Source organism: Anser anser (assembly GCF_964211835.1).
Source record: "Anser anser genome assembly, chromosome: 2".
NCBI classification, from domain to species: Eukaryota; Metazoa; Chordata; class Aves; order Anseriformes; family Anatidae; genus Anser; species Anser anser.
Window position 1 is genome coordinate 48,928,220 of NC_139721.1, and position 144,179 is coordinate 49,072,398.

The 144,179-nt window shown below is 42.0% G+C and overlaps 1 long non-coding RNA gene across 37 annotated transcripts; it reads right to left on the reverse strand.

Annotated features, from left to right (window-relative positions):
- Nucleotides 1-36,256: 36,256 nt before the first annotated feature.
- On the reverse strand, nucleotides 36,257-99,711 carry LOC310894298. 37 transcript variants are annotated; one of them, XR_014579753.1, is made up of 14 exons: nucleotides 99,554-99,711; nucleotides 99,235-99,406; nucleotides 89,371-98,824; nucleotides 85,012-85,675; nucleotides 83,797-83,866; nucleotides 83,383-83,455; nucleotides 82,889-82,946; nucleotides 72,158-72,227; nucleotides 71,393-71,501; nucleotides 71,176-71,317; nucleotides 69,468-69,615; nucleotides 68,815-68,916; nucleotides 66,453-66,494; nucleotides 61,443-63,537 (listed from the first exon to the last, which is right to left on the reverse strand). It is a non-coding gene; the product is annotated as an uncharacterized lncRNA (long non-coding RNA). The 37 variants fall into 37 exon arrangements; XR_014579773.1 differs by lacking the exons at nucleotides 69,468-69,615; nucleotides 71,176-71,317 and adding an exon at nucleotides 86,296-86,351 and having other exon boundaries at nucleotides 90,145-98,824; XR_014579785.1 differs by lacking the exon at nucleotides 69,468-69,615 and having other exon boundaries at nucleotides 71,176-71,297.
- Between the last annotated feature and the right edge of the window lie 44,468 nt (nucleotides 99,712-144,179).

Sequence of the window (144,179 nt, forward strand, 5' to 3'; positions counted from 1 at the left end):
GAACAATGGACACCTGAGTGCAGCATATGTACCCCCAGGATGCTACTTCCCTGCACTGAGATGTTATATATTTAAACAATTTGAAGTTAATTAAGAGTATTGGCTTGGAACTAAATCAGGAATCTCACACATCTGTGTTCCCTTCCTAGAAAAGAGGCAGTTTAAAGAATGCCTGAAGCTAAACACATTATTTTGTACCTTGCGAAAAAAGTTTTTTTTTCTTCCTCTTTTAACCTACATTGCTAGATGCCTACGAACATCTTTTTAAAATGCAGGGTGGTTTTTAAACTGATAATGAAAATTATTATTTTGTATGCAGTTTAACTTCATCCTAACATCAGACTGCATAATTTAAAATGAGTTTTCTTCATATACATAACATGATAACATTTCAAGACTCTAAGTCTCCGGCGTATTTAAATGCCGGTTGGTGAGGGTTCGCTTTAGATCCAAATCTCCAGCGTCCCAAGCATGCTACTTGAGCCTCCTGATAGCTAAAACTAGTTTCAATGGAATCTTCTCCAGCAGGCAGGTTAGGTTTTGCTTATCCTGTTTTAAATCAGATAGGTTATGATTTTTATGTCTGCTATGAAAATGGCTTTGATCACACCTTTTCATGCCACTTTCACCTAAGCACTTTCAGATGTTCCCAGCCCCAAAAGATTTGTTCAAAGGTCTTAAAGAAAAGGGAAAAATTGCAACATCAGATTTTCAGGCATTCAATTGTCACTTTTGATTTGCGATTTACATTTGACATCATATTCATTATGGGCCACTTTATTTTTACTCACTAAAATGAAATGTTTTGTAACAAAACAAGAAAAAATGTTTTTCTTTTCTTAGTTTGTAGTGGCACAAGTGCTACAGCACAGCCCTAATAGTATTTTTGTGAAGGAGCATCATGCTGACAGGGCTGACACAAACGAAAGGAGGTACTTCTTCACCCAAAATGTGGCTATGCTGTGCAACTCCTTACCACAGGATGGTGTGAAAACTAAAAAGAGTCCATGGGTTAAAAATAAAATAATCAGAAAAAGTCACCGAACAAAATGACCAAGTATTCAATTTGAAAGGACCAGCTCACTGGGGAGGGCTGGGAGCTGCAAAGCACTGCAGCTGGCAAAAGCCATCGGTCACCAATGGGTGCAGATGGGATGCTGGGCTACACGGGCCTTTCATCTAGCCAAGCATTGCTATTTTCATGTTCTTCTGTTCTAGGATAATGAAAGTACAGCTTCCAACTTGATCCAGGTTCGAAACTTTATAAAATACAATAACCAAGGACATCTTCGTGTATATTGAAGCAGCACAGCTGTAGCAACTTGATGAAGATGTAAGGATGCAAATTGCAAAAGCAAATGCTCCAAAGTGCTTTTAATGTGGAGGGAGCAAAAAACAATCCTCACACACCCAGCGGTGACACAGAGAAGGTAAGCAAGCAAGAAGCTGATAATGGTGAACTGCTGGTGGGTGAGCAGGAGAAGTAAATGTGTTTGAACTAGCAGAGCTGTAAGTTACGTAAAAATAAGAAACAAACACAGCACAGTACAAATATCAACATGGAAGGCCTAATTCAAGCTCTCCTATCTCCCCAAGTGGAAAAAACTTTGCTGTAGGTTTACGTTTTGTCAGCACCCACACAGTGAAGCCAAAGGGAATAACATTTGCTAGAGGCAGGAGGGAGCTGGATAAGGAAGAAGGCTGGAGATGAAGAGGATGTGCAAAATATCCCTTCTCCAGCTCATCTCTGCCACTTTTCATGCTGAAATTCCTCTTCCACCATGTCATGCTAATGGCACCTACATCTGCGATGGTCGTGGCAGAAGGAATGGGGCTGCTAAGAGCAAACTCGGGTTCACTTTGCTTTCTTTAGCAGAGGAATCTCTTTAGTGTGGTCTGATTTGTCCTTTAGAAACCAATGTTCACTGCATCTCTGAAGAACAGTAATCATTTAGCAGATCTCTGCCATGCTGCAGCTGTTTTGAAATACGATAAGTAATTACAATTAACTACCACTGTAACAAACATCTGTATAAGTAAATTCACATCATTCATCACATTTGGATCAAGACATATTCCACTGTAGAGTATCTTTCCTCAAAGACTGGACCAGAAATAAGAAAACCACTATTCTGTGTTGTAATAAAAATTCAGCAGAGACTTCTCACCCTGACTTAAAATGTATGGCATTGACTTAAATAAACTAAGGAGAAGCCAAAAAGAAAAAGGAGGGTTTGGTTCTCTGCAACATCCAGGTTTTGGTACCATGATGTTCATAATACCTGGGAATATGTAGAGTAGGCTGATGAATGTAAAGGGCAGGGCTTTCGGCTAAGGTTGCTCTATATTAGAGCATGGCAACATCAGGAAAACAATTGCATGTACAGGACCATACCACCTGTAGTGGTATGTGGTAGAGCTGCTCCTTCTGCAAAGCCCATGCATGGGAAGGTGTTTCCTCTACAAGCCAACCAGGCAGAGCGGAGTGTCCAGCATCACAGCCTTGCAGATGCAGAAGGGAAATTCACCATGTGGGACGTGCCAAATGGAGAAAGAAGATGCAAGGTTCCTTTTTCTATGCACCATTTAGCGAAACAGCATAAGGATCAGGAAGTTTACAGCCAAGAGGCATGATATGAAACTTGAAAAACCATTGAGAATCACTTCTTTATGAGTTCACTTGCTTTACGTAAGTCAGTAGTGCTGTTTGGATCTCTCCAGCTGCTGTTGTTAACTAGTCACTGTCATTAGTTACCTTGAACGCCTTGGAGATGTGCATGTTTCAGTATTTGCTAACATTCGGCCACCTATGGCATTTGCTTATGTATAAAACATTTACACATACTCAGTGATTACAGCAAATGTTAGCTGCCACCTATAAACACACTATGGCGTTCTGTGAACAGTGACAACCAGTAGACTATTTCATGAATGTGGACCTAGGCTGAAACATTATTTGTGTGTGAAAACCCCTTTCCAGACATTTTAAGGCTGCAGCTAAAGTAAAATAAAGCCAGATGCTGATAGTGACTGGACATCGTATGTCTGGTGTCCTCATCCCCACAGCCACCAACAGTGAGATATTCATAACCGTATGGAAATGGACATCCCTTGTGTGTGTAAAGCTGAGCATTCGTTTCTGCCAGTCAGGCAATGTCATCTGTGTGTCATTCTGCATCCCTCAGAAGGGCTCAGAAGAGATGTTTCCACCAAAGGGTGGCCTTGGGAGCCCTGCAGCAGAGGCAGGGGCTTCATCCTGCTGGGGATGATGGAAGCTGCTGGTGGAGCTCTTCAGCAGCCCAGTGAAGTGGTGCACACTAGTCTCAAATGCACATTCGGAAAGCAAGTGAAAAGCTTTCCTAGGCAGACTCTTTTGCAAAACTGATCGTGCAGGAGGGAAAAAGAGAAGTAATGTCTTACTGAAATCTCCTGCTATACATTAAAAATACAGGGCACAGGAGGAAACATCCTGAGTATTCCTCCCCAAGGTTACAGGTTTAAGATCAAAGCACTCTGAGATGAAGAAAGGTGAGATCCTGCCCCTCCTGCGCTCCCCAGTGCCAGCGGCTACACAAGAGGCCAGATAGGTGACTGCTTTGGCCAGTAGGGCTGGGATTTCAGGACTGCTCGTGCAGGCATGTGCCTTGCTTACATTAGACGATGCTCACGCTGGGGACCAGCAGAAAGCCAGCCTCGCAGCGGTACGTGTGAGCACGTAGGCACCCGAGCCAGGCGCGGAGGAGCGCGTGTGCAAAGATGCTGCACCACACCACTGTTACAAGCCACGAGCCCCAGCCCTCGAATTTCGCAGCCTGGCAGACCTCAGCTGGCATCCAGCTCTCTGCAGCTCCCTGAAGGGGAGCCTGATTTTCTGTACAGCTTGATTAATATTGCTAATCGCCGCGGCCACTTGCTAAGGGGAAACAAGGAAACAAATTGAACCCCCCCAAACAAACCCAGCTAGATTTCTTCTTTCAAGCAACAGTGCCTGCTCCACAGGACACAGAGGTTGAGAGGCAGAGCTCATCTGGTACAAATAGTCATTCCTTAGTGTCATTGACCTGGCCAGGGCTCCAGGAAAGAAAGAGATGTAGTGGCTCCAAAAATAACCTTTAAAAAGTCTCCTGGTATCTGTTAAGAAAGTATAACAGAAATGTAGTAGACTGCTCCTCCAAAAATAAAATGGAAACTGAAGAAAAATGTATTTTATTTTTTTCATTATTTCTCTCAAGTCTTCCTTTCCTTGTTTCATATCAAGAGAGCCTATATTACCAGACAGTATTTTTAAGCCTATTGGATGGCCTGTTACATCTAACAAGGTAGGAACAGATCTCATGGGGTAAATCTACACTGTAGGACCCGTGTAGGTGCTTCTGAGCTTCTGGGAAACCTAGACTCAATTTGTGGGTATGGGGGGAGTCATCTTCTCATTTCTCCCTCACTTTTGCATCTTTATTTTCTCTGTAAGGGAACTTCAGTGCCCAGGCCAGAGGGAACGGTAGCATCTTCCAAACAGGTCTTCAATATGGACAACGAGAAAACCAAAGCTTAAGATCAAGCTCAGATCCACTCTATTCACAGCCCTAGATAGCCCACACTATCCCCAAAAGTCTATCTTTTTATCCAGTCTCTACAAATGTCATGTCTACCCACAGTGACAGCAGTTTTGCTATTTGCTATTAGTTGTATGCCAGTTGCCTCATTGTCACAGTACACACATTCCAGGGCACAGACCTAGATTTTTTTCAATGCAAGCAGCCACTTGGAGTCTCTCGGTATTTGGGTGAGTCTGAGGTAAGGTAACATTATAGGTTCTTTGGAACCGGTTACCCACGTGTTTTAAAGGTGAAAGGTACTGCAAACCAACAGCAAACACCCCCTGCTAGGGAAACCAAGGATGGCCATGCCGAAATCCCTATCCTGTTGAGATACTGATTGCAGAAGGACACTGATAAACACTTGCTTTTTTAATTGATAAAGCAGTAATATTTCCCTTTGGGGATCCCACCCCATTCTGCTTGTCCTTAATTTTTCTTTGCTTAAAAAAACCTGAGTTGTTGGGATGTTTCTCTATGCATTCAAATCTCTCTGGAAATCTGGTACAGCAGTCAGAGAAATAGTTAACAAACCATGTGTGCAAGGGGAAGAATTAGCTGTTGGAGTGAACTGCTGGTTCATTTCACAGTACCCCTGTCAGACAGGGGTAAGAGAAAAAGAAGAGGGAAACAGGATGTCCTGCTTCCTCTAGTGGGTTTTAGCTAAAGGTTTAATTGTCCCCAGTTTCTTACCATCCACAGTCTGTGCCCCAGCAGCCAACCTACTTTCTGGGTGACAGACAGTGGAAACCAGTTAGAGAAACAACCGTAATCTGTGACAGACAGGTTTTGTCACCTCAATGTTGTTTTCCCTAGAATGACAGGTTGCTAGATAGGGACATCTGTCAGTGTGGAAAAAACAAAAACAACAACAACAAGAACTAAACCCCAAACCATGGGGGCTCTTGCTCCTGACTGTGTGCAATTTCCTGGCTGGAGCCATGGGGAGGCTGCAGCCCTTTCAGCCCAGCCGCAGCCATGCGATGTCTTGTCTCCCAGGTCAGGTATGTGGCCAGCGGTGCTTCCTACACTCTTTTTGTTCCACACTCATTTCCTGGCCTGCAACGCCGTGCTCCGCAGGGACATTGCACATATCAAAAATGCAGGGTGAAGTTGTCTAGAAATGGAGACAGGTTGTTTTTGGCAGGAGGCCCTTCAGCCAGAAACATTTTACCAGAAGAAATATGGTCGATATTTATGGAAAGTAGGATTCGACTTTCAATGGGGCTTATGTTCATAAGTCACTTAAGGCCCTTCTGAAAATCCCACCAATAATTCTTAAATTAAACAAGTCAGCAATTCCATGCAAGCTGAAGAACGAAGCGCTGTGTCCCACTCATGGATCTGAGCTAAGCAACAGAAGAGCCAAAGAAATCCTCAGAGGCTTGACATGATCACATGGAGTGCTCATACATTTTTATATGTGCAGTATGTGACATGCATCACTCAAAAGAGCCTAAAGAGCCATTACATTCCAGCAAGTACTGGAAAGACCTTGGCAAAATGTATCATCTGGCCTCTTGTACTCACAGTGCAAGATTTAATGACCGCTGATTCATATTCAGGCTGGATCGCAATAATTTTTAGAATATGTCTGGAGTGATAAAGGGTTCTGCCATTAGAAATATATCTTCACAAGACTTTGTCCCAATCCTGGCTGGTTCCTGTTTTCAGCTGATGGTACAAAATATTCCATTAGAGTAGATGAAATTTTCTTTGGGCATTTTCACAGGATGTGAAATTGAGTCCAGAGAATCCCAAGCCAGTTCAAGCCAGTTACTAAAATCAGCTATTCAGACTGCCACAGACATATGCAAGACAGCAAAGAAGGCCAGGGACTGGCTGCCTAGGGATCAGCTCTGCCTCAAAGGACCTGGGGATCCTGGTAGACTTCAGGCTAAGCATGATCTGCAGTGCGCATTGGCAGAAAGGAAGGCAAACCGCAGCCTGGGCATTGCCAACAGGAGCATCTAAGAGTGTCCATGGAAGGAATTACTCCCCTTTACTTGACACTTGTTGGAACACATCCAAAATACTGTGCCCAGAAAGTACAAGAAAGATGGTGAACTCAGTGAGTTCAGTGGAGGCCACCAGGATGATTGAAGCTGGAGCACTTCTCCTGTGAGGAGAGGCTGCAGGACTGCAGCTGCTTCAGCATGGAGATGAGACAACTTTGGGAGCACCTAACAGGCACCTGCCAGGGGCCTGAGAAACGGCAACTGTCCCATGATAGTCAGGGGCATTATCAACTGCAATCAGAAATATAAATGACCCTGGAACCCCATCCCAGAGTCATCCACCCAACAATTAACTGGGTAAATTTGAGGAGAGTTGTCACTGATTGCCAGCAGATTGCTTAACTAAACAGCAAAGTTGTTCCTTTCCTTAAGAAATACAAAGTGGTGAAGAAAGCAATGGAAATGGATGCTTGAAATAATTAATGTTGGCAAAATGATGACTTGGACACCACAGAGCATAACTCCCTTCACAGTATGAGTTTAAAGGTCATGAAGCAAAGCTTTGAAGGTCTCCTAGGCTTTGAGACCACCTCCGGTGGTAAACTCAGTTAAGACCATTGTCCAACCAGCACATAATGGCAGTTAACATGGAAGATAACAGGGTCCAGTTCTGAAGAGCATCAGAAAAACTCCTTCCAGCTCTAATAGCCAATACTGGTCAAGTACTTACAAGGCCTGCTAGATGTAGCAAACAATGAACAGAAGGGGATGTTGAGGTAGGGAGCTGATGGACATAAATTGGTATCTGTAGCTGTATAAGAGTGCTCTCCAGTGGTAACAATACTCTCACTCGTTGTGTGAGTCAGACTATTATTAAGGAAGAGCAAGCCCACTCGCAGAACATGAGTGGCTTTGGTAATCTTTGCAAGAGCTGTCTGGATAAATACACTCATGATTCTGGAACTGCGGTCTAAACCAGCAAAGATTTGGGGATATTTTACAAAAGGAAGCAAAAATATTCAATGAATTCTTAGATGTGAAAAAGAAAGGAAAGAATGAAGTGTTTGTTTGTTGGTTTGTTTATTTGTTTTTAATGGCTTTGTTACTTTTGAAACTAGGGCTGGAAAGGCAGAAAAGGTTTCAAATTAGTTACAATTCTAGGAGAAAAGACAAAAACTCTACAGAAGATGGCTTTTCAGATATTATCTATAATCTTACTGGGTAACTTTCATACAACAAACAAAAGCATGGTGCACATTGTAAGAGCTCAGAATGCAAATGACTGAAGAATAGAAAGAAAAAACAAAACTAAACAAAACAAACAAACAAAAAAGCACATTAAACCAAAGGCATGTGGCTGAAATGAGGGTTGTCATCCTCAGTCGTGACTCTTGGGGATGCAAAAAAAGACATAAAGACTGCTCCTGGAACTGTAAAGAAAGAAAAGACACACATGAAATCTCAACTCCACACCAACAAGCAAGAAGATACTATGGGAAGACAGAGTAGAAGAAGCTATGGCAAGAAGACGTGGCAAGCAGGACTTGAACTCAAGTAGCAGCCAGCACTGTGAGAAAAGGGGAAGAAGGAAACACATTGTATGTGTGGAGAAGGAGAAAATAAATGAGGAATGATTTTCTGGAATTTCTGGAATATTTTGAAGAAGAGGGAGAGGTACCTAGCAGACAGGCTGAAAGAGATAGTGTGTTCTCAGCACAGCTGGCTATCACAAGTTACTGGGAACAAAAAATATTGATATGTTTTTCTCAGATTTGTTGTCCATGGGTTATGGACACAACAGGACAAAAATAAAGTCATAGCTTGGACCAGGTGAAATGAAAATTTCAAACTGCCAAACTGAGGTGAACCCCTGCTTGCTTTGAGTAGTCACCCTTTTTGCCTGGGTTCCCTATTTTGAGATAAGAATAAATGGGATTCTTTTTCTTTTCTTTTTCTTTTTCTTTTTCTTTTTCTTTTTCTTTTTCTTTTTCTTTTTCTTTTTCTTTTTCTTTTTCTTTTTCTTTTTCTTTTTCTTTTTCTTTTTCTTTTTCTTTTTCTTTTTCTTTTTCTTTTTCTTTTTCTTTTTCTTTTTCTTTTTCTTTTTCTTTTTCTTTTTCTTTTTCTTTTTCTTTTTCTTTTTCTTTTTCTTTTTCTTTTTTTCTATTTCTTTTTCTTTTTCTTTTTCTTTTTCTTTTTCTTTTTCTTTTTCTTTTTCTTTTTCTTTTTCTTTTTCTTTTTCTTTTTCTTTTTCTTTTTCTTTTCTTTTTCTTTTTCTTTTTCCCTTTCCCTTTCCCTTTCCCTTTCCCTTTCCCTTTCCCTTTCCCTTTCCCTTTCCCTTTCCCTTTCCCTTTTCCTTTTCCCTTTCCCTTTTCCTTTTCCTTTTCCTTTTCCTTTTCCTTTTTTTTTGTAGTAATTCCCTACACATGTAAGGCTGGAAGCTGGTAAAAGTGGGAGCTGTAGGCATTCAGGGAGGTTACTGTCAAGAGGAGAGATTGAAAAGAGAACATTAGACTTGAAACCTTTAGGAGATAAACAATCTAACATGATAAAAACAGGCCATGAACAAGAGAGTTAATTGTGGAACATAGACATAGTTTTGGTTTGTACAGTGTCCTAGCAAATTCACAATTCATAATTTAATAATCACATTTACCCTGATAGTCAAACAAAAGCAAAGCACGGCTAAGAGGAGAAAACATCATTTTAGGAAAACTTCTACTGGCACATTAGGAGATGCAGATATGGACACCGGTCCTGACATCAGGAATGCTCTTATGGAGACAGTTTGTCAGGATAAGACAAGGCCATAAGGTTTTTAACACCTCCCATAAACAGAGCTGCTTTTCTGCTACAGTGGATGGCACTACTGGTCCACCCCAACTCTACAGGAGTACAATATTCCCCTTGTATAATAATTAACTCCTCCATGTCCTAGATGACTGAAATTTCTTTTAGGCAGTAAATGAGCAGGTCAGTTTACATATACAGTTGCTTTCAATTACATGCCTCACTGTACTGATGATCTATAGCAGCAGCCCTTTTTAATTTTTAATCTCTTGCTAAACAAGGCATTACATTGCCGGCCTTTGGCCCTCTCCAAATAACCTTCAATTTTATTTTTTTAAATATAGAAAAATAGGAATTGTTATCTCATTTAATATTGTTGAAGAAGACCAAGACAGAGATTAGCCATTTGTTTATCTAAAGCCAAATTTTAGTCAAAGATATGCAGAAATTACAGCTTCGTAATCCTTCCAAGAGGGGAGTTACATTATTCATGTGAATGTTAAATATATTTTCCGTAATTTTGTTCATGTGAACACATTCTTGAACCACTACAGTCAATATTTTTATCAGTTTCAGATGTAAAGGCATGGAATTAAAATAATTCAGTGGTTATCTGTGTTGTCTAATACTTCTATATAGTGCAGCAGTCATCAAAGATAACAACAGCAATACTACTGGTACTGATTTGAGTGTTCCGTGTCATTCTTTTTGCACTATTGTTTCATTTCCTACAGTTCACCTTGGAATGCAGGAAGCAAACCTGATTTTATCCAAAGGGTTAATAACAAGAAACTTGCTTCCGAAACACTTCTTAGATTCTGAGGCACAACCGATTACTTAAAAGGATTTGGTAGACTGCGCCTGCTGCTAAGCCTATGAAGAAAGATAATTTGTTATATTTTAAAATGTATTCAAGCCTATAAAACCACTGGTCTTCAGGGACGGGTGTTCTTCATTTCAGATATCATGCCAAACTCTGACATTTGGGAAAGAGGCTGTCTGAGATGAAGTATAAATGAGGGGCTTTTATGAGAGATACCAGATAGCCTTTAACAGAGAAGTATGTCCACAATGTCTTTAAGTGTAAATCTGGCTTTGCACTGCATTGTTGGTACTGTTACGTCCTACGGTGCTATAATCTCCAGCAACAGCAACAAAAGGATCATTCTAGCTTTTGTCTTTGCTGGTGGAGCTGCCAGCCTTGTCAAATTGCATAACACTGTTGTATGTCTACTATGTACTGGGTGGGGACTACAAAGTTATTCTGCTTGTTTTGTTAGCCAGAAAGCTTTACGCAAAGCTATTTCCATATAGAAACCGTGTTATTATTGTACTGATAAGTCAACACCATGGATATGTACTACTAAAAAGAGCAGCAAAGTATTTGCCTAAGAAGTCATCTGGGAAAAAAAGAAAAAGAGAGAGAGAGAAAAGAAAAGGGAAGAAAAAAAAAAAAACTAAAAAGATTTTTGATAAATAAAATTAAAAAAAAAAAAGGAAGGAAGAACATTGAGAAAAGCCAAGAGCCTGTTAATTGTCATTCTTTGGGGTGAAAGACAAGAAACAGCTATGCTCAGTTGTCTCAAGTCTGGAGCCAGTGCAAACACCAACAGAACTGGGACAGGCCTGAAATAAGAGGATTTCTGTGTTGCTGCAATACCTGCTCCTTCACCAGAGGGTGCGGTGCAGTGCTGAGTGTGACTGGCAGTGTTTTGGTGCCTTTCCTCTGAGCATATCTGAAAGAAGATCACAATGTCAGTCAACATCTGCTCCTACCTGCCATCCCCTAGAGCCCTGACACTGCTGCTGAGGCAAGCTGCAGACCAGAAGGAGTCTCAAGGGCAGCCAAAATGTTTGCTTGGCTTTTGTGTCGGCAGGCTCCAGTCCATAGAGAAAGGTTCATGACAGCAGCAGCTTGTCCTACTTCATGCAGTTTTAAAACCACAGAGTAAGGGGAAGGAGGACACTAAATTATTCTCAGTGACTTCCAGACCTTTGGGACCATGCCACGCAGGGGTGGGGGCCACCAGCTTGGCTGCAGCACAAGGGCATCCCATGATGCAGGGCTATGCCCTGCATATATCAGGCAGGATAAAAGCCCCCAGTATCCCACCCTGTGTCGTCATGTCCCCCCCACAACCACCATGTTTCCATGCAATAATTCTAAGCCTTAATTATAAAAACTCCTCTACTCAATGTGAAACCACTGGGCTCAGTAGCACTGACTGGAGCAGCCCTGCCACGGCAGGAGACGTGAGCTCCCCCACCAGCACATCACCTTCACTGGTCTCCTGCTCTTCTCCTCACCCAGACAGGCTTGGGGGGTTCAGACCCTGCTCATATGAGATGAGGGACTGCAAGACACAGGCTGCCACATGAGGGGCAAGATCCAACACTTCTAAAACACAAAATCCAACACTTCTAAAACACAGACTGATCTGCTACTTGCTCTTGCTCTCAGTAAAACTCCTAATTGCTTTTCTCTTTCACCAAGAGTCTACAAAGTCTCATTCAGTTTGGTGGCCTCTATGCTCCTTATGCCAGAAACGGAGCCACTTCAGCTGCTCTTGTCAAGCACTCATGTCTTCATGTTGGCTCCTGCCAGGACATACATGTTTCTCCTCCTGATCCACAGGACCTTCCTGCTTCTGCCAGCACAGTCAGTCTCACCATGCTCATTCTGCTCTTTCCTTTCCACTTACGTGGTTTAAATGCACTGTGACTGAATTAACCATCAGAGCTCTCCTGCTGAGCCTGCCATCTGAACCGAACCAAACCAAATCAAGCCTCTGTCATATTTGGAAAACGATTGCATCAGTCAAAAGCCAATCTTAACTTTCACTTCCAACTAGCAATTTTCAGTCTTTGCCAGTCACCCTGTCATCATGTAAGTTTTCTGGGCACAGACTGCTTTCTGAACACACATTGCTCCTTCTCCTCAGCTTCAAGTTGAAGGCATCAAATGACAATAGCAGGAAGCAAGTTCAAAGCAAGCAAAATGAAGAGCTTTAGAGCTTTTTGCTGCCAGGTGTGTCAGATATGAGAAGGTCACATGGGTTCCTGTGGACACTGTGCAATTTTACGGCAGACAAATGCACTGAAGATCAATAAATCTGCAGCAAGAACAACTGATCCAGGAAGTCTTATGCCTCTAACAGCTGGAGGATGGGAGAACACTGGGTGGAGGTATTGCTTTATACCCTTTCATGGACTTCTGCTGTGGCTGCTATAAGAAAGAGAACATGGGGTTATATAGAAATTTGGCCTGAAGTAGTATGGCCGTTCTAATGTTAATCCGTCCCAGAAACACACAGCAAGACAGCAGGGAGCCTCATGACATGGCGTGTAGGAGAAGGACTTTATTTTCCAGTTCCTGTGCTCCAGGGGTTAGATTAGAAACAGATTACAGCTGAAGGATCCCTGAGCAGACATGGACTGTGCCAGCTTGGGAGCTGGATGCAGGATAGCTGTTGTGCCCAAAGTAATTAATCTGGCAGGACTGGGCTGACAAGGCTAATAAATAAGAGATGTTTGAGCAAGCATTTCTTTACCACTTGCTTCATCTTCCTCTTCACAGAGGAGTGAGTTGGACTGAACAGGCATGTCCTCAGTTGTTCTCAGCACTTAGTCCTCCACCCCAGGGGATTTTGCACTGGAGTCTACAGAAAATCTCACATATGCAGGGAGGAAAATATGACTTCCCACTGAAGTCCACCCATTCAGTGCCTCCCCAGGAAGCCCCAGAAGACTTCCAGACTGACTGCTAACTATCCCTGCTTTCTTGCCACCCAGATACTGCCGCCAGAAAGATGTAAGAACAACCCAAGAACAACCTTTATCTTGCCTATGAGAAAGGCTTGCTGCCAAAGAAGGAGACAGGACCAGGTCTGAGAGAATGTTTCAGAAGACAGGATTCAGAGAGGAGGTGCAAGATTCGGACAAATATTTTAACTTTCTGACCCTGAGCCATGGGTAGAGAAAAGTTTGGCACAGCAACAAGCTTCTTGCTTGTGAATTGATTTGCAGCATTATGAGGGAAGGCTCCTCTCCATAAATAAGCCCCTATTCTAACACAGATTAGACAGAACTGAAGAGCGTCTTCCTTGCATATTGCTCAGTCAGGCAGCATTTCAACAGAGCAGAAAAACATCCTCTTTTTTCTTTTTTTTTTTTTCTTTTTTTTTTCCCTTCATTCCCCTTCAAGAAGCAGCCTGAGTGTTTGAAAGTTCTGTGGTTTGGTTTGGAGTTCAGTCATCCCTACAGAGAACTTGTTCTGCCAATCTCTACATACATGTCAGCCTAAATAGCAACAGATGTACAGTACCTTAGATGTATAAAATTTTCATAAAATATAACAAACGCTGTTTTTCCACTTGGGATGAGTCATTAACCATATGCTCATGATACTGCTCTTTTCAGGGGAAGAACTGAAGTCCTGTTTTTAGGCTAGACAGAGCCCAGACCCATTGGGTTTCTCAAGAGTGAGGGCAGGACCCCTTGCACCCCAGTTCCCCTAAGGACCCTGGAGACCCCTGCATGCAGAGAAGTCACTTCTCCAGCTCTTAGAGAACCTCAATGTCTTTTTTGGGGTGTGCAAGCTAGGCCACTGTTGAGGGGCAGGTAGCACCCACTGCAGGTCTAAAAAAACCCACCAGCACATGAGGGGGCACATGGGGGACATCCTTTCGGGGGATATCCTAGCATACATGGTCTCGTTGCACTTTCTGTGTTTCTGGAGACGATGAGGGTGTGCCTGAGGCACAGCGCTGCTTGGAGCAGCCCCAGGGGAGCCGCAAAACTCCTTGCAGTCCTCAGTGTAGGCAGTAGCCTTACAGACCCAGTCATTTCGACCCTTCCTCCTCCTATGTGCAGTAATTAACTGAAAATATTCCCGCAGAATTTTTTTTACATGAGTTTGGAGATGGGCCTGATCTTCCCACTGCAGCCAGCAAGCTTTCCCCCACATCAGCAGGACTGGGAACAGGCCTTTGCTGCAATTAATACACATTCCCCCTCGTTTTTTTTTTGTTTTTTTTTTTTTTTTCTCACCAAACCTTCCCTCCAGGTGAGCTGCACGTGAGAATACAAGTTAGTACTTTGGCTAAAATATTATTTTAAGGCAGAACTTACTAAGTGTTGCTCACTGGGGTTTAAGGAGGTTATATTTTAGCTCATCAGCAAAGTCAGGGCTGAGCCTAGAAAAACAGCAAGCAATGAACATAAACAGGAAAGTGATAGCTGAACTTTGCCATGTATTCCAGTCCTTCACATATGAACTGTACAAATGTAACTACTTCTTAGTTGCAATGAGAACTCCAAATTCCAGTTCTCTTTGGTATATTGGGAACAGTGGTCCAGGTCCCAGTGAGCTGTAGTAGCAGTATTGACTATATTGGCTTCCCCTGACTCCCACCAGAGTGTCAGGTACTGTGTCTTTTTGGTACAAGCCTTCATCTAATCTTGGGATGATCTGAGCAAATGGCCACTGGGAAGTCAGCATGGGCTGGGGAAGAACCCGCAAGTCTTATCAGTGTTTTGGACAGTGAGAAGTGTCATGATGTCCATACTGTCCATGCACAAAATTAGTTCAGTGTCTGGGAAGAGCCACTAATCTGGAGAACAAAGATCTTCTCCCAAGAGTCCAGATGTTGGCCCAAGTGAACCAGAGGAGGCAGAGAAGTGCTCAGTGCACAACAGCCAGGTCTGCTTGGCAGCTGCTTCTAAAATGGACAGGACTGAAATGGTGTGGCATAGTTAAAAAGAAAGGCTATTCCTACCAGTATGTGATAGCTCTCCTGGTTTGGGGAAGTTCCTCCTCACCAAGGAAGTTGGCTATAAAGCAGCCAGTGAGGCATAGCTAGCCAGCAGAGAGGGACTCAGGCAGCTCTACATGTACCATAAGCTGTCTTTATTTCACCTCTTTCTTCACTAACAGTTCACAAATTATGATTAAATCCTTGTTTTGTGCTGATGATCCCTCTTTAACATGAAGATGATATCTCCTGCTCTATAGTATCTTGCCTTTAGAGTATGGAGTCTGTAGTATGATCCGTTTACTTACCTTTATCAACTCTATCTCCATTGTTTGGTGAATTGTTGAATGCTGTAATCCAGACCATGCTTTATTATTAATGACCTCTTCTTATTTATTTCAGCTATTATGAGCACTTAGCACTCACTCATCATCATAGGTTATGAGTTTGTTTTATGGGGATTACGTTGAGTAATTATCATTCCAAGTAACAGAAATGAACTGTCATGCTTCCCCACTGCCAGCAGCTTTTAATCTGACCAGACAGCGAGGAACCCAGGATTTCACAGTTTAAACAGATGGAAAGGCCTGGGCAAAGAGGTGTATCTTGCAGCTCCTTCTAAATGTGGCCAAGTTCACGCTGAAGCATATTTCTGTCAGGGGCGTATCCAGAGGTGTGAACCTGGAGTGCCTGGTGAGCATTCAGTTCCAGCTTCCAGCTAAGAATAGTTCATACAGCAGATTGGAGGTAGAGAGGCTGTTCTTAAATATCCTGGCCTTTGGCTGTAGTGACCACAACCTTGAATTTCACCTACCTGTCAACTGGGATGCTGTGTGGAGAGCAAAGCACTGGCATAGTGTAGGGCTGGGGCAGCTCCTCAGCATGTTTTTCCAGGATTTTTTTCAGGATTTAATGGAGACACTGTCAAAAAAATAGCAAAGGAAAGTAAGTAGTGGAGTGCAGGTCATTCTGCCAGGGATCCTCAAGAAGGGTTAGAGGGCTTTCTTTAAATGGGGCTTTTGCACTTGAAGGAGGAGTGTGCTCTTCTCTATATGGTCTTACTTGGGGGCATAAAGTAGAGGTCTGGGAACAGGAGCAAGGCCAGGTGTAATGGACATGGTAGGGGACTTCTGAGCATGGGCTTAGGCATGCAGGGAGGGAGAGAGTGGACACAGTGACCTGTTGGTCAGCGTACAGCAGCACCAGAGGTCAGCACACCTCTGTGGATGGTGCAGATGAAGCAGTGACACACCATGAGGTGGCAGACAGCTCCTCAACACAGACAGGTAGGGACTTGTGTTGAAGATGAGCTGCTACTCAAGCTCCATATGTGGTCTGAAGTTTCAAACAGACCACTGCCAGCACAGCCTTGGCCAGGGGAATATGGCAATATCTGTTTTATTCTGAGCTGTAAAATGCTGCATACATCCTACATGGTTGGTGTTTATCTAGGTCAGAGGAGGTAGCCTTGGGACCAAGACTGAGAAGTTTTAGTAGCAAATACAAAATGAGGCTAATGATGGAGGTGTTTGGTGTCCCAAATTCTTCCTTTGAATACTGTAAACCAAACTTTGCCAGTAAGTAGAGGCCATTTGAGTGTTAAGTTATTTGAGTGTTGTGCTATCTTGGTGAAGGACAGAGGCACCACAGGTACCATGTGCTTGGATATAAGGCCACCTCTCCTGTAAGCAAGTGCTGTGGTATTATCTCCAGCTCTGGACTTTTTGCCCCCATTGCCTCACCTCTTGCCACCTTCACCTTGTTCAAATGCTTTCCAACATGCTCTGTAACCTTCCCCAGTCGCATTGGAGGGGAAATATCAACAGATGGAGGTTCCTTATACAGATAAGAACCACTGCAGCCTCTGAGCTCCTGCAAGTGCTGGGCATGTCCCCAGTGGGGCACCCCAATGGCATGACACCAGCGGGTGTCCCTGTGGACATAAGACACCCAGAAAGAGACCAGACACATGGAGGCAGGGACACCTTTCTCTCACTGACCATCATCAGAGGTGATCAGCAGTAGGCAGAGCCCCAGGACATTGGAGGCCCCTCCTTTGCCAATGCCCCATTTCTGCTGAAATAATGAGGCTCACACTGCTCCTGACATGTGGTCCAGGCCTGTGAGGCCTGGTGTGAGGTCCACACCCATGTTCTACACAGAGAGTAGGGCATATGGAGGCAACACCTCCCAACCTTTCCCAGAGCAGTCAGCCTTTTTTAGTTTGAGATGACATTCAGGATGAGGAAAGAGGGGCTATGCTCAGGAGACTGGCAAAAATAGATCACAGTTTGACTAGGAGATCACACATAAATATAGGTAGCCTATTCCCAGGCTGTCCCACAAGAGAAGAATTTGGCATGTGTTGAAGATGGGCCAACACACAGGTATTGGATGGTTTCCAGGCATTATTGTTTCTGTAAGCAACACCAACAGAAAGATATTGGATCCCCAGCAGTTGTCATGCAAAATCATTCTCAATCCATTTCATCCTCATGAGTACTGTTGCCCTCCACCTCACCTTCACGAGAGATGGTGATAGGAGGATCATGGCTAACTGGGGAGAGTTTTGACTCAGACTGAGTTTTAAGAAAATAGATGTGTCTGATCAACATATTCATGCCGAAGCAGCTTTTTAACAGTGCTGCTTAGGGTGCTGAACTTATAACCAAGAACTTCACAAACACTTCAGAAATGGCAAAAGCTGCACAGGAAGAAGGACAGGAAAAGAGGTGCCTGGGCTTGTTTGTGAGTTCCCACTGCTCCGTGCCCAGCTTCAGCCTAAATTCAAACCAGGCGCAAGGAGCCCAGCTCTCCGTGAGAGCTGTTGTCCAAGCTTCTGCACAGAGAGGAAACCTGAGCTGGAGCAGGGTCTGGCCTGAGTGCTTTGAAGTGATTTCTTTCAGTAAGGAAATCATTTCCTTTGTCTGTACATGTTCAGGAAAATGGCCTCATCAGAGACTGGTTCTCAGGACATTTGGATAATAATTGTTATGTCCAGAAAAGTGCCGTGAGTGGAAATGAAAAATAATATATATATATGTTAGAAAAAGTGCCTGTGAATATATATTACATCCATATGCGAAGGGAGAAAAAAAAGGAACCAGGGATCAGTTAAAACATCAGCAGAGACCTAACCCTGCTCTCAGCTACATCAGAGCTGCCCTGCAGAAAGCAGCGAGATGCGACCTGACCGAAGGAACAGCAGGGCCAAAGCAGGCAGCCCTTTCCCCGGTAGACACATGCTGCTTTGTTCTGAGCATTAGAGGTTTCAAAATAAAGAGGTTTCAAAATACTGCATATGTTTGTGACACCTCTGCACTACAAGGGGATCCGAAACAGGCAGCAGAGACAAATGTATGACGTGTTTAGAGATGTTGGCTCTTTCTCCGAGAGAGTAAGGAGAAGGGATACCTTGCAATGTACATGAAGAGGCAGCAGACGCTGCCTGGGCTCAGGTTTCTCTTCTTTCTGGCTGCTAGTTTCAACGAGTGCTCGTGTTCCCAGCCAGTGAGAGCTGGGAGGCTCCTCTCCTCTCCTGCCATCCCAACTGCCCTGGTCCCCTTCGCACGCAGGGACAAGCAGCCCTGTGCCATGGCCACGTCTTTGCTGCTGATACCAACTTTCCACTTCAGGCCCAACCTGGATCACCGATGCGTGCGTAACTTCTACTGAAGTCGGTGCAAGTGTTATGTCTGTGGGATTAGCTGTGTCCCTGGGTGATTCCTAATATTTTCTTTCCTCACATTATTCTCCTTGGAAGATTTAACAGAGTCACAGAGCTCAAATGTCCAAGAGACTGTTCCCCTTCCAGAGCAGCATCTTTCCCTCCAGTACACTTGCCAGCATGCTGTCCAGTCCAATTTCAAGTGAGTCAAATGTTGGTGTTTCCATCACTTGCCTGGAAGACAATTCCACTGCTCAAACAGTCCAAGCCATTAGGAACATTTTCCTGATATTCAGCCTAAATATTCTCTTTCTCAATTTCATCCCATTGCTCCAGGGATTCATGTTACTGGAGATGGGCTCATAGTAAAATTTCTTACTGTGACTTTTCCTGGACAAATTCACTTAGTACTTGCATAGAGGAAAAGAGGGAAGGAAAGAAGGAAGGAAGGAAGGAAGGAAGGAAGGAAGGAAGGAAGGAAGGAAGGAAGGAAGGAAGGAAGGAAGGAAGGAAGGAAGGAAGGAAGGAAGGAAGGAAGGAAGGAAGGAAGGAAGGAAGGAAGGAAGGAAGGAAGGAAGGAAGGAAGGAAGGAAGGAAGGAAGGAAGGAAGGAAGGAAGGAAGGAAGGAAGGAAGGAAGGAAGGAAGGAAGGAAGGAAGGAAGGAAGGAAGGAAGGAAGGAAGGAAGGAAAAAAGGTGTGATCCCAGTGAATCATCCTGGAAGCAGAGAAATGCTGCTAGAGTCCTCACTTCATTAAAATAATGAATCCTCCAAGGTGCTTGTTTGAGTCACTGGCACATGAAGTCCACAGTTTATACATAAAACAGGCACATCATTTGCAGTGATAATAGAAGCTTCATCTCATCCTGCTAAAACTCTCTAACTTTATTTTAGAGATATTGCACCTAAGAAAGTTACTCATTTTTTATGTCTTGTGCAAAATTTAACCTCACCTGGTAGTGCTGAGCTAAATGCAATTGGGTGACAACTATGGTGACAATTTTGGTTCCTATTCAGTAAAGAAAAGAGGCACACACTTAAGACTTTAGGGCTTTGACACTTAGACACTTAGGGCTTTGCTGAATCAAGCTTTTGTGCTTTGGACACTTGCCAGTTTTGAAGTGGCCAAAACCGCCGAGCGATTTCATGCAGGTCACTAAACAGTGCTGCAGAAATGGGGAATTTATCCTCTGTGGTCCTCCTCCAGCCTGTGCTAAACAGCTACATTTCCGTTGGTTACAAGCAGTCCGAGGAACCATCTCGTGTATGGGTGAAATAATGGAAAATTTGAAACCAGCTGCCTCCTGCCCTAATCTCTCTGAAAAAGTCAGAAGAAAATGTTTTAGTTTGCAATTGATTGGTTCACTAGCATTCAGAAACGTCGGTCTTGTACTCCAAGAAAACAACATATATTCACTACTTAATGGAAATCTGAGGGGCTTATGCCTCTTAAATGAATTACGAAGGTTGTGAACACAACCTACTGCAGTCTTTTCTGCAGTTACTATACCTATTTGTATTTCCTCCTTCTCTGCTTCTTTTGCATTTGAAGAATAAATTACATGTAACTGATCAGATTAGTTCTTCCCTTTAGGGAAACAAATGTGATAGGGGTTCAGACATCTTTTCCTCAGATATTACCAGCACTATCTAATAGAGAAGACAGGTTTCTGCAGGCCTCATGCCCAAACCTGCTGGTTCCTTAGCAAATTTTGCAGGAAGATGGGATGCCAAAGCTGCTGGGTGCAGAAGACATTTGTATGTCTCTCCTTCAGCCCTAGACTCTCTATCTACTGTCTGCACTGAAATCTCACTCCCAGCAGCTCTTCCTTTTGGGGAAATCCTTTCTGCGTAGCTGACAGAAAAACGGCTGGGTGTATGAACATCAGTGTGTCTCAAAAACTGCTGCACGTTTATCTCTTTTATGCAAAAGAAAACTCTGATAACGGGCACTGGCTCAAAGGATCACCAAATTAATTACCAGTTATACCACTTACTGCTAACAAATGCAAAAAGCCAGCCCAAGTAGGAAGCTTTAGATAACTGTGCTGTTTGCAAACAGGGCAGCCCAATGATTGAACCCTTTGGGCTGCAATACTGCCTCTGAACTGCAACCAGCATCCCTGCCCTGGTTGACTGTGGTCAGTGGCCTCCTTCATATCCACACCCTGCCTAGCCTAATGCCTCCAGGAGAGGAAGGAAACAGGTAAGAAGACAGAGTTAAGGCTGAAGCAGAGGTATTATTATTATTATTATTACTTTAATCACAGTGATTAAAATACCTACCTGATGAATAAAGCCAGTCTGTCGTCTACCACTTAGCATCAGCAGATCTCCAAATGCTTCACAAAAATGGCATCATTATCCTCATTTTACTAGGGCTCTGGGACTTTCAAAACAAAATTAGGTGCTCGTGCACTATTCAGGGAAAGTATAGGGAGGTAGATGCTTTGGGGAGAGTGTTTGTACTGCTGTGTTTTCCATGCATGGCCACCAGTCATGTCCTCTCTGTGGAAGGCTGACCTCCAGATGTCCAGAAGCTTTTGACAAAAGTCCAGTGTCTTTTCTCTTCTTTCATTAGTTTTTTCTTTTTCTTCCTTTTTTTTTTTTCCTGCACAGGCAAATTTTCCAGTTGGAAACTGATGCCACAGCCAGGGAAAGCCAAACATATGGAAGTTTCACGTTTTGCAGACAGGAAGCCCTCGGGGGACCAGAGGTCATCCGCCAGGCTGGGGCTAAAGCCAGGGTTGCAGCCCACATTTCCTGACCTCTGAGGCAGTGCTAAACCCACTAAAACCCCCTTGTCCTTCTATATGCGCATTATATTTCCTCTCCTCTTACGATTGCTTTCAGAGGGACCTAAAGCCCTGTGGACATGGTTTCTGCAGTGTATATTCAGCTGGCTGCCTAGCCGGTCCTCAGAAGCCTCAGGCGCTGCTTTAGTAGAAATATGTAGTAATAATAATGCCGCTGCCTGCGCTGTGCATGTTAATATTGTCACCACCCTGCTTTGTCAGCTGCCTGGAGCTCTTGGCTAGCCCCAGCAAAAGTACCCTTGCTGGCCTCCCTTTTTGCCAGCGGATGTTTGCCGTGTCCAGGTGCCTGTGTGGCCTCGTCCTCCTCTCGCACGTCAGCACATTGCAGAGCAATGAGCACGGGCTGGGCTGGGAACACCGGCGTGTTGTTGCTGAACCATCTGTGCTGACTTCCATCTGTCCCAAATGGCCTCATGTTCATACAGGCTGGTGTTGGGGTGCTTGTGTGCATTCAGGAGATGCCCTGGGCTGTTTGGGCTTGTTTGGATAGACTTCCTTCCTAACCTCCGCCCCTCTTCTATCCTACAGACAAACACTGCTCTTGTGGATTTGGCAACAAAACTCCACGATTTAACATGTCCCTCCACGTGGCTCTGCATAAGCTGGAGACCGGTCCACTCCAGGGATGGCACATCTCCTTTGTGTTGACTGACCTCCTCTATATTTTCTTCTGGGACTTTGCATTTCTCATACAGTATCGCTTTGGAGGTTAAGTTTACAGCAAAAGGACTAATTTCAGGAACACTACAGTAGCCCCAAGGGATTTCTTTGTATTTTTTATATGATGTCCACTTAAAGCTGTATGAAAAGGTGCACACCAGAAAAGGGTGCGTGCATATATGTGCGAGTACATTTGTGTTTGTGATGTTCCATGGAAACGCCAAGAGATGAGATCTATTTTTCAATTTCTTACCCCTCTTTGGACTGATTTATTAATAATTTGTGTTCCATTACAAAAAAAGGGCTTTTATGTGAATTGTACTGTGCCCTGAAATTGTTTTAGTGGCAGATCATAATTTACTGTTGGGGTTTCAGGAGTCAGCACAGAGCACAATGCCATCTCCATATTCATATTTCAGATCTGTCAGAGCACCTGGATTGCTCATGTAATCAGATGGATTTCCATTTGAGTCCTTGAGAGACAAGAAAACTGGCCATCACAGAGAGATCCTTGGCAATTAAAATGAATAAGAGCTGCCACTCTCAGTGGATGTCTTCTGGGTTACCATGGGGGACAGAGATTGGTATGAGGTTTAATCAGGCACTAACAGCACCTTGCTGGGAACTTCATGGCTGATAAAGGCAGCAGCATCAGACCAAGTAGCTCCTCTCTTTTTAAAGGGAAAGCAACCTTTTTTTCCTCCCCCCCACCTTTTTTTTTTTTTTTTTAATATAATAGATCCCATGAAGTTTTGTAGTGTTTGATAGCAGAGAAGAGTTACAGGGTTTGGGGGTTACTTTTCTTCTCTTTGCCACAAATGAATCACCCCTCTTTGTCCATTAAAATGAAGGGAAATCTGCTTGCTGGATGCTCAGCACATTAAGCCTTTGCTGGGTGGTTTTTTAATTGCTTATATTTTGCTTGTTCTGTGGCTACTAATGTGATATTTATTTTTTTTTAATTAATTTTGCTGTGACTTTGTGGCTATTGAAGGGTGACAGATTGGCAGCCCAGAGTTGGAAATCCTTTGCTTATCCCCAGAACAATTACAATGCAGGCAGCAGCAATGAAAGCATTCCCAGCCAGCCTGGAAGACCCAGAACAAGGATGAAGGCAAGCCTTCATGGGCTCTCTGCTGAGACCTCTATTACAGATACCAATTAGTGCCAAATTGCATTTTGTGACAGAGGAGGCACCATTCCACTAGGACAGGACTGTGACGATGACACCTTTACTCCTCGGCTAGCTGCACATTTCAGTCCTTAATGACATGGTCTGGATTGGTACCCACAATCTTTCTGGCCTGAACCAGTGTGGCACTAAGCCTCAGGCAAGCTGTGAGTGCCCTCTGTGCTGTGCTGTACCATGCCATGCCGTGCTGTGCCATGCCATGCTGAGGAAGGTCCCTGCGAACCCAAGAGCTACATGGGGGTGAAGTTTCTGTCTCTATCAACCCACTGAGCCACTCACTGCTGTCACCGTTCCTTTGTCTAACACAGTTGGCTACGAAAGGAATAACAGAGATGGGAAATCCCCTGTTGTTGTGTTCTGACCCCAAATGTGTGTGCCCTGAATTTCCATGTGCCACCAAAAACATTAGTACGCAGGGTGACAGAAATATCAAGACTTTTTCTCCTGAGTCTGAAGAGCCACAGCTTCTTCATTTTTTTTATACATTTCCTACAATTTCTACATTTCCAGTTCTGTGGCATGAAGTGGGTAATTGAATGGGCTGCTTAACGTGCAGTGTGCAGTGCTCAGAGCATGCTTGCTTGCTCAGGTTTTCCTTCAAGAAGACTTGACGGTGACTGTACTGCATCTTAACTGTCAAGCTATTTTTTCCTTGCTAGGTTTCATTTGTGTTTTTCTTCACCTTTTGGAGACCCCTTACCTCTCCCCTCTTAAATCTGTGCTCACCACAGAGCAGACATAATCCCAGATTTTCAGTAAATCAACACTATATGCTCCCTACTGACTAAGAGAATTTGATACTGACAGATTGTTACACCTAAAAGAAAAATACTGCCATAGTTTCTTTAACATGCTTTGCCTGGAACACAGAGCAAGGACGGATGTGTGATATCCATTACGAATGTAACAATACAGGTAGCGTACCATAATACAATTATTTTTAATTTATATTTCATGATGGAGAGCATGGCTGCAGCCATGAATCACTGTCCACATCTTTTAGCTCAGTAAAACCACACTGTCCATAATACTGCAGCCATACAATTAGCTCTTTTCATCAGCAGCACTGCAGATTTTAGTCTTGCACAAAGCCATTGTTTAATCTACATGTGTATAGAAGCCACCCTGTAGAAGAGCAACATCTTGCATTTATATGACACCCGACATCTGAGTATCACTACGTGCCGGACGGATGTGTAATTAATGTTGCCTCTCAACCTCTCTGTTTGGTGGGTAAATTCTAGACTGGGAACAAAGTTATATTCAATCGTGGGACGTGATGCTGAGCATCAGCAATGCGTGTATGCCATGTAATTCTCCTATGTACTCAATGAAGGGATTAAATGCATTCCCCCTCCTCACCCTCAATTTTCCTAGATCCCTTAAAGGGCTACTACTGCCTACATAACCTTCATCCCTGAACTAAAATCCTTTGGATCCTCTGGGGCCCTTATTAACTGAACTTTTGCTATGTTCTGCCTTGAAATGGTCTTCAATATCCTTATTGTTTTACAAAGACCACACGATGATTTCTGAGCAAATCCTTCCCTTTCATCTGCTTTTTATTGGCCCAGATGGACAGAGGTAACAGTAAGATCTCTGTTTGGTGAACTGCATAAAGATACCATATGCAAACAGAGATGTTTGTGTTTGATGAGCTCCATCCTGCACAGATACACTGCAGGGCAACCCCCTCCAACACCAGCCTGGCTCTTTTTAAGGAGCAAATATAAGAACCTGACAAACGTGGGCTGTTCCCAGGATCCTTGGATCCTCCTTCTTTCCCCCATCTTCCTTTGAGCCACAGGAAGGGTTGTCACAGAAATCCTGATATGATCTCACTCCCTGTTTGGGGCAAGATGGTTTGGCTACCAACCCAACATGTGAGGAAGGCTGTGCCACTGGAATAGTGAAGAGGAAAACTCTGCCCTGGCACAGACTCACTAGATGAAGTGAAGTGATGCACTGGCTCTCCCAGAAGAACACCAGGATTTGCTACTGAAAAAAAAAAAAAAAAAAAAAGAAAGAAAGAAAAGAAAGAAAAAAAAGAGAGAGAGGAGGGGGAGGAGAGGAAGGGAAGGGAAGGGAAGGGAAGGGAAGGGAAGGGAAGGGAAGGGAAGGGAAGGGAAGGGAAGGGAAGGGAAGGGAAGGGAAGGGAAGGGAAGGGAAGGGAAGGGAAGGGAAGGGAAGGGAAGGGAAGGGAAGGGAAGGGAAGGGAAGGGAAGGGAAGGGAAGGGAAGGGAAGGGAAGGGAAGGGAAGGAAGGGAAGGGAAGGGAAGGGAAGGGAAGGGAAGGGAAGGGAAGGGAAGGGAAGGGAAGGGAAGGGAAGGGAAGGGAAGGGAAGGGAAGGGAAGGGAAGGGAAGGGAAGGGAAGGGAAGGGAAGGGAAGGGAAGGGAAGGGAAGGGAAGGGAAGGGAAGGGAAGGGAAGGGAAGGGAAGGGAAGGGAAGGGAAGGGAAGGGAAGGGAAGGGAAGGGAAGGGAAGGGAAGGGAAGGGAAGGGAAGGGAAGGGAAGGGAAGGGAAGGGAAGGGAAGGGAAGGGAAGGGAAGGGAAGGGAAGGGAAGGGAAGGGAAGGGAAGGGAAGGGAAGGGAAGGGAAGGGAAGGGAAGGGAAGGGAAGGGAAGGGAAGGGAAGGGAAGGGAAGGGAAGGGAAGGGAAGGGAAGGGAAGGGAAGGGAAGGGAAGGGAAGGGAAGGGAAGGGAAGGGAAGGGAAGGGAAGGGAAGGGAAGGGAAGGGAAGGGAAGGGAAGGGAAGGGAAGGGAAGGGAAGGGAAGGGAAGGGAAGGGAAGGGAAGGGAAGGGAAGGGAAGGGAAGGGAAGGGAAGAGAAGAGAAGAGAAGAGAAGAGAAGAGAAGAGAAGAGAAGAGAAGAGAAGAGAAGAGAAGAGAAGAGAAGAAGAAAAGAAAAGAAAAGAAAAGAAAGAAAAGAAAAGAAAAGAAAAGAAAAGAAAAGAAAAGAAAAGAAAGAAAAGAAAAGAAAAGAAAAGAAAAGAAAAGAAAAGAAAAGAAAAGAAAAGCTGTGTTTTAAAAGAGAACACAATAATACTGGAATTGAAGGCAAGCATTTTATCTGTCCAATTGGTTAGAGATGTATTGCACAAGTAGTAGTATTAAAAGCAACGGAGGCAAAGTAGTGTTAAAACACAGATTTTATATTCTGAGCGGTGATCAGCTGTGATGACAGACAAATTACAGCTGAAAAGGTGAAGGATTTTCTACATTTAGGTAAGATTCACCTTAATTTTACCCATGAGCCAGTGATGGCCCCCTCAGGAGTGCAGTGCTGTGGGACAGTATTTTAGAGCTTCAGTTAAGATTACTTAGAGCACTGGCCTAGGATGGAGGAATGGCACCTACTGCTGCCCCAGCACCAATGTGTAGAGCACTTGGAGCTTTCCTCCAAGGGCATCTGTCCAAATACTAACCAGGCCCAACCTCACTTAGCTTATAACATTTGACAAGGCCACCTCAGACCAAGATACCGTGGCTACAGGCAATAGTGTGGGGAGTACTGTTTACCACACATACTCAGAGAGTTGGAGATAGGCTGCAAATAACAATGCGAGAGAGAAACAAAGTCTGAAAGAGTGTCAAGGCTGCGGAGGAAAGAAGAGGCTGAATTAAAAATTGTTTCTGGAGTGAGGTTTATGTGTTTCTACAGAAGCTAAAAACATTTCCCTGCTCCTCTAAAAGCCTTATTTGAAAAGGCTGTATGAATTTCAGAGCAGAACCAATGCTTCTAGGACAGATTTACAGCATAAACCCACTGGGACAGATTCAATGTTGGAGTGAGTGAATGTAACTCTATTGAAGTTAATGGACTTGCACCCACTTATATCAAAGATGAATTTAGTCTATAGAGAAGGAAAATGGGATTTAACCTGCAAATCACCTGTTATAGAGAGTCACAACATAATATATGATGAAAAGACAAGTAAGAATTTGAGAGCTTGCTTAAAATACTTCATTCTATGCTCATCCAGATAGCCTGAATTCCCTGTGTTTCTAATCACCCAAAACCTTTCCCACTATCTAGCACTGCGAAGAATAGTATTCAACATTCATATTATGGTGGCAACCAGAGATCCTATGAAGAGCCCATTACACTCTGCACTCTATAAACACAAAAGCATGCCTAATCCCTGCTCTGAAGAACTCCCATTCATTTTTTCTGTGGACAGGGAAGCCAACTAGAGCTGCTGAAGTTTAGAGTTGGAGTTGAGATTTAACACTGTGGGGCTAATGCCTAAGGGGCAATAAATAGAAGATCTATCTAGCTATGACACAGTCAATTTTAGGGAGATTAAGACTGGAATATTCCATTCCAAATGTTCAAACGTCAAATTAAAACTGATGAACAGAATGAATGAGTGGAACAGAACAAATAAGGGGTCTGTCTACTGTATCTTTGTTGATGTCAATAGGGTAATAAATCAACAGGAGACAAGACTGATAGAGGAATAAATAATTATTGTTTGTATATAAAGTCTTGCATTGTGCTCTGTAAGTACTCTGAGTGACTTGGATGAAAGTAACTGTCAATCAAGTGTATTGTTAAGCCTGCTAATAATCATAGTAATATTGCCAACACTATTGGCTAGTAATTTGGAAGTATCATTTGCAGCTCCCTGGTTTTTGGGTGATGCAGCTGGGTAATGAAGCAATAGGAGGTGACCCAGGAATTTTTCTCTTGGAGGAACATTTTGTGAAGTGGTCACAGACTCTGCTTGCACAGACACTAGATGGTGATGGACGTGTACTCACTCTACAAAGGAGTTTATATATCCATTTATAAGACAAACTCATTCCTTAAGACAACTCATTCCTCATAAGACAAACTCATTCCTATATAAAATGTTAAATACAAGAATTAAATAAATTCATTTAAATCTCATAAAATACTACCTTAAAAAAACATCAGAACAACTGTAGGGTCTTTCCCATACAAGTCTCTTATGCCTCTCTGTCTGTAGGTGGGTTTTTAGGCAGATGTCAGCTGGAGCAACTTTCAGCTGGATTACAGTACGTGTAAGTAAGTGCAAGTAGGTATGTCTAAGCAACATTTCCCCCTCACCCTTTCCTTCTTCTCCTTCTCCAAGGTGGCATTTCGGAGGCATGCCAAGAAAGGGCAGCCCCAGAGGGACTGTCAAAAATCAGCACAACCCAGAGCAACCCTGAGGCTGTTCTGAATTGCACCAGGGGTTAAGCCTGCCTCCAGCCAGCCTCAGGATTCGGGGTGTACATACACTGTGGCACAGCCCACTATCCCCCCACTCTGTGGTAAACTGGCTGATACTCAAGGGCATCTGAGAGTGAACTGCACAGAGCTAGTTTGGATTCAGAGTGCTGTAGCAGGGGACAAAGCCTGGTCCTTTAGCCCCGCTTTGCCCAGAAGAAAAGACCATGCATGTTCTGTATACCAGCCACCAAGAACTCTGCCAGAAGAGCCACTGCAATTTTTTCACAGATGTATCCTGGACCCACATCTGAAATGTACAGAAGCAACTGCCTGTTTAATGAATTCCCTGTGTCAGCCCATGCCAGCACTTCCAGGACAAGTACAAGTAGGAAAAGCACTGCATTTTCAAATGGGCATCTGCTGTTGGAGGATGTATCCTTTGCTGTCCAGAACCAAGAAGTCTCGAACGCTGGCTAATTATCACAAATATAAAGAGCTTAATTGGGAATGTCACAAGCTAAACTTTCTTCTCTTTGAAAAGCTGTCTACCTCACATGGTGCTCAGAGAAGTATTAGACAGCAAACTCAGTTCAGTTTTCATTGTTTCCTTTCCATTCCATAAAAAAGCAAGCACTCAGGGAAATGCTATCGAACGTGTCTCCTGTGCTTCCATCCACATACCAGTACTTTTGTGATGACACCCAGACTCAAGTGAGAGAATGATGATGAAGGTCAAGCGTGGAGAAAGGAAATTCTAAACAATAATGGATGATTTATGGCATACGGTGAACCCTTATCTGGGTCACACTTTTGAAGGGCCCCATTTCTCAACTCTTCTAATTCTTGAATTAATTAACTTCTCACACCCATTATTTTGTTTCTCTTTTGCTATGCAGCTCAGGACACCAAGGTGACAGGCTGAGTGATGCACTTCAGAGCAGTGATTTTTATTGTGCTGTGTGAAAGAGCTTTCAGCAGTCATCCTTGCCTCTGTAGTGACAGGAATCAGAGACACTCCTCACTGATTTTTCCTCAGTCTTCCTCTTGTTCTGCTTATCCTGTCCTCTTCCACATCTTCCTTTATGATTATTACCCATATCTCATTTGTGTGGCCTATAGAAATGGACACTTTCTTCCAAGTGTGCTCATCTGAGGAGAATTAAGAGTCTTCCTACACCCCCAAGAATATGTGATTACATGGGGAGATGGATTCTTTCCAAAGAGGAGACTACTTGAAGACATGCTCATTTTCTCTGACACTCCTATTGCTTGCATGGGCCTCATCCATCTTCCTGCATTGACTCTCAGCTTCTGCTGTTGCAAGAGCAGCACAAGGTCAGAGCTTGACAGAACTTGACAGTTATCTTCTTGCAGTCTGACCATCTACGGTTCATCCACAGATCCTACAAGATGCCCCCTGAAGAACAGTTTCAGTGTGTTGTCTGCATGGTCAGCCATCTGAGCCTCTTCGTAGAATACAGTGTGAAAACTGCAAGCTCAGGTTCAGGATATTGCCTACCAGACTCCCATGGTTCTGTGAGAAAAGAGAAAACAAAAATAATAATGAGTAGTCAAAGGCAATCAAAAATTAATTCCGCAATAAATCTATATGCAATCTGTCCCCTGTACTCTTGTGTGTTTACTTATATTTATAAGATTTGTTTTATGAATGATTTGCCATTAATGGAGAAAAGAGAGATTAAGAAACAAAAGCTGTAGCTTCAATCCATCATTAGGGAATTAATCAATTGGCAGCCTGTGCAGACAGCTATTTAGATCTGTGGCCTGAACAGCTTAATTGGGAGAAACATGTTAAAAGGGCTAGAATGATGTTCAAAGTAGCATAAATTAGGCCATTTTGGACCCATCACATGGCCTAATTTAACAACTTCTATACCTCAGAGTTTGGCAAGTGATCACATCTCTTGAGCTTCTTTGCAGCTTCCTACCCGGATATGGCTGTAAAGTATAATTCCATCTGAAAATGATTAACTACAAACACTCCAGCTAGTCAATAAAAGAAAAGGGGAAGAAACCTTCTAGCCTGCATTGTGGAACACTGCCTATCCTTGTCTGGGTTTGTTTGTCTTTCTGCCCAGCTGCAAGTATCCTGTAGGGCTGATGAAACTGGGATGCTCCTTCCACTCCTACTCTCACCAGTGATATGTGACCAGTTCCTGTGTTCCGGGGGGAAGAATGTATTTTGGTGTTTCCTAGTTTTAATGTCAGTTTGTAAAACGTTCTGGCCTCTGAGATATACTGTATAAAGGTGGTTGAGTGGAAAAAACAATCTGGAATAAGGGCTGTGGGTTAAGACCCATTATCTTTTACTAGAAACGATTTAAAATTCATAAATGCAAGTGTTCCAGAAGCTCAGCATTTTCTGGGATCTGGATCCCAGGCTGGCTTTGAGTTTAGCAGACAGCCTGTTTATGATGGGTCCAACCAATCCCCACCAACGCCCTAACCTGCTTGTGTGCTTGAAATCTGGGGCTGGTTCCAGTGGTGAATTTCTCAGGCTCAGCCTGTTGCTGTCCCCAGCGCAATCAACGCTTATACGTTCTGTTGTTCACGCCGTTGAGGCTACACAGCCCTAGCTGATAATTGGAGGGTTGCTTCTGGCTACCTCACGTGGCATCGCATCAATGCTGCCCAGGGACTTCGAAACAACATCATCGAGCTTTAGGGTTCTACATGTTTCAACAGCTTTGCTAGGCAGCATCCTGACAACAAAGCTAAACTCAACTAACCTTATATTGTACGTGACGTTTGTTTTTGGAGCAAACTTGTTGTCCTGCCTTCCAAGCCTCTGGAGGCATCATGCCATCTTCTTTATTCATCAGAAGCATGCCCAAATCCCACTGTTGGCTAATTCACAGACTATCCACATGCTTCCTATCTCAGAAGGAAAATGCAGAATACATTATCCAGAAGCAGTTCCAGGCACAGTTATTGTCAGCTAGGCAGGTTTCAAATACACTTGCTGACGGCACCGTTGATAACTGTATGCCCCTTCAAGCTTCAGTAGAGGCTGGCTGTTACTCATGCAATCCTTGGCCTGTATCCTCTCCTGCTGGGTCAGAATTCAGTCTTTGGGCTTCAAGGAGTCAAAACGATTGCATAATCTACCTGAGCAGTGCTTAAATGTTCAGCTGTTAAGCATCTAACTCCGATCTCAGGTCCTCAGGATATAACCCTGTTCTGAATTGTTCTGAGCTTTCAATGGTATAAATGAGATCAGAATCCAGTTATCTTTTTCTACTAATATCATCTCTGTTAGATTGACTCACCTGGCATACAAGCAGCTGGCATCTTTTAAGATTATTTTTTTTTAATCCATTTATTCACAACTATTTATGAGTTTATACTTGTGACAGGATTTGTTTTAGATCTCTTCCACACAGCACTGTGCTCCACTGATAGTGTATTTTGATAATGAAACCAACACCCAAGGCAGCCTGCAATTTGGGACATATCACTCTTTATATCTCATTATTTATTCCACTGGCACCGCCTTTAAAAACAGACTGCAGAACATTACTTTCTCTTGAAAACATGGCAGCAGGTACAAAGCAAAAGCAACACCAAAGTTGCTGCAAAGACAAAAGATACAGGAGAGAGTGTTCATTTGGGGAGATGTGCTTATTCTTTGGAGGAAGAAAAAAAAAACAAAGACTCAGAAGAAGCATCCCTCCATCTTGTCTGTCAAACTACCAGAACAACAGTTACAAGCAGCCACTGTCTGGGAGAAGGCAAAATAAAGATAAAGTGCAAAATATGGAAACAGTGTGCATTATTTGTATAAAAACCCAGGCCAACCTCAAACCACCTAAGACCTAGGGCAGGGAGGGGCTCTGGAGCAGGCCATAAAGTATGTGAACACTGAGTTAGTGCTCCAGCTGAAAAGCAGTGCAAACTTTGGAAGTTGTTAAAATCTTCAGTGGAGGATAAAGACGAGGGTTCGAGAGGGCAACTTATTTATCACCAGTTCCCTGAGAAGGAAGGACAAGAGCATCTGTATCGTTAGACATCTTCTACAGCACAGAGCAGCTTTCTCAACACTTGACACCTGCTTCCCTTGCAGAAGCACACTCATTCTGCTGGGAGATATTCTTGCATCTGCAAATTTGGAAGCAAAGTATCTCTGGTGGGCACTGCATCCATTAGCCCAGGAATGCATATTCCTTTTGTATATGTCTGCCTGCTACAGCCATGTCATCTGGTATAAGAAGGCTAGTCTGGAAGCTCAACCTCTGTGTGGAAACTAAGAAGTGGTAGGTTTGCAATTTTATGTAGTGAGTTATTTTTGAATAAATAATACAGATGGGCCAAGACAGGGAGCAGAAAATTAATCTGTTCGTTCTTCCTTCAGCCCTGTACATAACACTGCATTTGGTAGGTTACAAAGCTCTCTCTCTTTTTTGTATCTGAAAATACAGTGCCAGATAATTGGAAAGAAAGCTTTTCAAATAGTGTACATTGAACATATGCAGTGTTTAAGGGAATGAAAAGGAAAAGAAAGAAAAGACAAAGAAAAAAAGACACAATCTCACATCCTGCACAGTTAAAACCCATGCTCCTATACCTCACAGAACTGCACAGACCGATGAGCATGTTTCAAAACTCATTGGTTTTCAGAGGTTTTACTTTGGTATTTTGGTTAGGGAAAACTTTACCTCAGGAAGTAAAAGCAAAATGGAGACACGGAGAGGAACTGATGGAAAAGAAGCAGATTTTCAAGGCACGGGCCCTATCTACCTCTTTTGACTAAATTGCTACTTTCCCTTTTTCCAAGTAAGCATGAACCCATGATCTGAAATGTGCAAGACTAATAGAGTGTTAGCCAAGACCAGCTACTAAAGCTATCTGGGAGCTTACTGAACACACCAGAAGGGAAACAAAGTCACACAAAAGAACTCACTGCTGCCATACTCCCTACCTGTAAGAAAACCTAGCACTGATCTCAGCAGCCTAGAGTAAAATCATTGCAAGAATTTTCCTATTTCATTTTGCAAATTGCAGTGTACAATGTATATTCTGTGCATGTTTCCCCAATATACAGTTACGTTCACAGCCCAAGTAAGGAAGAAAACATTAATGTGAACATCTTATCATTTGAAAGACATCTATTTACATTTGCAGACTGGCCCACTTAAACTAAAGTAGGGATAGCTTGCTTTTAAACACTAAGATACTTAAGGAAAATCTGTCATAGTAATAGACTTCATTGCTCAGTTTTGAATGATTTTTTTTTCACTCTTCTTGCTTCCCACCTTCTTATAGCACCACAGCAAATAGCTAGTTCTTTCAATATTTTTGTCTCCTCTTAAAATGAGTTTCCACAGTTTCCACAGTTTTTTGTATGGCATGAGCATGAAGTGTCTGAAGCTTGGAGCAGTACATCATTTACAATACCCCTGCTAATTGAAGAAATGTGGGCCAAATCTAAATAGTATGTCAACTTCAGCAGTTTAGGGAAAATTATATGTCAGATACCATTACACTCACAGGATGTAGTAGAAGGAAATAGGTAGTAATCAATATGCAATATCATTGAGTTGGGATTGACTCCTACTTGGCAATGAACAATTTGCTTATGTAGACACACCAGCTCTGTGAAAGTCAGATATCTTTGCTTAGAAGTTTGCATAACCCACAAATAATACAAGACCATTAGGTAGGTAATGTTTGGTCTGTGTTTTGCATTTGCTTACCTGTGAATGGAGAGGTTTTTGTAACTTTTTTTTTTCCAAACTGAAATGGGTAAGAGTAGTACTGGTTGATATCAGTCAGTATTCAAGACTTTATCAAACAAATACAGGTTCATAACCTCTCTTTCCCAAACTATATTTCTACTCCACCACAGCAGCCTCTAAATTATTCCCAGCTAAACTTCCTTTCACCATGAATCATGCTACTAATGAGGCATGCCTTCTCTCAAATCCAGAAACCAGGCCCCCCTGCTGTGGAGAGCTAACATCCCATCAGCTCTCATACCCCATGTCTAGCACTGCATAATCCATGCTATGTGCCATGCATATTATGTGTATGCAGCCACCCTTTATCAGAGATAATGCTACCAGGTTTTGGTTTGATTGGCTCAGATGAATGAAGCAAAGCAGCAGCTGGGAGGAGCTATTTGATTAATAATAAATAGATACAAAGATTTATGATTAACATAGAACATCTTAATGATTTACCATAGCAATGAAACCAATAGGCTGGTATTCCAATCTGATTTCTACAAATTTGTATAATCCTCAGGGTAAAACAATTTAATGTGCTGTCTCTTTTATAGTTACAAAAGGCCTTTCATATGATCAATTATACATAAGAGTATAATAAATGTAACTTTCTTCATACTAATCACATCTAACTTAAATTCTCTTGTCGGTCTTTGGAGTGTATGTAGCATTCCCCATAAAGTTTTTAGTCTCAGCTCTTAGCAAAAGTTAATATACCCAGAACTTCCAAATAAATCATCAGTACAAGGGTCTTCACACTAGTAAAACTGTTCAGACAATGCAGTTTATTAGCAAAGGACTCCCTCTTTCCAGTCAAGCCCCTTGCTTAACACAACAAACTTGCTGCTTCTTATGAAGGGGTTGTCTGGAGGTTACGGTGCTGTATCTCTAAAGTTTTGGTAAGTAATATTTTATCAGTGCCATGACATAGGACAGTGAAAGACTAGCATAACGATAATATAATAATATTTTGCCTTAGTAGATACCTTCCAACTGCAAAACTCAACTAGGAATTAGAACTACATGAAGATGTGCACAGACAAGCAGTCTCAAAAGCCATGTGGCTTATTAAAAGTTTCAAGTCAGAATTGCCATCTAATATAATTTTCGTTTCTAATTTCTATGGAATTGCATTTCATAAAAATGAAACTGCATGGAGTCCTTTCATCTGAAAAAGAAAGGGTGGGAAGGTGGGAGAGGGAAAGAAGGAATATGCATATTTCACATACACACTAAAAATAATTTTGGAGGTACATAAAAGGGGACTATGGTAAAGATGACAGCAGCAGCAAAGAGCAATAGAAAGAGACTGTGGAAGAAGTCCTCCTACCATGTTTTAGCTATCAGTTTTAGTATGTACAATGTTCTATAAAACGCATAATTGCAGCACGAGATGTGTGCTCATTCATGACCAAACATTCACAGAATATTCAAAGGGTAAGAACCTAGCTGGGAAGCAACTGAGACTATCTGAGCAGATGCAAAAGAGGAAAGAAGTATTGAGTATTTGAAGTCTGGAAAGAGAAGACCTGGCAAATGGCTGCAAGTTCCTGTAGTGAGAAAAAAGAAAAATATATTTAAAAAACATTCCTTACAGGGCATTAGAGACCTTCAAAAGTCCTAAGATTTTGGGACCTCCCTTGAAACTAGTTACTGCAAATGTCTTAAAGACTTTTGATCTCATAGAGAATAGCCTTTGTTCTGTGTACTCTTTCACTTTGGGAAAAAAAAAAAAAAAAAAGGAGAAACAAAATATGAAAAAATGTTCTTTGTAGGCAGGAGTTTGGGATCTGTGTGTAAAAAACATATACACAAGAAGTGCATCCATGACTGTGTAATTAATGGCCTTGAAAAAAAAAAAAAAAGGCAACTTAAAACAAATCCATTCAGAGGTTTTGGTATTTCTCTCCCTTTTTATAAGCTTTTTTTTTTTTTTTTTATTCAGGTTTTTCCTTTTAACTCCATGTGCCAAAGCTTCCTATTTTCCAAGCAAAAGATCAAATTCTGCCATATTCACAAGACTCCAAGAACTGGCGCTTTAAGAATCCTCCCCCTTCAGTGTTAAGACTCAACAAAATCAAAGTTACTTTACTAGCATAAATAACATTGAGTTAATTGCCTATCATACGGTTTTGTAGTATCTGCATGCACTGTCATTGGTGTACTGTTGTGAGCTGACCTGGCTTTTGAAAATATTGCCCTTAAAGTCTGGCACATTTTTGGAACCAGGCTGTCAGTGAAGGAAAAATGAACTGGAACATCATAATCTGCTTCAACCATAGTAAAGAGAGAGACATCTGGTAGGCCACTTGGCAGTCAGCCAACAATGAAGACTTAAATTAAAATAATGAACATGTTCTCAGGAGTACGTCTCTGAACTGAAGAAGTTATAAGTCTCGGCTGCTTCTTGAAAGTTGGCTGTAAGAGGTAGCAGTGGGTTTCTGTACTCATGGTGTACCACGCATACTCTGGTGTTCATGGACCATAAAATCACCAAGCAAAATAAACCTGTAGAGGATCAGAAACAACAATAACAACAACAAAAGAGTGAGTTAGAGGAGTAAGAACGGCAGTTTCACACTTACTAGAGCCAAATCAAAGCCAGGACAAGCCCTCTGGTCTATTGGAATTACTCTGAATTCCAAATCAGACTGGAAAAGCACTAACTTGAGGTCTTCTGTAGCCCATTTTACAAGTGTCCTAGATAAGCTCAAGCTTTTCTTGGGAAATTAGTCAAGATGTTCAGAGGTTTATGACTAAAGCCAGGGCAGCCTAATTTACCTCCCAACACAAATCACCAGCTCCTACTGTCTTGGGTGTCTAACAAAGGGATAGGAATTGTGCTGGCCATCACTTCCCAGAAGAATCACTAAAAAGGAAATCAATGCCCCAGCAGCAAGCTCTTTTAGGAACAAAGCAGTGAGGAAGTAGAGCTATATCAGGTGATGATGGAGCACAGTAGAATTCTGTTATTTTGGTTTCAAAGCAAATTCCTAGCTGTGATTTGGCTTATGGTCAGCAAGTGAATAAAATTCCAACAGTAGTGGCATCCAGATCTGGATGCAACTAACCCAGCCTATCGCTAACAAAAATGTGCAGCTGGAGTAGATTCTCATCAGTCCATTTGCAGTTTTAAAAAAAATATATATATATAATAACTATAATAAAATGCATTCCCTAGCCCAATTTTGGAATTTAAAAGAGCAGCAGATATCCAGTAGATGTGCTATATTTAAACAAGAGGCTGGACACAGCAAAATGTGTCACCTAATGAGGCAGCACAGAAGTTCCTTCATAAGACCATTTAAATTTGTAATGGTAATTGCTTTATGGCATTGTGAGGTCATTACAATTTGAGATTAAGATGGCCAAATTGTTGCAGGAAAGATCTTTGGAGACCCTCTCACAAAACCATTATGAGCCTGTGTTACACACACAAAGTGATTTCAAGGCATGACTTGGAGAAGACCTCACTACAGTGTTCTTATGGTAAAATTACATTGCGAGACTACAATAGGAAATAAGACTGCAGTGCAAGTCTGTGGAGATTAGACTCAATTATGATGTCAAAACAAACTGAAACAATGTCAATGCAAGTTATACCATTAAGGTTGAGGCTTAAACCTAGGAAAGCAAAGAAATTCTGCATTAAACCTGCCACATTACCTTTAAATCACACCCTTGCGCTAAGGTGTTGCAGCAGGTAGAGACCCCTGTTAAATCGCCTCACAGCTCTGGGTATTGTTACATACTGCAGATGATCTCTGTGCAAAATCACTGTAGTTTCATTGAACAAATGTTTAAGTGATTAACCTGAAGTGTTTAACCTATAGCTGAAGATTCAATGAAATTCAAAGTTAGAGTGAGAACTCCAGGTGTGGGGATTTTACCCAGCTGGGCAGCTGAACACCACCACAGTCACTCTCTCACTCCCCCTCCTCAAAGAAAAAGGGGGAGAAAATATGATGGAAAGGGCTCAAGGGTTGAGATAAGGACAGGGAGATCAGTCAACAATTAGTGTCATGGGCAAAACAGACTCAACATAGGGAGATTAATATAATTTATTACTAACAAGCTAGAGTACTGAGAAACTAAAAACAAACTAAAACCACCCTTCTCCCCCCCTCCCCTCCCCATCCACCCTCATCTACTTCCTCCCCCGAACAGCACAGGGGAACGGGGGAGTGGGGGCATCGGTCAAGTCTATGGCACTTCATCACCGCTCCCTCACGGTCACTCTGCCCCTGCTCCCCGTGGGGTCCCTCCCACGGGATGCCATCCTTCCCGAACTGAGCCTGCGGGGGCTGCCCACAGGCAGCAGCTCTTCAAGAACTGCTCCCACACGGCTCCGTACCACGGGGTCCATCCCCCAGGAGCAAACCGCTCCAGCACGGGTCCCCCATGGGCGGCAGCTCCCCCCAGACCCCCTGCTCCTGCGTGGGCTCCTCTCCACGGGCTGCAGCTCCGGCCCGGGGCCTGCTCCTGCGGGGGCTCTCCATGGGCCGCAGCCTCCTCCAGGCCACATCCACCTGCTCCACCGGGGGCTCCTCCACGGGCTGCAGCGTGGAGATCTGCTCCGTGTGGGACCCATGGGCTGCAGGGGGACAGCCTGCTCCACCAGGGGCCTCTCCACAGGCCGCAGGGGAACTGCTGCTGCGTGCCTGGAGCACCTTCTGTGCTTCTGCCCTCACCTTGGGCTTTGCAGGGCTGGCTCTCACTCCTCGCTCTCCCATCTTCTTTTGTGCAGAAGGTTTTTCCTCCTTCCTTAAATTTGCTCTCCCAGAAGCATAACCAACTCCACTCACTGGCTCGGCTCTGGCCAGTGGCAGGTCCCTTTCGGAGCCATCTGGAGCTATCTCTGATCTGACTTGGGGCAGCTGCTGGGCTCTGCTCACAGAAGCCACCCCTGCAGCCCTACTCTGCTACCAAACCTTTGCCATGTAAACCCAATACGCCAGGTTAACAGTTTATATCTCACTGGGTGCATTGTGGCCAGATTTTATATATGTAAAGGGCCTGATCCATTCCACAAATAAATGGAACAATTTAACCACTTTGAGATGAGATAGGAGTGCAGTTTCCAATGTTCTTGGCTTTTTTTATGGTAATATGCAGAGCATCAATTGGAATTATGTACCATTGTGCACAGGCTGGATAAAAACATACAAGGAGATGCTATTCCTGCCTGGTTTAATATACGTAAGGAAAATGACAGACCATTAATTTTTGCAATGTGTTTTGTAAGGAAGGACACCTTGTGAGTGAAATGTAGGCTTGTATGAGGGCCTACCTGGGTGCAAAAAACTTTGTGGCCAAAATGAGAGTGAGAGGCTGGACTGAAGAAAAGATCTTAAAGTTATCTAGACTGATTCCCTCAAGGAAGAAACCCAGTGGCCACACAAACTCTGTCTTTTAGCTTTAAAAAATGTCAAATAAAATAACTTTAAAAAAATCACCACTCTCACAAATTAGCAGATTGCCTGTCACAGGAGTAACAAAAACATTAAAAAGTCTGAAGGCTTGATTCAGTGAGAGACTGAACATTTTCTGCAAGTCAGCACCCACTCTGTTGACTGAGGTTTGAGGGGACTTGCAGTCCTTTGGAAAATGCTCAGTACAGCAGTGCTAGGGACCCTACATTTGGCCCAGCTCAGCATGGACAAGCTCAAACATCCTGCTGCCACAGGTCTTGCTTGTTGCATAAGAGCTTGTCCTCTTCACTATTGTGTTGAACAGGAACAATCTCATGAGCAAGGATCACATCAGGGATTCAAGACCAGTAGGATCAGGCTCCAAGGGACCAAACCCAGTTGGTGGTCTGAAAGGAGAAAGCAACGAGAAAGTTTTGAAGAGAGTAAAAGCTCTACCCCTGTATTTCAGTCATGTGTTGACAATTACTTTCCATATGACACATGCAGCTCACAGACTTTCCGCATGCTGAAGTGTTGGTTCTTTTGGATGTTGGAACTATGAAAGTGCAAATGATGCTGGGCTGAATATTTAGCTGACATAAGCTGGCTAATCCCCAGTGACTTCAGTGAAGTTGCATCAATTTTTTGCCAGCTATGGATCTGGCCCATAAAACCTGTATATCATTTCCTGGAGAGCATATCAACTGACAGAGAGCTGATAGCCTGTATGTTGACTTTTCTTTCGAGACTTAGTACAGCTGTGCAAAACACCTTGGACTGTCTTTGCAGGGGCTCCACAGACAGTTTATTTCTTTAGTTTTGTTTCTCTTGTGTTTGACGACTTCTGAGGTCTGTTCTGAGATCTGGCCTCGAACCAATGCAAACCCCAACTCAGTTCCCCCTCTATCAGCTCATTTTGTAATCCCACGTGTCCAAATCATAGCAAACTAACCCTGGGTTCACCAAAACATCTGTAAGCCTTGGGTGAGCTTGTCTCAGTTGAAGGGATTGTAACTGAACCTCCTTGGGTTTTGCTACAGGATTTTCATACAGCTTTAAGTATGTATCCACTGTGTTGTGTTTTTTTTCTAAGAGAGATTCCTTCTGTTGTTTTATATTGGTGTTATCCACTGTGCTAATTATATCAGCATCACCATGTGCATATTGATACCATCAATTAGCATAAAGATTCACTCCTCAAAAATACGTGGCACTGTCTCTCTGACTCATTTGCCATGAGGGTAATATAAGTGAAGTACAGCACAGTAATATACCATATTTAGCTCTGAGCTGTAATCATCTTTATTAATTGCTTAATGTAGCAATGCCTACTGCAGGAAGTGCCATCCTGCAAGATCCTCGTTATCTCCTGTGAGGTGCTATGGGTCCATATCTCTCCCTGAGATCACATGCAGGGACGGGCACTCAGGATCTCTGAGGAAGAACTCTGAATTTTGCCAGTTCAGGTGGTTAGGACAGTCTGTAACCCTAAATGAATACAGCTCACAACAAGTGTCCTTGTGTGTGCAGAGGAGGAAGGTCTACAGATAGCTGTCAGTGGCTAAGGAGCCAAAGGAACAGCTGCTAATGCCAGATAATCCTCAAGGTCCCTACAAAGAAAGAGAGCACTGGAACGAACAAACAATGCTCAGCACCTCAAAATACTTCTGGAAAGTGGTCACGCCTTGTTTGTAATTTCAGTGAAAATCTATGTTACTCTCAAGAGCAAAATAAGGAGACTAATGAAAGAAAAGGAGAGGGCTATGGCTTGGAGAGAAAAATAAAAGATGTATAAAATGTGTCTGTGGTTGGAGGGGGAGCTAAAGTAACTCAAAGGGAGAGGAAGAGAGTCACAGATACCATGGTGAGTGGCCAGAGAAAGACTCAGCCTGCTCTGAGGTGACAGAGGGACTGCAGGAAGGGAACAACAAGAAAGAAACAGTAGGAAAGAATGAGACCGGGAGGCAACAGAGAGCAAGTGGGGGAGAGAAAATAGGAGATGTCAAAAATGTTCCGTCTTCAGAACTAGACTCAAAAGATATGACTAAAATGCCTTCACAGGCTAATATAAGGGGCACTAGTGCTGGTTTTCAATACTTTTTCTAAAGTGGCATTGCTGGGAAGAACCAAGCACTTATAAAGACAATTTAATTGCTTAGCTCTGATGAATTAGTGCTTGAAAGGGGGGGGCTGTTCCCTGAAGTTTTCTCATGGCTGTGTTAGTGCGTCAGTCAGTGGTCAGACTAGAGGAGATTATGCTGCTGAACTCATGTCTGGATATGCAAAGGCAGCCTGACTACAACAAGAATGATCACTATATAACTAAATATAACTATTTCCGCGAGATTAATTTGCTGATGACTGGAAAGATATTCCTTTAAGCAGATGTCAGAGACAATGCATGTATTCCAGCATCTTGGGCCTTATTGCCAAGACCCATCCCACATGCTCAATAGAAAGCCAAGCTTACATACGGACCCCAAAATTAATCACATGTTCGAGCAAGAAGAAGATTTTGGTCATTCACTGGCTTTGGACTCTTCCTAAGAGTCACAGTGGGGAGACCAGCAGGGCATAGTTCTTCTGTCTTGGCTTTGGTACATTCCCCAAAGCCATGGGCAACACAGTCTAAAATTCCCACTGACTTCAGTTGATGGCTTGATCAAATGAGGCTCAGATCAAACCTGGGGAAGCTAGATGCGTATTTAGACATGCATATCGTATTATATATTCCCAGTCTGTGCATCTTCATACTCTAGGCAGTGTCAAAGCATATTTATTGTTCACTGAAAAGTCTGACCTATGACCTTTAGTGTCTCTAATCACTTCTCTAAGGAACTGACTCTACTTGATTGACTTACATGTAGCCAAACGGACACCCTTCTTGCCCAGACATGTCATAAAAGTGGATGGTCACACAAGGTAAAGGTGATTGAAAATTCACTTTTTTATATGACCAGTCAAAGAACTTTATGTCTACTAGGTCATTAATGAGAGTTACATTACATTGGGACTCCCACCATACACATGATTGCTGATGTGAGGTAGCATTACTCCTACCAACGTGCAGCTCACTGCTATTTCTTCTGATCCAGAGATGTGCAGCTTCCCTGGCACATAGGATAAACCACCATGGGTCCCATGCTAAAATCTATAAATGCTGCATGGCAAAGTGGCTGGTTGGTATTAGATAGTTAGGTGGCCCAACAACCAGTGCATACCCCTGCTGTGGGGCAGGCATTGGAGGGTAGATGTGTGGAATTACAGCCCAAGGAGAAGCAGCATTAGTAGCAGGCAGGCGAGAGCAAGGGAGTCCCAGTGCACCACTTTGAGATGCATCCTTACATGTCTTCTATCATTTTATTTAAGGTACCATTAATGTGGAATAAAATATATCTCCAAAGTAAAGAATTGCTTCTAAAACAATACCATGGTTAATGTTTCTATTATTGATCTGCATCCAGCTGTTGTATATACATCTATGGAGCCACTTGCTGTTTCAGTTGCTGCAGACTGCATCTGCTGTTGGCAAGTTATGAACTCACACACTTTAAGCAGCACTAATTTGAAGTGAATGCCTTATAAATAATCCACGCAAACAATCTTTGACATTAATACACATTTAGTGATACTAAACCCAGGCAGATAAAGTTCACAGTGGTTCAAGAAGAAGACCTACATCATTTGTGGCCTTTAAATCCCCTGAGGGCTTTAACAGTAGAAAGAAGTGGAGAGGCCATGTTCTCTGTGCCACTGCCAATTACATTTCCTCCCCTGTTTATTTTTCTTCTCCTCCCTTCCCCAGTAAAAATACTTACTCCGATTTTACAGTGGGGGAGTAGAAAATTAAGGGACTCTTTAGAAAAGTCTCTTCGTATGTTCTGGAGCCTGGATTGGGCTGGATAACTAGAGGCAGTTAAAATAAACAAGAAATTTGGCTGATGTATTTAATCAGAGGATATGGCTTAGGTTATAATTGCATTGCTTGGGCACATAATTGATGGGTCTTAAAAATACAGGTGTACAGTACTGACTGAAAGACCTCTGTGGAGTACAAAGAATGTGGTGATTCTTGAGATTGAGGCCTCAAGTGTTCTGTGTTTTCATTTGAACAGCTGTGTAAAGTGTTTGCAATGCAGCCAATCCTCTTACCCCTTCCAAACCACCTAACATTGGGGTTTCACTATAAATTCAAGTTCAGACCTTGCCTACCAAATAGTTCAAAAGCCTTTAAGAAAGTGTCATTTATGTTATGGTTTTGCATCAAAAACATGGTTTTGGAGACTTCTGATGCAAAACTACATGATAAATGGGCGTAAATATATATATATAAATATATGTACATACATATGTATATATTTTAACTCAGCTGAGAGTTGAGAATTTGGGTTCATTTGAACATAAAGCTCAGAGCAGAATATGGGACATACAGTCCCACATGGATTGAAACTGAAGTCAATCTTTGTGAAATAAAACTGCTTATTTGCACATACCTCTGCTTGTTTGGTTGCTTCTGCCTGTCCCTCAGAAACTAGCAAAACTGTTCATATTTGCAGAGTAAAGTAGTGTTATCCACTTTTGGAGACCTCATCCCATTGTACTCAGTGGCACTTTTGCTGTTGACCTCAATGATAGAGCTGAGAGAATTTGCAATGAATAATTAATCTGATGAATTTAGCCTACTTTTCTGCCTGCGGAATATCTGAGGGCAGATTGTACTGTGTTCAAACATATTTATTTGAAATTACTTAACACACTTCTTTAGACCGTGAATTCATCGGGACTGATTCTCTGGGAGTATCAGTACTGAGCAGCAGACTTGGCCATCTTTGCTCACCACGAGTGCTCTGATGGCAGCCCACCGTGGAATGTGTTCGTTAGGTGGTGTGAGGTACTATTTGAGCAGGACAGCAAAATATGGTCCTGTGCAAACTGTTCAGTCAGGCAAAGTACCTCTTGTTTGGTTTTGTTGCTTGGCTGGATTTTCAGAAAATTCACACAAAATTAAGTCATATTTGTGTTTCTGAACGTCAAAGTGAAGACATGTCAAACTTTCCAGTCAGATGCTTAGAGACTGTAGCGCAGTTTCCAGGTACCTCCTAGAGATACAGGGAAGAAGTCTTGTCTGGAGGGACTTTACTTACATTTCTCTTTGCTTCTCTCTCCCTCTCTTTCTCTGTTTTCCTCATTCTTTACTTTACAGGCACCTAAAATTATTTTTTCACATTGTGCTTGTTTTATCAATGGTTCTTCCCTGTCACATCTTTTTATATTGTCTGAGGTAGGTCCTATGCCTTGTCCAAGTGATTGCATAGTAAGGGTGGCCTTTTCTTGGCCAAAGTGAGATCATCTCAGCTGTCAGTGCTGTGGAAAGATGTGGAAAATCTCTATTTGCATTACTTGATTTGTAAAAGTCTCCCTCAAGCTGGTTTATTCACCTGGCTATTTCCATTCTCAACCATTTCTCTGTTTTTGCCATTTCTTGTGTTGGTGTCCAAATCTTTTTATAACCTTGTGTCTCTGCTTATAACTACTCCTTAGCAAGGGCCAGGATGGCTGGGAATGAAGCAGTGGGAAGGTCTTTCATCACCCAAGCAGTTCAATATGTCTTGCTCAGTTTCTTCCCTGCTTCTTGTGATACACACACATGCACACACACATCTGAAAGGGGTCAATTAAGGGATGAAAAGTTCATCCTATAGGCCTGTTGTTCAGCTTTAGGCATTTTTCCTAGGAGGTCCCAGGAGGGATTTCAAAGGAGTGGCATCCATTTATTTTCTAGAAGTAATGTCCCAGTAGCGTCCTCTGCCTAGGCCATTTCATAGAATCATAGAATTATTAAGGTTGGAAAAGACCTCCAAGATCACCTGGTCCAACCATCACCCTACTTCCAATGCCAACCACTAAACCATGTCCCTAAGCACCAGGTCCAACCTTTCCCTATACACCCCCAGGGACCATGACTGCACCACTTTCCTGGGCAACCCGCTCCAATGCCTGACTGCTCTTTCTGAGAAGAAATGTCTCCTCATTTCCGACCTAAAATAAATGGCCCCTCAAATTGGGTCTAAAGGAAACAGCAGCCTAGTACTGAGGTTCTCTTCAGCAGTTTCCCATTTCTCTGTTTCCCCTCTATTATCTTATCTTCTAATGTTCATTCCAGCTCTTTATGATAAAAATAGCAAGCAATGAAGCTTGGGATTAATTATCCTAATCTGCAGTAAGGCTAGAAGGAGAAAGGGGAACATCAAGTTTTTGTGGGAACTGGAGGTAAATACAGACCTGAACATGTTTTGTATACCTCGTGGTCAGATATAGAAGGGGTCAGGATAGATCGCTGTGGGCAGGGCCATTGGACACAGCGCTGGCAGCAAAGGTGTCTGATTTCCTGACGTTCGCCCTTTTGGAGGCAGAACTGGGCATACCTAGCTCCACAGATTTGCACCATTTGATATGTCAAGTGCTGACCCACAGAGCTGGAGGTTCTTGCACATGGCTATGCAAATCTCATTCTCTAAATGTGTATATGTCATGGAAATATTGGAAACTACAAGTTGGTTGTGCTGTTTTGTCTCTCTAACTGTTGACAAATGGAGAAAATAAAACCTTCATCCAAGGTGATTTCATAAGCACCATCCCTCCATCAGCATTTGCAATATCAGTTAAATAACCACACTGCAAACTCACCTGCTTTTGACTGCCCTTGGAGACAGTCCATGTTGAGAAAACCAGTACAACATGTGATCTCTATCCCTTTTTGCCTAAGACCCATTGTAAATAGGGGAATTGTGTGATACAGGACCTTAAGATGATAATATGACTTTAAGATGTACAAATACGTAAGATTGCTTGGAATTATACACTTTACATATTTGAATGAGAGAGTTCTGAGGGAATCAAGGAACATTTCAGAGAGATTACAGGGAACACAAGGGAAATTTTTACTTAAAAATTGTATATACAGAGCTGACTTTAGACATCTGCAGAATAACTATTAAAAATTAAATTACTAAGCCTAAACTAACTAAAATGTCCTAATTCCCTTACCCACTCCAAACCTTGATCAGCCAGTCAAGGTCCCATGGGTACACAGCCTTCTGGAAGGTGACGGTGTATTTAAAGCACAGTAGTAATTATTCAGGACTCTACATTTAATGATATCTATAGCTGGCCCAGTACTTCGGCTGTGTAGAGCTACACCAGAGAGTATATTTCAATCTCCAGACCCAGTCTCTCATTCCCCAAGCTTGCAGATTCCAGGTGTGTTGCAAGGATGAATATGGGACAAATGTGGGACAAACTGTTGGAAGAACTGCTGTCCTAATACATTCAATCCCTTCCACATTTCCTTGGGCCTCCGCTTTCCCCAGGACCCCCCATAAAATTTGGATTTGAGACCCACATACACCTCCTGCTCATCGTGAAGCTGTGTTACTAGGCCATACAGCAGAGCTGTCTTATTCTCCCCAGTCTGGAGCAAACCATTGTCATTTTCAGTTGCTATTTGCTCGGAAAACAATGGCTTCTGGATAACAAGGGCTGACGTGACCCAGCCTGCAAATACCGTGTTGTGGCAGCCTGGAAGATAATGCGTGTTGCCGCTGAATTCACAAAGGGAAAAAACTTTGAAACATTTTAAAAATGCAGGTGCACAAATTACTCATGCCAGGAGCAGCAGTGGCATTTTGTAATAAAATCTTGTGTTTATTCTCCACTGTTGAATACACATACCTTACAGTTCCCAAGAGAACATCGTCCTGTGCTATCCAATGAACAATTTACAGATGGATTAAATACATGTGCAAAATGAAATAAAGCTTGTGGATTTATAAGGGGCATAGGCTATCCTTGCAGTCAGCACAAAATTCCCATTGATATGAATGGGCAGTTGGTTCATTATAGAGTGCCAGATTTTTTCTTATTTCTCCTTTGTGTCAAATTTCAGGCTATTCTTCTGAGATATTTGAATATTAAAAATACTACTGGGTTCTCAGGACAAAGCTACAGCCAAATAATCAGCAAGCGCTAACTACAATGCAGAGCTTTTAAGCATTTTCTACTTTGATTGCTTGGTCTTACAGAAATTTGCATTGTGTGATACCAATAGTGCAGCTAGTATAAAGAAGAAGTGGGCCAAGAGTGTAATAAAGACTTGAAGAATGTTTTTACTGAATGACTGCTGAGCCCACAGACTCCAGCAGTAATTAATATAAATAATAATAAGAAGAGTTGCTGCAAACTCTTCTATTGATCTGAAAATTTCAGACTCTCTCATGTGACAGTTATTGTCTAGACTCTACAAATTATTTTGAAGAATATCTTTTCAATACAGATCATTCAATCAAAACTCTCCTTGGAAAGCACACTGCCTCACTTTTTGCAGCAGCAGCTCCTCCATGTCAACCTTTGCCAATTCTTCTTTTTCATTTAAAGCAAATCCTGATCTTTACAGTCAATATCTGCACTAGTTCTCACTTTGCCTTTCCTTCCTCATTTGTTTCCCCAAATACTCACTAGAGAGCATAGCATTTAGCAGAGCAGAGTGGACATAAATGTCCATGAGAATTTTACCCAAGGAAAGACCGTGGGACACAACCACTGGAGCCAGTGGGGTATTTTTGCCCTGTTATCAATCATAGGGATCTTCCATGAGGGGAAAAAAAATAAAGAAAAACAAAAATATATCCTCCATTATATTACAAATATTTCTCTCCCTTACCATCTACTGCTGCTAAAGTCAAGCAATGGCATGTGCAGATTGATCAGCCGTCGTGAGAGGCATGCTGGGCTGATGGATCAGCAGTGGCGTATGTGCAGCTGTGCAAGTCTGGTATCAAGGTGTGTCAGCCTGTCTCTGCTACCTCGCTGCCCATCCAAGCCATCTTTTGTTTCTATTGTTGTACTTCCATCAATCAGGCATGCGAAAAAGAGGAATCACAACATTCTTCATTGCAGGTCTGTCTGTCTCACTTCCTCCCTCCCAGCCCTTGGCAGCCACCAGCTCCCCCCAGCTGGAAGGGGCTTTGTTCTGCCTTCATGAGACAAACGGTTTGCATTTTGTTCCGAACCAGGCTTTCTTTTGCACTAGTTCATTTTGGGAAGGGAAAGAAGGGGCTGTATTTGGAGGCCTTGATTCTCTTCTCTCACCTGGTTTACAAATGTATAGCACCATTGGCATTATTCCTAATGATGTTTAACCTCTGGAGAGATCCAGGACCTTAATGCAACTGAAGAGTGTCAGCTGTGTCTTTTTCCAGTGCCATTTTTTTTTCTAGCAATGTCAGGAGTCACAAGCTGGCATGCTCGGGAACAGAGAAATTCAGGTGACTGACAACGCTGAACAGAAATCCATCCCTGCCCCCAGAGAGCCTGCACACCCGACAGGCTGCACACGAGTAACCTGTGCTGCTTCGTGAGGAAAGTGCCTGCACAGGGGATGAGGCACATGCAGGCACAGGCTGCAGCACAGATAAATCAGGGATGCACTCTCTGCAGAGTTTTTTCTTTCACTCCTGTTTGATTGTAGCAACATTTCATTTGTATCATAAATTGATATTTTAATCTATTGCTTTCTGCCACAGGTGCACTTTGATAGGACTGGAGGATGCTTAGTGCCAGCTTCCATCTTTGTTAATATCAGAGAAGGAGTAGCTGATCAGTCCTATTAGGTATGTCAATTTAAAATGCTACCCACAAACTTTACACCTGAGAAGTCAGACACCACTTATTTAAACGAGAAAAGAGGCAAAGAAACTCAACAAATGTAAAATATTCCCAATTTCCTTCATCTAAAATCAAACCCATCAAGTACATTGACTCTGTCTTGGACAGGAAACAAAGAAAAATAAGAGTTTTCTAAGACCTGAGCCAAATCCATTGTATTTTCCATTTCCAGTTTATGAAGAGATGGATAGACAAACTGAATTGGACAAAAATCAGTTTTTTGTTTGTTTGTTTGTTTCAAAAAAAAAAAAAAAGAGGACAAAAAGATAGTGAGAGGTATCCAAGACTGAGAAACCAGTCACTACCTGCTTGGAGCTGCTAGGCATATGCTCCACTGTAATTTCATTTTAGTTTTATTTTTAAGTTCATTTTTAATATTAAATTCTGAATTTTGATTGGGAACAGTCCCAGAATGACTGAGAAATTCTCTGCACTGTGGTTCGATGGACGCTGTGCATATCTAGCTCCCACTGACATTGGTACTGAACAGGACCAGAGGGCTGTGGAAGCATGTCCAAGACAGTTCTTTAGGAATAGGCTGTCCATCTGCAATAAAGCAGAAGTTTACCCAATGTAGAGCTGCCAGCCACTGTAGTATCTATAATATAAAGATTATTGGTTTTCTCTATTTTCTCATATGGCTTTAAAGGCATTTACTGAGCTGCTTAGTGGAAGAAAAACCTGGCCTTTAAGCCTTTCTTGGGATTTAGTTTGCTATGGTGTATTTTTCTCTTGTGTTTTAAACACCTCTGCTGTACGTCCTCATTGTGATTATTTATTTAATTGTGCCAGATAAGTATTTATTCCCTTAGAAGTAACTGGTTTAATGATGCAATAGGTGTAAGTATAATATTTGCAATATGTGTCATTGTTTTAGTGACATAGCTTTACTGAAGTTAATATAATCATGATGTTTATTGATACTTGTAAGCAGAGATAGAAAAGCCATAGCACCCTTCTTTCATCATTTTTCTTTGCCTTTTTTGAAGATCACATTATACACAGAAACTTTGGGTGTTTGAGGAAGGGGGAGATAAAGGGTCAAGATGGCAACTGTTGTACTGACATTGAAGCACAATTACGGTGAGATGTAATGTGTCCCCCCTCTTTCAGAAAAGGTCACAGAAATTTCTGCTTGTTGGTGCCTCTGATGTGTTGTGCAATGGAGTGCATGCCACTATCTACAGACAAGCAGATCATGCAGCATAAATGCACTCTGGAGTCGAGACTTGTAGGATATGTGCCCTTTGCCCTGAAAGTGCTATCGTTTCTTCTAATGAGATTACTGTTTGGTTACATTTCAGTCTTCAGCCCTTTCTTGCTGCAAACTTGCTGGAAACTTACTTTACAGGAATAGCACAAAGTGTCTGAAGGTAAAGTGCAAGTTTGGCCCTATTCTTCCTTGGATTAGGTTATTCACACATCAGAGTGAGATGCACAAGGAAATTCCACCTGTGATTACTTCACAAAACCAAGTGCACCATTAAGTGCTTAAAACACTGAATAAGAGCCAGTTATTCTATACCACATTTATTCCATAAAATAAGAGAAACCACACAATTAGAAAACAGCTTTAGGAGCAAAAAGTTGTCCTACCTTAATATTAATAATAGAGTTGTGCAGGACTGTAAAATTGCGGTCTGATCGTACCTTTATTTCTGAATGGATGTAACATTTGGGAAAAAAAAAATCTTTCTGATCCATTGTGCCCTAAGGACATCAGGGTCACAGCACTGATTATAGAGATAACCTTTTTGTTCTCCTGCATTCATTACATAAATTGACAGCTTATTAATTGCAATGACTTCTCCCTTGAATTAATTTATTTTGTCGTTCTTTATTTCAAAAGTAATTGACACATATGGTTTCTGATGACTTGTTATTGCTTGGTTATCATTTCTGTTCTTCACTTTTTCATCTAAGGCTTTCAACATCAGATGTGTTTTCACATTTCTACTGGTTTAGAATGAATGTGAATGTGTTTCACTCACAGACAAGGAAAGTGGCCAGGATTAGAGACAATTACAAATTAAGTGTGTAGCTAATAGCCACTAACCAAGGTTCAAAAGGTTTCTTTTTAGTCCCTGCAGTGTGTCATTCCAGTGTGCAACAGTGGCCACAGCTTCTAAATGCCATGAACTAGAGAAGTATGCAACCTTCAACAGAAGTAACCCTCCCATTTCTTGGCTGGTTTTCACCCTAGAGTACATGGTGGTTGGGAGATCTCTTCAAAATAACCAAGGGGCACCTACAAGCTCTCTAGTCCAGCCAGCACCAAACTCTTTTACTTAGCTAGAAAAAACATCTGCCTGCATACTTATTCATTTTATCAAAAGGTATTATGGATTAACAAACCTGAGTAAGATCTTTCAATTCAGTCTAATGACCCCTTGCCATAGCCTTCATTTTACTTTCATTTCACCATGTTGCTTCAGTGGGAGGTTTTCACTGACACATTTTGCAGGAGGGCTCTAAGGGTGAAGTCCTTACATGGACACTGTACATCATTATATCACATCCTGTGAAATCCTGACAGGGAGACATTGCAGTACTGCACAAGACTTACCAAGAGCATCATGACTGCATTTGCCACTGAAAGGGCAAACTGAAGTTCAGCTGCTCCATGGTTATCTGCAGCTTTACATGCAACTCTCCCTGAAGGTCAGCTGGGACTTGAAACTCACTTTATTTGTAACTCCTCAGCATAAGATTTATTTTTTACTTTTGTTACAGATTTAACCAGTATCAGGACTAACATGGCCCTGCACTGTGAGCGTTGCCTTTAGGGACTATCAGAACACATCAATTGCTACTTTTATGATAATTATTCCCCCCTCCCCTACAATTTTTCCTCCTAATAAAAAAAAAAAACAAACAACTTTAATTCAGCCATAACTCCCCATAACTCAGCCAGACTTCAAGGCACAGCAGCAATGTATGTAGAAGAATGGAATGGAATGGAATGGAATGGAATGGAATGGAATGGAATGGAATGGAATGGAATGGAATGGAATGGAATGGAATGGAATGGAAATGAATAGAATAGAATAGAATAGAATAGAATAGAATAGAATAGAATAGAATAGAATAGAATAGAATAGAATAGAATAGAATAGAATAGAATAGAATAGAATAGAATAGGTCAGTTGGAAAGGACCTACAAAGATCATCAAGTCCAACTGCCTGACCACTTCAGGGCTAACACTGAAGATCAGTGGGAAGAGGGAATGATTCTAACTCACTCCCATTAACTGTCCCAGACAGTCAGAAATACCTGACTTTAAAAAATTAGTCTGGAAGCCTTTATTCCTTGTACTTTCTGTTCCTGATCAGGCAGAAAAATACCATTCCATAGAGCAGAATAGACTAGCTCTTATCACCTGCTGTCCTTCAGAATTGGAGCCAATAGAAACAGCTATAGCCATTTAAAATGGAGACCCTAGAAAGGGAAAAGGAGAAGCTATCCACTTCCTTTATATTAAAAAGTGGTTGGTGTATGCCTATTTTAAGCTAAATACAGACTCTAGTAATCATCTTCTTCATCAAATGGACAGTAAAATCTCTAAAATTATCCATCTGAGCATATGTAGATGCAAAGAGGGTCAGTCATGTCACCCTCTTTATCCCAGGGAGCAACTAAGACAGTAAGGCTGACAGTGAAGAGGTTATTCCTGATGCTGAGGAAACCTCAGATCCCATCACTGGAGTAGAAGTCACTGCTCTAGCAACTTAGGTTCCCCCAGAAAAGCTTCTAGTTCCAATGAAAGCCTCCTGAGGCAAAGGGTTAAACTTATATTCCTGACACTTGGAGTGGACCTAAGAGCAGAACTGGTGAAAGTTAACAGATTTCTGCCTCACTCAGGATTGCCAGCCCAGGCACCTGCAGCTCAGAGAGCCCTGTTGTCAGTTTTCTCACAGTCTCCATGAAGCCAAAAGCATGGGCAGTCAGCCTAACCAGATAGGACAGAAACATTAAAGTCTGCCACTGAATTCAGAGAATAAGAGACGGTGTAAAGATTTGACTAAGTCAGAGTGCTAAGGCAACAGGGAAATCAGCTGATCCCATGAAACAGCATCGTCTCAACTAAGCAAAGAGTTTACAAATTTCCCTTGGTTAACTCAACCAGTGTCCATAAAAGCTCTTCAGCTTTTAGCTCCATGATCTAAGACAGATGATCCAAGAGAAGACAAATTTACAAAATACCTGTCTTTGCCATCAAAATCCAAGGTCCGTCTTTAAAGCTATCAGCCTTTTCCTAAAGACCTTTTTCTTGAAACCAATAAGCATTCATCCCCCCTCTTCAAGCACCTTTCTTCATGAATAACCACTTACTGCAGGAATTCCCTGTGGGGCTAATCACTCTGCTTACAGAAGGGACCTTGCTTCAGATGCTTTATGGATAGCTGGCTCTTTATAACTGTGAAAGAAATGCAGCTTCGGCTGTAAGATGGCTGTCCCTCCCTCTCATCAGCTCCACTCACCCATGAACCCCCCTCCTCATAGCAGTGTATTCTGTATTTTTTCCTTTTAGATTATCTCCTCCTTGGGGCAGGGGTTGTGTCTTGGTATGTCTCTATGAAGTTCATATAATCAGATACCTCTGATCTTGACTGAAGCCTCTTGACACTACTGTAATATAAATATTATATAACAGTTGAGGAAATATCACGTCCTGACTTTTGGGAACTCTTTTTCACACACACACCCTCCTCGGTATCTTACTACCTTTGTTCTCAGAGGCAGTTGCTACTGTATTTTATACATACAAACACGTGCAGAAGAGCAATACATAGGCATTTTGCCTTGATTTTTTAAAAGACTTGTTAGAAGCTGTTACATTTTGCCCAGAGTGATATAAATTAGTGGACAACATGTGGATGAAAGAGTGAAGGGGTATGATAAATGCCACTGATCAACGTCTAACCATAGCTGATGTTATGTATATTTATACTGCATCCAAAAACATCCATTAAAAGAACATTAAGGTTGAAAAGCAAGCACTGAAAAGTCAGGAAATGAAAGAATTAAGTTTGTCTTCATCCAGTGCTCATGAGAATTTGCACTATGAAGTAAAACAGAGAATCTGAGGGGGATGGAAAAAGGAAGCTCTCTTATTTTGGATTTGATCTTTTTTAACTATTCCAAGAATGTTATAATCTTACAATTTCTAACCCCAGTCACACTGACCATCACAAGACAATTCTCCTGCCATATCTATTGCCTCCCACCTCCAAGCAGCCAGGCATTGATTTCTCATTTAAAACGGAGAAAATCCACCAACTTACATTCCTTCCATCTGGCTCCATCCACATGTGGTTCTTGTTACCCACAATGCCCGTAAAAAACATTTGCTCTTTCTCGAGCGGTTCATATTTCCTCCCTTTCCCTGCCTTTCTTCTGAAACCACTCTCTTCATTAGTTTCTTTCCTCTGTAAATACCCAACTAGAAGTGAAAGTGCATAGGCACGGGATCAATGACAGTTATTGCCTGGGAGGTACTTTGGAGACCCGGCACAGTGTTCAGTCAAGCAAACCCTGCTGCAAGGCCAGGAGAGCGATGAACACACAAAGTGAGTAGCACTGAGAAGCAGTTACAATGCTTTGCAGTGGGAATCAGGGCACTGGGAGGCCTGAATTTCCCAGCAGAGAAACCACACAAGACCAGACGAACAGAGCCAGAGCTGGAGCTGTGCACAGAGATGGCTGTGGGGTGTAAAGGTGAGAATATAGATGTAATGCTGCCTTTCTGTCCTACTTTAGAAAAACATTGAGAATAGGGACATTGCAGAAAATATCTGAAACATTGGAACAACTGACCCAACGCTGAATGAGGTAGGAGAAGAGGAAAAGGCAACAGATGCCTACAAGCTCTGCCCCAACATAAGCTTTGGAGACTTTTAATGCTACTTAAAAAAGGGATAATAAGGAAGAGATTTTTGAAAGAAGTATGCCTGTCTAATGGATGCAATGAAAGCGTAGAAACAAAATGTGCCCCAAACATGGGACGAGCATGCAGGCTCATGCCACAGGAGCCCGGGATTCAAGAAAGGGCAGATTCTTCTCGTCCAAGCAGAGTTTCTCTCGGGATACCAGCCTCCCAGCAGTGCCTGTTCTCTGGCAGTAGTGAGAGTAGGATCTTGACCACAAACACCCTGAGTAAGTTCCCTATGGGGATCTTGGGGTCTTAGCTGTCTTTCCTCCAGTGCTCTAGCTTTTCCTGCAGTGTGAAGAAACTTTCTTGTGGTAACAGGGATCTTAATGCTCTTCAGCTCATGGAAAGTACTGGATGCGTTCGCTCTCTGGCAGTCCCATGGTCTACTGCAACACTGTCCCCTGCTCCCAGGAAGTGTTCATTTGACTGTGTCGCTTTCTGCTTCTTTTTCTGGGCTGCAAATGTTCTTCTGCTGCCTGCAAAGCTGGCAAACCAACATAGGGATGGTTTAAAAAAAATAAAACCATAAATCCCAACAGGGGATTTCTTGCACTTTCTCCCACCTGCTGGCCCTTTTGTGGGCACGTGCCGTTAGCCCAGCATGGGCAACATCCTGTACTGTTTTGCTGGACTTTTCTGACCTCCAGTTTCAGTTTTACAGTAATTTTGCATTTCCTTGTATCCTGTCTAGTGTGCCACAGAACACTCCGTCCTCTGCAAGCTTCACTGTGATGAATCCTAATGTTTTCTTAAAGGATTAATTTGAAATCTGCTAGTAATCACCTCCAGGTTGTTTTGATCACAGTCACAGTCTTATCAGGTCTCAGGCAGCCTCCAGAATTGTAAGATCTAGTCTTCAGCCTGAGCCCAGCCACAAACACTCCAGCAATTTTTCCTTCCTTTTCATTTTATTTAATAACATTCCTCTCCTGTGCTTCATATTTACATGAAGCACCAGAACTCCTCAAGTTTCTAAAATACAGTTTAATAATCAGCCTTTGCTCTTTAACTTAACGGCAATCTGGCAGACACCAGTTATTGCTAGAAATGAGGCTGCCTTCTGATTGCCTCCACCACTTGCCGATACAGAAAACAGCACCCTCCAAACCTTCCCTGGTCGTGATCCGTCTTCCCTGTTTCTGTTCTTTACATTTAGCTCAGGCACATGGTGGACATGCCCTTGCTGATGAGGCTCTTCTGTTGTTTGTTGTTTGACCCCAGATGGCTGCATCTAACCGTAAAGCCTTCTGCAATGCCCCATCTGGACTTTCTCATATGGGAAGCTCAGCTCCTCCAAGGCATAATCTTCTGCAGTGCTCAGTGTACTGCAAATACTTGGAGTTTTCAGCAGCAAAGGTCCTTCTAAATAAAACACAAGTTGTTTTTACTTTAAATGCTGACTTTAAAGAGTATATAACTTAGCCAAAATCGGACAGATTTATGTAGGGCACGACAAAAGCAACTCTCAGAACAAGTTTTCAAGATTTTATGACGGCCTGTCTTGGAATAACTTCTGGATTCTGTTTTGGATCATAAAGTGTTAGTAAGTGAATGTGGAGACTGTTCCCATAGCCTTTTTGAACTACCTGTCTGTGATTAATTATGGACAACGCTGAACGATTGTACCTCTCCGCCAACCTCCATGTTTGCGCAGTGACTAACATGGTGATGTCAGTTCTCACTAATGTATTTGCCAATTAGGAAGATTTAGTGTGGTGACTGAAGACAGCAGAGCGTTGGTGGCAAATCTGTAATTGTCCAAGTCAAATATCTGACAACTGGGTGTTAGAAAAAGTGCTTTAGGTTTTACCCCCATGTGGGTCTGACTGTGCATCTTTCTGCAACACTTCAGTTTGTATCACATCAGGACACATCAGTCACATTTTATTATGTCACAGCAAATCACTTTCTGGCTCGCCATAATACTTAATCAACAAATCCAATGCCATGTGCCACACTCTGAAACATCAGTCAAGCTAATGCCACCAAAGGAAATGTCTCGATTTCCTTTGTAAGAACGCAACAGAGTGTGTACGATATCGGTAGCACATCAGAAGTCCACCAAGATAAGCGTCCCCTAATGTGAAACCCCTATAAATGTCATAGGAAGCAATCTCTGCCCTAAAAAAACTTGCAAATAGGAAGCAAAACCATTTGACAGTGCAGGCTCCCCTCCCTCCACACACGCACATCAATGAAGAACAGATCTCCACCAACTTGACAGGCTCATGAATGCCTAGTCCACCAAACCAGGCTAAGATGTGTGCACCACTGCTGGTGTGTGAAACACTTCAAATGATACTTAGAGGCAGCAAGCTTCAGCTGCCTATGTCAAGGCAGTAACCCTGTAGCTCGTGTAATTGCCTCTGTACAGGAGTTCGTGTTCAGCCGTACCTCCCTCTGTGAAAAAGTTGAGCTGCAGGATAAGAGCTTTCACACAACCAGCTGCTGCCAAGCAGCAGATTAGCAGGTAATCAGTTGACTGGTAGTAACTTCGTCAGCTCCCAGAGTCTTGCTGTGTGTTGAGGGCGAATGGCTGAAGTGTCGAGGTACGTGCACGAGGGGCAGAAGGAGATGGCTGAGGTATAAAGTTGAATCAGCTCAGGGGCAAGAGGAGTAGGGGCGGTATGGCCCCAGGTCACTACGCTTGGAGGATGGTGGTGGGCAGAGGATGAAGGAGGTAATGCAGCAGCCCCAGTGGGAGGGAGTGCCATGTTCAGAAGAAAGCGAATAGAGGCTTTGACGTGCCTGTGCATGGCTCAGCCTTGTGCTGCTGCTACTCACGCACATGTGAAAAGATGAAAATTGCAATTTCCTTAAGTTCGGGATGATGCCAGGTAACCCATACAAGCACACCACACTACAAGCTATCAGCAAGCTGTCTGCTTCTCCAGCATGGATAAAAACAACAGCATCCCAGGCTGGCAAGCTATCAGGAAGCAATGCCAAATCCAAGTGGCTTAAAAAAGAATCAGCCATATCAAAGCCACTGTGGAAGTTTTACTTCATTGCTTTTTAAAGTTCGTGATTTTATTTTCATCCAGCAGAAGACAGCTACTGGGTTTTCTATTTGGAGGAAACCTAAATCCTAAAGTTAAGACATAGAGAGTCCAGCCTTATTCATTTCTACACACACTACACTCACTGTACACACAATCACTGTGATGAGAGACAGTCGTATGCTTTGGCCACTTTATGCCAGCTACACAGACACAAAGAAACTGTCCAGGGAAATAACTTTGACAGAGAGGGGTTTATCTGGCAGCATTTATCTAGCGCTGCCTCTGCATTCCCTTTTCAGGACCTCCCCTCCTCCTCCACCCCCAGGATGATGGTGGAGGAAGGGATTAGGGAATAGAGGGAGAAGACCAGAAAGGAAACATCACCAGGGAATACTAAGTCTTCAGCTTTTCTCTGCCTGACAGCAGTCCCTCAGCACTAGGGATGCAAGCTACAGCAGCCCTGTGAAAAGGATAAACCAGCCCCTGCGAGGACCCAAGAGCAGAAAAATAAACCGACAACACCCAGCACTTCTGTGACATTCCTGAGCTGTACAAATCACTTGCCCAAGTCCCCGCATATTGCCTCCCTCCTCCCAGCTATGCAGCACTGCCACAGCAAATCCACAGCGCCTGGACAGCTGGTGATGGCTGGGATTTGGCCTGGTATGTGGATGTTATTTGGGGGGTTTGTTGCATTTTTATGTTGACTCACTGCATACAATGGGCCAATGTTGCCATCACCACATAACTGTCACAGAACTTTTTTTTTTAACTATTATTGTATTTATTCCTTTCTTCCCCTGCCACCCTGTAACAAAGAAAGGAAAATCCAGAACAGGACATGTGTTATTTAATATCTGTGTCAATGTCAGAATGCAGGCATGCTTTTATTCTTTTGCCTTTTGCAATGAACGTGTGATACCTGATATATTAGGTATTAATAAAGCAGACTGCTTTATGCTGTTTATATTGGTAATATGATTCTGGATCATATCCCCAGCTGAGGGAGGTAGGAATGTAGATTTTTCCTTGTGTATTATTGCCCAGCCATGGCTAATCAAGTATACAATATATTCTGATTTTTGTGTATTGTTTTATTTTTGATTGACATAATTAGAACCAGCTCTCTATATAATAAGTACATATATGAAATGTGGAAGGGAGAGAGTGATAGCTAAAAGACATAGAGAATGAAACAAAATAAAATCAAGTAAAGAATCCAACAGAATGGTGTACCCTCGCACATCACCAACAATTTTACAGTACTTCACCTATAATTGCCAGCACTAATCCCACCCATGCCTACAGCAGCGATCGGTCCCAGACATCTGCACAAGAAATGTCAGTACAGCCCAGGGCTGAAGGTCCCCATATGCACTAACCAAGGGGTAACGGCAGAGGGGAACTTGCAGAACCATGATAACATAGAGTGGGAAGCATTTTTTTCTCTTGATGGTGAATAAAAAGTGAAATTTACAGAACATGAACATGTTCGGTTAAAATAAGTCTCTCTTGAATCTCTGACACACGCCTCAAAATAATGCATAAGAAGTTTTGTGCTCCCCTTTGTCTTTCCCTATATACGTACTTCCCAGTTTCCCGCAAGTTTTCTTCTGGATTATAGTCAAAATCCTGCTGTGAGTAATGTCAGTGACAAAACTCAGATGTCATCAGGTACCTTCCCAGCAAGAGAAAATCCTCTTTGTTTGAATGTCCAGTGCCTCTCAAGGAATGGCTAATACTTCCATTAATTCAGTCAGCACTGACCTTAATTTGCTTGCTCCTGGATAGGAGATCTGATCACATAAACCACTTGCACTAACTCATGGGTTTATCCTGCTGAGGAAAATAGTGGCTGGCCTGCCTTGTATCACAGCACTTGATGCCTGTTCTGCAGGGCTTTTTGCATAACATCTGGGGAGCGTCTACTTCTAAGGAAGTTTGAAAATGGTCCCTTTCATCAGCATCAGATCCCATTGTATTCAATGAGAGCTGCAGGTGTTCTGTACCACTTGGGGCCAGGCCCTTCATCATAATAAAAAGGCCAGATTTGAGCTGGAAGCTCTGTCATTAAAACTGCCTGTAGTGTATTAGTAATCTGCTGAACCTCCTAGAGGCCCAGAGAAACCTTCTGCTGTGTTACTTTAACTCTTTGTGATTATCAGAACAGTGAGGATCTAAGAAGGGGCACATTAAATTCCTGTCACATCCCTTCTCTGAGATGCCCAAAGACTAATAGACCCAACAAAACATTTCTTGGGACCGCAAAGTAAAAGGAGCTCTCTCTGTATGAGATTGCATTGACTGTCAGAAGTGCCCACAATGTTAAGATGACTGACAGCCTCTCCCTCCATTTTATTTTACAGCTATTTTAATTTATTGAACACCTGGAGATGCTTATGAGACTACCCAAACCTTTTTTTTTTTTTTTTGTGCCTCTGATATGCACATTGAATGAATCCATTCCCTGACACCCTCCTCCCAAGTGAGCACCATTTCATGCAAGGGGCTGGAGCGTAGCACAGGGCGTGGGGCCATTTCTGCTCAGGCCATGGGAAACAAGCTCAAGGAGGGCTTGCAGTCCCTAAGGCACCCCAGTGGTTTATGTTCTTACTGGATAACATCGGGGTGGAAACACCAGGACCGTCATGGGAAGGGAGCAGTGACCGTGTGGAGGCCCACGCTGGCAGGCTCCCCACACAGCTAGGCCCACTGATAGGCCCCACGCGGGCATGGAGATGTTCTTCTTGCAGAATTTCCCCAACGCCTCACACTTGGATCATCTGGCACCAGGGCAGTGTTGGGGACACAGATGAAGGAGGGGAGCAACATAGTCCTGCGTTGCCAGCCAAAAAGCAATTGCCACCTGGCATTGATCAGAGAGGTATATCACTGCTGCGGGATCAGCCGAAGGAACATACAGGCATAAAAAGAGGAGCAAGGTTATTCGGGGAAGGCTAACCACAATGAAGAGACTGGTCTTTCACGTCATGTTTATTAAAAGCGAATTATTGGATCAGAATGATTATTTAAATTGGTTCAACTAAATATTAGGATATGGCCCAAGTCTCCTATCCAAGTGAACATATGCATACACTTCTCTGAAGCTCGAAAGATTTAGCAAGTCAAGACTTAAGAAAGGGGAGAGATTTACTTTCCTGCTGTAGGTAGTTGTTTATATTATATTTCAATTTTCACATAAGTCTGTTCTCGTTGGATTCAGCGAAGAACAGAAATTGTAACCCAACAGATCTGTGTAGTGTCTTGGATAATCTTAAGATGAGGTTTGGAAAAGCTTCTGAGAAACTTCCAAGTATCTATAGCCAAACTTTCTAAAATTTGCCAATCTCTGTTATTGGAATAGTTCTCCCTGTCAAAAGCTATGACTTGCACAACTCAGAAAGGTCCACAGAGAGTTTTTCATTCCTTTTTCTTTTCCTTTTCCATTTCATGAGATTCTGCATGTAATTTTATTATGAGCCAGAGGCCACATTACTGTGAGCTTCAAGAAACAATTAGGGTTGTGGTCACAGCAACTTGCAGAGAGTGCAATGAATTAATAGCATCATGTTATAACTTGATAATGATGCCATGTCACAAGTTTAGCACAGCATCTCATGAAATTTCTCTTACACTAAAAATGGACCTGAAACAAACCCCCAAACACTCCCAACCTCTGGGATTTGGCTCCCAGTCCGACTCTTTGCAAAGCCAATTATTACGTAGCAGGCTATGCCAAAATCCTGGATCAGAAGCCTATCTATTTTGGGATCATATCCATCCAGATCCAAAACTTTTCAAACTAGGGCCCTGTCTCTGTTTACAGACCAACTCAACAGTGTGAAACTGCTATTGCTGGCCTGCCTTTGTCCACTGGCTGCTGGGAATGGATGTGCAGCGTTCTCTTGGGTTGGGTCTTTGCCTTCAGTGGCTGGAGGTGCAAAAGCAGCCCCAAGCCTTGTGGTGAGTCTTACTGACGCTCTCACTCACAGGTCTGCCAAAAATAAGCTATAATGCAAGTTCTGCATCTTTGCACATGACTGCTTAGTAGTCCTTGGAAGGCTCGGAGAAGGCTTTAAGCTCAGGAGGAGCTCAGGAGGAGGCTTCATCAGGCTGTACCACTACAACAAACATTACTGCTCGTTCTGCCAACAAATCTCATTTCTCTTTATTGACAGAGCAGCTGCTTTTCCATCCAAGAGCTGTCAGTCCAAGATGAAGGAGGACAGACTTCTCATGGAATCAAGACGTTAGAGCATCCAAAAAATATAATATCACCACACATGAAAATAAAGCTCTTTTTTGTGGTTATCATCTTTGGCATTAGAACATAGTTTTTCCCCTCATCCTTATGACTACTGCTGAAAACTATTCTAAATGAACTTTTCAGGAATTTTTTCTCCATATCTCATGCATTCAGCTCCTGCAGAAAAGTCTTGGAACTGTGTTGCTAAGCCACTGTTCCCTTCTTCCTGGGTCTCAAAAGTTATTATGTGATGTAGAAATTATGTAGCTCTGTTACCCCTTTGTAGCTCAATGAGCTTTTAGTGGAGACTGAGTCGGGCTGGGAACGGCACGCTGGCTGCCACTACCAAGAAGGAGAAACAATTTCAGAGCATGGCGCTTGGGAGCACATTCTTCTCTTGCCGGTGTTGTATTTTCCTCTCCTCAAAAGACACAGAAAAATGGAGCACAGAAACTGTGGGTGTTCTTGCAATGTGCCTGACCTCTGGGGAAACCTGGACCTCCATGGGGAATCAGTGTCTCTAGCAGCAATGCCCCACTCAGCACCCCAGTGCTTTGTCCGCTCTCCAGCTCCCTGCTCCTCTGCTGTCTTGTGGTCTGCCTGGCCGTGTCAGTATTTCAGAGCCAGTCCTCGGGTTGGATTTTTGTTTGTTAAGATGTATGTCCATTTCCAAAAACATTGACAGAAGACATGAATTACAAATATTATGATGCATTAAGCTGTGAAAAGACAATGGTTAAATAAGAAAGCTGAACGGCGGGGACCACAGAAAATAACTGGAATTCCATCAAAAGGGAAGATGAATGAACAGAACTACACTGACATCTGCTGGTCCATACATCAGCGCTGGTATTGTTCATACCACCGAAAATTGCTGCGGTGAAGGAAAAAAAATGACACGTTAAACTCGATAAATCCTTCAAACATACCTGCCACTTCCACCACGTTTATCCACCACCTACTGCCCTGCTGCTCTCTCTGGTCATCTGGGCAGCATCTCATAGGGAAGAAGCTTTTATATTTGCACAAGAGTAGGGTTTCTTTCTTTTTTTTTTTTTTCTTTTTTTTTTCTTGTTTTGTTTTCAAGCAGACAAAAATGTTTCATGTTATTGTAGCACTATGTGGACTGCTGGACTGGCAGAGATCCTGCACAGGCAGTCAGTGTGTGCAAGGCTGGCTCTGTACAACTTGCACACCAAATTCCCCACACGCAGGACACCACACCCTGCAGTGTTGCACCCTTTCACCCACTAAATCTGGTAACTCCAGCCCTCATTAAACTTGCTGCATAAGCACTGATCAATTGTACATCACATAAACAGTAGGTGCAATGGGTCCTAGATGCTACAAATTCACTACACAGCCTTTAGGCACTTGTTTCTGTCCAGGAGATCTTGCAGAGAAATATAGAAGGAACTAATTTTGGAGTTTCAAATTTTTGCAGTTTAATTATTTTTATTTTTTTTAATGAAGATGGATAATACTCAAATGCTCAAAAGTATAATTTTGTACCTAACACAAAAACAGTCATTGGGAATGAAGGCTATTAGGCTTATCAGAAAATACATACACAGGAGGACTGTGACCTGGGAGAGCTTGCTGCACATTTATCTACCTTTACAAGTCTTGTAGGGAGCTGTTTTTTTATAACACTGAACCAACCTTTGTCTTCTGAAGACATGAAGAATAAAGTGGATGCATGCAAAATCACTTATACATTTATACTCATATATGTCAGGACATGTGTGTGCTACATGTCCTTATAGACAGAGGCTATAAAGACAGCAGTGAATCATTATTTCCCCTTGAATTTGATGGCTCCTCTATGTTTTGTACATATTGATAAATAAACACAGTCACTTATTAAAGCACAATCCTTACAACTCAAGCCAAAATACTGTCATATTTCAGTATATGAAAAAATGTACACGTCCATTTAGTTGTTTCTCAGAAAGGCACCTCCTCTAAACACTCTCTTCCCTTAAATAGTAAGTTAACAATGATATTCTATTGCTTTTACTGAAAAAATAACAGTCTTCTGGAAAGCAGCTGATTCACTTGCAAATATGCAACCCGCACCCGCACCCTTGCTGTCTTAATCCTGATGACAAGGGGGTGGGGCTGGACGATCTGAAAAGGAGCACTCCGTTTCCCTTCCAAATCACTGCTTTGGGATTTCTCTGGGTGGATTTTGATTGTTCTGCTATTGCTGCATGAAGAGCATCTTTTTTTTTTTTTTGCACATCTAAATGCACACGCAAAAAAGATCCCAGTATTGAAAGAGCAGCGCAGAGAAGAGACTTACATTCTACTGTGAAAACCCAGACATTTGTTCAAAGTCATTGTTCCTTAACCACCACCAAAGAGTCAAAGGGAAACAATCGAAATATATTCTGAAACACAGATATACATTGACTAGAACATTTTTGGCCAGTTCTAATTATTAGTAAGAGCAATTAAGTCAATTTCATAAAACCCTCCTAAGAAAAAAAAGCTTCGGGCTTACATTGCCTAAGAAAATTCACCCCCCTCTGTTCTCCCCCATATGCTTCCAAGTCAGAAGACCTAGGAGGCTTCAACAACTTAGCTTATCAAAGAGAAGGTTGAGGTAACTTGATCAAACACTATTTTTTTATTTCACAGAGGAAAACAGAGCTGATAATAAATTTTCAGTCCACTGGACGGAGGCATAACAAGAGCAGAAAAACAATATTAGGCTTAGTATGAATGGAACCACTAACAGAGAAAAGAGGCTGGGTGGGATCGTCACCTCTCTGTCTACAGAAAGTAACGCTGACCCAAACATTCAGAAATAAGGTGCAAATTCACTTTTTCAACAGTGTTGGTGTTTGAAGGGTTTTAAGTTTCTTCTCTTAATGGGAACACTTTCTGTATTGTGCTAGACATACAAATTTTAAGGCTGGGAAAGGACCACTATGATGTTCTGCATTACTTTGGCCAAAAGACTCTCACAAGTGTTAGTTTCTACCTTGAGATCAACAGCTGCTCTTGATTTCAATTATATTGTTTTTTAAAAAAGTCATTCTAGCTTTGAAAAAATCCAATAATGAAAATTCCACTGAAATAATAGTTACTGTTATTACTGTTTTAATGACCAATTTCTTTTGCAGTCTAAAATGTTCACCTTATTTCCAGCTTGATCTTGTCTATTTTCTAGACTTACATTCTTTTTATTTCTTTGTCTGCCAGACTGCAGAGCCATCTATTATTGTGTTTCTCTTCCTTAAGGAAGTATTAGCAATCAGTGGTAAACTATCTACTTATCCTCTTCTTTGATAAACTAAAAGTACTTTCAGTCTTTCATTATAAATACTGTATTCTGCATTTTTCATCATTCCCACAGATTTTATCTGAGACCTCTTTACATTTTCAATATTATTCCTAAAGTACTTAACTTTAGCGGGTAGCTAACTGGCAATTGGCAGGGCTCAGCCAATGTGGGGTAGCTAGAAAAGCCACGGTAACTTGGCCATCATTGGGTAGCCAATTCCGCATGAGCAAAAAGTGTGCTGTACTTTTAAAACAGTGTAGCTTGTATTATTGTTTTGTTTAGACAAGCAAGGTTTATCATTCAGATTTAATGAGTTAGGGAGATATTATCAGTGCAACCTGGACAAATATGGTACAGACTGACAGTTAGTAATCCTCATATATGAACATAAGTCTTTATGCATCTGATTCTGAAAGTATGCCACACCTCGCCATAAAAATAAGATCTTGCAATGAATTTATAGCCATGTATGGATTATCAGAAATAAAGCGACTTACCCCACACAAATATCTCAGGAGATAACTGTGACTCCACTGGTTCTAGAGATAAATGTAGAGATAAATGCTTAAGTCTTGTCAGTTTTGAGTGATGCAACTTAGTGATGCACTGGGCTTGGACGCTTCCCAGTGACTTCTGCTAATGCAGATAATGGCCTTTGGGGTTTTTGTTTAGCAAAGGCAGCCATGTTAAAAACACAATACTTACTCTCTGTGTAGCACTGGTACTCTACATGCTTTCAAGTTTATTTGAAAGAGTTTATTTTTATCTGCTGATGTCTGATCTCATTTGACTATAGTATTCCTAAAGATGTTCTCGTAGAGGTGTGGACTCCTGATAACAAGTTGCTTTCCTTGCTTCCATTTGAAGAACCCATTAGCTGTAGGCCCTGAGGGTCTTTGGATGATGGGCTGAAAACCACTGTCTCCGTGTTCTTGACAACTGCAGGCAATGCCTATCCTTAAGATGATATCTCAGAAGCTGAGATCAAAAATAGGCAGGCTGAAACCCTGATGAAAAACTATTATAACCACCAAACTTGCTCATTTTATCAGCACAAGCATCTCTTGACTTTCAAGGTACCCTGCATAGACTATTACATAGGCAGGCTCCTTTCTGGATAAAGGTTTGATCAAAAATTTCTCTACACTGAGTCTGGGATGTGTTCTGCATTCCATTCAGTTAAGACAAAGATTGTGATTGTCAGCAAAGGGGAATTTCCATGAACATTTGGTACCTAGTTCATAATTAGCAAAAAACCTGAAATGATAAGTGTACTTGTGAATTTATGTGGTAGAATAGGTGTTGGATTGGCAGCTTTGGTAAGTGTGTCTAATAATAGAAAGGAAAAAGAAATCTCATGTCCTGTGTTGACTCCACAAATAAATAACAGAGCTATGATTAGAAACCTTTCCTAGCTCATTTGAACACTTGTCTCCAACTCAGAGCAGCACCACACCCTCAGTTTCTGGGAATAAATCCATTAATGGATGAATTAAAATTTTCAGCTTGTAGCAAAGTTTTGCATTCAGTAAAAAATTGGCAGTGGTTGGCCATGCAGAACCTCATAATAGGTAAGGTGCAAGTCCTGTCATGTAACAAAATCCAAAATGCAATGCAAAATGCAGGGGCACAGTATGGACACCGGCAGCAAGGACAGCGATGTTATTTACATTCACACTCCTGTGGCAAATACAGAGCAGAAGCTCTGTTTTCAGGGTTCCTCTTTCTTGTGTAGCTTCCATGATGGATTTATACTGACACCAGTGGCACACATCACTCCAGTGAAATCACCCAAACAGTGTGTGGCAAGAGCCACAGTTCAGCTTCAGCTGGACTTCATCACTCCCTGGACAATTGGCCGTGACACATAACAGTGTATGCTGGGAGCTGACCTTATAATAGAGAATAAATCTGGTGCACCTGGGACACACATGCAGATGTACTGTGGAGCACAAGTGTAATATGGCAGACAGATGTTACGCTGGATCAGCTACTTTTGTTCACTTCAGTGTTGTCAGATCTATTCAGACATCGCAACGCACATTGCCCCAAAACCCATGAGCTGTATAGCCATACAAAGGGGAAAATCCACAGTGCTTCAGCCAGTGAGAAGGCAGGAATGCCATTCTGTCCAGAAAAAGCTTTCTGGAAGGTAAGACATGGTTTTGGTAAAACCTTAAGGGTGCTGCAGGATGCTGAAGTGCCTCAATGGATGTGGCTGATGCCTCTGTGTCATCCAGTTAAGAGGATAAGCACATGAAAAGCAATTACATCCTTCCAAACAAACCTAAACCACAAAGTATCTACAGTCACAAATGCACCCCATAGCCATGAAATCCTGCTAGTTTTCCAAAAAGCATGCTTTATTTGAATATAGTATGTAATCTGAGCAGGTCCTAGATCTGTATACATCTCAATCAATATCTGTTCCCTACAAGCAAAGAGACGTTTAATGTCTTTTCTCTGATTTTGATATTGAAACAAGCTAGTCCTTATGCTGACATAGAAATTGAAGAGTACACACCTCAGCGGTCTGGTTTACATGTGAAAACACACAGCAGAGTGGCTGCAGCCTTTGCTATTTTAGTGTCCTATTTTTCTCCCAAGGCTAAACTAAGCAAAATTAAAGATTTGGGGAAAACACACAAACACACACACACACAAACCAGAACAGTCTCACATAGAAATAAATAGCAAAGAGATAAATAGTTTCACTTCCAAATCTCTTAAGTAGCATTCATTTCCAGCTTGTTACTGATGCCCTTCAAAAGGCAACTAGCAAAGTAGCAAAGAGAAGGGACAAAACAAATCTGTCAACCAGCCAAGTGGCATTCTGGGTCCTGGAGGTTCACTCCTCACCCTTTTCTTTTTTCCTCCTCCAGGGTAGCAGCAAAGCTTGATGATGCTCTGGGCTCCTAGTTCATGGGCCAGTGGCTTTTCCTTCTGTCACCTGCTGGGGCTCTGTCATAATGAGAAGTTGCAGTTTTCAAGGGTAACACTTTGCATGCCATAGCTGTCTTACTCGAGGTGCAGGAAGGTCTGCATAAGAACTTACTCTGTACATGCATGGCTAAACACAAATCTCAGACAATAATAATATAATATATATACTTATATAGCTTATATATTTATAATATGTAATATATATTTATTGCTCCTAAAGTATTAATTTATTACCAAAGAAAAACATACTGAAGTACTGAAGTTTGGAGATGAAAATAAAATATACACAAAATTCATAAGCGGTATTTGGCTAATTCCTTTTTTATGAAAACCATACAGCACAGATTTGCAGACATTCATTTCTTCCATTGACACCAGTTGGAACTATTAGGTCAGTGCATTGGAAATCTTAAATCTGCAAAGAATATTTAACTTCCAATTAAACTGCTAGCTCGAGTTAATTAAAAGGACGTTGTAGTGAAAAAATAATGCTTAAAATATCAGTTCATCAGGATTTGTCATTGAATCTCTTAAAACAATAACAGTTGTTTTGAAAGGTGACCACTCACAGAATTGTCAGCTTCCTTGCAGTGTTGTATTAGTTTGCAGAAATTTTCCACGCTATTCATCTTTGTTCTTTTCAGAAATAAGAAAATCAACATCTAACCGGTTTCTATGGTTTGGGTTTGTTTTGCTCCATTTTCCTCTGCCTTTTCTCTTCCATAGAAAGAGAGAAAATGACGAGGAGAAATGGAAAGAACAGGAAATTTAAGAAAAACTTAAAAAAAAAAAAAGTCAAATATGAAGGTATTTTCATTTTGGAAGGAAATTAATTTAAAAAATCATATAAACAATGATCTGAGCCTTTTGAAAAGCATGTCAATGATTTCATTTTTTTGACATTTTCATGGAAAATAGTAATATTAAAAACATTTTAGAAATATTGCCAATTTTCATTTTTATCATCTCTCTGATCATTTATGTGGATGCTATGAGAGTGACAGTACTTTAACTGCATGTGAAAACAAAAGGGAAGCTTATAAAACAATTAGCTTGCTTTTTGCCTTTTTCTATTTTTCAAAATTAAAAAAAAAAATCCACATAGGGATAAATTATTTCTCATGTTAAAAAAAATATATAGTATTAAAACCTGACCAAAATTCAGTGTGAATCAGACATTATTTCGTGGTTAAAAAACAGCAGAAACAATGGATTCATCACAAGAATTCCTACACTGCATTGTATGCCCACAATACATTAATATTGCAGATTATATCTGAAAAACAAGGTAAAGTCTGGGTGCCTCTTCAAGCCTGTCAGAAATGAGCCTTCATTCATTGTTAAAGGTTAATTAAAATAAAACAGCCAGCTTAGTCCTGAGTTAAGAATACCAGACCAAGCAGCAGCAGATCTGGATGTCAGACCCTTGCCTTCCATCGGTAGCATAATGTATTGTTTTTCCGTGATTTATTTGTGTTGTGAGAGCTCCTAATGACCCCCTGGTGACACAGAAAGAGAGAAGGATTTGTCTACGACAGCGACGGCTCTGAAAATCCGGATCTTCTGAGTTTTTGTTCAGTGTTCAGAGAGACTACACTGTCTGTCTTAATTATTCTTGAAATGTTTATTTCCTGCTCCCACTTACAGGGTAATATTAAAACCGCAATTAAGGGGATTTAAAGAAGACTGGAAACTTGTGTTCAAGAATTGCCACCCTGGGTCCAGATAGGAAAACTCCAGGTTCTGAGAGGAATCAGGTCATTTTTGCTGTTAGTAATCTGCATGTCCAACATGAAATTGGTTTCCCAAACGGCTTCCATCCGTCCCCACTTTCTGCCTTCCTTCTTTTTCCCTCTTTCCTTCCTTCCTTCATTCCCTTCTCATTTCCTTTGTCCAAACTTCTGCAGTCAATTCTCCTTTGTCGCCTGTTTCTTTGTCTCTAATTCTCCCCCATCATTGCCCCTCTGGGGCCACCCAGAGGTCCTGCCTCAACAAACAACTTCTGAAGTTTTAGCAGAGGTCCAAATGATTCAGGCTCTACTTTCAGTCCTCTTCTCATCACACTGTGTGGTTTCCATTCTACACACAGATGTTTCAAAATAAGTTGTTTGACAGAAAAGTCAGCAAAAGCCTGCAAATTACACTTCTGCCTACAAATTCACTGCCTGAAGAAACATCTATTTGCAGCAACAAGATGAGGATGCTGTAGTACACCCCGTCAGAGGACAACTGGGCTCTTTCCCAGTTGCTTTGGCTTTACCTGGAGGGAGGACTAACCTCACAAAATTTTCTCATCCTGGCCTGGCTCCCCAGCGGAGAAACTCGTAACTAATTACTGGGACTTCAATCCTTCACTTGACCAGCTGTGTCAGAGTAAGGCCGCCATAGGCTCCCAAGTGCTGTAAGATCTATAATTCAACTTCCATATAAAAAAGTCAATATTGGACAGAAGAATGACATTTAAAAATCATAAAATAAGTAGCTTGGTATTTACCTAAGATGCTCTTTTCTTCCCATAGTTTTATATAACATGTACCGGTCTGTTTATATTTCTCTTGCTTTTTTCATGAGCGGAATAATTCTCCTTCAGTTTCAGAAGATGCCTGCACAAGTGAAGAAGCACAGTCATCAAGGAAAGACAACAGAGGATGGACAACCTCTGAACACATTGAACTTTTTATGTCCTGAAACAAGTTAAGACTTATGTAGCTTGTGGTTTTCTCTCTATTTTAAAATAGATGTTTTTGGGGGAGGAAAAAAGAAAAAAATATATATATTATCCGTATAAAAAATAAGATAACACTCTTGGCTTCACTGTACCAAGTCACACTGGCCCTGTGCAGGGCAGCAAATGATAATCACTTAAATCCTGCAGCGACAGCTAATTTTGGGGTGCAATGATAGGGTGCAGGTGGCGCACACTGCTCCTCAGAAGCAGGCATGTTGTGGCCCGGCTCATGGTTGTGGTTGGTGCTGCAGGATGAGTCTATTTGTGCCTGCTTGCCATGAAGATCTGAAGATCCTGTTTTCTCCAGTGAGTTCAGTAAGCCAAGAAAAAGCAGGACGGCTTCTCACGTGCTAGGCTCTGGCCTGACTACCAGGTAAGTGCTGGTAATGGCTTTTTTTTTTCACCTCTAAGTGATTTAGGAAGGGTTAAAGCAAAATGACTGATTTGATTAATATTGTGTGTTGAAGCATCTCTTTAACAAAAACATGAAGGAATAAAGGAGCTCACGTAAACAGAGTAAGTGACACTTACCTAAAATGTATGTCAGTGGAGAAGGAATTATCTACTGAGGTGCAATGATACACCAGATCCAGATGGGACACTGGAGCAATGAAAAAAAAAATTAAAAAGTCAACCTGAAGTTAGTGAAAGTCAACTTTTTTTTTTTTTCCTTTGACTCCTGTCTCTTTCTGCTGATATTTTTTGTTTGTTTGCTACATTTTGTTGTTTTTCCTTTCATTCCTTTTCACTATTTTATCTTCATCTTCAAATACTTTCTATTGGCCAACTAATTCTGAAAAGCTGCTACATGTTCACTTTGATCATTATCTGACTCTCATTTTCCTTTCATTTTTGCTTTAAGCTGCTGAAATGCCACAACAGAAGATATTGTTTTGCAGTGTAAAAAGCATTGTTTTCTACAACTCCTGTTTCAAAGACCACTTGCTTAACGAGCATGAGAACTCAAGCAGAGAGGAAAGAGATGGTATTTAGATTATTATTTTAAAGATTTGATCTTTCACAGTTACTCAAAACACAGGGCCAGACTATTCAATTAGGCACCGAGCCATTTTCTATGGCTTGCAAATTAATTATTGAAACTGGAGTCTGTCACCAATTCCTCATCTCTCCACACCTTTTGCTCATGATCCAGAACGAAGCTCAGCAATAGAGCCAGGATCACCAGATTTCTTGGTCCTTGATCAGCCGAACACGAGGAAGGGGCAGAAACCTCCTTTATGTGAACCCACTCAGCTCAGACTGGGGAAAGCCTTTGCAGAAAGCAATCCTGAACCAGCCACACACATCACTGTGCATCACCGTGCTCTTCTCTCACTTCTCCAGTCCTAGGGCCATTGTCCTTTCACTTGGGGATTATCAGTCTTGAGAGATATGAAGGAATTTTCTAGGAAATGGTGAAAAAATATATACTTTTTTTTTTTTTCATAGCTATCCACTTCCTTTCCTGACAGAAGTTAGGAGTTTTCTGCAGCACGGGCAAGCTTCCCCTCGCTGACTGGAGCCTTTTAAATGGGCATCAGCTAGCATCGCACCGCCTGGCCAAACAAATGCTAGGCATGCCGACAGCCTTGAAATGTCCTGTTGGCCAGCATTTGCATTTGTACTGCCGGCGTATCTCTGATCTGCATTACCATTCTGACCCCTCTTTCCTGTTCATATGCACTGCAACTGACCTTCACAAAGATACAAATTCCAGTTTACTCCACTTCAAATGCAAGAGTGTGAGTCAGCCCCCTGAGGGAATAGCAAGGAATTCATTATAGCAACACAAGAGAAAGATGTGGAGGAAGTAATGTGCTTTCTTTACACAAAAGGGAAAAGAAATAGACGGCTGAGATCTCCAAGCAAAGCCCAAGAAATCTTGAGATGTAATCTGACATAGTGGCACCGAACTCAATTCTTATTGTCTGTAAGTGTACGACCTTATTAGAGCTTGAAAAGTAAGTCAAGTCTTGTCTGATCCACGCTGCAGCCTGCCAAGCAAAGTAACCACTTCCAGAAGTAGAAATCTTCACGATCAATATAAAGCCACCATGCTATTGTGACTGATATCATTTGGGGGCGGTGGGGTGGGGGGGGAAGCCAAGATTCCTGAGTCACAGACATTAGAAGAGGGTAAGACCTATCTATTATCTCTTCTAACCCAGCTATCAGTGTTTCCTTAGGCATGACTGCCACATGCTACATCAGCACAATTGCTTTTTAAAAGGTCCTAAAGAAAGAGGTTTCCATGTGAGTACAAGACCCTCCTGAAACCATGTAGATGTTATAGATCCCATTATCTTTTCTTCAAGGACAAGGTCTCATCCCTGCTTCTTTCTCCAACTGAACAAATTACATTCTGATTATTGAAATTATTTCCAAAACTACTTTCGCACTCTCCCCCCCCCCTTTGCTTTCTGTGGTATAAGACAGATAGTGTTGCATTGAACTAAAAATCTGCCCTGTTCCACCACAGATGTGACTATACTTTAGAAAAGCGCTCTGCATCTGAGTACCTTAGCTATACAAGGGACAAATTTTATTACCATCTGATCAAAAATATATCTGGAAAAAGGCAAAGGAACTCTGAAAACTAACATGTACGTATTGGTGGACTGGCTAGAGTGAAGATGAATACAAATTACCTTCAGCAAGAATCGAGAAACCTCCATTAGTGCTCAGAGTAACATTTCTCTCGTATTCATTCATATTAGGAGCAACAGAAAATTCCAGATAATTTCAAATTTAAAGGGTTTTCTCCCTCTTATGACTGGACAGAAAGACTGAACTACCAGTAATTACTCCCCTGTCAATTTTATTTACAGTGTAAAAGAAAATAAACTCAAAAATATTTTATGTTCTTAACATACTTGCCATTTTTGTCTGCTTAATTTCTACCTTAGGGCTCTTCTGATCCCAAATGTTTTGAGAAATAACTGGAAATAGTTGTAATATTGCCAATTTCTACTATTCATTGTAATTTTTTTTTCTATAAAGTAACACCTACCACTCACTTTTATTTTCTTCTCTAAGAATGATTGCATCGAACTTGGAAATTAATAAAAAATATGTCACTAACCTACAAAGTGTTAAATTATGGTTAGAATTGTTGCACAGAAAGACATTGTATACATTTTTTTGCTTCAGAAGCATTCACCAAGATTCACAGAGAGGAGCTAAATTCACAGTACAGTGCTCATATGGCAGTTAATAACTCTGCTAAAATCTGGAAAGGACCAATATCCATTATTAAACTGGCTCAGAGCTCCTATTTCTCAGAAATTAGGTGGTTTCTTCCCAGCATGGAACTTGGATTAAATTTTGTTTAAATTGTTTTAAATACTTTTCAACTGTTTGTTTTTAGGACAATTGTTCTCTGACATGTTGGTTTCTGGAGGGTGCAAATTTTTTCACATTCTGCAGACTGCAGCAGTGTTTTTCTGTAGAGTTCCTACTTTCAGTCCTTCAGTGCCCCAACCTCTTTACCAGCATTCAAGAAAATGGAATAAAGTATCAAAATCTTTGGCAGCTACCAGTATCCTGCTCCTTGCCAAAACAGAACAGGTACCACAGAATATAATTCATAAAATCAAACAAGGTGGAGCTGTAAAAGACCTTACCTTGTCCTGGCAGCACTGGCCACTTTCCCAAGCATACACACTTCTGTGTTGTGTTCTCCTGTGACCTGTGCCTGAGGAGGTTTGTTTTGCCACTTATGCTACAGCTTGCTGATCCTCCAGATTTTTCAACTTCTTGATGGAAGTTCAGACCTGGGCAAATTTGTTTCAGCCAGACTTTATTAAATTTTGGTGAAGCTCTGAATCAAAGAGACATGGTTCCACCAAACTCTACAAAACCTAGTCTCAGCCCTTCCTCTGCTGCCTTTTTTTTCTGGGAGACTACTTATTCTGCTCCTCTGGATTTGCGACTTGAGGTAAGCCTGGGACTGGCAGCCCAGAGACTGATGCCCATTGCTGTCTGAGATGTGTGGTCAAGGAGGGAAGTTGCCCCTTGCCATGCTTTAGTGCTCTGGGAGCTGGGTTTGGGGCAACACACCTGAACCTCCAGGGACAAAGCCTCTTGTATGCTTCCTACTCCTCAAACAGATCTCAAACACTGCCTGCAAGATGGGCTGAGTGGTGTGACCAGTGCCAAGTATATAATACAGCCCTGCCAGGTAGACACTTCATGGGAACATGTAGGAGCTTTAAGCGCCCTGAGCTTGAACCACCCTGAGCTCAGGACAAGAGGCTGGGGAGCACAGATGGCTTCACCGTGATCTCCACAGCGTGCAACTGAAAGCAGTCTTAACACGGGCTTCCATGATTTATCCTCTCCCCAGGGTATGTGCGGGATGCTTCCCACAGAGGCACGCCCCAGTGGGAACATTTTCTGGAGGAGTCATCCGTAAGGGCAGACTGTGGTGTGGTTACCTGCAGAGCCCCTGGCCACCCAGCTGAAGTGATCAAATGGAAGGTTGTTTGGCACCAATGGTATGGACACAGGACTGCTAAGAAGCAGCTTAGATCATTTCATTTTATATACAGAACTACAGAACAAACAGCACGTGCTTGCAGCTTTCAGAAGTCACTAGAGAGCTGGGTCAGATTCAAATCAGCAACCTCGAGGTGAAAGTCTCCCTATCCCATTACCAAATCCTGAGACATCCAGTCCCCCATGCACATATTAATAGTTGATCATTATGAATTCCATGTTGGGATAATTAATTACTGCATCTGAACTCTGCCTTAGGAATTATTAGATCATTTGGGGCCTGTAATTTATTTTATTTAGCACTGTATGAAAATTGCCACTTTTTTTTTCTAAAAAAAAAAAAACACACTATATTTTAGGCTGTGAGAAGTACATAGTGTTTTCTGCAAAACGCAAACCACAAAACAAATATATCTCTTATTGGGTCTAGAGTAGTCCTACAGGATTTGTTAGCAGGCTCTGATGATCGACATGAGCATCCATGCATCCAGCTAATGAGCTGACCCAGGGGATAAGGAACACACCAAGCCACTAGCAATGGATGTGGAAAAAGAGTCAGGGGAATGGCAGAGCATGTTGCCAAATGATGAGTCTTAAAGGTGGCTTCCCATATGAAATTAAAGGTTTTTGCAAAAGCAAAACCTATTTTTCTCACTCAGAAAATAAATCAGACAATAAGACACTTTCACTCCTGAAACGAATGTTCTCTCCAACTCCATTATGTTATTAACAAGCCGAGCTCGCTTACAGAAAGCCAAATCCTTCAGACATGATTTAACCCACACTTTCAGGAGGCTTTGGTAGGTCTTGTGTAATGAGTCCTGAACTGCAGTTGAGGACTGCAGAAATTTGGTCCTTTGTGTATAGGAGTTATAATGCCAAAGAAGTTGTAAGAAGCTTATTCTATGCATAGAAAGCTAAGGAAAAGCATCTCCACCCTTTTTCCACAGACCCTGCTTGCTATTCCACTCTTCACTGCAGGGATTTGTCTTAGTTAGGGCTGAAATTCTCTTCAATCTAAGGGCCAGATTCTGCTCCTCAATACACGTGTGGAATTTATTCCTTGAAATATATATATTATTTTCAGTACTGTAGACTAAAATACTGTCTATTGATTTTTTTTTTTTCAGCAGACAGAATACTTTGTGCAGTTTTCACTTCTGTCAACAATTGGTAGGTATCTAACTATAGGATGAAAAGTGTCTCAGGAGATGTAAAAATACAATCTAGGTTTGTTAACAACTGTAAGCCTCTATAAAGCTTCAACCTGGGCAAGATATGTCTGCTTTATAATAATGTTAAATGCAACTAATTTTATTTCCCCAAAAAGCCTCGGGAAAATTAGCTGCATGAAACAGAAAACAGCAACACTGACAGTTTTGTTTTCTACTGATTTCTTTCTTCCATCATCATTCAAGCACCTGCTAGTAACTGACCCTGCAGTCCTAGAAAATTCCCAGGAATCCTAAGGTATGTAATGGTTTCTCAGGGCTTTGTGCAAGACAATCATTGGAAAAACCCTGCTTTGCATACTGCAGAAGATTCCAGAAGAGGATCTTGATTTGATCATAATTTGCTGGCTTCAGCTATTCTTACTACTTATCTCCACCTCATCTTAGATTAGGTCTCAGCTCTATGGCTTATGGGCTGTGCGTGTTCAGCCTATTGTGTGGGTTTACAACCATGAAAGAACCACAAAATGCTGAACGTGTCAAGTACAAGTTATCTGTCATCCTATGTGGATGTTTGAGCTAGTGCAGGGATGTCATTTCGTTTTCTTCAGTGTGCACATTTCGTTTTTCTGAGCAGATACTTGGGATCCTGAGTTTACCTTTTCCTGAAAGGGGCTGCTGGATATGTTCTCCTCCGCTGTTATTTTTGCAGCAGGGAGTTTGCATTCTGGGGAATCTCTGGTTATCATATTAAGGTGTTAGGAAGAAGGTTTTGGCATGCAGAGCCCCATGCTGACAAATGGAAGGACCATCAAACATAACTGGCCTTGGCAAATTGGGACTCCAAATCACCAGCAAGAATAATGTCCTGCAAAATACAGCACACATATTTCAGTACTTCAATATAAACCATTTTATAACACTTCCTGGAATACTATGGGATCTCTCCTGCAAGCAATGAGTCCATAGTCACCCAAAGCTGCCCAGCAACACTAATACTGTACCACTGATGATAAGTGAGGAGAGATTAAGTTTCCATTGCATGGGAACATACAGGTTACTGAGCTGTTGATTGGTGTGATTTCTTTTGATTGGAGGAAGCCGCCTGCTACTCCTCTGTGATGGGATTTATACAGCTTATGTATCAGAGTCAGATACGTGATCATGCTATGAACACTTCTTCCAGTAGATTTCAATCTGTTGTGCAAGAGATAAGTTATCATCACCATTATTACTAAGCTACTGCTGCTGAAAGCATATTTCATCCCATTTTGTTCATCTATCCCGGTTACACCCCTATCAATTACTGATTCCGTGTCCGTCATATTTGCGGTGTCTTTGTGATTCCATGTTTCCCATTTTAACTGTTTTGGGCTCTTTGATGCAGAATTAAGACCTCTTATGGCCCTCTGGGATGAATTCATAACTCTTCCTTTTGCAAGACTTTTCAAAGCTCATGGTGACCTAACCTCAGCTGCATCAGAAGTTGAGATTACATGTAGCCAAAACTTCTCGATATTCTTTCAATCTGCAAAATCAAGCCTGCAATCCAAAGATGATGAATATTAGCATAGTTGTGCCGCTTTTTTGAGCAAGTCTCAGGAAAAAAAGAAAGCATCTCTTCTTAAGTTTTGGAACTTTCATGGGTGTTTGTTGTAGCACTACGAAGCTCAGAGTAGTTTCAGAAAGATTTAGAATATTAACATAATATTATCAAATCTAAGAAAAGGACATATTGAAGAAGGGCTCGGGTTCATTCCCGTGTTACCTAACAAACACTGTCCCATCCAGTAACTGCATTTCTTCATATTCAGCCTCCTTTATCACGATTTTACAACCGAGCACAATACTCCGAACTGTCACAACCATTAATCCAGGTGTCTGGGCTGTGCAGCCCAGAAGCTGTTGAGCCTAACAGAGCTTCCCTTAGTGAAGCAGAAACTTTCTGAGTGTGCAAGGGGGGGGGGGTCATGTTTTCTGAGCTGGAAGTCTACACTGAATCCCATCTGCCATTAGTGTAGAGTTACATAAATCGATTTTTCAGGCAGGGTGACACTCCGGAGCCAGGTGACAGGCCAGAACAGTGGCTGGACTATAAGATACTTAGAGAAGCTAGCATGGGCTTTATAGAGCTCCAGGGGAGAGTGCTGAATAATACTCTTCAAGCCAAAATCATCTGTAGGACATAAGCGCTAAATTATGTTTCCACTTCCCATACTGACAGGTCTCTGGAATCCGCAGGAATTCCCCACTCTTCAAAGGATATCAGAGCACGCAGTATACAGCTTTCAGGGATTGGCAACCTCGCTTTTGTGTTCTCTTGTAATGAAATTTTACCCATAATGCCATAAGCATAAGGAAATATAGCACTCAGAGACACTAAAACTATCAGCAGATCCCTACTTCAGTACCTGCACTGCTTCTTCGCCTGGCCAAAGATAATCACACATACTTTGTTAAATTAAAACAGTTTGCTGATTTATACATCGACTTGTGAGGAGGCATTTCCAATTACTTTGGCATTTGTATCTTGGACAAGCTGTTCTCTCAAATCACCCTGGCACTTAATAGCCTGCACCGACTGGTATTTTGTATGACCCTGGCACTATTAGCCCAGCCTGGCTAGTGTTTCAATTCACCATGGCACTAATGGTCTGGAAGTTGTTCTTGTTTTCCAGATTAATGAGTACCCTAAAAACCACTCAAAATTGGAAAAGAAAGAATGTTTTCAAAGGGGAAAAATAAGGCAAGTCAGAGCTGCCCATTGCCTTTTCATTGTGCTCTGTCCTCATCTGCCTCTTCCTCAGCTGCCTATACAGAAACCTAACAATACTGGTGTTCCCCTAGAGCAGCCTATGTCCCTTGGCTCGGGGTGAGCACCACTGACACCTGACCCCGAAAAAGCCCTGCGGGGACCCCCAGAGGGAAGGCTCTCTGCCAGCCCACTGCTGTGAGCAAGGAGGAACGGCTGAAATGGGAAAGGCCTCATTTGCACATCCACTGTGCAAGAGAGCTGGAGCCTTTTGGTCAAAACTCAGTTGAAGGTCAGAGTTGCTTAACCAACATTGCCCTCATCAGGAGCTCAGAGCTGCATCCATGTGCTTGTGGTCCTCCTCAAGCTAAGCCTTCTTATTCCCTCACAGGGCACACACATGCAGCACAAGCAGAGGTGACAGCAAGAGCTCAACTCACTCACCTAAATGTCAGTGGTGCCTCCCTGAGGACCCTGGTTTAGCAGAAGGGCAGGCTTATATGAGTGCCTCCACAGCTGCAGCTAACACAGCTGAGTCTTCTGAGCACCAGCACCTTCAGAAAGAGGTGAGCAACCTGGCCCAGCACCTGGTGGTCTTCGCCACTACTTATATTTGGTCCCCACTAGCCGGGGTGGGGGAGCGCAGCAGAGGAGGAAAGGATAAGATGCCACAAGAACACGTCTTATTAGACGTTTTCACCACGTGAGGAGGAATGAATTTTAATGTTGCTATATAGCAGGTCAGACTTTTCAACTCACATGCCTGCAGATGCTGTCCAGTTATGACGGGCATTTCTAAGCTTACCTCAAACTCATCTCTTTGTTTTCTTCATTCCACGGGATAGGCTTTGTTACCTTCTATCTTTTAAGAAGCAAAGCATATTACAAAGCATATAACAGCACCCTTGCTGTTAGAGAGAATGAGAGAGGGGTGGGGTGGAGGCAAGGAGGGAGAGAATACCACTCAGCCCGTGCAGAAGGGTTTTAGAAGATTTTACATCTCAGCATTTTTTAGCTTCACTATGCATTTTCCATTTTACTCGATTATTGGTTCAATATGTATACTATGTTATTTAAAAGTAAGGGGGAAAATCGACTAGCAGTTATGGGAGAAGGCAGAGCTGTCACAACATATTCCTGCAAAGCCATGATTTGTTTTGTGTTCAGTCACACATTGTTTGGATTTCAGCTCTTATTTCAGTCCTGGCCTTAGGGTTTTCCAAGCAGCATTGAAAATCAGATACGCAGAGCACTGCACTGAATTCAGCATGCTGTATTTCTAATACAGAAGATGGAAGAAGAGTTTCGGAGACAGAGGTAGGACAAATCAGTCCCTTATTATTTATAGACAGGTAATCAGAAACGAGTTCATAGCTAAACAAAATACCCACACGTATATGTGTGAGAGGACATACGTCTGCCTTTCAGAAAGCTGACACCTCATCTTCCCCCTGGGTTGTGCCAGCTCCCATCTTGCAATTAGATGCACTTAGAAAAAACCCTTTACCCACAGAGTCATGCAGACAATAGCAGGAGTCCAGAGAGGACCTGGCTGCCCCACTGGGGTCTCACACTTTCGGTCGTACAACAGCTCCAGCTGTCCTTGAAACCTGAAGTCTTCATATGCTCCAACCAAGACACTGCTCCCATCAGAATCCACTACATATATATATATCTCTATATACACACAAACCAAAAGGACGACCAAGTCTGACGCAGAACCATCCTAATGCCCAGGATTTTGCTGAAGTATTTTTGTCCTTCAGTACAGAAGGGTATCTGTCGTTAAGTCTACACAAATATGGACAGGCAGAGGAACATTGGCCAACCATGCAGTTACTGTTAGCCTATTATGCTTATGAAATGCACTTATATTTGGTCATTATGTGAGTCATTCTCAGAATCCACAAGCAAAACCATTCTCCAGAGCAGTGATGAGACAAAAATGTCAACCCAACTGCAGTGTTCCTGAGGGATCTGCTGCAATATGTCATCTCAACAGATAGACTATTTACCGTGCAATGTTCCTGTTCATAAAGAAATGTACTAAGAAGCAGGAAGGAAAGTCAAATATGAAACCAATTTTGGGACAGAGGGGAGAAAATGTGGTGGGAGATGATACCCTGGCCTTTCAATACCCCTCTCCGGCTTTTGGGATGGAGATGGATCATTATCTTTGGGAAGGGCAAAGAAAGGTCTTTACCAAAAGCACTGTGGTTGTGCCAAAATAAAGCTATTGTCTGTTTTTAGCCCTCCCCTTTGTTCTAAGCATGCACTCAGTGACTGCTGTCTTTATATACAGATGGCTAGTCATTGCCCCATCTAACAGCTAATGAAAACAGGAGAAAGAATATCACAGCATCTTCCCTCTCCTCCCATTGCCACCAAGCATACACAAATGCTGAGCAAAAGAGTCTTTCTTTTTGACATTTTTGGAAAAGCCAAGACAGTAATAGATGTATCTTAGATGTTCTTCTCTCAGTCTTTTTAGCTGTTGCCATTTAAACTTAGAGACAATGTCCTTGCAGACTGGCAGTAAGTGATTATTTTTTATTGCCAATGTCAACAAAGTAGAATAGAGAGGAAAGAAGATGCTGTAGCAGTTACTAATCCTACAGAGAATATTTTTCATTGCTGGTGGCTTTGTCTTTTAGTATCATTTTATTCAGGTGGCACTTCCCAGAGAACAAAAGCCTTTTGGAAAAGGAATGATCTGGAAATGTAATCATAGCAAGGTGACCTCCAATGATCCATGCCAGGGCATCAATGTGAGGAAACCTGATCTTCTGGAAAAGCAGCAAAGGACTTCCCAGCACTGTGGAGCACCATTCAAAGCCTTACCTTGTGGCTCTTGGTATTACTGCAGTCACTTAAGGCACAGGAGTCTTCCCAGAGGACTCTGAAATCGGCACAGACAGTTTTACCCTTGACCTAAGTGAGGTCTTTACAGATCTTTATTAATGTTAGAAAATTATTTACCTGTCAAAAACCTGTAAACTGGTGAAAAACAAGGTAAGCGTACCCCAAATCCGCACATCTCAAACTAGATTAAAGGATAATCATAATAATAACCAGTATTTCTATAGCATAAATTTACCTCACGTGTAAAATCTGACATAAAAAGCCCCCATAGGCATAAAAGTGATTTTCAGATAGTAACTGGTAACCAATTTAGGTTATTTATCCGTTATTAAAGAGCACTGTACTGCCAAAGCCTAAATAATCACCTAACTTATGGGTGGATTTGCCATAGTCACTTTTCAAACCTCAGAAAGATTGTTTGCCTTGGTTATCTGAAGGGTAACTAGAACTGTAGAGGTGAAGATGAACCTTACCTGACCATCTTAAAATGAGGCAGGAAATCTTACTGTGACAGACAGATTTTTGGGATTCTGAATCTCCTTGTTCCTGTTGGGTGGAAATAAAGGTTACCTGCTTCAGAGGCTTCTTATTCCCAGTAAAATAGTAAATACAATGGCATAGAAAAATCCCAGCACTGCAGTCCCGCATAAGCCATGGAGCCAGCCATTTTCCCTTGACTGCAATGGTAAAACCACCATTAACCAAACTGAAAAGCTACCCCAATCAACTGAGAGAATGGGGACATGACGAACAGAACACTTTTCATCCTGCTGGAAGTTCAACAAGGTCTTGGTAGCACAAAGACCCTGACTCATGGCTTGGTCCTCCAGTGAGGGTTTCATCTCTCAATTGCTGTTCCTTTTTAACATTTATACTGCTGCACATACACAATAATGAAGAGGACTTCAGTGCATTTCATCACACAAAAAGGACTTGAAGGCAGAGATCTAGGACAACCTAAAATGGAGAGGTAAAATATTCAGTTTTCTGTAATGCAATTCATCCCAGAGTATCGCACAAAATTTGCTAAAGCAGCCTCCAAAAACACAGTCCCTCATCTGAAATACTTAGTTTGATTAGAGGTCTGTTTCAGTCATTTATTTAGCCATAATTGTAGGTCTCTTTAGCTTTTAGCAATGTTCTACAGACTCTTTCAGGCCATCAATAAGACACAACAGGCTTAACAGTGAACTGATAGAAGTCCACTGCAATGCAGTCATCTCTGCAGAGCAGTGACAAGAAGCAACACATGGCATTTTGCACAGCTGAGTAGCAAAAAGTACTCCTCAAGGGCATCAGGGCAACCTCAGCTCTCAAACTACTGCAGGACCTCAGAGAGCACAGAGGGTGAAAAAAAAAAAATGTTAGCAAGGCTGCTACTGGTCTGAGACAAAGTAAAAATTTAATCCAACAACAGATCCAGACCATCTAAAAATCTCCCAGCAAGTGAAACAAATTCTGTTTTATTTATGTAAAAGAAATGCAGACCTAAACTGATTTTGCTACAAACAGAACTTATACTTCCAGCTAATCAAAATATTTCTAACCTGTTCCTTAGATGTTAACACTATTTCAGCTGAAAAACACAGTGATTGCTCTGTTTTTCTAATACATTCATCCCAAGGTTCACATGTCCATCTGTTAAGTACTTCCATCTATTTGTGTTAGAGGATTCTGTGTGTGTAGGTGATAAGAGAAATTCTACCGTTGGTTTTACTGCTGTTGGAGCAGGTAATCATCTTTTCCTTAAAACCCTTGGCATGATATATCACAAAGATTGTTTTGTTTACTAATGAGTACCCATAACAGCAAGGCTCGATGCTCAGTTTTTTTTTCAGGCATATCAAGTTCTAATTTAATTGCTGTGAACAGCTAAAAACACGCTCATATTAATGGATAAAAATCATAAGGTGAGGAGTTACTCCATATTAATGAACTCACGGTCTTGTGAATCAGCTGATAACGCCTTAGGAGCTTGAGAAAGTTGGTTAGAACAAGCAAATAAGCACAGAAGATACTTCGGTTTGTGAATATTCTTACAAAGAAATACAGCTCATAGGACTGCAACCACATGGTAAAACACAAAGTGATTCCAGGCTAACCTTAGTTTTGGCCAACAAAATCCCATGAAGGCCGTGGGGACATGTGCATGAGCAGCACAGCACAGTAGCAGAAAAAGGAGGGGAAGGCGATCTGACTGTTGGAGCATAAGGAAAGGTCTCCACTGCCCAGGAGGCAGCAGGAAAACTTCTTCTCAGTCTTTAAGCAAAAAGGTTACTTGCTGCAAGACAGATTTAAACAACTGTGGGAAGACAGGGGAAGGATGTCTGGCACAGATGACCACATTCTGGTTTTGAAGTTATTCTTCTTGCATGAGAAACTTCGTGCAATTTGAGGGAAAAATCTCTGAACCTATAATATTGAGAACCACTTAGTATCTGCACACTCATGCCAGCAGATGAGAAACTCGTTCCTCTCGATGCCTTGGGAAGAAAAACTGCCTCAGCAAGCTCTCCAGCAGTGCAGAGTCTGGCTTGCCACAGACACAGCTCTAGCTCTACAGGGACAGGACACGATAAACTTTCCCATGAAAAAAAAAGCAAAAAAAAAAAAAACCTGTGGAGCTTCACAGGAAATCAAGAAAAAGATCAGGAGCTTGGGAGTTGAATGGATGCAGCAGGAGTGGTCCTTTCTCCTGGCAAGCGGAGAACATGAAGGGAGCGCAGGAAAGCTCTGTGCTCCTCTTGACGGAGCAGTGAATCAAAGCTAACAAGCGAAGACAGAATTCAATCAAAACACGTGCTGGTGCCTGCATCATTATTGTCCTAAGCTACCTCATGCTTTGCCAAAACCCTTTACCCTTGTCTCCAGGAGCTTCACACAGATAACACACAAATAAAAATTCCTGGATAGACAAATATCCACATTGTCCTTGGGTGAGTTTTAAAATATGCCTTTTGTGCAAAGAAACTAACATTTTCTAAAGCTTTTTGGACCCATTCCTTCTGCAAACATAGAATACCTACTATGCTTTGTAGTTCCACTAGCTTGGTTAATGTTTTTTCATAAGGAATTCTAGCAGGAACCACCATTAGAGAAGGAACTTAGTTCTTTGAACTGCTCTAAATAATATAAGTTTCACTTTCATCCCAAGAAGTGTTAAGGATGCACAAAAACACACAGGGAATTTTGTGCTAGCACCACTGATTATATTACTTTCAAAAGAGAAATAAAATCTTACCCTGAAGCTTAGAATTATTAGAGTGAACAGCCAGAATCTATTATACTATAGAAATATCACACAGAGAGCATTCATGAAAGAATTCGCCAGACAACTTGCTATGGTACGAAATTGTTCATTTTGTACACATTGTCTCATTACTTACTTTCCTCCTTATTAATGATGAAGTCATAATATGAGGGTAAATTAAAAGTCCTTCTGCTGTAACAAAGGGAAAAAATAATCCAAAAATCATCTGGGTTAGGTTTTAGTTACACTGCACTCTCGCAACAGATTAAGCTGGTGTAGGCGCAGGTTCCTGGTTAAAAGGTGGTCCCCTTCCTTCACGCCAGCATTAGTTCCCCCACAGACGTGGCATACGCCAGATTGAGAAACTGATGTGGTTGAAAGTTGGTTTTTGTCATTGACCTCCTATTCCTGGAGTAGTTTGCAGCCATTAGGTTCCTTCACCCAGTCCCTGTCAGTAAAACGGATGCCACAGGAATGTGCAGCTAATAAGGAGCCTTTTGCTGGGAGCCCACAGGTAGGTACAATGGCATCAAGGGATCCAGAAACTAAAGCCAGCTTTCCCAAGGCTGGGGAAATCAGTGAAGGAACCTGCTCATACCACTCCAATTTGGAGAGTGCCCTCTGAGTGTCAGGACTCACCCGCTGCCTCCATCACAACATGCCACCTTGGAAGAGGCTGGGCCAGACCTCTCAAAGGCACTAAAGTGCACTCCAGCGCTTCCAAGGTGTCACTCATTTTCATGCTCTGCACGCCCCCTTTTGTCCCCCTTAACATCTCTTCATTCAGCCAGATCTATCACTTACTTGCCCAATGCTGTTAATTTTATTTTTTAATAAGTTGCATTAAAAATGTTACAGCTAGCATGAAATGCACTTTACCATCAGTCTCTCCAGGCAATCCTACCCCAAGGACTGTGTATCACTCTGCTCTGTCTGAGCTCCTCATCACATTTCAAAGGAAAATTTTCATTAGTTCCTGGGTGACTCAGGAACCTAATTCCTGTTTTAAAAGCAACTTGGGAACTAAAATTTCAGCTGAAGTCCCAGGAAATTGACTCTCAGTCACTCTGACACTTTTCCATGCATTCCCCCATGGTTTTGTTCTTAATTTGTCTAGAATATAATAGAAGCAAATTAGGCACTAAGGAATTGTGCCTTATAGAGACACATTCTTATGGAGACTATGTAAAAACAAAACAGGCTTCAAATTTTGTATTCTTCTAGGAAAAATAAATCCTACATAGCACCTTTAAGGGGTCTTTTTAGGCTCAGCCTAAGGAACCTAGTGTCTTTAGCCATGCTCTAGGGTCTGAGAGCACTTGCTATGCACTAGCGCACGCCTTGGATCCACAACTGGACAAGGCGTACATGGACATTATCCCTCTCTCCATTTTAATGGTAGGGAAAGCCAAGACAATCAGGTGTGGCATAATGACCACACGGACACCAGGGTTCTTTTAGGATCAGTAACTGCTACCACTTTATTGAGGGCATAACTTCAACTCTCACTCCTCAATCCCCTTAGCAAGGACAGGCTCCCTTCTTACACCATTCACCCCGCAGCAGTACTTTGCCATTAACTACTCATTGGTCAACCACTTTGCCCAGTAACAGCTAACACCCAGCAACTTCCATGCCTTAAAGGCTGGAGAACAAGCAACCCGAGACAACAAGGCGTCTCCCGAATCACCCTCCTTTGTTCCTTCTAAACTCTTTACATTCCTTATGGCCTCATGGTTAAGAGTCCGATGTTATCCTCAACCATGGGGCTTGTCGACCCCCCGTGGCCACACTCCCACATCTCCCCCTTCTTTATTAACATAAAAAAGCGCAAATAACACAAATTAAGAAAGCACAATTAACACAAATTAAAACAGAGAAAGACTACCAGGCATACTAATTCTATCTTTACCAAACTTTGTAACCACTTCCCTGGGAGAGGCAGGCACTGAGTTCTGCCCAGCCAGGGGGGCTCTGGCTGCCCCTCCAGCTCCTGGAGTCCTCGTTTGTGAGTCCTGCATATGCCAGCGGGACCCTCCCATACATTGTTTTTGTTTGAGCTGGAGTCCAAACCGCGGAGGAGAGTGCTGTGATCACGTTAAGGCAGATAATGAGATGGCCAGACGGACCCATCGTGCTGACACCCATCTAGGACCAGCTCCTGTTAAAACATAAGCACAACCTCGGCCCCAAGTTATTAGAGAGTAGGGCCCTTCCCAATGATTGGTGCTTTAATTTTTTACCATGACTTGTGCCCTTTCTTTAACTAAGTTTCTCCCAGATCTGTCTGTAGCCTTTTCTCCTGCATGGACAGATGCAAGGACCTTCCTCTGTCCATCAGTTTTAATATTTAAGAACATAGCATGCTTTAGCCGTCTTTTCCTGGGGGTCACACCCCTACTCCCCCTTTTTTGTTTTAGAAGCATAGCTTTGTCCTGGTTCCAGTTAGGACAGAGTTAAGTAGCTCATAGTAGCTGGTAGGGTGCTATGTTTTGGATTAGGATGAGAAGAGCGCTGATAACATGCTGATGTTTTAATTGTTGCAGAGCAGTGTTTACACCAGGCCAAGGACTTTTCGGCTTCTCGCTCTGTCCTGCCAGCGAGCAGGCTGGGGGTGCAGCAGGAGCTGGGAGGGGACAGACCCAGGACAGCTGACCCAAACTGGCCAAAGGGGTATTCCATACCATCTGACGTCATGCTAAACAATATATAGGGGTGGCTGGCCGGGGTGGGGGGGCCGGCTGCTCGGGAATAGGCTGGGCATCGGTCAGCGGGTGGTGAGCAATTGCATTGTGCATCGCTTGTTTTCTTACACATTATTATTGTTAATACTATTACCATTATCACTATTAGTATTATTATTGTTATTATTATTTTCCTGTCTTAATAAACCGTCTTTATCTCAACTCACAGGCTTCACTTTCCCGTTTCTCTCCCCCCATCCCAGAGAGGGAGGGGGGAGGGTGAGCGAACGGCTGTGTGGTGTTTAGCTGCCAGCCGGGTTAAACCACAACAGCTTTTAGGGTATCATGGGCCTGTTCAATAACTGCTTGACCCGTGGGGAGAATGAGCTATACCCGTCAGATGTTGAATACCCCACTGTTGAAAAAAAGGAGTGGGTTGTGTGGGCCACATATCCTGGCCCATTACCTGTTTTAATCGTTTTTGGGGATTTCTAATTTTGCAAAAGCTGAAAGATGTTTACACACACCCTTTGCCTTTTCTCCTGCGTGGACAGACGCAAAAATAAAAGCAAAAACTGTGTCAGTTGAAACATAGTTTTCCAAATTCTGGCAAAGTTTAACAAACAATCCTTTAAGTCTATTACTATTAATGTCCATGACTGGGGGAGCATAGTTGGAGATGGCAATCCTGGTTGAAGCGCTCCCGTATCTTCCATGACTTCATTAATTTTTCTCAGATCATATAACAGTCTCCACTTTCTGTTCCTTTTCTTGATTACAAGCGCTGGCGAGTTCCAGGGGCTACTTGTGGGAACACTATGTCTCGCTTTAAGTTGTTAAGCAACTCGGCCTTCAGGCCCTATGTATCCTATTCCTCCCAGATCGAAGGGAAACAGACATGGATCCTTTTCAGGGCTTACAGGGCCTGGATCAAAAGGAACGCCCAGGTCACCAGGGGGCGTAACAGCAAAAGCCTGCCATGGCAATAGCGGCGAGGGGACGATGGTGTAGCAGGTGGATCAGTGGACGAGCCAGCAGCTCCCTCACTGTCTGGCAAACCATATGTTTCTGCTTGTGGTCCCAACATGGCTCTTTAAGGCCTCAGATTGCTCGCCAGGTGCCAAGCAATCCCGCCACAACCTTGTCATTTTTAGTAGCAGGGTTCCAAAGCTTGACCTCAGTTTGGTCCCGTGCTTCAGGATCATAAACTGTCTGGTTCATAATAAAGGGAATAAGCTGGAAAGCTACCAGGAAATTCTTTTTTCTAAGGCCATATGATTCCCCATAGTGCCACTGCTTACCTTCAGCCAGTGAGGAGCAGTTGTGTGCGCGGGTCCGCTTCTCTCAGCTTGAGCTAGCTTCCAGCTCGGGTGCGCTTCTTTCCAGAGACTTAAAGTATGCCCTTCCTTTCAGCAGTTTTCAGTATGAGCTTCCCCTCAGCTTGAGTGTGCTTTCATCCAGCATCTTTCAGTACGAGCTTCTCTGAGCGGTTTGCTGAGTTCAGCCAAACCTATCTTCATGAGGCAATCAGTGTCCCTGTTCCTTCCCTGGTCCCTGTTCTGCTAGCCTGTCCTTGTTCCTGTTCTTCATGTCTCTCCCTGTTCGGGCACCATCTGTGGCAAAATGACCACACGGACACCAGGGTTCTTTTAGGATAACTGCTACCACTTTATTGAGGGCATAACTTCAACTCTCACTCCTCAATCCCCTTAGTGAGGACAGGCTCCCTTCTTATAGCATTCACCCCACAGCAGTACTTTTCCACTAAACTATTCATTGGTCAACCACTTTGCCCAGCAACAGCAAACACCCAGCAACTTCCATGCCTTAAAGGCTGGAGAACAAGCAACCCGAGACAACAAGGCATCTCCTGAATCACCCTCCTTTGTTCCTTCTAAACTCTTTACATTCCTTATGGCCTCATGGTTAAGAGTCCGATGTTATCCCCAACCATGGGGCTTGTCGACCCCCATGGCCACACTCCCACAATCAGGTTGAAAACGAGACCCAAAACACTGCAGTCAGCCCTCCAGGCAAGGCACATTACAGCCATGTCCACGGAAGCACAGATACAGCTTTGGCAAATGCGGTACAGAATTCTTTTAACAATTATTAGATCGATTACTGCTTTCTCCTCTTTACAACTTACCATATTTGAACCTAGGAGTAAATCTTCCCATTGTCAACCGTATTTTTAAAACATGGAAAAAAAATACCTTTGCATGTGTTTCAGCCTGCTTTGTTCTTTGGCAGTTTTACTATCCGTATATCTCATTGCTATCTCATTGTTCAAAAAAAAAAAAAAACTTGGATCTAAAGAAAAGCCACACACACACACACACAGAGAAATCTGAACATGAAGTGTTCCTTCTTCCCATCTCCATTTAGTGAATGGTAGCTAACACTTTTTTTTTTTTTTTTTTTGGTAATTAGCAGAACATGCATCAACTGCTCCAAAGGCTACTGAAGTCAGTGGATTTTTTGCACCAACTTTGATGGGTTCAGATCAGCCTCAGGGCACTTAAATTCACATTGTATTTTCAATTCTCTCCTGCCCAGCTGCTTCACATGTGGAGATGAGCTGAAATAGAAGTAAGCCCATTAACTGTTCTTCTTCCAGACCTCCTCAATACAGTCAGAACTTTGTCGTGATTTTAAATACCACATTTGTGGCCCTGATCTACTTTTTTTATTCTTACTTAACCTTTTGGATGTGCCTGAGTTCACACAGTCAGGGACCTGCTCTTCAAAGATAAACAAATTGTTGGAGAACTAAGCAATACGGGAAATTCACGTGCTTTGCTACTGAATTAAAGGGTGGTAGGCCAAAAAAGTCATTAGTTTTAGTGACCACAGTGGGTTTTATATAGAAGAAAGGTTTCATTCCTTAAATTGGCTCACATGTTATTGCTAATGAATGTCTAACAAAGATTCTTCTCTATAAAATGTGATCATTTTACACAGGAGATTTATCAGTTGAGTTCTTGGAGAGATTGAGGCATTGGAGTCTTTTAAAAGTCCATTTTTTAAGTCTCTACTCCACATATTGCTTTTATGACCTAAAAAGCAAAAGGACTCCACATGCAGTAGGGTTCAATTGAAATTATTGTTGGAACAGAGGAATACAACAGTAGGACTGTATTCATCACAAGAGTTACACTTTTTGTTGCGAGAGCTCAAGAAAAGTCCATAAGGATCAGAGTTGCAAGCCAGCTCTTTCATTTGCTCGTTCTTTGTGCCGCACTTTGTCTCTCCCTCTCTGCCGGCAAGAGGGTCACTTCGTGCAGGCAGCCTTCTCCCACGCTTGCCCTGCAAAAAGTTTGCTGGCAATTTGTTCAAAGGTTTCCCCCATCTTGTTAAAACACGAACACATGTCCGGCCAGGCTGCCATCCGTAGGCAGGAGCTGTGCAAGCCACAAGGCGTAGGCAGGTCTGCACGTGGGAAGGGGGAACTCACATCACCCACCTTTGGTGCTTGAGGTGGGCTCGACCTGAAGTCAGGGTGCTCAGCTCCCTCCACGATCAGCAGAGAGAGGTGGGCATCTCTGAGGGGCAGCTCACAGCACCTACATCAGATGCCTAAAGTTAGCTGAGACAACTATCCCTTTAACTTAAAGAAAGTAAAGGAAATCTTTTTCTTGACCAAAGACCAAATAAGCCTCTAAAAACCCCTTGGCAGGCCACATCAGTGCATGCTTCAGCATTATCCAACAATAACAAACACACATACACGCGCATAAAAGAGAGACCATGTGGCCACAAGGCATATGAAGTGAAGCACTAGGCCATATCAGACCTCCCGCTGTACGTTTTGTGTTGAGGCAGGAGAGATATAAATGCCTTGCTCCTCATGCAGTGTATGACAGCACTGTAATGAAAGAGTCTGGGTATTAACAAAAGGTTTGTTCTTCCACTATTATTGAATAGTGGCAGGGTGTGAAAAGAGGAAAAGTAGTAGACTGAAAGAAATCATACTTGGATGCTAAATATTTGCAGTTGTGCTCACTCAGGACTTGCACCTCTATACTTTCAAAGCTACACTGTGGAAGGCAGCAGTTCACAATTGCTGCCATTATTATGCAAAAGGTATTGGGGCATAGGATTTGTGTTGCACAGAACACTGAAATTTAGGTTTGAACATGTGCATAGTCTTTAACATCAATCCCATCAATTGCACAGATTCCCGACATGCATGTCTCATCACACGGTCATCATGCAATTGCGTAGAAGCAAAGTGGGCAGTGGCTCAGTGCAGCAGTGGCTTGTCAGACAGCTCTGTCTGCACATGCAAGTTGGGGTAATGTTGGACAAGCATGACCCCAGCTACATGAGATGACAAGTACCTGTAGCTGGGAGGGTATCTTCCCACAGCACCCTAGTGCACGCGAACCATTGCCTGGGGGGCAGCAGCTCCCACTTCACCCCTCTAGCTGCTGCTGAGCTCCTTGTCTCACTTGCTTCACAGCCAAGGTAAGGAAGGATCACAGCACAGCACAGGTAAGATGCCCAGCTGCATTCAGTATGTAAAAGGAGACTGAAAAATAGCATGGCCCTACAAACGTGAAGACCCAGGTATGTAAGGAGCTGGCCAGAGAAGCATATGTAAGGTGATGTGCATGAGACATTTTAGATGGTCGTAACTCCTGCTTCTACACCCCCCCATCCCACACCACTTAAGTGCATTATTGGTATTTGTGCTTTACACAAAAAAAATAAAAATTGACTGTTATCACTGTGGTCTTTAGCTATGTCACTATTAGCAACTGAAATGTGCTCAGGACTGCTCAGTGGCATGGAGGCCCACCAGCACAAGGAGGCCTATATCTGTTGTCACCCTCCAGAGCCACACATCACTATCATAAAGAAGAACAGTCTTCAGCAAAATGATAGTCCATTCTGCCTCTTAACTTGCTGCTGTTTGCTTTGGGACTCTAAGTTTTGTTGGATACCATTAACAGGTCTTCGGATTACAGGAAGAGAAGCTAAGAGCAGAAGGCAGTTTAGTTTCAGAAACCTGTTCCAGCCTGTATCCATTAAGGCCGTAAGACAGAAGAGAAGAGGGGCTGTTGCTCATGAACACATTCTAAACACTGCTTTTTTTGAAACAACTTACTTTGCAATCATTATCTTGGCTCTGGCCCCCTCTCATTTAACCTCATCTGCCTGACTTTAAATTCATGGAACAGATTTGTACTGCCTTGGACTCCCTGCAGTTGGCTGCTGTAGTATTCTTGAACTTAAAAAAAAATAACACAACCCCACATTTGATACCATTAATCATATTGCCATATGTAATAAATTGGCTGCCGGTGGTACATTGCCTCCAAGTGTCACATGGTTCCAATCGCAGCTCTGCCAACTGAAAGTGGTTGCTGGAAACTCTGACTCTTCCTCTCAGGCGCTCCTACCGCGGGGTCCATGGGGCTCTGTCCCGTTTGTACCACACATTAATGACCTGCTGGCTGCCTAGCAGCACAAAGGCCAAGAGTTACAAGTACGCACATGTTTGTAAGTGCCGCTATACATAAGCAATAACCTGTTTGATATCAGAGTCACATCATTACGAAGTCAGCTTTCTGACAGCATTTGCGAGGTTTGAAGGCTAATTCAGTACATCTCTAATTTGCAGCTTAAATATCTGCCAGAATGAAAGGTGGGGAAGCGGGGGAAAAGTATTAAATTTAGCTGTGTAAAATAATTCATGAAACAAGAACACTGCTCTTATGATTCGGCTTTTGCAACTGTCAGGGCTCTTGTCAAGTCACAGCTGGAATGCTGCAGATTTACAAGAACAATAGAATTATTTGGGGGAGGAGGTGGGGAGAAAGGAATAACATGCTATTTGCAGCACTTCAGCTAACACTTTGACACAGGTTCTCTGGATCTTTTAAAGTAACCACGGACACTGGTTTAAATAAAAAAGCAAAACTAACACTTCTAATCCTTTACCGAAGTTTGCCTTGAATCTTTTCTCAGAGCAGCAAAAATAATCTATTGACTTTAGAGCTGGAACCAGAAAAACAGTATTGTTTTTGACCATTGTGAAGTGTCTTTCTACACGGCAGTTGGACGTGGTGAAGGAAAAGGAGGCTACTGTAATGAAATAATTGATGACCATTTGTATTATATTAGAGCTCCGGTTGTGGAGCAGGGCCCCACTGCAATAATTATCATGAAAAGGCAGAACAAAGACAGCTCCTGATCATGGGAGGTCTCGGTCTGGTCTCTAAGCTCACTGACTCGGTTATCCTCCCTCAAACCTTCTTCCTACTGCCTACTCTTACTTGAAGAGAATGCACTGATACCTCTGTAGCTGTAGGCAAGGAGTAAAAGAACACCACGGGGACACCTGCTCTCACATACCCTCAGTCAAACCAAGAAAAGAAAGCCCTGTAAACCCAAACAAAGGAATGAAAACTAAAATACTCACAGAGAATCAGCAGTCCAGAGGCTCAAAACCTCTTGGCTGGACCAAGGAAGGGTGCCAGCAGCATTGAAAATGCAGTGACATGGAAGTTGGTAGACACTAGTAGCAAGAGCACATACATCAAATCCCTGATGCATTCCTATACCAAGAGCTATCTCACTTTGTTACTTTTTCCTCATTATTCAACCTAGCTAGACTGATACATACAATGATCTTTGTGCACATACAATGCATAAAGACAACTTCCAACACCTACACTGGAAGAAGCTGGTGGTTTATAGCTTAACATCATGAGAAACCCTGGACTCATGATAACTGATACCGTATCACTGGACTTCAGCCCTGGAGTCCTTGGCATTATTTACATATGTAAACAGAAATATAACAGAGGGCCAAACTGGAAAGGAACATAGGAATTCAAATACACAAACAAGAAATATTAGCTACTCTTATCTACTTTATGAGAAAGTTGAGATTTTTTTTTTTTCCTGATTGCTCCTCAGCTTTACTTGATCTATTTTTCTTCAAAGATATTTCAGGTTAATGCCTTGCAGGCTTTTCTTTCCTAGGAAGTTACTCTGAGAGGACTTTTTCCTCAGAAGTCTTGATCTTTCAGACCTTTATACCTGCATTTAACTCAACACGTAAAAATCCCAGTTGTAGGATCATTTGTGGAAAGAGAAAGGCATGCCCAAAAACTCTTACAGGATCTCAGATTCACTAGGAAAAACTGTATAGTTGTCAAGTTGAAAATGCACAATACTGAATCATGCTGTCAAGAAGCTGACACCTCTACAATGCTTGGTATCTTACTACCCACTGGTGACTTTTTTTTTTTTTAAATGTTTCATGAGCCTCTCTTATGAACAAATGCTCTTGGAAGAAGACTACATGAGACATCGCCAGCCGACTTCACAAACATATCACTTTCTGAAACATATACAATCAAGGGCATTATTTTAGATGTATCTATAGATGCCTTACACTATTTCAGCTATAACAACCAGATGACAGTGTTATTTCTGCATTGTACCCTGTAGTACCTTTACAGGGCAAGCTTGCCAGGCAAATTGAGCTACACACGTTTACTATACTATTTTAATGCAACACAGACCAAAATAAAAGCTTTTTCTCAGTTGAAGCAACACTATTTTTTTTTTGGTCTAGACTCACAGGCCTTAAGGGAATTGAGAGCAGCAGCTCTGAGCATTGCTGGAAAGCCCTAATTCCTGAGGAGCACACAAATTATGAAGAAGCAAGCAGCCACTGCTATGTCAGTTAGCCCAAAGTTTCTGCTTACTAAATGCCTTACTAAGAGTTACACGCAGAATCTCATTCTAGTTCAATGAATAGCCTTAAAATAATCTGGAAAAAAAAACACAATTTATAATTGTATGTGAATACTCCAGAAAGGTGAGCAGGCATCACTCAAAAGGAATGATACTTAACTGGGGAGGAAGAACAGGGAAGAAAACAATTTACTTTCACTGTTCCCAAGAACCAATGCATAGAATTAGCCTTTTTTGGGGGAGTGGGGAGAGGTGGTATACAGATCCCAGGGAATAAATGCTTAGATCTTACAGACTGCTAGATCTAACTAAAGCAGCAGCCCATTCCTGACTTGGGCACATTAAGTTACAGCAGAAGCCGCCTGATCCACTCTAGTAGAAATTTGCGCCATATATGAAGTTCCTCACGTGTATAGGGCCTCTGCTGTGCAATAAGAACACTTACACAATACGTAATTTTAAACACACATTTAATTTTAAGCTCAGTGCAGGTTAAATGAAGTCAACAAGCCTTCCCTACAGGTTAGGCATACTGGGTTGTTTGGTATGTTGGATTAGGATGTAAGTAGCATCAGGTGGACAGCCACCACTTTTATTGCTGCTCCTATTATCCAAAGCAGAAGAGGTACACTTAACTTGCAGAAGTTTAACCACACAAGAAGCAATACAGTGCAAGCATTTAACATCATTAAAGAGATAACTGTAGCAGAAGCTATCCAAATCCAGTCAGCAGTAATAAAAAAAGCTACATAATCCTGCACCTACCAAGGTAGAGAAAGAAAAGCAGTACCAAAAAAGTCTTGCTTCAAAGATCTAGTTTTCAATTATCTCCACTATATCAAATCCATTCCTCATAAAGAACACCAACTCTGAGACATAACCAAGCTCTGCCAACAGGAAAAGTTTCCAACTAACATGACAAATCACCAGTCAGGTACCCACCTTTCAGTAACCACACATTGTAGCTTTACTGTTAGGCTAGGCTGCGTTTCTAGAAGTCCACCCATTGCCTAAATACAGACAAGAGTTCTAAACTGAGAAACCTAGGTCCCTAGATCTTCACTTGTGTTCAGCTACACACTATCTCACAAACACAACAGAAAAATAAATGTTTATTACAAGGATATTATTCATTTCACATGAACAATTAACCCCAGCTAGTGGGTCTGTTTGTTATTCCCCCCCTCATTTTTAAGTAGGATGTGCCCTAGTTGTTTCACATTATTCATATATAAACAGCTATGTACAATAACAAAATATATGCATTGGATTAGAATTTTTAAGATGTAGACCAATAAAAATAAAAAAACAAAAAAACAAACACTAAACCCTCTAGGCCTCTATAGAGTAAATTAAAGCACTTAGTGAAAGGAAATACTGGCATATACAAGGGCTTTGAATTTCAAATATTCTTCAAGAAGTTATTAAAATGAGACTCTACTGCTGAGAAAGAGACAAAATACAACCATATTTCTTGGTATTTCCCTCACAATTGCAAAAGAAATAGTCATTACATTAGCTTAGACTCAAAGTCATTTTCCCATTTTTAATGCCTTATGATTATTACAGGTTTCTAAACTCCCCAAGAAGGCAGCAACTGATATGAAGGATCTATTTTCATTCCAGTTTTTGTCTTTTTAGCTGGCTGCCAATCGAAGAGAAATATACTGGGCTTTACCCTATTTGAACCTTCACGGTTTTAATGCAGGGTTTAGCCTATGTTGCTATAAACTGTGTACATGAAGACTGTCATTTGCATCTCCAACAGATTTGGATCCCAAATTACAAACAGATGTGCTGAAGCTCAGATCCCTTCAAAATAGCTTTCTACTAGCTGGTCAAAATTCTGAGCAGAACAACTCTTTTGCTTATTTGAGGGAACTAGTGAATACTCCTTTGCAAAACTTGTGATAGCATCATCACTGGTAACATCTGCCTGGGTGCTGGCTGTCCCAGAGTCATCACAGCCTTCATCCATTGAAAAAAATTCCTCTCTTATCGAGGAGCTCAAGCAATCTTCCTCAGCTGGGAAATTCTGTTGCGACAGATGCCTTCCAGAAGCATGATTTGTTGAGCAGGCCTGCTCGGTACAGTCCCTGACCCAACATCGAGGTGGTTCACGCTGCAACCGATAGTTATCAAGCCCAGCCAGCAGTTTCACAGCCTTCCCACTCTCTGTCACTGCGTGAATTACAAACAGGCCCAAGGGACGTTCACCAGCCGAGTGTGTGCTGGTAGGTGGGGCACGGCTTGTAAACCTGTAAGCTATGGAAGACAAGAGAAAGAGACCAAGCTAAACAAACCCATCAAACACCCAAAACCAAGAAAGCATGTTCCCTACAACACCTGATCACTAAATACTTTAAGTCTCTCATACTATTTCCACCCCACACCAAGCCTCTGAGAAGGCATACTGTTTACCTCAAGACTAATATCATTTGTGCACGGTCAGAAAGTGAAGCCTTCAAGGAGCAAACAGGAACGCTGTACTCCATTTCAATGGCCCTGGCCAGCTGCCACCCTGAGCTCTCATATCTTTAGGACCTTGTTTCAGTTGTGTTATATGCATGCCCATGAACAAAAAAATCAGCTTCAGCAGCACCCAGCTGGAACTGAAGTCAGATTAAACTCATTCTCCTCCCTCCCTGTACAACCACCCCCTTCTTGCTAGTCACCTTCCATTGCCCTGGTTTCAGCTATTTCTTTCCATGCCGAAGTCAGATGCCTGCATCCTGTTTGGGATCTATCTGGCTGGGATCTATCATGCTGCTGGCTCTGGCTATCTGCTTCAGCAAGAACAGGGAAATCTCTTGAGTCATCCTGACGAAACATTTTGTTGGGTTCCACCTAAAGCCAACAGCAAAGCAGCAATGAAAACAGGGAACTAGCAAAGAACTCTTAAAAGACAATGGGAAGCAGGTTCCAAAAACTATACAAGCCAGACTTATCTCTAACCTAGCAAGATAAAAAGGAAGCCACAATGATAAGTCTTACCTTATAGTTTACCCCTAACTCTTGTGTGAAAAAGACCTTCTTTCTTCCTTATTCCTCAACAGGAACAAAATGGCAGCTCCACCACGTTCCCAAGGCAGGGGAAGTGAGACCAGAAGAAAGAACCCCCCCCTGCAGGCGGAGCTAACACAGCACATGATCATTGCAATCAGCACAGCTTTTCCAGGCCTAGCTAAACGAAAAGCCCACGACAGCTGTGTGTGATAATTGGGTCTTAAAGGGATCCAGCATGGCAGAGTTTCTTCAGTCCTCAAAGAAGCGAAGGAAAAGGAAGGGTGAATTTCTCCCTTGGCTGAGCCATGATTGGCATAGGGACAAGAGAGGGACAGAATAAATAGTTTTTACTTCTTTGTAATAGGCAAAAATGTTTTATCACACTAAGGCTTTCTTTCCGTTGTATCGTTATGTGTATACCTCTGCTCCAACAACCAAAGAAGGTACTCTTCCCTGTCTTCCTAATAGCACTATCTCCCAGATTTTTCTTCCTTCTGGACTGTATGACCCTTGTATTGCCCCTCTTAGGTCCAATTGGATGGCAGATTTTCACGAGCTCAAGTGTTTTTTAAGCTTGTTTTAGCACTCTGTGAATTCCTCTGGTGCTTTTTACAGCCCTTTGAGGGCCATGACACATAAATGGGAAAAAAAATATATAAAAAGGCCTAAAGTAAAAAGGTGGCAAACAATTTTTTTGCACAACTTTCCGTGTCCTAGGTGCTGTATGAAGAGAGAAGGCAGCTCTGAAAGAAAGGAGTAAACCAGAGAAAGTCTCATCTGATTTTTTATTTTTTATTTTTTTAACGAATGTCACTTTGTGTTTGAATGAGCAAAGCTGCCAATGTCTGTGAATGGCAGCCTCTTTGTACAAAGACCCACAGACCAAGATATAGTCCAAAGTGTATGTGTGGGGATGTGCTTTCTAAAAGTACTGAAAGCTTGATGAACTTCTTCCAGCCAGATGCTGGCTGCTTTGATATTTATGATTATATCATCACCTTACAACAAAACAATGGTAAACCCTGGGTTAGAAATGCAACTGCGCTGGTAAATCTCGTGTTTTCTCCTTGTCATGTTTCAGAAGTAGCTAATGAAAAGCAGACTTACTAAATGACTTGCACCAGCCCACAGTAAGCTTGCTCAGTTTCTGGCTTCCGCTACGTACGTGTTCAGCAATAAAATGCTTCTTTCCCTTCCCGATCTGTCAAAGGCAAGGGCATCATATCATGAGTTAGCGCTGGGGGAGTGGGGGAGGGCAAGGAATGGTGGCCCAGAAGTTGAGGTGGGCGAATGCTTGATGATCCAGCTCATATGACCTAATAGACTGTGTCACTGCCTTTGGGAAATACAAGCCTCTTGACACATGCCCTTGGCTGGAAGGTCAGAACAGAAAAGCCCAAGCTCAGTAAATGAAGCCCTCCAGCTGAGAAAAATAATCCAACCCTGGATTGGCAAAAGCACTTCCCCACACACACACTTTTTTTTTTTTCTTCCCAAAATTTCTGACTTGACATGTTGCTGTAGTGCACTTCACATCTGATTAAATTAGTCACATTGCATTATGCTGAATCAAACGTGACGAGTTGCAATGGAATGTGAACAGTGTAAAAAGATGCACTGGCATCACATAGCTGCTACCTGCTTCTGCCTCGCATTGCTGTGTTAGCAGCAGGTAAGGGAGGCATACAAGGTCCAAATCCTTCCCTGTTATTAAGTCATGCTTTTGCAGCTCATCACTAGGTTCTTCTGTGTTTACTTAATTTTGCATCAAACTAGTAATCAGCTACTCCTACTCTAAGAAACTCCATTCTTTCTCCTGCAAGTCCCCCACACCTTCTTGTGATAATAGAGAAGGATGTCTAGTCAGGGTTCAATCCATCTCCTACAAGCCTTCTGGATGCAGTAACTAAAAGAATATTAGCAAAATGCTGGATGTATAGACAATTGCAGCCTACAGACAACAGGGAAGAGGCATCATTTTATTGCTTATGTGCATACTCTGACTATTATTCTTGGGCTTACACCAGGAATTACACCATCAGGAAACTCTAAACTGTAGCTCACTGACTAAACACCTCCTGATAATCTCTTATCAGCACAGCTCTTGGTGGGTTCTGCAAGGAATTAAAGCTACTACACCCATGTAGAGCACAGAGAAGCTGTTAATGTCACACTTCACCTTTCTTGGGGTAAATGCCCACTGCCATGCATGGCAAGGTAGACAGATGGAAAGCTCAACCTAATTTAGTCTGGACTGGACTCTTGCAAATACAGTCCAATTTGTATTCATTGTGGACTTGATGTTTTATCTGGGATTCTTGTAGGACAGCTTGAAAGAGGTAAGAACAGCTTTATGAAGAGGGTCAGATGAACTATCTACCTGCCCAAGAGCCCCTAGCTCATTGCCATTTTTCTTCCATGTTCCCTAGATGTCAGTAACAGTACCCAATATACAGCAAATGATTGAGTCCTCCTATGAAAGTACTACCTATGCTATCAGTAATGCCATATTGTTGAGTAATCCGCACTAAAAGACCAGAAATGGGATGTGCAGAGGAGGGGAGAACATCTGTATTATTGTCTCTACACATAACCTGGGCTAGAATTTAAGATACAGCAGTCAAATCATTTACATTAAACCTTCCAATATCCTCCTGGCTACATAGCTTATTCTATGCAACATATTTTTCATATATTAGATAATGAAATATATTTGATAAACTATGGAGACCTCCCTTTGTCTTAGTCATCTGAGGATGTAAGTTTTTATGCTATAATTACAAATCACAAACTTTTTCTCTCAAGGAGTACTGTGTTTTTCTTACAGTGCTGGAGGTCCTTGGCTCAGGAGTTTTGGTGAGCCACAGTGTAGCAGAAAGCTCTCCCTACTTGGACAAGGTTCCTGTGATTGAAGGAGTTTAACTGAATGGATGAAATGGGGACTTGCACAACCCAGGACCATGATGTTCTACATGAAGCTGAAGAAGTAGGTTGTTGTAGCAGTGAGGCTTCAGTAACTTGGTGTCAATGAGTCTGGTCATAATACATACACTGACTATCTTGGGTTTCTTGGGGTAGCAATGTACTCTTCTGTGTTTTTCTCACACCATTCATCTTGTCCTGAGGAGAGACGGACAATTTTTGACAACACTTCTGGTGTACATCTTACAGTGGAAGTCCTATTGCCTAAGGTTTCTGGGTACTATATTGTCAGATAAGTACACAGCTACTATATAGCTGTAAGAACAGTGTGCAGGCTTTAAAAATGAAATTTTATATTCACATCTCTTAACCACAACTTACTTTTTCTGGTTTTCAGATGCTTTCATATCCAAAAGTGTTCAATCCAAACAAGAGTCCAAATTCATGTTCCGAATGTCCTGTGACAATTTTCAGAATTCATTTTCTCCTAGTTTCTAATATCAGTTTAAGCCAGGTATCCACAATAAGTGGGAAAAGTATGTCATTTTACTTAATAACAGATTTGTATGTAAAAATCTGAGTTTGGCTTGAGAGCATGGCTGTCTAGCTAAGAACTTAATATATCAGGATGCCTAGTCCTATAGACCTTATTTAGGAAAAAAACCCACAGTCGATTTCCAAGGAGTCAAGCCCACTAAATAATTCTAGATCTGGACCTGCTCTCCTTTGAATGCTTTATAGCAAAAGCTGTAGCTGACATGGGATATGTTTCTTTTTACTTCTCCCATTCCCTGCAATCGGCTAGTTTTGAATAATTTCCAATGTGTGGTCCAGAAAAGGAGGACCAGTCCCGTTCATAGCTTGCCCTGGCTTCCCTCTTCTGTCTTTCTATCTTTTCCTCTCATTCAATTCATACATATTTAGCAGATGAAATGAATACCAAAAATCTACTGTGTTGTAATTAATGCACATATGTAAAATCAGTGCCTGCATTGCTGACCTTTCCATTTGTCTAGATTTGGCTGCGTATAAAAGAAGTTGCTAACACAATTTTCCATTGGTAATGAAGTGTTTATGGCTGTACTGAACTGTAACACCTTCTGTTTTCTGGTGGACAAACGGAGTAAGGAGGATGGTGATTGCCAAAGCAGGTCTGGATCTGAGCTACCCTGGGCAGTACATCTCCAGAGGTTTGAGTCAGTTCCAGGACAGTTAAGTTGTGCTCACAACACTCCCTGTTCTGGACTCTGGAGATTTGAAAAAAAAAAAAAAAAAGGCATTAAATACTTGGTTATATACTTGTACCTGCAGTATGTCTGCTGGGGAGCAAAGTGTTGATGTTTGAAGCAGGCTGAAGAGGACATGTCCCCGCAAGAGTATTCTTGAAGGAGGAGAGATAACATGTAATATTATTGCATATAACAGTGTTTTTGGTTTTAGAAAATACTGTTATCAGCTCCCTGTGCAGAGCAAGGCCCAGTTTAAGGCTGCTGAAAAGGGAGCAATCTGGGGCTGCACAGCACTGCTGCTGTAACCTGCTCTCTAGCTCAGACATGAGCTTCCTCCAAACCATGCAGAGCTTGCACCGAAGTCATGAACAGAACAAAAGGAACTGCAAGATAGAGAGCATATCTCACGTTGATCTTGAACTAGAAACACTATTGTCTTCCACCCAGGCCATGGATGAGCTTACCAGCCAGCATCATCAAAATGCAATACCTCCCTACTTACCCCCTTACCTACTTACCTTTTTACTGGGTATAGCCATGGATGGGGTTAGTCCTATACAATAATGTAGGCAGACCTTCCCTGAGGCTTAGGAAGAAAGATTGCACATAGGTGGACCAGCTGGACTTTGGCTGGTCACAACTCCACAGGAACCTGGCATTTGAGCAGCTGCAGTCTGAGCTGGTTTGGGATTTCTGTAATTTACACCAGAGATTATGCTGGCTCCAATCCAGGCCAAAATCTGCGAGGAGCAAAGCCAAGACGCAGTCTCTGTTATTCTCCTACTTCATGAGATACATCCATTCTCACTGGCCAGGCAGCAAAGATGAGGAAATCTAACGCTGTAGTAGCAGTAAAACTCAGGTTTTAAATGCCATTCAGACATTTGATTTGCCTGAAGACCAGTTTGTGTATTTCAGCACCGGGGAAAATAGAGGAGTTACAATTTAATGCGGAAATCACTGGAGTGGAAAAGCTGTGATGCCTCTCTTCTTCTTTGTCCCCTTGGTGTCATCTGGTAAGCAAGGTGCTCCCCAAATGTTTTCAGAAACGTGGGCACTCACCAAACCCGAGGCTGTTTGGGTGTCTTCAGGCACTAACAACCCTTGTGCGGCAGAGGCACATACAGGTGTGCCTCTATCTTTGTAGGCAAGGTTTCCAAAGGAAGGTTTCCAAAAAACGTGTAAAGTAGGACCGCTGTAAAAACAGATAGGGAAACTAATGTTCGGTCATCCCTGAACTGGGAGAGGACTGCTGCCTGCAGGAGGGCTGGGCTGCATGGGCTGTAGTTAGGCCTTAGCTAATATGGGGACAGAAATTTAGCAGTGCAGACATCCTGGACTTCCCGAAGCCAAGAAGAAACGAGGGAGAGAGCAGCTCTTCCAGGAGGCACTTCAAGCCCACTAAGAGGTGGATTGCTGTCTGGGAGCTGTCTCTCCGTCCTGGCTCCGCACTGGTGGCTGTGGCATGACAGGTTTGGTGAATGCAAGCCTTTGGGCTCAGGCATGCTAACAAGTTACTGCAAGGTAAGGAGGGACTATTAGGAAATAATCTCAGTGAATTTATGCTTCAGAAAGACACCCAGATGTCTATGTACTTCTGATGCTCGTCTCTCCTAGGAGCTGCCTGATGTCTGATAGCCCCCCCGGGAGTCATTTTAAAGACAAATAAGGGTTAGCACCGGCTCTGTAGGGGCACAGAAGCAGAGGCAATGGCAACTAGGGATGGCACAGGGCCACAGGGTGTACCAGAGATGGACTGAGGATTAACAGTTGGGACTAACTCTCTCTTAGCTCCCCAGAGAAGCCTCCACCACTGCGTGCCCCAGCCGAGCCCATGGGACAGACATCCAGGTGTGCAAAAAGACAGCTCCAGAAAGGAGACAAATACTCGCATAAGGCCTTGGTCTTGGCACAGCCCTTTCCTAAGGCAGAGGAGAGAAACTAAGAGGAGGAAATCTGGGTCAGAAGAGCTTTTCACAGTGCTCAGCGGAACCTCTCAGCTGCCTCTGCGTGCAGGCATCCCTTCACCTGTTACCGTACGCTTCGTGCTTATGAAGTACATAATAGCTTTGCTGGTAGATATTCAGCCAACATGTGGGGAAGTTCTTCAGCTTCTCACAGCTAGGCATCGAAAGAGAGCACAAGCTAATCTGCCAGATATGGAATTTGCATATACACAGACTTTAATATCAAGTGAGATGCACTTTGTGTGAACTCTGTAGCTCTTATACAGCATTTTCAATTAATATCTGTTCACTGGTTTTAATAGGTTTCTCCCATGATGTTTACAAGACTGTATGGCCTCTCTCTTTTGACTAATTAACACATCTTTAAATTCCTTTGACTACAGCTTTTCATTGTTTGGTGAGTAATACTTTGATTTATCAGGCTTTAGATCCAACTATTTGGGGGGAGGGATCACATGTTCATTAAAAAATAATCTTTAATATGCTGTCTTCTCATAGTAAAGCTATGCAGCAAGTCTTCAGTATGCCATGCGGTATTTTAAAAGCTGCCATTTTATTTGTGCTTTAATTTTAATAGTGTCACTTCACTTCGTGTGGGGAAACAGGGATAAATGATTTTGCCAAAGAGATGATGGCTCCTGCGTCGGTCTGATTCTGCTGATAAGAAGTATACAGGACCATGGAAAACAGAGTTGCCTTTGTCCCAGAAGCCTGAGCACTGCTTTGTGATGAAAACAATCCTTGCATGAAACCTACAGGAAAAAATGAAACAAAGCAAAAACAGCAACAACAACAGAACAAACAAACAACAAACAAACAAAAAACACAGGATAACATCCTGTGCCATCTACCAGAGCTTGTGTCAGCAGAATTGCTGAAGGATGATTGGAGACCCAGTTTTCCATACTGGAAAACCTACTCACAGCCTTTACAAAAACACTGGATTAACATGTGATGCCGTCAAAACAGAGCTCCCTGCTCCACAGTTACAGAGGAAAGCAACGCCTAATTTTCCTCACCAGGCACCCTCAATACTGACCACATCTCTGATTTTTTTCAGTGTACCTGTGTTCTCCACAGAGTGACTGTTCTGGAACCACATGGTCGACTGTGAACTTCTGTCTCTTTTTAATTCCTCACTTCAGCACCCCTGTGCTACGTTAAAAGCTTATCCAAAAGAGTAGTCAATTAAAGTAGGTAGCATAGATCTCTGTAAGAGGAGATCTTTGCTTTAAGGGGCAATAAAAACTTAATTAAAAAAAAAAAAGGAAGAAAAAAAAAGAAGAACACACAATTGGTATCTGATTTAGCAGCCTTTGCAGTGAATGAGTAAGTTCACAGCATACAGCTATTTTTTCAGGTGGACATCACTGACACTTGGGGGTCATATTTTTCATATTTTCTTTGCTATCAAAACACTAAGAGATTTCTTTTTGAAACAAGAAAAAATAAAGCTGACACTCCAGAGAGAGTGAAGAGGACAGTCTGTCTCTTCTAATCCTTGTGTGGCCTCTTGAGTTTAAAATGTGCAACAGAGTGGTCCCAGAATCTTCAAAAACAGACTCACATATCAACATTCGCTATTAAGTATATTACTACTGGGTAAATTGAAATAGATTCTGAAAGAATCTGTTTTACAATACACTAAATATTACTTACAATGCATTAAGTATCAGAGTGCTTACACTTGAAGGTAAAAAAGCAACAACAACAAAACCCACTAGCTAACACTTTTTCATTGTTTTATTTCCATAGTGAAATTTACCTCCCCACATGGAGAAATAAAGAAAATAGTAATATAGCTCCCTAAATATAGTTTCCATAATGACCTTATAATAAGCAAAGCTGGTGGCCTCATGTGTTATATAGTTCTATTAAAAATAAAAATGTGGCTGCTTATTAACTTGCCATGCCCAGACATTTTTGCTGAATTTCTCAATACCAGGTGTCTACCCAAGCTGACTGGTTTTAAAAATCTGTGTCAAAAATTTTCAGCCATTTTCTAAACTAAATTAGAAAACCAGTGAAGATATTGTTCTTTCCAAATTTAAAATTTTGGTAACATTATCTTTGATACTTTCTAAGGCTACTTTCTAAGGCCTTAAGCTTCAAAACAGACATCTGATATTTGGCAGGGAGTGACCTTTCCAATCAGAGGTAATTTACCATGCAAACCCTTCAAAACACAGTGAAGCGCCAAGCTTCTGAAGAATTTAGGAGCTTCATGTCTCAAGATCTGGTCCCTGCTAGGCATGGTCCAGCCAAAGACCAAGCAGGATTTTCTTGAAGTTTGCAGATTCCTGGCACGGATGGGCTGGGGCTGGGTCAGGGCTCAACACGAGCTCCCAGAGGCGCTTTCCTTCCATGTTCATGGTGGAGTCCCGGCAAGGTGCCAGCAGCCTGGCTCAGCAATGGCTGTCCTCGTTTTCCCGTCACATTGGGAATATCAGAGCACTCAGAGCTGTTGATGATCCTAACAAGAATAGTGCTTTGAATATACACAGTCTTATGTATAATATATGTGTGCATAATCACATATATGCACACTATAAAAAGCATTTATATATTATAATATTTGTATGTGTATACACAGTTGCTGATTGTTCAGAAAAATCAGATTCTTGACACCTCAAATTCAGTATTTGAAACTCTTGAATACTTTTGATCTTCATTTTTGTGCACTTGTATTCACCATTCATAAAGCACAGTCAATAGTATTTCCCTATTTTATTTCGGTGTTGTAAAAATAAGTTCCTTAATGTGCACGGTCATCCAGTACTTTAGCAAGGAGTACCATAGAAGCATCCACAAGGAGATGAAGAATTTATTCTTCAGAGCAAGATTTGAGTGTTGTGTGTTATATAAAACATGTGGCCACACACCAAATAGCTAAAAGACAGCTCTGTATAGCTGTTCATTCCTTCAGGCACTGAATCCAGCAAAGATCCCATGGAAGAAATAGAATTTGATCAGCTAATGAAGTATCTTATTTAAACATGATATTGATGCAATGACAGTCTGAATTCTGGATTTGAGATCTTATGAGTGCTTGCTTTTGCATATTCTTTTGTATCTTGTATTTTATAACATTACTTTAATTTTGTGCATGTGATACAATCCAAAGCATGAAGGATCACTTTGGCAAGCAAACACTGCCATTCATCTGTACTGTAGAATTAATTTCATTCTGTGTCTGCTGAAAACAAAATGTGATGAACATTCTCTTTTTTTTTGCATGCCAGCGTAAAATGACATTTAACATAGGAGATAACTACAATTAAAAAAAAAAAAAAATGGTGGAAGAAATGAACAAAAGAAACAGTATGCCCACGGAAGTACTAGTTTAGCCTTGCAGAGGGCTGAGAAGAGCTATTGAACAATTTCATTATCGCATTCTTTTCAAAGAAGGAAGACTCCTGCTTTCCTATTTCATGATAATTGGATGAAGAAATGTGGGTGGGAGCACAATTCATTGCAGAATTTGATGAATTATTTACTAATTAAGGAGAGAAACAGGATAGTATGGGCTATATTACTTTGATACGAATGTTCATTTTATTATATTATTTATACACATGCGATTGTTGCTTTTATTAACTAAGAGGTTAATCATTTGAATGGGATGCTTTGCATTCTTTACAATTACATACACCAGCAAATTGGCTAATTTTATGTGAAAAAAAATAACCTAGCAATTTTTCTAGTACTTATCTGTATGGTGCAGTTTAATAACATTTTTGCACTGTGTAAAATGAATAAACCAGCTGGTCTCATGTTTTGGCAGCAGCACTGCACATTGCAATGTGGCACGCACGGGCCCTGGAGCCCTCTTTAGGGCTTAGGCACACTGCAGAGGTGATGACACACAACTCCCAGAGGGGTGGAAGATGAACCTGATGATGCACTGAGTCTCCAGACAGGCTGCTTACCAGGCAGGCTTGAGGATGACTTCAAAGGTGGCCGCCTCATTTTTTCGGCAGCTGGGAGTGACATTTTGTTCTAGGGGTATTGTTTCCGCAGCGAACTAATCACTGTCTAGACTGGATGAAATCAAACCCGTGCTGCTGTATGCATTGCGCCCTGGTAGGGCGGCAGACCCAGGGAACCCCTCCTGCACTCAGCGGTCGAGTTTCTGGAGCTGAAGGACTGAGCCTGTTTGCTGCTACAAAACTTCAGTGTCTCCATGTGCAGAGCGCTGGTGCCATTCATTAAGTTGTCCTCGAGCCTTTTGCCCCATACCATCACCCTGACTAATGTTGCTAAACATTTTGATGACAACTCCATTCTCGGTCTGCTCCCCAAAAGCACATCCAGTTGCTCAGGCTTTTGCAGAATGCCAAGATTTTGTGGGATTGATACTGTTCAGACAGAATCAAAACAGTGGAGCATGTGCCTGCAGGAAAATGATTTTTCATCTGGACAACTCTTCATATCTAGATCACCTCACCAGAACTGCAGAGGAGCCTGTACTCTAGCAGTCCATACCATTTATAATTTTTTTTTATATACATACAGATTGTTAAAAAATAACTGAACATATGGTCTCCAGACAGAAACACCTACCTCTATTAAAAATATATAAAAATACGAAGGAATCCCTGTTCAGAGTCCTCATTCACATGCTCCACCCTTTCTTCCCTGATGTATGTAAAGCCATTGATATGTAAACTTCAGTTGCTGGTCATTAAAAAAAAAAAAAAAGTAAGTAAAACTGCATGGTTTGGGTCGGTGATGTAATAAGTCATTTAATGATTTTCATGGATTTAATGGAAAATATACCTTATTGTTCACTAGAGATGGGGGATGGGAGGTTAATATACATTTTGTTTTAGATATGAATCATTTTGGGAACATTAATGGATTTTTTTTTTCAATTGTAACCACATGGGGTTTTATTAAATTTTAAAATGAAAAAAAAAAAAAAAAAAAAGCAGATGGGGCAGCCTAGCCATCTAGCTCATTGTTCACATCTTCATAACACACCGCGGTGCAGCCAAACCAAGCCTTCACGATTGCAGCCCTGGGAAGGCCCGGGTCCAGCAGTGAAGGAAGCCACGCTGCAGGAGCAGACATCCTCTCCCTTTGTCAAACTCTTCCCTTCTCAAGGCAGCATAGGAGAGCTCTGGCCAGCACAGTTGTCATATGTGGGCATCTTTCCTTTGAAACATGTTACTGGGACACAGCTGAAAATTACCCAGGAGCTGTCAACAGCTGAATGCAGGAAAATAAATAAATAAATAAATTTTTAACTTGCCCCAAGCTGAGATGACTGAATTTCCCCACTGTTTGCTAGCCATATTCTGAAGAAGACATGGATCAAACGTCCAGTGTGCCCAGAACACAGAAACTAAGGGGTGAGGAAATAATGGTGATAGTAGGAGAGAAGCACATTCTGTGGTGCCCAGTCATCCAAGGAAGAAAGCTCCCTTACAGCACAGAGGCATGACAGAACTCCTAATTGTTATCAGGTTTGGCTGAAAAAAAAAAAAAAATCAGTGTCAGAGGATATCTCTGTACTTTGAAAGAGCTGTTCCAACCTGACAAACAGAGCACACACACAAAAACAAGAAATAAAAAATTCTTATGGAACAGAAGTGGAAAACCTTCCATTTTGCAATGTCTAAATGTGCTAAGGAAAAACATAAGTGTTGACTATACTAGGAATATCTTTCATGGAGCTGTGGATGTGAAATTGAAAGAATTTATTCAAATGAATTTTCTTTTACCTTGCTGAAATGCTACATTTCAAAAAGATCACATGAAAAAGTCCATCAAAACTGACATCTCTCTCCTAAACGTTTACTCATTAACAAATCCATCTTTTCTTTTTTTTTTTTTTAATGGAAAATCCACCCTTCAGAACTTTTTTTACTTGCCCCTACCTTTCTGTCGCCAAAAAGCCGAGCCCCCAGCCTGGGCTGGGAAGCAGATCTGTGTGCGTGGGGCACGGGCCCCCCAGGAACGGGCACCGCCAAGCAGGAGAGCCAGGGAGGTCTCATCCCCTCAGGCACCTCCGCTGATGTTTTGCACAACCTGCTCCCCGGTTTGGGGGCAGCAGCAGGCTGACCTTTCCTTCCTGGAGCCTCAGCGTGTGGTATTGCAGCACAGGGGCGGAAAGGTGGGGGGTTGTTTGTTTCAGAGGTGTGCCCCCAATACGCAAGGATCCAGCCATGCGACTCTCTGGTTTTGTGGTCTTATTCAGCTCAAGGCTCCTCTTAAAAAGGAGTGAGGAAAGTACCAATATGGGCTGAGGCACTCTCCTAGGAGGAAAATCAAGAAGGCATGGTTTTCTGAAGGATGTACTCACACACTGTGAATCCTGAGGATGCCATCTCACTTTTTTCCATCTCTCCTAGCTTTAAGAGTCTTGCATTTGCCTGTGTAAGTGCTGCATTGGTCAAACGAACCCTCTGTGACACTTCGGCGTGGCTGGGCCAGCTATATCTGCACTTTTTAAAATGAAAATTTAATAAAAGCCCATATGGTTATAATTAAAGAAAAACCCATTTACATTTTAAAATGCACACATTTTATTGAAAACAGCTTACATAAACACATCTGGAACACAGCTTTAGATAAAAAGCATATGCAGGGTCTGATCCTGTTATTGCTTATGCTGGAGTAAGTAAAAAATGACTCCATCAAAGTCAGTTCACAGGTGTAAGGCCAACGGGAGATCAGAATCTGACCTAGGGCCTTTCATTTCAACAAATATAATATTGCCAAGTTTTGCTTCGATCTCGCAACTTGGAAGAGAAGGGAACCAAAAGTTTATAGCCCATGTGAAGAGTTTTTGTATTACGAATGACTGAAGTTTATAGAAAAATTGTTTCCAATGGTTAGAGCCGGGGTTCCACTCTCCACAAAAGCAGACAGAGAAGCAGGCACTGACCTCTCTGCTCCAGCAAGTTTTTATTGAGAAGTCTGTACTTCCAGGCAATGTCCAGATTTCTCCCATGCTCTGCTACAAGCAGTCCATCTCCCATTCTGTCTTTCAGAGTCAAAAAGAAAAGTAACTAGAAATGACCACGTGGGCTCTCAAAGTGCATTTTCATATAAAGTGTCTATTTTGCCGTACATTTTTCCAAGGGCTTCCTTTCTGCTTCAAGGATGGTCCATGCACAGATGAATGATACATATAAATAAAATGCCTGAAGCTCTATAGATTAAGAACTGTTAGAGAGGGCCTGGGTATTTGCAATATTTACTGAAACAAACGGGCAATACAATCTCTCAGCTCTGATTAGAACAGGACCTCAGCAGTGACAAACAAAGCAGGCAGATGGGTACGCTGATTTGCAATAGCAGGTAGCTCAGGATTAAATGTAGTCCCCTTTTTGGGAGAATTCCAAAAAAGTCAACCAAAACATTAGGAGAGGGAGTTAAACATGCAGCATATAGCATTATGGGATGCAAAGCAGATTTAAGACAAATGTAGTCCTTCTTATTTTTTGTCATGTATATGCTTTGCATCTAGCAGGGCAGTAAATTAAAAACACTTCACTGAGGTAATGGCAGATAATTTATTCTGCTTTTTCACACTGTTTTTAGCTTCTGGACATGGGAGGAATGGCTCTCCCTTTGCAGTCAATGCTCTCTCTTTTCCAGTGGGATTGGTCTCTCTACTGACCAGGGGTCTCTAAGATGCCCGATTTATAATTTCATAAGGATGCAAAAATGAAAGCCTTGCAATGCTGAGTGGGCTGTGTGTTTTTGCATGTGTGTGTACCTCACTGTGCTGAGCCGGGCTTGGTCTGTGCCATGGCATGGCCAACAGGAACAACACGTGTGCTTGTACACTTCATTTAATCCGCTGTTAGAATGCTGTAATTTCTGGGGTAGAATGTGGCAACCAGCTAGCAGTCCACCACTACATTATGGACACTGGAGAGAAACCTTGTACCTCATATTAAAAGCTCAGGGTGAATATGAGGGTGGAAAGAATTAGTTGCTCAGACTGAAATTTGGTCCTGAGACTAAAGCTACCACCTCCACCTTTAGAAGCATGCCATGGGATCCTTAATGACCACAGATGGTCAAGACCTCAGTTTTATGTCTCATCTTAGACAGACAGAGCAGCCTTTATAGATCTAGATGCAACTAACTGCTGGCAAAAGCTGAAACTTTTACATTTAATGAAGCTGAGGATCTAAGAGCAAATAGCAACTATTGAACTTGTTATGGACAAACCCAGAGTCTGATTAAGTCCATGGAGCATTCACTAAAAAAAGGAAGCCCATTGTGGTTTACTTGTCAACTCTCCTTTGCTGTTAAAGAAATGACTAAGTTTTGCGTGGGCTGTGGACACAAAAAATAAAGAATAAAAAGGAAAAAAGGCATCTGTTCTGCATACCAGGACTGAAGACTGTGCACTTACAGCAAAACCTGTAAGCTACATCGGGAATAAGCTCCTGTGGGACTGAGTATCTCGGCTGGGTACTCACCTGACAGAAACACAGTTCAAAACAAGATATTTGGCTTCTGCAGTGCAATCACCTTGATACTGTCATTAAAACAGCGTAGTGTGCCCTAGGAGCCCTCCAGGGCAGGAGTCGTAGCCTAGAAGCTGCAAGGTGAGAGACGACTTTCAAGAGTCCCTCTGCCAAAGGAGTCACACGTCTTTCCCTTGAGATCTGTGAGATAACTTTCATGCTACAACAATAACATGTGTTACGTTAAACAGCTTTAGAGGGCAGGGCTGTATGGCAAGTCTGACAATGCACGCAGACAATCCAGGGGAAGAAATTAGGGTTTATTCTTTAGGCTCATTTCCTGACCCCATTCCTCCCCCCCTCCCCCCCCTCCTCCCCAACAACAACAACAAAAAATAATCACCATCCTGCTTCAGATTGAGATTTTTAATTTATTTATTTATGCATTTATTTTAATAATATGGGGTAGGGTTGTCATAATATTGGGGTTTTCTTCTGAACTGGGCCTGGCTGTATTGACTACAGACCCTCTAAGCTTGCACAGTTTGCAGGCCACTCTACAGCTCTGTGATGTTTTTGTGCTTTGCAGTCATTTTCTGCTGCTCCTCTGCCAAGCTCTGCAATTAACTGGAATGTACAAACATTTCTCCTGGGTTTGACGGGAGCAGAGACCTGTCTGTATGCTGAAGGTCATGTGAGAAGTTTCGGCAGGGTGCACTGTCTGAAGCGACAGCCTCATGACATCCCCCTTGCAACCCAGTGTGCTCATTCTAGATGTTTTTTGACCAGTTTGGCTGCTCTCAGTGTTTATTTTGGAGCTGGAAACTATACCCAAAAGGCGAGCGGTGTTTTTACTGCCCAGTGGGAGGCTGAGCCTGCGAATCGGATCTGATCTGACTCACCACTGTAGGAGAGAAAACAAGCACATCCTGAGGCTCAATCCAAGTGTGGAGTCCTTACCTAAGCCCCCAGCCCCAGGGAACTCCAAAACCTAGGGTCTGGCAATCCTTGAGTGTCTGAAGAGGTATCCAGAGATTTTTTCCTATGTGATCAGAGTTTCAGCAAGGACACTTCCTATAGCAATGGGGAAAGATAAGGATTACTTGGATTTTGTATATTACATGTAGTCTGAAGTAGTTTTCTCTGTAAGCAGAGTGTTTCCCTTATTTTTTATTGTGCTTACAGTTCTGGTTTATAATCCTTTTTAATTTTCCTTATGCATGAAAGCATATGTTGGAGGTTGCACAGTGTATATTGACTGATCTTACAGGTCATTTAAAAGGTAAGTTACTAGGAATTATTCGTATCTAACTCTCGCATGTGTAAGGGCAAAATAATTCCGGTGAAAGATGTTGATATTGTCTTGTAGCAAAGGAACTACTCAGGGTTGTGCATCTTGGCCATCAGGCCCTGGCAAGGGGGGCTAAGTTTGAAACGCTCAGCTTTACCATCTGTGCACTTCTGCCCTATCTACCACTGGCCTAAAAATAACTTCTCTGTCTTTGTTAAAGCAGTCACACATCTAAATATAAAAGTAACTATAAAATGTTAAGCATATTATTACTGTTGAGCACATATAATGTTGACTTTGAAAGTGAAGCCTATTCACTTTTCACAATTCAGAAAGATGATATTGAGAGAAAACCATAATAGGGATTAAATGAGGATAACATGAAGGCTATGAAGGGGGCTCCAAGGGAAGTGCTGCTCTTTCCCCTCAGTTATGGACAAAGGAGAATGACAAGCACAGCAAGATTAGCAGAAAGTCATATTTTAGTGCTGGAGACATAAGATAAAGGCTCATCTTAAAATAAAACAAAACAAAACCCAACAATAGGAAAAAAAAAACACTCTAGCCATTAGGATGAATAAAATGCTGGATTCATAAAAAATAAAGAGTTCCCAAACAGGAAAAAAAATCAACCCCATTTTTTTATTGAAATATTTAGTCTTCTGCTGTTCTGAACATGGAAGCTCAGAGGTTACATATCAGCAGACAAGCTTTCCACATGTAATTAAGAGGGTAGACTGGTTCCAAGATGTGGTATGACAGACATGGTATATTGCCGAATATTGCACAGGGTCTATTTTGTCTTTCTAAAAACTGTACAGTATAGCACTGAACTAGTTTTGCTCGTCCCTCTGATGGATACAAAGTGCAAAGTGGTATCCATATGGCCCTATGGAAGTATAACATCACATTCTTCTAGCTTATACAAGTTTAATGGCACTGAATTAGCATGGGCTGCCCTTTGGTGCTAATTCTTTCTGCACTCAGGGGGTTAAAGGAGCTTCATACTATCCAGATGTTCAGTGGCTCCTGCAAATGAAAGATTAGCAATTTTTGCAACTGCTGCTCTTTCTTCTGCTCCCTTTTTAAAGCTGATATTTTCCTTAAGAACTTGCTTAGTATCTGAGTCAGAGGAATCTCTTCCCTGAGGTAAATCAATCAATAGGTTGCACAAGAAAAGGAACAAAATGTAGAGGAGGCAGGCCTGAGTTGTATTAATTTGTTTACAAGAATTGCCTTCTAGGGACCGATATATTTGTCCCAGGGTTTCATTTTCCTCTGTGAAATAGAAATCAAACACAGCATTACTTCAGGATTCAAAAATAATAATAATGAAAAGGTGCCCAAATTTCTACTTCCCCGAATGCCTTTTTTAATGCTAGTGAAAAAGTGTCCCTCTTAATTTTTCATATTAGACTATAGGTAAGTGATGCAGGTATAAGAAAGAGCTGTCCTAGCTCCTGCATGCCACCAACAAGGATTCCTGGACAGAAATAGGAAAACTGGCCAAAATGAATTCCAATAAACGAATGCCAGTTTAATATCTACTAAGCCTGTCTTTTGTATACATTGGTTTCCTCAGGCTCCTGCAGCTGCAAGAGCTGTTCAAGCATAGAATAAGTGGAGTTCCAATGAGACAAAACCTTCTGCCTCAGCTGGCATTTAACAACCTGCTTTCTTGCTGCAGCTCAGCCAGAATTTTTCTAACCTTAACAGAATTGCTAGATTTCACATCTTGCTCTAGTATGTACTTTTCCAGTGCTCCAGTTATCATGCAGGAAGCAAGGAATCGTCTGAAGCAGAAAGTAGTGTCGGGTGTGTGTTACAAGTGCCGTGACTGTGCTTTGTGAAAGCTCGCTAATGATCTGAGCAAGAAGACGCACACCACACTGCTCTTGCTGCTCCTCCTCGGCCTTCCATGGGGTCCAGAAATGTACTGTGTGTGAGAACAACCTCCTTCTTGTAGAGCTCCACCAGCTTCCATGGGTAAACCAGGTGGAAATATTAGCACCTTGTATTGGTAAAGCCGACATGGGGACATGCTGGTAATTAGTTATCTTAATAGTTATCCCTGCCCATTGCTCCAAAACAGTGAGCATCCCCGACCTCATAATCCCCTTGCCTATGAGGCACACAGAACAATTTGGGAGGAATGAGTAAGGTAAAAGAGAAAAGACACTGAGGAAAAAGGGTTCTTCCAGGGGAAAGGACTTGGATATGGACTTCCAAAGATTTCAGAGTGTCCCAGCGGAGTTGCATCTCTGCAGCCTGAGGCACACAGTTGGTTGTAATTTGTTCAAGTCTTGGATCGTGTGCAGGGTGGACTGTGACACATGAAACAATAGGTCACACATCCACTTCTTACCCAGTACTGCCCCAGGAGAGGGATATATTTGCATGGAAGCAGTTGTGTGCTGGGGACCCAAGGTCATAGTGAAAATGAGCTGCAGAACAAGGTAAATAGGTGAAATGCTGGTCTGTTTGTGGAATATCTCCAAACTGTACCAGGCTTCATGAAATCTGATTTCTCTTTTGCTTACATGCTTACAAAGGCAGTAATTGCCCCATTCTTTTTCACAAAAGAATAACAGACCTTGAGCTTTGGGAATCGAGGGAGAGGGAGGGGGAAAAAATCAAAACTCCCAAACGAGGATCTTCCATTTATTTCACCCATGTGAGGATTTCAAGGAGTGGAAAAGCTGATTTCTGGGACTTCTCCCTGACACTTTTATCCTGCTAAACATCTGACATTTTAGTGGTTAGCTATGCCTGTATATATTTGTACAGATCCATAGAGTTCTATTCTGGTATGATGTGTTTAGCAATAATTTTTACCACAGGCCAGGTTTGTAATCAGACAAGGTCCAGTGCAAGCATTTGTCCCTTGAAACCAAATGTTTGATTCTAACTCTGGGAGGTGCCGTATCTCCAGCCAAACAAATGCAAAATCTCAACAATGAGAGGGCTAAACCTTAACAAATTACTTCTAGCACAAAAGCTCCTGAAAGCTGCCTCTGTAAACCTCAGGATTTGGAAAGGTGGTGGGATTAAGGGACTCCTGGCTCTTACCACTCCAGTAGAAGCAGCAGTTTGTGGCTGCAGCAGAAAAGAGTTACAGCAAAGGGACAAGGAGCAATGGGAAAGTTAACGATCATATTGAAGAACCTCACTTCTGAAAACTGGTAACGTCAGAGAATAGCAAGTGGGAGAGTGTGATACCTGGCACAGGAAGGCAATTTGGGAATTGTACACCACAGTGACAAGAGGCAGGTGTTGGGAGGGCACTGAGTCAGCAGTGGATGACACACTCACCACAGAGACCTTGCTGGTCTATCAGGCAAAAGCTGCTGTTGCCCAAGCAGCCTGCTCAAACCCAAGGCCCTGTGGGTTGTTTCTATTAGGGGAAGAAAATCATGGTGATCTAGTATTTTTCACAGAATCACAGAACAATTGAGGTTGGAAGCAACGCCTGGAGGTCATCTGGTCCAAAGTCCTGCTCAAGCAGGGGTACCTAGAGCAGGCTGCCCAGGAAAATATTTTTGATACAGTTCCTTTTATTTTACAGAAATGCATGAAGTCTCACTTCCCAGAACACAGGCAGAGAACCAGACTATAGGAGCCTGCTTCACTTTTTACAGCTCCTGGCTTCTTTTAGTCAGCATTCAGCTCCCAAACTCTCCAGGTAGCTGTTTTGTTTCAGGGCCACATCAGTAGTGCTCTTGCATCTGTCTCGTTTTACCTCACTGACTCTTCCCTCAGTCACTCTGTTTTTTCTGTTGTTTCTCAGAGACACTGAATTACAGCCCCATGTATCAGTCCAGGGCTTTCTGTGCCAGCCACCAGGGACATTGCTTGGCTTGTAGCTAATGCAGCTTTGTGCAAATTTTGCTTATTTTTCATTTTAGGAAATGTTCCTTTTCTATCTGTACCTGATATCACAAAAAGGACATTTGTGGTTTTCTATAGTTTTCTAAAAAGAAGATGGAAGAATATTTTCCATTGATAGAAATTCAGTCCTTCCTGTGAGAGTAGTCTAAAACTCTATATGTTCACTAAATCATTTTTTTTCTGCCAGCAGTCTAATAAAATAGGTCTCCTACCCCAGTAACCCCAGTAGAAAACATGTACTTGAACTCCAAGCCAGTGTCAAGGGATGACTTTATATATCCACCACTACCTTCCAGGCTGTAAATGCAAATCAAATATTTGCAAGACAGAATATTCTCTCTCAAAGACCAGATACAATGTGAGCTCCACCCCATACAACAAGCCTGTGCAATTCAGGAAATACCTTGAGACAATCAAATTCCACGAGGAAGCTGTGGTCACTAGAAAAACTTCACAACCTCATCTGTTCTCCACTCCTACTTTTCCCTATACAACAGGAAACCATTTTCTTTATATATACTCTATCCTTTTTTATATTTCCCTTCTGCTTCTCAGCTCAGCCATAATCCCAGATCACACAGTGTTGCTCAAGTCTTGCTGGCTTCCTCTGACGCCTGGGATCCCTCTGTCCAGGGCATCCCAGGGGATCAGACAATACCAGTCGACACCTCCGGACAGAAACGGTATCTGCCGTATCACAGGATTACCATAATTTAGGTAATAAAAATGAGATTGCCAGTAAGCAAAGTCACCTTGGCTTTCCAGTTTCTTCCCTCCTTGAACTTCAGTGGCTCCTTGGCTTTTGAAATAATGTAGCACAGAAAGAAGGTCTCCCAGGCACTGAGCTTCCTCTGCTGGGCTCTAGCCAACTGCTCTCTTTGCCTGTTTTCTCTCTTCATTGGCAATTTATTGGCTGCCCTACACCTATTTTTTTTCCCTCTTAAATTTTCCCCTTTCTGGGCAAGCTGTGTACCTGGCTCACCTGGCAGTATATTTCCCCCGTACTTGAGCAGGAACATGCCAACTGCAAGGAAAAAAGAGCCGTCCCTCGCCGAACCTGCCACAGTGCCACAGCCGTGCCTGTTAACATCAAAATACAGCGTGCCTGGGAAATGAAACCGCTCTTCCATTTCAGTGCTACCTCCTGCTCGTACCTTTATACTCGGCTTACTTGGATCATCTCGCAAGGCCCTGGAGGACGGTCTCAAACATCCCTGCCTCCCACCTCACCGGTGGGGTCTCCTTGTGCTGGATGCCAGGCTCAGGTTCCCCATTCCCCCCTCCAATTGCCATGCCCAGCAGCTCCCATGGGCATTCATTTCCATGCTCGGCTTTGGGAGGCATGTTTAAAATCACTTTACATTTAAATTAGCTAAGGGCCCTAATGTTTGGATTATGACTAAAGAGCAAGCGTGTCGTAACCCTTTCCTCCCCTTTGGAATTTAACATCTAGATTAAGGAAAGGGTGGAAGTTTCCCTCCCAGGCTCTGCCTTCATCCTTTCAGCAGGTCCTCACCTCTAACACTGGCAGGAATAAACAGCCTGTCCGTGCTTGGGACGAATCAGAACTGGCCACAGGATGTCACTATTACTCCACAAACATATGGAGAGTAAGATGTTTGTTTATAGAAGGGCAGGGTTTGATTTTTCATTCTGTACAACTCACATTTTGCCAGCACGCTTAGCTCTGGCATGGGGCTTCAGGAGACGCGTCCTGATGTTCCTCAGCACAGCCCCAGTCCCATGAAAAATTCAGCGACGTATGATAAAATGTAACCTCTGTGCGTATGTGTGTGTATGTGTGTGTGCACTAGGTTCAATTTGCCTTAAGTTTACACAGCCCTTGGATTTCACCTTGGGTAAGGGATTCAGATGACCGAAGTCAGCCAAGGATTACTTTGTTTCAAGCCAAAATCACATTAAGCCTCTGAGTATCAAATGGTTCCCTGTAAAACCTTAAATCAGCCCAGGTCCCCTCCAACTCAGTCTATGCTCATAAAACTTATGGTAAAAATCAGTTGCAAGTTCATAACAAAACCCAAAGGCGGGTTTCAGGTTCGCTTTTGGACTTTTTTCTGAATGTTTGCCTGGCTCTGCTCAATGCAAGGTCACACAGACTGGAGAGGAGAGAGGCTTTTTAAAATGTTTCCATTCCCCAAAAAAGAGATATGCACATGACTGGGAGCTGGTGCAACCATGGGGTGAAAACTCAAAGGCAGCAACAGATAGAAATGTCCATGCAGGAATCGTAAATCTTCACAAGTGCAGACAGAAACCAGGCTGTCAAAAGAAAACTTCCTATCCTGGGATGACTACTATCAAAACACCAGTGTACAGACTTCTGCTTTCCTTTTCCTCCTGCCTCTCCAGCACCTTGTCCTTCCTTCCTTGTTGCTTGAGATGTAGGAGCCGCTGTACCTTAATCCTGTTGCATTTGGTAATCTCCAGCTCCCTTCCATGCCAGTAAAGTTTACTATTCACATCTTGCTTGCAAAACATCCCAAGTCACTATAATGTGTCCTCTGGATATATATTACCCTCTGTTTCCTGAGCTCTGTGAACTTACACTATGTTTACACCTTACTATATTGAATTCAAGGGGCTTGTGATCATTGGCATTGACTTGTTTTCTAGAAAAAAAAAATATATATTGTAAGGTTTCAAGTATTAATAACAACCGTGAGATTTTTCAGAAAAAATAAATAAATAAATAACCAACAGATGTACAGATGTACAAATACTCTGACATTGTTAATTTGTGCCTCCTTTTGCAGAAACTGGGTGACTGAGTGAGACTTCTCTTGCAATTTGGGAAGCTTTTTAGTAGCACTGGATATAATTTTCCTCTTTATATTACAAGGTAGCTAATACACTAGAGGTAATTATAGAACAGGAATGTTTTTCTCCGTATTGTTTCAGGAATACTCATTCTACAGTGCTAGCTCTGCAATGAGTAAGAGGCAGCAGGACACCCATGTGGAAAACAGGCTTCTACAGAAGATCAATGAAAGCAAACCCGTGTAAACATGTCCTACCCAGGGAAGGTTTTATGAATGCTAGGAACATTGCCTTGAGAACTAAACTGCACTGGCATGACTTTGGTGGGCTAGGATCAGTTGGACAAAGACTATTAGAAAATTCTAGAAGAGTATTCTTTTGGTTTCCATGTGGAAGGAATGTGTACATCTGTAAGTTATCAGAAGTGGAGAGGTTTCTACAGGTCTAATTCTATGTCTTTTTCTGTATTCTCATTGCCCTGTCACCAAGTCCCATGGCATTTGCTACATCTTACTGTGCAACTTGAAGGACTCTTGATTTGGACTCTCACTGTCCCCCTAGTGCTCCTTGGGCTGGCACCTGCCACAAGGAAATAGCAGGAAACATCAAAAACCATGCAGATAGACGACTTCCCTTCTAACTCCAGCTTTCAGCCAGAAAATGATGGGCCAGGGAAGAGGCTCCACTAGGGAGAAACTGCAGCTCCAGCCTGGCAGAATTACAACTGCCCACCTGAACTGACTATGAACAAGCTTTCTTTGCAACTCCTTCTGCTTCTGGTGTCAGAATCACAGAACGGTTGAGGTTGGAAGGGACCTCTGGAGATCATCTGGTCCAGCCCCCCTGCTCAAGCAGGATCACCTAGAGCAGGTTACACAGGATGGCATCCAGGCAGGTTTTGAATATCTCCAGAGAAGGAGACTCCACAGCCTCTCTGAGCAACCTGTGCCTGTGCTCTGTCACCCTCACAGTAAATAAGTGTTTTCTCATATTCAGGTTTCAGTTTCAGTTTGTGCCCATTGCCTCTCATTCTGTCACTGGGCATCACCAAAAACAGTCTGGCCCCATCCTCTTGACACCTTCAATTAAGATATTTATATGCATCGTAAGATCCATTCTCAGTCTTCTCCTCTCAAGGCTAAACAGGCCCAGATCCCTCAGCCTTTCCTCGTAAGAGAGGTGCTCCACTCCCCTAAATGATCTTCGTAGCCCTCCTCCAGACTCACTCCATGAGCTGCCTGCCCCTCTTGTACTGGGGAGCCCAGCACTGACCCAGCACTCCACGTGTGGCCTCAGCAGGGCTGAGCAGAGGGGCAGGATCACCTCCCTTCACCTACTGGCAACACTCTTCCAAATGCACCCCAGGACACTGTTGGCCTTCTTAGCCACAAGGGCACAGTGCTGGCTCATGGTTAACCTGCTGTCCGCCAGGACCCCCAGGTCTCTCTCTGCAGAGCTGCTCTCCAGCAGGTCAGCCCCCAGCCTGTAGGGCTGTATGAGGTTATTCCTCCCTAGGTGCAGGGCCCTGTCACATCCTCAGCCTTCCTCTCTTTCACTCCAGAACAGTAGTATTCTGCTAGAGGTCCATACAAACAGCTGTGTCTGTCCCACTCTACCCCAGTACCAGTTCATGACTGTGAGAAGCAGAGGTTCAAGGCACCACAGCACACTTCCCAACATTCACATCTGCTCTGAAGCTGAAGCAGCCACCGCAGGCTCGGTACATCCCTGCAGGGAGGCACATACCATGCGCACATCCCACAGCACACACCCTTTACTTTCTGTGCAGATATGGAAGGTTAGGGAAGTTCAGTACACAGCACAAAGAGGCTTAGTGCACAGGCCAGCTAATATTTCCATTTTTTAAGAAAATAAAAAATTTTAGACATATGTACTGTTCAGTTAATGCGGTAGATCTATACTATGTCTCATTGTCATTAGACAATGTCAAAGGATTCTGAAGTCACAATTGCAGTGAGTTGCATTGTCTGATCATAACAGAGCATCATCAATGTAATTCACAAGCCTGATCAAGCAGGCTCTATTTTTTCTATTTGTCTTTCTTTCTGATACGCAAGTATTTTCTGTAACAAGAATCTTATTCTAAGGAACCTGGCCCACAGCTCTTTATCCAAAAGTTTTGCCTTTAATACTGTGTACTTTATAACTGAGTTGCAACTCTCAGAGCATAAAGACATGTGGATGCATTCAGCAGCTCCATTCCCCTTCTATCTCTCCGGTTGCAGTGATGATTCCACCAACTTAGATTAGACTCAGGAGACATGATTTGCATGACATACACTTGTTATTCTTACTTACATCACATAAAGCACATATCATACATAGAGGTACATCAACATATCAAGAAGCTTCTGAGGCCTTATTCCTCCAGACGAGACCATGGCAGTTCAGGTTAGAAATCACTCCACTGAAGCCAGTTGGGCATTGCAGAGATATAAACAAAATTGGACTTGTACTCCTTTCTTAGCAATTGCTAAGTCTTAGCTACTACATTGATTATTTTATGCTGTCCCTTTAGACACGTGACATGATATTTGAGTTAAATATCTTACTTGCATATTTTGCCTTAGACCTCTCTCTGCTTTACGCCTTAAATTACCTTACAGGTATTAACATATGGCCATATGTCTGTATCCTGATACTACGTGTCAATGAGGAATAAGGACAACTGTCAAATATGGTATTATCTGCCTCATCTCTTTTAGCTTTGGGACCGGCAGAGCTACTATGAGGTATCAGAAGAAAGCACAGCAAGATTTTTTTAAAATCAGTTTGAATGGATACATGGTCAGAGTGCTTTCAGGTGACACTTCAGCTCATATGAGTTGAATTGATTTTCTTTGATTTAGCTATTCAAGTCACAAAACAAGTTAAATACAAATGTAATAATTTTACAATGTATCCACTAGATGGTAGCCTATCCTTATCCTTTCCATTTTACCAATCACATCAAGACGTTTTGTACGATGATCAATGATCCATCTCAAGAAATCTCATTGTGTGTATTTCTATTGTCAAGGAGATACTTGCCCAGTGGCTGCTAGCATGTGAGCAGGGAAATGTAAATCATAAAAATTCCTCCCTGTCAGAAATCCATTTGCCCACTGTCCCACTTTGGATCTGGAGGAAGTCTGAGTGATCATTAGAAAGCATCTGGGTGGTGTAACCTACATTATCCCGGCACCTGCAGTTACGTTCTTGTCATTTCTTCAGATTCTGAACAGTCTTTCACATTGGTATTCACAGTGGTTTCCCTGCTTATATTGGTACTGAAAATTATGATATTTCTCCTTTAGAGCATCTTTTCTAGAGCAGGACTTCCTTTTAGTAAAGGTCAGATTCTATACTAAAAGCCTAAGAGGTTTTCTTGCATAACATTTTTTGAAAGAGATAATCAATAGTGGGTCAATGTATAAGTCTTCCTCTGAGCCTTCCTGAAAGATTGGGATAGTTGTGCATTTTTGTGCCTGCTAAGCAAAACGCACTTGTTTGATCCATTTTTCCCAAAACAAACAAGAAAAGAGAGAAAGAGAGAGAAATACATTATTAAGAAGTACCATCCCTCTTCACTTTGGTATTTATGTACCAACAAAAAGAAATACAATTGCTGAAGACTTTAAAGAAGAGTAGAAAACAATAAAGATAACAGTCTTTTGTGCTGTGTATGGCATACACTGGTTGGAATAAAAACATGTCACACAGCTGCTTTTCTGCCATGTGTGTCTCTAATCTCTGTCCTCGCATTGCTGCCAGGTAGGAGGTCGCAGACAGCAGCAGGTGTTTGACAGACCTTTCACTTTAATGACGTTATATCAACATGCCACAAAACACCATGGCTACCTCTAATTAGCTGCATAAGCATTTTCTACTTTTATATATATATATATACCCTCCCAGCAACTCCACTCCAAGCTGGTTCCACCAGCCCCCATGAGAGAGTGCAGATGTGTCTGAAGATCAAGGCTCTCCAAGGCAGCTGACAGGTCTCGGATACTGAGGCTGCAGGTATTCAAATGAAAACTCAGGAGAGAAGACATCTCAGAGAGCCAGCGTGAGCTCTGACTTCTGTCCAACACAGGGAGGTGACCATCAACCACTACAACGTGGCACAGATTGTGAGCTATTCTTAGCCTCGAAAGCACTTTGACTAGATACAAGGATATTTCCAGAGATGTTGTGTCACAAATTTCTCTCCCGAAACTTTTCCAAAAAAAAAAAAAAAAGGAAAAAAAAACCAGAAATCTAATTGGCAAGATGCCTATGTGCAGATCTGGAAGCACATTTACACCCTAAATTGTTTTTACTCAGCAACTGAAAATGCTTTCCTAGTTTCTGCATCTCATTTGTATGATACACGGCAGTTAATAGAACACTTATGAGAGTTATTAAAAACGCTCATTCCGTACCATCTTTGCCATTTTTATATTATACCAAGGGGAGTGAAGCTCACTAATGTAACACTAAAGCCCTTCAGAGTTCTGACTGTACTTTTCTTGCTTGGTTCATGTACCATGAGTTCATATAATGCGGTCTGAATGAAAATAAGAGAAATATAATAAGGAAAGTCTCCTCTGACTTAAACTTGTGTTTGGTCATTCGATCAAGTTCAGCTAGAAATGAAGCTGACAGAAGCACATGGCATGTCTTTCCATATTCATCTACAGGAGGGCAACTATTCTTAAATATTACAGATTATTACAGCACACCTCATCAAATAAAACTCTTCATCTTCATAAATTTAGGGTAATTACAGAGTGACCTGCCCTGCTGAACTAAAAAGGATGCCTAGTGGTTCTCCTGCTCCTCTGCCTCTGATGCACAGACATTACAGGCCTTATTGCTGCTCCTGGATAATTCACAGTCTGAAGGACTGTCTCCTTCATTTCCTACATCCCCAGCCAGGGATATCAAAATCCCAGCAGAGAATTAACTGGAGAAATGCAGCCAATTCCCAAATGTACTTCTCAGTTGTTAAATTGTAAGTGTTAATATCTGACACAGGGAAATGGAGGACTGTGTAGTGCAATCTTGGACATTTTGCACTGGCACATGAGGAATGCAACTATGCGGATGTTTAAGGAGAAGTCCCCAAGCTGCACTGTTGATCATTTAATGAAAAGTCTGCTCAGAATTTAATTGCCTTTAAAAGAAAAATAGTGGAACACTATCCTGATTTTTAAAGAGAGGAAAAGAAAGTAGTGATTACACAGCCCCACAATAAGTATCAATCACGCTCATGCTGCAGCTACAGCATTCTGTACACCCAGCTTTTGAAAGGATACAGCAGAGGCAGGAAACAAGATGAATAGGAGCCTGATGTGGTTTCTGTATGAAAGGAGCCAAGGAGAATGGGACAGTTTAACACAGAGGGGAGATGAATAGGAACAGACAAACTGCTGTACTTGGAGTAGTATGCTATAAAAAAAAGGGAAATGAGATGCTCACAGTTATCACAGAGTACATTGAATTATTCTGAAAGGCTGGTGTAAGGAAATACCTTTTACATTACCAGCAATTAATCTCACTGTATGACAATATTGATGTAAATCACTAGTATGATCCAAAACAGGACACCTTAGAGAGTCCAACTCCTGATCTGAATCTGAGCTTTGTAGCTAGAATGAACACGGAAATGCTTGTTGTAAAGTATTAAGACTTGTCAGAGAAAGTATATGATGCAGAAGCAAGTATACACAAATAACAGCAGTACTTGATGTTTAGCTGCTTCTTTGCACTGTACATGAAGGCCATAGTTCCTGTTTAACATGACATCATTTATCAAGGAAGTCTGTAAAGAGTGCTGCTTCAAAGGAAACCTTTGCCCTTGACAGTGGCAGTGGCTGCAGAGGCATCTGTAAATGGTTACGGACTTATTTGCCTAGGGAGGTCTTCAGGAGTAGAAGCTGTTCTTTAAATTTGTATCTTATTTCATCCAAAATAATGTAGAGAGGTCAGAAAGGCCTAAATTCCTGTGCTTACGCAAACCCTGTTAAGTGGCAAGCGTAGCGGCACAGCACAGTGCAATGCAGACAGCTGCACCTTGTGCTCATTACAGGCCATTGATCACACCAGTAGGAACCCCTGGAGAAGCCACATCAACAAAAACTTCCACCTTGTTAAAACAGAAGGCCAGTCCCCCTTCCTCAGGTGATCTTTCACCCCAGCATAGGCGTGCCAGCAGGGCTACACATGAGCATCCTCCTACCAGATTTAATTGCAAAAGATGGTATGCCATCAATAATGGTTTGGATTAGTGATAGCTACAGTGGGGCAAAAGCAAGCCCCCACTGTAGACAAGCCCCAGCTGAGCTCTATGAGGCATTTAAAGTGGGCTAGGATGCTTTAGTGGTAAGGCAGGTCAATCAACATGTAATTGATTTTAATTAGCACTCTGTTAAACTCTTCACGTGCAGCCAGCTGTTAGCTCCACCACCAGCAGGTGAGTTTCATTTAAAAAATATGTACAAAATACTTTCCTGTAACATGAAAACTTGAAAGTAAATGATTTCAAAGCTGATCCTTAGATGTAGAAACTTTCACCACTTGTTCATTAGTATGAAGGACAAACATTCCAGCATCACTGCCAGGATTTTTAAGGTAGCCTTTGATCCCTGGGGGGCTAATGATCATTAAATAAGGGCGTACAAACACAAACCACATTGCATTGGACAATCTTTCTGCAAGCAGACAGTTATATCCACATAACACAGTGATGTGACTATTGATTATATTACAGGCTCGGAAACAGCTATTTAATTAATTTCTGTTGGGGTCTACTGGCTAACTTGCTGAGGTGTGCTTTACAGAAAGCACCATGGCAGCCACTATATGTTAACTTTCAGGGCCAGTAACTCTGATAGCAACCAGCAGTTCTTCTCCAGGACAGGGAGGATGCTAGGAAATACAAGATCTCTGCAGGATTACAGGAGGTAGTTCGTGTCTTGGTGCAGTCTATGAGATGTACTCAGGGCCCAAGTCAAGTTGAAAATCTGCTCTTAAAGTAACTCTGGCTTAAACACTCATTTCTTTTGTGTTAAATGTTTTGTTTTGAAGTCATTCAAGTCTCTTGTCGCCTCTTGCCTAGTTTTGAGCACCTCACATGTTCTCCTCCCACCACATGGCGAGTCAGGGAAGTGCTATTCCTTACAGTACCTTGCTATATACTGTCCCATGTTTCCAGTGGAGAGGTGATGCCCTAAAGCGAAGGCTCTTAAACACGTACAAGTAACTCTGACCAGCCATTTACACCAAGGTTTATAAATTAAATCCATTCAAAAATTCATGCAAGATTTTAGATTTGCAGTTGTCGGTACCAAAATCCTACATTTAGATCATCCAGTGGCTTCTCAGCTCCTGTCTCAAACCCTTTAAGAGTTTTCTATACAGAATTGTCTACATCTTCAGTTTTAATTTCATTAAGAGCTTTGAAGAGCTGCCCTCGAGCACTTTCCTCTTGACAGAGCTGAGCAGGTTGGCACCAACTCATGCATCAGCCTGTCTGCTTCTCATGGAGCAGACATTTCTGCACACCTCTCCTGTCCACATGACTCGACATAAAAAGCCATCCGAGTGCCAGCCAGCAAGCTGGATGCTAAATAAAGGCCACTGAAAAGAGCCTGTGGGTAGTGAAGGCACTGTTTCCTGTTTCTTTACTGAGGTGATAGCTGTCAGGGGGAGACAAATGTATAATCCTTCCCCTACCAGAGAACACTCAAAAGTAGCCTTGAGACAAGCAGGTGATAGCTGAGGGCAGGGGAAGAGGAGCACTCATCCCCTCCTGGAGAAGCAGAAGAAGCAGACCCCTGTGTTGTGTAGTACCTATACAAGAAACGGGTCCCAGAGAGAGGGAAAAAGTGTGCCATCAAGTGTGAGCTCTTCTGTGCTCCCCTAGCAGGAACTGGGCTGCCTTGGACCTTCCCTTGCAGACATTTGGAGGCTACAACAAGCTGCCATCACAGGCTCTGAAAATTCATCTTTGGGTCCATACTGAGAGCTCTATATCTGGGTCTTGAGGAGCTTCCCATGCCTGGGGCATGCTGAAAGTCTGCAGGAGAGCCATCAGTTCATCCTGAACCTCCAGCTGGAACAGTGGACCCACTGTTCTTCCTTCTACAACTCACTGGGGACAAGGGGAAAATGAATTTCAAATTTCACATTTAGTGCTCAGGTAGCCCCTGAGTTGTCACAGATTTCATTCAGGTACACAGATAGTCCACAGACTAAATTGCATCAATTACCTAGTGCTACTGGGGAAAATTGTCTGGTGTTTTTTCACATTTTTATCCATGACAAAAACACAATATTTCACTGAAAAAAAAATAAAAAAAGGTTACAACTCTTTAGGGGGAAAAGAGTTTGTTTTCATTTGTAAAGTTTTCCTTCATGTTTTTTAAAAAGAACTGGTAAGGGATTATGCAGGCTTCATCCCAGGCATGCAATAACTACAGTATGGATGCAGGATTTACAGTCAAGGCACTTAATCTGGAACTTTTCACACATGCTCATTTCAAATGTGTAAGTAATCTTGGAATCAGCTAAACTCAATATTAGCTTCTGAATTAAACCTGCACATTTCTGAAGTTCACAGTCCTATTGCCTGAGGAAAGAGTAAAAGAGTATGAGACATTATATAGTGGAAGGGAAATACTGAATTGTTTGGAAAAGATGCCTTTCCCCTTCTGGTGCTAGCGCTTGCTGTGACAGCACCCAGCAGAGCTTGGCTTTGGTACCAGAATGACATAAAAATGTAATTGCTACGAAGGTGACCAGCCTGGTACAGGGGCCCATGTTGCTGAAATATTTTTCCCTAGGCATGAAAGAGAAGAGAAACCCTTAACTGAACTGAGCCACAATGAAAAGGCGAGGGTCCACAGCCCAGACAAGCTCGGAAGAAAGGATGAAGTTAAGAGACATTTTGTGTTAGATCCATTTCACCCTTTTCTCTGTTCACTTAACAGCACCTACACAGCGACTAGTTAAATCCTCGTGGGGATAACCGCTGCATAGATTTTTTTCTGGCTGCTGAAGCGAAACTTTATTGATCGGACAGCATCTCAGATAAATCACATACAGATCTAGAATGCAAGATTTCCCTGACAAAAACCACGGTTTGAAGGGAACTCAGACAACTCCATCAATAGTGACTGGTACTGTTGAATACCCAGAGGAAATTTATAAGACAGTAAAAACTTTTTTTTTCCTTTTCTGTTTTTAGGGGAGGTGTCAGAAATCAGTCTGTTAGAAATATATGATATATATATATATATATGTAGATTTTAAAAAGCCTATAAATTTGATTGTTTATTAAAGTCAGCTGAAAATATGAATTTGACCGGTTTTGAAATTTCATATTTTGTTTCAGCAACATGTATTTACTTACTTGCTCAAAAGGGAGAAGGGAAACAGTATATGATAGCCCATAGAAATCCAAAAGACAATCTGAAAATAAGTGGCAGCAATACATACTTTTATAAGTTTGTGTGATACTGTACCAGGCAGAGCCAAGAAGAAACCCATTTTAGGCATAGTTGAATGGAGAATAGAAGATGGTTCCTATCTGGAAGAGCTTACCCTGACCAGCTGGGTTTGGGACTCATTTTTCTTTGCAGTTTGGCTTATAAAATTATGAAACAGGTCCACTGTTACTGTTATTATAGTAGCATCATAACTTATTATTTGATCTACAACTCTCACGTCACTTCTGCTCCAGGAAATGATGCTGCCATGGAGAAGCAGTTCGAGTATCTCAGACTATTTCCCCCAGGAGCAGGGGTAGTGCGAGTGGAAGCCACGGTCTGCTCCTGGGGCAGGCAGTTTAAATAGGTCTTGCATGTGGAAATAAATAACAGTTTTAGAGACCTAGGAGTGACCAAGTTTCTTCATTCATCACAGCTCAAGCCCACAGCTTTCTCAGACACTACTGTCTGAAAAGTCCTTTCAGAAGCTTACCAAGTGCCATCTCCAAGTTCACTGGGGTTTCTAGACTCACTGTTAAAGGTCTGATCTAGATTATATTTTTGCTAAAGTCCTTTTCTGCATTTTACTCCCTCCCACCAGTACATTTCCATTCCCTCTCAGCTTTCATTCCCTGAGCATAAGTAAGTCTTCCAGACCTTTCTATTACAAGCTCCCCTACTCCTCATGTCATTGTAGAATCCCTTCACAGCATATTTTCTATCTTAAATCCATTCTTCTTGAACTGGGGTGACTCAAACTGTATGCAACATTCCAGTTTAAAACCATTTCACTCTTTATAAATAGCAGTTTACCCAACATCTTATATATCTAGGAACATAAGATGTGGTTCCAGCCCCTAAAGGCTGTCAACCCACTTGCTGCTCTAAAAACACACCCAAGAATATATGGCAAGACCTTTGGTGAAGAAACAGTTATAATGCCCTCACTTCTAAGCCTCTGAGTTTGCATTTTGGTCAGGCTAATTGCTTATTGAAAAGGGGATATGTGAGTTTACTTTTGGAGAACTGATCTACTCGGTGACAGTTCTAAAATGGTCGTTACATTCCCTTGATCTCTTCTTAATTTAATACATGAACAAGCAAGTCTTCTGGTTTTATGTTTGTTTGTTTGTTTGTTTTTCACTTTTTAATCTTCTTTTTCTAAACAACATACTATTCTGAAATGATTACATCAGTTTATTTGTCAATACATATTTTGGACAGTGTATTTGTTCAACAGGAGTGGTGAACTTGGGAAAGTATTATTATGTCCATATTTTTCAGGATAATATTAATTAGCCCATACAGCAAAGTAAGACCTTTCCTGCTTCGGTTTTGTTATACCTACACCATCTCAAATGTAGTAATAACTTACAACTGATAAAAGAAACACCATTCATCTAGTGGATGGTCTCTAGGCAAGAAACCCGAAGACAAACTATTCCTAGCTTGCCTGCTTACCTACAGTATGAATAATGATTCTCTTACCTCTCTGATGTTTTTCTTTGTGTGCCTATGCGTATTTTCTTCTTGCTTCATCTCCTTGAATTTAAAGGTGATTGGGGCAGAGCAAACTACATAGTAAGTTACTTAGCACAACAGGTATGTAACCACAGAACAAAACTGTCAGAACTGGGGGACCCAAGAGCCACGCTATTCATTTTCTGTTTTACATAGCGTATTTTTGTTCTGTGCATTTTATTCTAGTCTGATTCAAAGCACCAAAAGCCCATTACAACCAGAGCATCTATGTTTCCGGTTCAGTTTCATTCAAACGAAAACCAGTTTGCCTTCTCCAAGGCCATTCCTTTCTACAAACCTTTTGTTAATTTTTATTATAATATTTCATAAGTAAATAATTCAGGGCACATTTAGCCAAAAGTTGGCACTTCCATATTACAACTGCAAGAGCCAGTAATTCAGAAGATTTCAGAGGTTTTCTCTCCAGCACTGAAGCCATCTGACCACAGGTGCTCCTGACTAGCAGAGCAGGGCCTGACCACTGGGAGTCAAAGCTCTCAGTGATGTAAGTTCGACTTGCTTCTTCCTCCATCAAATGTTGTAGAAACTTGTTGATGTTCTGGAGTGAAGTAGGAGAAAGTTGTGCTGATAAGTAGCTTATTGCACAAAATTCACTTAATTTATGTGAAATCTTTTGCTACCCTTGGATTTGTTCACCTAAGTGGTAACTTGTGAATCTGTCTTATTAGACCGTTTGTTTTTTGCCATTAGGTGTAGAATGTTTTTCAACAGCCACTGTCGCAGAGGGTAATGTTTGTATGTAGTAAATGGAGGCTTAGCAATTGCATATCATCCTCTACCCTGGAGAAGCAAAAAATGATGATTCCTGAAGCACACAGATGGCTTTTTATCTTCAGGGAAATACCAAGCAATCCTCTTTGCACCAGCCTCTGATGCTGTTAATGTTCATAATTACTATATGTTTTCATAACAGCATATTAAGTTTTTTTCTTCTTTATGAGCATTTTCATTAGCCTTTGTTTACTTCCTAAAATGAACCCTGGTTCATTTTAGTCCATTGCCACACTTTCTCAATTTTTTTTCAAGCTTGCAATTACCAGTGGGTTGCTTCGTTTTAAGCTAGGGCAAACATCTACTGAATGGCACCACATCTCCAAGAGGCTAGAAGCGCCAAAGATTTGCAGGCTGTAAGCCAGGTGCATCGCTTGCCAGGCTCAGGCATCCAGGAGCAGCTTAAAGGTCCTGTGTAGTCAAGGCTGGGTGGACAGGCACCTAAGGATTATATCTACAGAAAAGATTGTTCTCAGGATATTTACCAGGTAAGTTGGTGTGTAGACTATTCTGTTCAGGAAAAAAAAAAAAAAAAAGATTAAAAAGTGAAAAAATTGCCTTCCTTCTGAGAAATCTAGATGGGGGGTGAATTTATCTCATTTTCTGTGCACCATCAAGACATATCCAGTGGTATATCAAACGTACTGTTCACACACCTTGTGAGAGTCTCAAGAGTAATGCAAACCAAGAAGCTTACATATGAAAGCAGCAGGAATGTTCAGAAAGACAATGTTTCAGCCTATCAGTCTTGATAAAGGCCCAGATGGGTAAAAATGTCAGCTTTATGTGTGTTCCAGCCACTCTCAATCAATCTACTTTTGTATGTAGGTTACTGAGTGTGTCTTCCCCAAAGCCTTGAAGGCTTTAAATCTTGTGCCCAGAGTGATGCCATTATTTTCATGATAAAATTGATCCAGGCAGACATCAACTTTCATTTTCATGGTACTAGACTGGTGGGATTGTACTTTTCAGCTCAATGGTTCTGGAAATTCACATCGCAGTGGCAATGTATTAAATTGATTCTCTTTTGCTTGATATATCACTAATGCCACACAGGAAGAGTGGACTTTTTTTTCCCTTCTGCCCACATTTGGTATGGTATAACAGTTGCCCAAAATTGGAGGAATTAAATAATTCCTCGGCAAGATCTTACAGTGAGTGCAATTAATGAATTATAATGCAATCATTGTATTATTAAGTGTGCTGAAAGTATTCAAGGATGGGATGGAGGGAAATAACATTTGAAAGCCCAATGTGTAGCACACCTTCCCTGTTTTCTTGTCTTTTAACAATGCTTCTGTCCCTTTGTTTTCTCTTGGAAGTCCTGCCTCCATTCTTATAGCCTCTACTGCCATCATATATTGTATTTAGAACATCTCATAAATTCTTTTGTCTCCTTGCCATCTTTCCCCACTTCTCTCAAAACACTCCTCACCTACTCTTAACTCTAGCCTATCACAAGAAAACTTCATCTGGCAAGTTGTCCTGTCCTTGGACTCTTCAGCACCAGTACGTTTCCAAATTCACATAAAATAATAGCACAGCCCTGGGTATCACAAAAGTGAAGTACAGGACAAAATCACTAAATGTCTCTACTGCATGAGAAAAAATGGAAGGAAATCTGCAAGCAGAAAACAGCCTCTGTTGAAGGTAGCAGACAAGAAGTTCAAGTACAGTATTGTCCAGTTAGAGAGGCATGGTTTTCATAGCATGAGGGCTCCTTGGCAGTCAAGCAGCATGCTGGGGTAGGAAAGGCAGAAGCTGCTCTTAACAGTATCACGCATCACAAAGCCCCTGGGGATTTTCAGGCCACCAGCCAGTTTTGTTTTATATTTACCTTCTTGTTAAATACTGAAATAACCTTTTCTGTGACATACTCTGAACTTGAGGAATTTTCCCATAGATTTAAACCTTCACAGATCCCTAGGAAGCTGGTCAATGAGTGGTATCTTTCTATCACCTGCAATTCCATGCTGTGTTACCCAGATTCCTCCTCAGAAAATAACTTTGAAATGAAACACATTATAAGGTTTTAAAAATTTCTGGAGGATATGATAAGCACAAACACATACCTCTGCATTTATATGCTTATCTCCATGCATCCATGATAACCTAAAATTAATATATTTGTTGCAGGGAGAATAGCATTCTCGTTAAATCCTAGAGGTATTGAACACATTTCCAGGGGACGCCTTTTGGTTTCTTTGGTACCCTGCTGCTTCCATCTCCGTCGAAGTCTGTGACACTTCTCCTGAGGATTTGCTTTGCAGAAGCACAGGTGTTAATTCTCAGCAACTCTGCATGTCCAACCCGCTGTGAAAATTACAAAAACTTAGAGCTGTTCTAATTTATTCTATGCTTCCCACTGCCTCTGAGGGAGCAGCTCTCCAGCATTGTCCCATTTTTTCTCCCTGTTTCATTCCTTAATGTCTCTTGGACTTTACAAGGGACAGAGAAATCATAATGCGTATCTACAAAAAGCAGGGAGTCCCTGAGTGCCACAGCTACATCTTACTGTGAAGATCCACTGCCACCAAAGCTCCTTAACTTAAGGAAATTGATACTAAAGTTTCCTGAAGTAGCAGAGGCTCAAGTCCATGTTATTAATAGAAATAATTGTTCAAGTACCTTGTGAAATTGAGAGTAGATGTTGATGTTCAATTTTAAAAGGGTTAAATGGAAAATTCCTTGCCTTTCTGGCCAACATTTTAGCTATCCATGCAGACCTTTTACACTTGCCTGAATTGGGCAGGAACATTAGACTTTTCCATACATTTCCTATTTCACTAGCCTTGTACTGGAGTTTCATAGCTAAAATTCTCCTGTGCAAGTCTGTAACTTAAATATCACTGGAACATCATAATGAATCCAGCCTTCCTTTCTAGGACCACAGAATGCCTGAAATTATAGATATAAACCCAAACTGCCCCAAAGTTCTAAGAAGTTAAAAAGTGGCCCACTTATTTATTAAGATTGGACTTTTTCTCATGTAAGCCTCTTGGTCTGGTGCCTAGTTAGGTGCTATCTAACCCATAGGATTATTTGACTTGAAAGCCATCTTATCAGGTGGGGAGAGCATTATCTATCATACTTGCTGCAAATCCATTTGTAAATGAGACTTGTCAAGCCATTCTGGGTTAGTGTTGTTCAAATTTGGAACTCTTAGCTATTTTTTTCTGCATTAATTTCACTTCTAAATTATTGAACTTCCTTCTCCTAGTGCATTCTTTCATCCTGTTTTCCTTCAGAATTCTCTGTTCTTCCTTCTTCTTGTCTTTTTCAACCAACTCTTAAAAAAGAAATTGAATTAATGTGACATTTACCACTGCTGCGACATATAACCTCTTGGTGGGCCATATCCCTTCCAAATACTGTATCTGGCTTGTTTTCATAGATTTATGGCACAGATTATATTCCAATGTCTTCATGGTATAGGACAACAAGGCCTGACTTTTCAGTTGGCCTTTATGAACTATGGGTAGTTATTACTCATGATTAACACCATTAAAATTTCTAGAGCATACATTCTCACCAAGATCTTGATCCAAAGGTCACTGAAGCTAGAGGAAGAACTCCTGCTGATGTTAATAGTCCTTACATTAGATCCAGGCACTGTAGTTGATATAGCCCAAAATGAGAACTCAGTGCTTGGGAAGCTTGTGCAAACTAAATCAAATCTTTTGAGGATGAGTCATCACTATACTCAGCTCTGCTCAGTGACATTTAATAATAGTGTCACAGATTTCCCAAAGTAGATTTTTTTTCTGCATAAAAAGGTAAAGAAGCAAATACTGAATCAGCTTGTTGTATAATGAAGAGGGTGGAATTGTTCAGTTTTTACCACTGTGATTCTTTTATCTCCTTTCAATTTAACATTCAGAGTTGGTGCTTTTGAAATAGAAAGTAGTTTTCTTAAGGGATAACAACACTGCAGGGCTTGGAATTATACAGCTGAATAAGAATATTGAGAAGACTGCATACATCTCCCAGTCAAATACTTCCAAGTAATCATCACTGGTAACTGAACACAGTCCCCCAACCCATCTTGATGTGAATGTGGTTCTCAGAAAGTACTGGCTCATGCAGCACTTGCAATAAAAACATTTATTTATAAACAGTTAATTTTTTTCTCTGTCACAGTTGCAAATTCTGTCTTCTTTCTCATGCCTCACTAGGGTATTATTTGCTTTTGGAGGAAATACAGAAATTCAAGAAAAACAATACATTAAAAAAAAAAAAGTCTATTTGATTTCATCATTTGGTATGTGCTACCTTGTGTCTTTCCAAAGGATGACGTAAAGAATCAAACCACAGTTGTCCAATATAGCCTACAAGTTCTGGGATTTCAGATGGTGTGGTAGGTGCTAACTTCTCACACATACGAGCTCTGTAGCTAGGAGAGCCCCCCGAGTCAGCTTCAGAGTGAGATGGAGATGTTTTAGCACTTCATGCATTTTGTGCTGGCCATTGTGCGCAAGAGATCTCTCCACCTAATCAAGCATTGAGGAAAAAGACCTGTGAGGGGCTGTCTGAAAAAGTAAGTTTTCAAAAAAATACCAGCTCAGGAGGAAAGCATGAGGTGGATGGGCACAGAATGGTGAGAGATGCAGTGACAAAGTCACAAGGGCTCAATACTTCTGAATAGCAATAGGACAAAAATCCCCAGTGAAGCTCAGTCTACCCAGATAATGTGAGACTGTCTATATCACTACAGATATCATGACCACGAGATCACTGTAAATGTATCAATGACTGTAAATGAATTTCAGAAATCTAAAAACTAAAATGAGTGAACTGAAAGACCTGTTTTAAAATGAAAGTATCCCTATATTCATACCTACCACTTAGAAGCATAAAGGTGATCAGCAGCACATTGTAACACTATGATGCAAAGGAGACTCGGTCAACAAGTGGAGTCATTTTTTAAAGTATTGGGGAGTATAAGACTAAATAATCATCTCAGAAATAACTTGGGATTTCTATGGCTTGGAATCCCATGCACAATTAGAGATGCAGTGTTACAGCCTTCCACAAGCCGGTGAGGATGGAAGATTAACAAATCTGTGAAGGTACACAATGATTAGATACTCCCATAGCTCCCATATAAACGTGCTAAATCTCTGAGGCAGTTGCAACACAAGGGGTAATTTTCAGACATGAGAAATATCTCCTCCTCAGAGCAACTGGTTTATAGGAATTTGCAAGAAGATGGGCTTTTCGTGGTGGTGGTGGGTTTTTTTAGTTTTACTTGGTTTTAAATAGGAACTTCAACAAAGGTTCAGTATGCAACTGTGACTCTATAATAGTGACTATAATGCATTTAAATCCATGTCAAAAATGTCATACTATGTAATATTTGTTAGAAGTGATGTTACACAAAGATGAGGAAAAAAAATAAAATAAAATGAGCTACTAAAAGAGAGAAAATATTTTTTGGTGATGTGAATCTGCCTAAAGACTCTACTTAATAGGCTCAGATTAAAGGTATATTGCTGATTTAGAAAAATAAATAAATAAAATCAAAAGATCCAAACATGCCAGCATGGGTAATTGTCAGAATAAAAGAGACTAATATGAGTAAAAAGGCACTTGTCAAAAGAAGGAAAATCGTACACAGATGAGGAAATAAACAAAAATATGATATTTTAAATATAAAATATGTATCTAAAATAAAAATAGGCATGATAAAATACAAAACATACTAATGCAAGACAAGAAAAACTGAGTAGCATCTATACCTAGATACTTCAAGCAGAAAGCCCACAAGACAGTTAGCTGGTCATCAAAGCCAAGCATATTACAGAAAGCTAATTTTTTTTTTTTTGTATTAGCATTTGCATCAGAAGCCAGGAAGTTTTCACACCAAAGTAACTCTAAATGGGGGATGAATTTGATATATCAAAAAATAAAATAAAATAATAATAATAATAAATATTATTAATAATAATAATAAACAAAGCATCAATGAAGAGGCTTCAGGGAAAATTAAATCAAATGGCAACAAATCAGGAGATAAGTGTGCGTGGGGGGGTTGATTGGTTGGTTGTTTTTTGTGCTTATTTATTTATTTAAATTCAAAAGCTCCAAGTGAACTCTGATATGGAGCATCACAACTAACTTTACTTTGAATAACAGGTTATCCATCATTCCTGCTTCTTAACAGGGGACTGAATGATGGGAGCTGAGACACCAGTCTTTAGGAAAGTCCTGCAGGCATGATTCTGAGAACGGCAGACCACTAAACCTAATTTTGAACCAGGAAAAAAGAGTGGAATTAGCAGAGCCAGGAATAAATAAATCTGGGAAAGAGGCAGCACTTATTAATCTTCTTGAATCAACTCTGAAGAAGTCCATGAGCACACAGGTAAGCGGCAACCAGTTCACTTACATAGGCTTTATTTGTGACTACTAAACATGATGGAACCTCAAGCTTACAAACCCACTGAGCTTCTGACTGATGGAAGATGGATGTCTTTTCTGTTTTTATAAGGCAGCACACAAGGATTTCCTAAGAATCCTAGCAATATTCCAGTATCTGCTCCACCAAAGTGAATGGGAGTCTTGATAGGCGCAGGACAAGGCTGGGAGCTTTTAAGTATTTTTCTGTTTTGCCAATGCATTCACAGTAGCACATCTTTTTTCCTTTTGTACTGCTTCCATAGGCTTTTTATTTATTATCTTTCTTGTCTTCATTTTAATGAGCTATTTTAACTTGGATCCTATTTTTCAGTTGCTTATCACCCCAAGTGCCTCTGCAGGAGAGTGGGGCATACTGTGCCCTTTATAAATTAAGTATTAATTACATTATTAATTATTATTATGTTCAGTTCCCTGGAAGGTTTTATACAAAGACAGTTAAAATGCATATATTCTCCGAGGTATATCTGTAGAGTGATTATGGACTTCACGCTTATGCAAAGCTATTGATTTTTCTCATGTACTCTAGTCTATTATAGCATGTTATGTTTCAAATAGATGCTATTTTAATATATTCCTCCTGGTTATCTTAAAGTTTTGAATAAAATTTTATGGAAAGGAAAAAAAAGAGACATATGTTCTCACACATAGATTTTTTTTTCATGAAAAACTTGTTCCCCTGAGAAGCAGAGAAATTGTATTTAACCTTTGTTTTCATTAGTTGCTCTATATTGCTACTTTGCTTCCATGCAATGCAATGATGACATTAATGAACCTTGCAGGCAGAGAAAGGATTTGCACTCCTAGATAATCTCTTAAGAAACCTTATAGGTATTTTTAAGCAGTGTCTACCCTGGTTGTTGTTGCCACCTCAACAACAGCCTTGGGCCACTGGGAGTTCACACTCCTAATTTATTTCAGAGGCACTTGTGAACCCTTTTGGGGTTTTGTGCCATCCACTATTTATTCAGTTTTCCTTCAGAAGCAGAAGAACAGCACCTGTGTGTTGGAAGTGAGTACAGATTTCCCTGGGCATGGGGCACAGGTGGTGGGGTCACCCTGTGTTTGACCATCATGTAGGTTTCACAGCATTCAAAGGGATGAACCTCCCTCCAAGCATTTCCTCCCAGTCAGTAACACTAAGTAAAACATTTATTTAAAAAAAGACAAAGAGATTAAATAAGGGTCATGGAAATCCAGGACAATGCAGGGGTGCAGAAATCATGGGCTGGAGACCGTTCCCCTGGGGCTTCTCCAGGAGGGATTCACTGCATCCTCCTCCCATTTAACTTGAGTGCTGCTCTGTTTCTGACCCTCACATGGGAAGGCAGGAAGGTCTTCATTAAAAGATCAATTTGGGAAGCAATTCACATTCTCAGTAATACCTGGAGTTTATCTAACCCTATCAAACCTCATTGCTACTGTCATAATACACATTTATCAACAATAATCAAAACAATGCCATACCACCTGGGGAGAGGGATGTTCTGATTTGTGGACTAGAAGGTGTTTTTTTTAAGCCAAAGATCAACATAAATTCCTCTAAAAATGCTCTTACTTGACAGCTTTCAAGTAGAGAATTGCCTCCCCCATATGCAAGAACATGGATGCCATTCACCTTGCTGACAATTAATCCTCCACCCTTTTCTCCTGGAAGGAGAAATCCATCTGCTCGTATGTCTGCGCTTTAAAACATTTGACACTGGTAAGCCTAACTAAACAACCCCCTCCCCATTTGTCAGCTGGAGTCCATGTGTGATTCTTGAGGCATTTTAGAAACCATATTAAAACTTTCTGCTGCCTTTCCTCTAGTCTGTGGCTACTGGGCAAGTGACAACAAGATGACAGACAAGATCATTGTGGTAAATATTTTCTCTGTCATTTTCTTTTTTTCTACTAGTTCTTTTTTAAAGATGTAGTACCATCTTTACTTGTGCACTAACCACCTTTGATTAAATTAGTCGCTTTATTGGAAATCTCATAGCTAATTACCTCCAGTTATTTGCATGTATTTACGTGCAAAATAATAAATTATCTTATTAACAGCTGTGGTGTGGTGAGGGCAGCTCTGTCTGTCTGTCTGTGTTATCCCAGCAGCCCAGCACCTAGCTTTGAACAGGTCCAGACTCAGGATTTCAGAAAACTAGATTTCATACAAAATCTAGATACTGATACCCAAGATGTATATTTATGTCTTAAAACTATCTCTTTCTTGGATATCAGCCCGGAGAAAGTGGTTTTCTTTGTTGATGCCTGCACTCCCACTGAGACAAGCCAGAAATGAGGGAGACAAGACTTCTTTCATCGTAACAGCAGGGCTAACCACTGCCAGGCATCAGTGCTGAAATGCGGTGTGGTGGGTAAGGAAGAGCAGCCCTCCATAAAACAATGAGCTAGCACAGCCCAGCTGTCACCACGGAATTTGAAGTCCCATTAGAGAGATGAGAAAACACTGCTGGAGAGCGACCAAGCCAGTCATACGTTAGGTACGTGGCAGACCAAGTAACCACCCCAAAACATCCCGTGTCTACTGAATATCTCCACTGCCCTTATCTGGGGGGTGGAAGAGATGATCTTCCGCTGCTGAAGCTCACCCTTGCTCTCCATGAGCCCCTTGTCCCAGCTCTGCCCCCGTGCCAGAGCCTGCTGGTGAGCCACCCCTGCTCAAGCCACCGCCTCTGCTGCCTTTCCAGGAGCAGCCGCAGGAAACGATAAGTAGCGATCGTAAAGCAGGGATGTTCACGGGCTCAAACTTTAAGCTCTGTCCCTAAAATGAATTGGAAGCATCTGGCTGCATTGCTGTCAGTGGGTAATGATGCAGCCCCGTCGCAAGCCCAGATGTGATTCTACATTCCTGCAGCTGTTCTGGTGGGAGTTTCAACACCCGAAACATCTGCTACTGGGAATCAGAGGCACGATACTTACATGATCTTTTAGGGCTGTTATTTTTGTTTGTTTGTGATTTTTTTTTATTTGCAAAATGCATTTTATTTATATAACGTCATTTTCTGTTTGTTCTGCAGTGACCGCTCCTCCTGCAAAAGGGGATCCCCATGCAAATTTGTGCTACATGCCTGTAGCATGGGGCACAAAACCCAGAAGATTCAGGACATGTGCAGCTCTGATGTCACATCTGAGGTTTATGGGGGTTGACATTGCAGAACATTATGGTCTGTCATGTAAATATATATGTAGGGAGCTGCTAAAATAATTACTGTCTGCTCCATAAATATGTATTTAGACCATCTTAATAATACAGAAATGCTAATCTATCAGGTAATTATATTTGTTTAGTCTGGGAGAAAGGGCTGTTTGACATCCTGTAGTTACTTGCAGCCATTAAAAAAAAATCAACAAAAAAGAGATCAGAAGATATGATGGCTTTAAAAGAACAATAAAAGAAAGATGAGAGAGAGCAGGCAAAAGCAGGCTCTGGGCTGCAGGGAGGCAGTAAAGCTCTATAATGCCCAAACTGACCTACCAAGTTTTGTAGGAGAAAAAAAATGCTGTCTGGCTGGGACATCGAAATACCAGGATTAATCTTGAAGTGAATGCTCATGACTGTATTACTGAAACCCATTAGAAACAGATTTTTTAATGGAAACGCTGACTATGCACCACAACACAAGCAGTCAATAGTGTAATTTCTTATTTCCTGTTACCATGGACAGTTAATACACTGAAAAGAAACAGAGGACCTGCAAATTTTATACAGGAGACTGTGTGGTGCTATTTGTCCCCGTGCTGTTAATTACACTTTGGTTCCCACTGAGTGACTCAACGCAGGCTCACCAACCTCCTGCATCTGGAAGCCATCCCCTACCCTCCTGCTTTGGGCAGCTAATCCTACATGTTTTAGGAGCTGCAGAGGATGCTCTGCCACACCAGGTCTTCCGCTTGA